Raw genomic sequence first — 144,179 nt, 5'->3', positions numbered from 1 at the left:
ATGCTCGGCATTCCATGGATGCGGTAGCTTCTCTCCATCTGTTGTCTCCAGGTGATATGTTCCTTTCCTTTTCCATGCCGTGACTCTATAAGGTCCTTCCCAGTTGGGGCCGAGTTTTCCCTGTGCAGGGTCTCTAGTTGTACCTATAACCCTCCTGAGTACAAGGTCTCCTACTTGGAAGTTTCTGTGTCGGACCTGGGAGTTGTAATGTCTGGCCATGCGATCCTGGTATCTAGCAATCCTTTGTTCCGCCGCCGACCTCACCTCATCTATCAGGTCCAGCTGTAGCCTCATAGACTCGTCGTTCCTGCTTTCGTCATGGTTGTGAACCCTGTAACTTGTGAGCCCGACTTCTGCTGGGATGACCGCCTCACTCCCGTATGTCAGTCGGAATGGCGTCTCTCCCGTTGGAGTCCTCGCCGTTGTCCTGTATGCCCACAGTACGCTCGGCAATTCTTCGGGCCATATGCTCTTTGCCCCCTCGAGCCGAGCCTTGATAATCTTTAGCAGGGATCAGTTCATGACTTCAACCTGGCCATTAGCCTGAGGATGGGCGGGTGATGAGTAGTGGTTTTTTATTCCTAGCTACGTGCAGAAATCCCGAAAGTGGCCGTTGTCAAACTGCCTCCCGTTATCTGAGACAAGGACTCTAGGAATGCCAAACCTGCATACGATGCACCGCCAGACAAAACTTCTAATGTTCTTTTCTGTAATGGTGGCCAAGGCTTCCGCTTCTACCCATTTTGTGAAGTAGTCAATGCCCACTACCAAGAACTTTAGCTGCCTTACCGCCGTTGGGAAAGGTCCCATGATATCTAGTCCCCACTGAGCGAACGGCCATGGAGCCGTTATAGGGGTCAGCTCCTCAGCTGGCTGTCCGATAAAATTGCTGAACCTCTGGCATTTGTCGCAGCTTTTAACGTAAGACTCGGCATCTTTCTGCATGGTTGGCCAGTAATACCTAGCTCGTACCAGTTTGTGCACCAACGACCGCGATCCAAAATGGTTCCCGCATATCCCTTCGTGAACCTCCCTCATTACGTAGTCTGCCTCTTCAACCCCGAGGCATCTTAGATAAGGGCGGGAGAAGCCTCTCTTGTAAAGAATGTCTTTTATCAAGACGAACCTCGCCGCTTGGACTTTTAGCTTTCTCGTTGCCTCCTTCTCTTGTGGCAGTAACCCGTCCTTCAAATATGAAGTTATCTGTGTAGTCCAGTTTATTTCGAAGCGTATCTCCTGCATGTTGTCGGGGTCTATTAGTGGAAAGAGTTGAACAAAGGAAAGTACATTACCCGGTGTTGTCATATGTTCTGCTGAAGCGGCTTTGGCTAGCCGATCGGCGAGCTCATTTTCTCCCCTGGGGATTTGGACGACCGTCGCTTTTAGCCCGTTGACTCTTGTCCTTACTTGATCAAGATATCTCTTCAACCTTTCCCCCTTGCATTCATAATCTCCGTTTACTTGATTGGTCACGACTTAAGAGTCGCAATAAACGACCACACTTTCAGCTCCGGCGGCTTTGGCTAGGTCGAGTCCTGCCGCCACCGCTTCGTATTCTGCTTCATTGTTGGTAATGGGGAAGTCGAGACGGACCATACATTCGATCTTGTCTCCTTCAGGTGACAGCAATACTATGCCGGCCCCTCCAATTCGCCGATTGGATGATCCGTCGGTGTAGATGCTCCACTGGGGGGGTTCTTCTGCCCCCTTGTCCTCATCACGCGTAAACTCTGCTATGAAGTCGGCTACAGCTTGTCCTTTAATGGCCACCCGTGGGTGGTACTTGATATCAAACTCACTCAATTCTATTGCCCACAGCGTCAGTCGACCTGCGGCTTCAGGATTACTCAGTGCCCTTCGCAAGGGCTTGTCGGTCATCACGTTCACGGTATGGGCTTGAAAGTAGGGTTTGAGCTTGCGAGCCGCCGTGACCAATGCAAAAGCGAGTTTTTCCATAGGTTGGTATCTTTCTTCGGCACCGCGGAGCGCCCGGCTGGCATAGTATACAGGCTTCTGTATATTATCCTCTTCTCTAATTAAGGCCGCGCTGACGGCGACAGAGGAGACAACCAAGTAGAGGAAAAGTTCTTCACCAGGTTGCGAGGGACTCAATAGGGGTGGTGAAGATAGGTATGCCTTTAATTCCTCGAATGCTCGCTGACACTCGTCCGTCCACGCGAAGGATTTCTTTAATGTGCGAAAGAAGGGCAAGCACTTGTCCGTGGACCTCGACACGAATCTATTTAATGCCGCTATCTTGCCGTTAAGGCTCTGTATCTCCTTCACATTTCGCGGGGGTGCCATCTCTACTATTGCTCGGATTTTGTCCGGGTTAGCCTCAATCCCCCTCTGGGATACCATGAACCCTAGGAATTTGCCTGCCGTTACGCCGAACGCGCACTTTCCCGGATTGAGTTTCATGTTGTAGGATCGAAGCGTACCGAATGTTTCCTTAAGATCTTCCAGGTGGTCTTCCTCCTTCCGGCTCTTCACCAACATGTCGTCGACATAGACTTGGACATTTCTCCCGATTTGCTGCGCGAACATCTTGTTCATTAGCCTTTGGTATGTTGCCCCCGCATTCTTCAGGCCGAATGGCATTACCTTGTAACAGAATAGTCCTTGGCTGGTTACGAACGAAGTTTTCTCCTGATCGGCCTCGTGCATGCGGATCTGGTTATAACCCGAGAAAGCGTCCATGAAGCTTAGTAATTGGTGTTGAGCCGTCGAGTCTACTAGGACGTCGATCCTTGGGAGGGGATAGCTATCTTTAGGGCACGCTTTGTTAAGATCGGTGAAATCCACGCACATCCGCCACTTGCCGCTCGCTTTCTTTACCATTACCACATTTGCCAGCCAATCGGGATAGTAGACTTCCCTGATGAAGCTTGCCTCTTGGAGTTTGCGGACCTCTTCCGCTATTGCTTGGTCTCGTTCTGGTGCGAAAACTCTCTTCTTTTGTCGGACGGGTGGAAATGAGGGCAATACATTCAATTTGTGTACCATGACCGAAGGATCGATTCCCGGCATATCGTCATGGCTCCAGGCGAACACATCCTTATTGCTCCTCAAGAAAGCTACGAGCTCTTGACGGATTGCGGGTTTGGCAAATGTTCCGATCTTGGTTGTTCTGTCTGGATTGGAACTGTCGAGAGTTATCTCCTCCAGCTTCTCTGTGGGTTCTGCCATCGTTTGGTGCTCTTCTATGCTCAAGGCCTGGATTTGGTCTTGCATCTCCATCATAGCTACGTAGCATTCTCGTGCGGCGATTTGACTTCCGCGTAGCTCTCCTACCCCATACTCCGTTGGGAACTTGATCATTAGGTGGTAAGTTGATGTTACCGCCTTCCACGAGTTGAGCGTAGGTCGTCCAAGAATAGCATTGTATGCGAACGAGCAATCGACCACCAAGAATGTTACGTTCCTGGCGATTTGTTGGGGGTAATCTCCTACCGTCACCGGTAACGTTACCGAGCCCAAAGGGAATACCCTACTCCCTCCGAAACCAACGAGCGGGGTGTTTGTCGGTATTAGCTGCTCCCTGTCAATTCTCATTTGCTGGAATGCCGGATAGTACAAGATATCGGTCGAGCTGCCGTTGTCGATCAACACTCGGTGCACGTTGTAGTCTCCTGTTCGCATGCTGACGATGAGGGCATCGTCATGTGGATGGTGTAGGCGCCGTGCATCCTCTTCTGAGAGCCCAACAACAAGGCTTTCTCTTTTTGCTATCTTTGGCACTGTGCCCACCAACTGGACATTCTGTACCATCCGAAGGTATGTTTTGCGAAACTTTTTTGACGATCCGGCCGCAGCAGTTCCTCCGATTATCATTCTTATGTCCCCTAATGGGGGTCTCGGTCGCCCGTCTTCTCGGCGGGGGTGTTGTTCTTGTGGGGGTTGATCCGTTCTCCCCTTGTTGATGAACTTCTGCAGCTTCCCTTGTCGGATAAGGGCTTCGATTTGTTGCTTCAAGTCGTAGCAATCGGCCGTGTTGTGGCCGTGGTCACGATGGAAGCGGTAATATTTGTCTCTGGACCTTTTGCTGGGATCACTCTTGAGCTTTCCTGGGAACGTCAGGGACCCTTCGTCCTTAATCTGCATTAGGACTTGGTCTATCGGCACGGTTAACGGGGTGAAACTTGTGAACCTTCCGCCCGTGGGTTTTGGACGCCTGTCCTCCCTTCGGTCTCCCATCCTTCCCTTCTTCCGCCCCTGGTCCTGTCGGGAATCCTCTTGTCTGTCTCTTTTCTTGGGTCTATCTTCTCGGGCCAATAGCGCGTCTTCAGCGTTCATATATTTGGTGGCCCTGTAAAGCACCTCCGACATGGTCTTGGGGTCGTTTTTGTACAGGGAGAACAAAAACTTACCCCCCTTCAGCCCATTCGTGAATGCTGCTACCAATATCTTGTCGTCGGCTTCGTCGATCGAGAGCGCTTCCTTATTGAAGTGTGATATGTAGGCCCGCAACGTCTCCTCCTCTCGCTGCTTGATATTCATTAAGCAAGCCGTGGATTTTCTGTGCCGATGCCCTCCGATGAAGTGCGTAGTAAATTGAGCACTTAGTTCCTTGAAGGTGCTAATGGAGTTGGGCGCTAGCCGGCTGAACCAAATCCTTGCTGAACCCTTCAGGGTTGTAGGAAAGGCCCTGCACATAATCGCGTCTGCCACTCCTTGAAGGTGCATCAGGGTCTTGAAGGTCTCTAGGTGATCTAGAGGGTCCTTGACTCCGTCATAACTATCCATATTTGGCATGCGGAACTTATTCGGCAGGGGGAAGGAGTTGACGGTTGTCGTGAATGGCGAGTCAGTCCGGTTGACAAGGTCGTCAAGATCACTTGACACTCGCCCCTTGAGAGCGTTCATCATTACATCCATCTGTTCCTTAATCGCCTGCATCTCCGCGATGACGGATTGCGGAGCCGTATCCGTCAGGGAAGGGATGCTAATGTCCCGTCGCACTAGTCTGCTCGGGGCGTTACTCTCCTGTGGTCCGTCCTGATTTCTCCTTTCAGTGCTGGTCCCTTCTTGATCCGCTCCTTGGTTATTGACCGCCGCATTCTTCTGGTTCAGCTGCTCTTCTAGGTCGTAGTTTTGTTTGGTGAGGCGCTCCACGGCTGCGGCAAGAGTCCTGACCTGTTTCTCAAGGGCAGTCGTAGGGGCTTCTTCTTCTTGAACGTCATTCGTGGTTGCCATTGAGCGAGTGAGTACCATGTAACTCTTTTTTCTAGGAAGCGATGAAGTGCTACACGTTTCCCACAGACGGCACCAACTGATGACATTGAAAATTATCACCAATAGGTCACACCGTACTCGCGACTCAAAGCGAACCTGCACAACAAGAACGGTTGAAAGAAAACCTTTAGAGAGCACCGGTGTGGTGCCGGCCTAACACTCTCCGAAGGTCAAGTCAGAATTCATCCCTTCACTTCAAGAGCGTTAGAGAGGGTCAATTAATCTTACCTCGATTTGCGAGAATGTTAGTCCTTTTATAGTGGTGGAAAGTTGGCTTTTCTTCCTGTCCCCCAGATCTTTCCAATGTGGGACTCTAATACAAATTCTCCAGAGTGTGGTGAGCAAGGATCTCCCTTTTTGGATCTTAGGGCTTTTCTAGGCTATGGAGACTTCGGATCATGGGCCCTTACCATGTCGGCCAGCGATGGGCCTTCAAAGCGCGTGGGACCATCTTTACACAGGCCCAACAGCTCCAATCCGTCAGGCCCATTAAGGTAGGCCCATCAGGCTCTATATTTTATCATCTTCACCTACCAATTGAGATTTCATTGAAGTTATATCCACAACTGTTTATTTTACAAATTAAAAGAGGCATATATTTGAAACTTGGATGTATCTATCTAATGATCCTGTCCATATCATCATCCCAATAAGAAGGAAGGAATGTCTATAGCATGTCCCTTATCTAAATTTAAAGGCTTAATTTTAGAAGAGATTTCTTCTATCCAGATAATAACTTAAGACTTCCAGTGGGTTCTCTGTTGGGTGCCATCTAAGAAGTGGTAGGGCATGATGTTTCTCTGAAATTAGAAAATTTTGCCGCATTCCTCATCATGAGATGGAAGACAAATCCGTGTGATTTCTAATGTTAATGTCTTTCATTGGTGCATGTATACGCCTCTTTAAGTTTTCACCACTCATATCCTGTGAAAGAGAAATTTCTGTGCCATTTCACCTATATATACACATATCATTGGGTTTACAAGCAACACAAGTCTTTGTATACACAAGCAAAACAAGTTCTACAAATCCTTTGAGATCTTTTTTTCTCTTCTTCCTCCTAAGGGATAGAATCATGGGTTTCCACTTGCATGGCATTATTCATGCAATGCAAACTCTTAAACGGTCTTCAACTACTGCAAGCCAAGCAGCTTCAAAGGCTACAGATGTTCCAAAGGGCTATTTGGCAGTCTATGTTGGGGAGAGCCAAAAGAAGAGGTTTGTAATTCCAATATCATACTTGAGCAAGCCTTTATTCCAACACTTGCTAAGTCAAGCTGAAGAAGAATATGGATATAATCATCCCATGGGTGGTCTCACAATCCCCTGCAGGGAAGATATCTTCCTTGATCTCACTCCTCAACTAAATGAATGAGAGTGGAGGCTAACATTCAGCAAACACAGTTTTGACTACAATGCCTAAATATGTACATGAGGCTGCTTAGCTTCTTAGCAAGTGATTTTTGGTTTGAAGCTCATATGTAGCATCCTTCATTCTAGAGCCTCAATAGTCATGGATTGATAATCTAATGAGGGTCTCAACTGCATTTGAGCTGGAGAAGTAAGTTGTGAAAATGTATTTTTTGAATGACGGATCTTCTTAACACCATTGATCCAAAACAGGTCACTCAGTTTTGACTTTAGAATAGTGCAATAGAGTTTGTAGTGACTTATTGTGAACTTCCTCTTTGTTTTGTAGAGAAATACTGGGAATAAATATATCATTATATTAATCAAATTTCTTACTTTCCTGCTTTTCAATTTTCATTGATTTCTGAATGATGCCAATGTTATGTTAATGCCAAGCAAGCAAAACCAAGAAAAGGAAATCCATACTAGCATCAATAAGTTGACTCTACTACAAATACCTAGAAATCAGCAAATGCAGGGCAATCCAAAATAACATCAATGAGTTCACTCCACTACAAATTCTAGAAACTAATAATGCCAAATCAAGTTTACATGGTATCAACATTGAGAATATGCAACAAATTGATCATCTGACTTTAAAAATTTTTCTTCTTCCTCACGGATTTTGTTCTCTAAGATTGCCATATATTCTTGAGTAATCATTGACGGGTTCCACACTTATTTGCATTTAAACAATGATCTTTAGAAAAGTTGATGTAGTAGTATCCATTACAAACAATAACAGTATCCATAACAAACAATAATAGTACACAGCACTCATTTCTATAAGATAATTGAAACGTAAGTTGTTATGTCACCCCATTCTACAAAATAAGTTTCAAAAAACCATCCATATATGGTTCTAATAACCTCGTACCTAATTTATATATTCTCACTTGGTTTATAAAAATGTACCATGAAACTAATAGAGTCCATTTGGTTAACATCACTTGACATTGTTTGCAGCATATTTACTATGTTGTAACGTGCCTTCCCCGGGATATGGTTAAACTTACTGATATTAAAGACTACAAGTGGTTGATTTCTTTGCTATAACAACATCATGTAAACCAGCATTTTGGCATTTCAAAGTTAGTTTGGCAGTAGGGTATATGTCATTTGAACTGAGTTTGTTATAGGGTTTTTAAATCTCAGATGTCTACCAACAAAGCTTTCATTCACTTTGGAAAGGAGGGTGGGGGGGAAGAATCTTTTTGTTTATTGCATAGAGTCTAGAGATATGATATGCTCATTTTAGGTTTATATGCTTAATAAATTCTAACTACAATGAGTACAAACCCTTCAAATATCTATTCTGAGCTTGGATACCTACCAAATGAGATTTTATTCAAGTTATCCACAACTTCTTATTTTACTAGTTAAAAGGGGTATATATTTGAAACTCAGATGTATCTTCTATTTAATGATTCTGTCCATATCATCATGCTGATCTAAATTTAAAGGCTTAATTTTAGAAGAGATTTCATCTATCCAAATAAATGAAGACTTCTAGTGGGTTTCTGTTGGCAACCAACTAAGAAGAGGTAGGACTTGATGTTTCTCTAAAAATAAACAGCTTTGGCCAATCACACATGCTTTATCAAGATGAGTTGGAAGTCAAATCCATGTGATTGCTCATGTTAATGTCTTTCATTAGTGCATGTATTTGCCTCTCCAATTTTCACCACTCAATTCCTGTGAGAGGAATTTCTGCATACCATTTCATCTATATATACACACATATCTTTGGTTGACAAGAAACACAAGTCTCTGTAATCACGATCAAAACAAGTCTTGCAACTCCTTTGAGATATTGTTCCCTTCTTCCTCTAGAAAGATAAAATCATGGGTTTCCGCTTGCCTGGCATTATTCATGCTATGCAAACTCTTCAACGGTCTTCAACTACTGCAAGCCAAGCAGCTTTGAAGGCTATAGATGTTCCAAAGGGCTATTTTGCAGTCTCTATTGGGGAGACCCAAAAGAAGAGATTTGTGGTTCCAATATCATACTTGAGCCAGCCTTTATTCCAAGATTTGCTAAGTCAAGCTGAAGAAGAATATGGATATAATCATCCCATGGGTGGTCTCACAATCCCCTGCAGGGAAGATATCTTCATTGATCTCACTTCTCGACTAAGTAAATGAGAGTGGAGACTAACGTTCAGTAAACACAGTTTTCACTACAATGCCTAAATATGTACAAGAGCCTGCTTGGTTTGTTTAGCAAGAAATTTTGGTTCCAATCTCATATGTGAAGCATCCTTCATTCCAGAGCCTCAATAGTCAGGCCCAATATGGAACTTGGAATGATCATCTAATGATGAATGGTCTCAGAACCTGAGTAGTTTCAATTGCACGTGAGCTGGAGGAGAAAGCTGTGAAAAGGACTTGGCTAGATGATAGAACTCCTTAACACCACTGACCCAGAAACAAATCACCCTAATTTTGAATTTAGAATAGAGAAAGGGTGTTCATTGTAACTTCTTGTGAACTTCCTCTTGTTTTGTAGAGAAATACTGGGAATTAATTTATCTTTATCCTAACCAAATTGCTCCCGCTTTTTATCAATTTCTGACTAATGCTAATGTAATTTTAATGCCAAGCGACGAAAACCAAAAACGGCAATCCATACTAGCATCAATAAGTTGACTACTAAAAATACCTAGAAATCAGCACATGCAAGGCAATCCATAGCATAAATTAGCTGACTCTACTACAAATTCTAGAAACCAACAATGCCAAACCAAGTTTACATGGTCTCAAGAATGAGAATATGCTGTGTCATTTCAATCAACAAAAAGCCAACTCTTGATCATGCTTTGCTTTGTCATTATATATATATATATATATATATAAAGTCATTATCATACAGAAGTTTTACTCCAACATGCACGGATTCAATACTTCAGTACCTCATTTTGTCACTCGCGTTCGAGGTACGTGCATTGTAGTTACTCCGGATCTTATATCCGAGATAGTACATGTTCCTAGGGTAGCGCATCCTGACTACCTTGGCTGTGATCGTCTGAGGACTGTGTCTAAAGACGAACTTTCATCTCTATTTTGTGAGACACCTTCATCTTGGGGTGACCGTCAAAACATCCCTTGCTCGGACTTTGCAAAAGGTTTGAGATTCCTTAACATGGTAATGACATTCATTCTTCATCCATTGTCTCACTATAACTCTATCACAAAGTCTCGTGCTCTATTTTTGTTATCCCTCTTAGAGGACATTTTTATTGACTTCCCTTCTCACTTCATTTTATCCCTTATAGATGTCTATAGGGATACGGCGACCCGTGATAAGCTCATTTTTCCTTCGGCTATCAAGCGGATCTTTCGCCATTTTTCTGTCTCTTTTCCCGCGTCTCCTCATTTCTCGGTCATGTGTGTTATAGATGCAGTGACTGTAAGACGAAGTGAGGCCCAGCTTTGATTGAAGCGGCCACGAATAGAGACAGCAACTCCTCCAGCTTCTTTCGCTCCTTCGTCTTCTGCAGGTGGAGTGACTCTCGAGGCCATTATGGCACAACTTATGCACATGGATGCTCGCCTTGACACACACAGTGATGAGTTATGTCAGGTGAACACCCGTGTTGGTCGTATTGCACGACGATAGGTTGCCATGGGTGGTTTCACCACTTATACTTCTCCATCTCCACCAGCTTCAGAGGATGAGAGTGATGATGCTGATGAGGACGATAGTGCTAGCTCGCCTAGTGATGAGATATCTACTTGATTTATTTACCCTTTGTCACTCGTGACAAAAAGGGGGAGTAGTTTTGATATGAGAGTAGTCATATACATAGGGGAAGAGTTAGCATAGGAGATTTTTGTTAGGGGGAGTGTCTGTATTTTTTTTTAGGTATGTAGTAAGGAATTATGTATTTTTTTTTTCTTTTCTTCTTTTAGAGATACATTGTTTTTACTTTGTGATAGCAAACCTTGTACTTATGATGTTATATATATGATGAGGTTGTTATTACAGTTCTTTCACCTACCTTTACATATGTTGTTTCTTTTCTCTCTTTATGCACATGCTTCTTATATTATGCAATCTTTTATTTCTGTTTCACACTAAGATGCCTTGATGAGTTTTGTTTAAAGTATTTCAGAAATACAGGTTGTCAAAGTCTTCTTGCCATAAACTCTCTTCTTGCAAAGTTTTTCAAGAGTTTATGTTAGGATAGATTTTATTGTATTCAACAAGTGAGTATGAGTTGAGTGATTTATGACTTCTCTCATATGTTCATTTATTTGTTGTGGTTTTGTCATGGATTGCCAAAGGGGGAGATTGTTAGGACATATGTGAATCATGTTAGGAACATATGTTAATATAGAATTGGCTAGTCCTTTGACAAAACGCACTTTACTTGTAATTGGGTAGATCTAGGATGTGTTTAATACTTCAAGGAACAAGGTTTCAAGTTCAAGTGTTAAAGCCATGCAAGTCTGTCCAAGAATCAAGTGAATAAGTGTTGGATTTTAAATCTCGACAGCTAGTATCTATTGAGGTTTAAAAAGTTGTTTCAGCCTGATGCTCAACAAATAGGGTATTTATCAAGGTTTATGAAAATCAGTTTTTCAGATCTGATTGCACTTCAATCCGTGAATAGATGTTTGAGCTTTTTTTTCTCACAACCCTAAACATATATAAGGATTGTTTTAAGGGCTGTCACAGTTGATGCAACTCAATGCAAAAGTTTTTCACAAGCACATTGTGAACCGGAGACATATGCCCTAGTTCATCTTTCTATTTAAGAAGCTGCTCTATTTGTAGACCGTAAGGTTTTTTAACCAAGGAGGTTCGTGATCTTCATCGTGTGATGAACTGAAGAACTTTGCAGCCAACATCTTTCTCAATTTGGTGAGTAAGCGGTGTACTAGATCCGTGCATCGAATTGGTTAGTCACGCACTGAGAGCCGTGCATTGAAAATGAGAGATTGTCACTACAGAACAAGTCCAATTGGGTATTGGAGTAAGGGTTCAACTACAGGTTGGTATAAGGTACTGGAATTCATTTACTTGTAACCGCTTGTTGTGATAATAGTGAATTCTCGGGAGTGGTGACCTTAAAATCACCCGGTGGGGTTTTCGCCGTGTAGGTTTTCCTCATTCGTAAACAAATCAGTGTGTCAATTTATTTTCCACTGCATTTTAATTTAGTTGGTGATTTGTTTGTGCTACCACGCTTATTACATGCTAATTGAATTAATTAATTAACTTGGCTAATTAATTGGCTAATTCATCACAAGGGGTTAATACTTTTTTGGCCTATCACTTTAGTTTCAGAGATGCAAAATTTCAGAGATGGAACTGGGAGCAAATTGAGTAATAATGGCTTGGTGCAAAATTTCAGAGATCATGGCATTTCAATTTTTGACACGACAATGTGGCATGCCTACTTACATGGTACACACAGGCATCCTTGCCTCACTAATGGGTAAATTATCAATTGTGCTAAAAATTTTAATTTGTTTTTTGATTGGTAGATTATTGTTGTTTTGGGTAATCTTTATTGTTATTATTTAGACTATTTTTGGTTTAAGTTAAGGGGTCCCAAGATTATGTTAGGGTGACTATGTTTAATTTTCTTGAGTCTAGATTCTAAATCAGCCTTACATATGATTTTAAGACTATCACTTTTCCAATGTAATGACTAACACACTTTGTAATGATATTACAAGTTACAACATTGTTTCCAAAAACAACATTTGCAAAAGCTCTAATGCCGACTTCAAAACAACATTTACAAGTTCTTATGGCAAAGCTTCTAGTATTATGTAACTGCTAAACAATCACAATATATTAATAATAAGTCTATTAGGGCATATGTAAATTATGTTAGGAACATATGTCAAATATAGAATTGGCTAATCATTTGACAAAACGCACTTTATTTGTAATTACATAGATCTAGGATGTGTTTAATACTTCAAAGAACAAGTGTTCAAGTCTAATATTGAAGCCATGTAAATCTGTCCAAAAAACAAATGAAGAAGGGTTGTTCATTAAAACTGGACAAATTCCTAACAGATAGCTATCTATCGAGGTCTCTATAGCTACTCAACAAGTACTATCTATTGAGGTCTCGACAGCTGCTTGACAGATACTATATCAAGAATTACAAAATCAAAATCTTTAGATCTGATTTTCGGCCCATGCTAACATGTATGTGTAGGGTTTCTTTTCTCACAACCCTAGACATATATAAGGCTTATTTTAAAGGTCGTCACATATGAGAATACAAGGAGAACACATGCAAAAAGTGACCAATATCTTATTCTTTCAAAAAGGAAGCTACTGCATCTTTGCGCCTTAGAGTTTTGTAACCAAGTGCTTCTTAATCTTCATTGTTGATGAAGTGAAGAACTTTGCAGCCAACATCTTCTTCAAGTTGGTGAGTTAGTCACATACTAGGAGCTGTGCATCATTTGTTAGTCACGTACTAAGATCCGTGCAAAAGGGTGGCATTCATATATTGAAGAGTTCAGAGATTTTGAAGCGGTAGAAGGTTTCTACTGTAAGTTCATCTACGAGGATTGTAGAGTCTAGGGACAAAGGTTTTGTACTAGATCTGAAACTTCTCTTTACTATAGTGAATTACTTTTCGGGAAAGTTTCCCCTCAGGTTTTTTATTGTGAAATTAGTTTGTTTTATTGGTTTTCCAGAGTCATCATATCTTGTCTTATTTAATTTTCCACTGTGCATGATATTGATGTTCTTTGTTTAACAAGGTTTATTCATAATAAATCTAATTAACAACTTGGGTTTAAAACTTGTTAATTCTATCAACCAAGGTCTAAATTTCCCAACAAAGTTGTTAATCAATGTGATGCACTGTAAACATAAAGTTCAAGAAAAAAATATTTATATGTGATACATATTTCAATTAACAAATAAAATTAAATTAGAGAATTTATGGGATAAATCCTATTTAATTTAATTAGATCAAACATAATTTTATATAGTGATATAAAAAAAGACGGTGAGTTCTAGTTTAAACTAACTTAGTTCAACAATATTTATAATGCTAAACCCCCCCCCCCCCCACACACACACACATATATATATATATTAGATTAACGATGATGAGTAAATGATATGATTTCAGAACCATGTGAGACAATATCAAGAGAAATCAACAAATGCATGAGAAATTCTGACAAAAAATATCTATCTTTGAATTTTATTAGAAATTTCTTCTTTCTGAAGTTGCATTTAGAATCAAATAGTTGTTGATTCTCTTGTATGTTCTTACCATATGCATGGAGTACCCTAAAAAAACGAATCTAAATATTCCAAGCAAAACCATATCATTTCAAAGGTTGCATAAAACAAATGCAGCACAAAACAGTAATCAACGGCAGAGTAACGTACCTGTAATCAACGGCAGCGGGTACGGTGAGGGTTCGACTGAAGCACTAGGGTTCCGACAACAGCGACTGATTGAAGAGGGTGAGGGAGACTGGAAAGGGAGAATGAGACTGATGGAAAGTGGGGGAGAGTGAGGAAGAGTGATCGTAGAGAGCGAGGGAGAGTGTAAAGGGAAAGTGATGGCAGAGAGTGAGGGAGAGTATACAAGGAGAGAGTGAACAGGCGCTGTGAGACATTAGGTATTCAAATTGTTAAGGCAAACTCGATTTTCTAGTTACCAAGTTATGCATGTATACATGAGCATTTTTTTTATTGGAAAAAGCCATGTTTGCTTTGCCAACGTGGCACAACACTCATACTAACTCGACTAAAGGATAATCGAGTTTTAAATGGAAAATCGACCCTCACATTATCTAGTTTCAAAACAGAGGTATATCCCTAAATAGTTTAAGAAAGAGGGCAAAATGCTAGAAAGTTTGGCTAAAAGGGGTTGTGGGGGCTAGGGCCCAAAATAATGTATTGGGCCTTGGGCCTTGTCCAAGGACACTAACAAGTCCGAGGAGAGAAACACGACTTAGATAATCTACGTTACAAGCCTCATCAGTGGGAGACAAAGGGAAGAAGGTCCGAGGAAGAACTCCTCCTCGGACACGTCAAACCCAGACCAAGTGTATACTTAAGCAGTTGAAGTACGCCCCCTGAACACGTGAGAGGGAAGAAAACTCAAAATATCTAAGGAAAAGCTACCACCACCACATTAAATGCACAGCAGCTACTTTTCTGGCCGCATTAATGTGGAGAAGACCCCTAAACAGTACTGCCTTGGCTGCCGCAACTCACAGAGAACTGAAAGGGGTGTCTAATGGGATGGGTACTCAAGTGGGGATCTAGGTGATCAACAAGTGTAAGGTCCAGATAATCAGGAAGAGCCTATATAATGTGGAAAAGCCCCCATGAAGAGAGGGCAGAAAAAAGAAGGATAGAATACTGTAGTATGTTAAAGAACCCTAATGTGATGATCTGTACTTGCAAGTTAAATTCTAGTCTTCTCGAACAAAAGGTCATTTGATCATAATAGCTTCTATTCGTGTTTGATTGCTTCTTAACCCCATGCAAGCTGTTGCTCAACTCATCTAAACCTAGTTCTTTGACTTATACTCTACAAAATTCATTGTATTGGGCTTTTTGGACCAGGATTCCATACAGTTCGGGCTTGAGCTCCAAACTTTGTCCCTACAGGGGTAAAACCCCATTTTGGCCCAATAGTTTAGAAAATATTTTTAGAAAATTTTTAAGGGAACAAAAAAAAAATAAATAAAATAAATTTTTTATGGCTTTTTCTATTAGGTCCATCCAATTAATATTTTCCTTTTATATTTTTCATGAAATTGGTATCAATACTTTCCTAAAATTGTTTATTAACAATATCCTTAAAAACACTCGTTAACATGACTCTTGGTGTATGAGAAAATGATGCACTTAATGATCAATGAGACTAATTCAAAGCTTTAAATGTTTGAGATGGTTGTTGAGTTTTATTTTTCCCAAATTTTTTACAAAAAAATTGAATGTGTGGGAGTAAAACACAAAATGAGATGAAAAATAGATTAAAAAATGGAAAAATAAATTTAAAATAAAAGAAGATATTGAATATTTTATTTTTCGACGTGTAACAATGTTTTAAGCATGAAATGTCATTTAACGAATATTAAATTAATGAATTTAAACGGGAGAGCTTTTTACCAAACACTATCTAATGTTATAAGAGTAGATCAAAATTTTAAAACTTTAAGGGAAAAAATTAAAATCATCCCAAACTTTAAGCGTGTAATTTGCAATTTAGGCAAACAAAAACAAATGTGAAAAAACAGTTCAAACAAGTTGAAAAAAAAAAAAAGTAAAAATTATATAATTCTATCACATTTTTTTTTCTTCTCTTTTTTGGAATAGAGAAAATTACTAGGGACTATTTTCCCTCAAAAATTATATACACACACACATACTAGCCTCATCACACGGGTTTCACGCGTGCAATGAGCCTCACTTTTTTTTTCTTTCTTTTTTTTAAATTTGGATTTAGTGTCATAATTCTTCATTAAAGAAAAAAAAGGAATTTAATGAATAAAAAAATACAATTTATAAACAGACATATTCTTAACACACTTGTGGGAGAATAGATTGATATGAAAAGCCATGAACGGATAAGTTTTAGGCCCCTCCACCAACAACAAAATGGTATTCACCAACTATAAAAATATCGATGTTCTTCTAGTGGAATTTGGGCATGAAATGATTTTTTTTTTTTTTTTTTTTTTTTTTTTGTTCAACGATGTGGAAAAAGTGAGGAAAAAAACCGAAGTATGGCAACTGGTAATTGATTATGGATTCATGAATTTTTTTTTTTTTTTTTGAATGTTTGAACAAATGCTACTAATTCGAATAGTCATCTCTTAGAAGTTGTGTTTGGGATACTTGGGAACTGACTTGCCGTTTAGAGAAAAAAAAAAAAAATAATGTAGCAATGCATAAATTTAAGGAATATAAATGAGAAGTTGTAGTAATTGTTTTATAGAAGGGTTTTTTTTTTCAAATTCAAAATAAAGAAAGGAGATTTAAGAAGGGGGAAAAAACAAGAAAAAAACATGAGAGTAGGGATTAAGGAAAAAAAAAAAAAAAAAACACTTGAGATTAGGGATTAAGGAAACTGAAAATTCAAAACAAAAAATAAATAAATAAAAGGAACCGGTAAGTCTTGTTGATAAAGTGGTCATATTTTGTAGGTGAAGTTTTAGATGGAGTTAAAGATTTATTTTTACTATGTTGTCCTCAAGTTTTGTCATGTTTAAACTTAGAGTGTAGAGGTATTTTCAAAACACATAAAAATCTAGTTCAAGATAGAGAATTTTTTGGGGAATTTTTTGACGCTATTGACCATATTCCTAAAACATTTGTAGGAGAAGCTCTTGGTTACTAGATAAGGTATTTTTGACCTTCAAAAAAGCCCAAATCAAAGAAAGGAATTCTGTTATAGATAGTATAGATAGATATTATATTTTTGGATAGGGAAAATAGATATCATATCAAAGAGGGGAATCCTAGAATTTTATAGGACTATGGATGTTACTTCAAACTTTGCAAGACTTTACACTCATTGTATGAATTCACTCAACCCTATGCTTTAGGTACTTCTGTTTCCATTGGATCAGTGACAACAATTACATAACATGATTATGGCAGAGCCAGAAAAATATCTTGGGGGTGGGGGGGGGGGGGGGGTGAGTAATTAAGATCAAATAAAAATGCGTGACCTGTTTATGTGGCATTTAATGGAAAATATGTAGAAAGAGGCTATTGATGCAAATAAAATATAACTTTAAGGAGTAAAATCTAACATTTGAAATTTTGAGGTATAAAATCCAAAGGCTTCCAAACTTTAAGGGCTTAGTTTGCATTTTAGTAATATATATATATATATATATATTGATCTCCACCCTTGAACTTGTTCAAGGTAATTGCATGGAACTTCGATATGGTGCAATTGGTTTGATAATCTCAAAATTGATGACTTTGATACCACTTGTTAGGAACTTGATGTATCCTAAACAAGGATGGAGCCAGGACTTGGAGTTAAGGGAGCGGTTTTATTGTTAGTTGCATGCGATGGCTTCGGTTTTTGGCTCCATTGCTTAGCCGACAAAGGTTTTCTTTTATTATTACTTTTTTATGTGTGTGTAGAGCATGTCTTTTGTTGGTAAGGACAAAATTATTTTGCCTAAAGTTTTTTAAAGGGCTAAGTTGTTTGTTTTTGGTAAAATTAGTTGATTAGTCTCAAAAAAAATTTTAGCTTTGCGATCGCCTATCAGTAATTTTTGTTGTTGGGCTAATATTTTGGGCTTGTTTATTTATTTATTTTTTTAAGATTTTAGATCTATAAATTTTATTATGGACTTTAAAAGGAAGAAAATACTAGATCTACAAATTTTTTTTACAAATTGTTGATGTGATTAGTGGTTATTAATAAGTGAAAAAGTGATGTAAATGGTGGACCTAGATGCAAATCAATAAAAATTTGCTACCTCAATAATTTGTAAAAATGTTGTAAAAAATTTAGTAGCTATAGCATTTCTCTTATAATGATCATTAAGGGGGACAAAATGTAATTTTATTGAACAAAATTGCTAAAATTAATACCTATATACATAGTTATATAATTATATATTTTTTTAAAAAAAAAAAATTAGGGTGGGCCATTGCCCCCCCAGTCCATGAATGGCTCCGTCCATGATCCTAAAGCAGATGGGTCGGAAGTATATGGAAATTGATGAGAATTGAATTCATTTGAGCTAATCACCTTTCATAGAGAAATATTAAGGGAAAGAGAGAAAATGCACTACGCAAGGAATTTGTTTATTATTCAAGGTATATCAAATGATGGTTACAAACATTATTTATACAACTCAATCTCTCTTCCTATTGGCCATATATAGCTCAATCTTGTTGGCTTAGTAATTAATTTACCACGTGCTCTCACTAATTAATCTATGTGATCAATGTGCCACTTGTGGCGATAGTGCTAACTAACTTCCTAAATGGGAGGTCGCTGCTCAACTTGGATACTCACCCCGAACAAGAATTTTGCTTCTTGTACAAGCAAGTCACCAATCCTTTCCACCACACCAGATACAACAACCTCGGTCATTTCTATTCATTGAAAAGAAGATGAATGGAATGGGAGCTTTGAATATTAATTTTCTCACATTCTGAAAGAATTTGCACTCTCTTAAATTCTTTTTTTTTTTTTATTCATCATCCGTTTAGTGTCCCATTTTTCCACACTAACACTGATTGTAATAAGTCTACGAGAATGAAAGTTGAGTCTGTTTAGACATGACAAAACAGGTCAGAATTTTTTGACCCGATTCGAAAAATACTTGACCCAAACCTGATTTTTTTGACCCGAAACAAAACAGGTTGACCCGTGACATGACCCATGTTTTTTCCAAGTCAACCCGACCCAACCCAACCCGAACCATTCTTGAAAACTTTTTTTTTTTGGTAAAAAAAAAAAGAGTAAAATTAAGACAATATTGGTTTAATTATTTGTTGTGACCTTTAAGAAAACAATTGAGACATTTACATAACTACATGCAAATTAATTGAAAGATGAATGGTTGAGTATTCTGTAATGAGTAAAGATTTTTAGATATCAAATAGTAAAGTACATGCCAAGATACTTTGGTTACAGTAGAATTAAAAACATAGATTTCAAATTGTAGACCTGTGTGAGAAATATTCACTAGTGTGAAAATAGTGAAGACAAAGTATCAAATTAACATAAATTATGAATGTTTAGACTTATTTTTTAACAATTTATGTCCAAAATCAACGGTTTTTCAAAATAAATTATAATATTTCCTAGAGTGTGTGTTGCTTAACAATGATATGATATTCATAAAAGAGACCATGTATAAATAAGTAAACAATCAAACTTTAATGTATATCTCAAATTGAAATAGAGTGTCAACCACAATTGACAATAGATTATATACTTAATTTTCAAAATTGTAAATTTCTTATATGTTTTTTATTCTTTGTCAATTGAATTATCTAATAAGTCATTTGTAATTTTGTTTTATATTTTAGGATGTTGATATTGTATAGAAATAAAACTTATGTATTTGTTTTACTTATCTTTGGGTTATTTTGTTTTAAATAGCAATGTTAGGATTTGTATAATTTTAAAATTATTAAATAAGTATTAATAAGTTTAACTGGGTTTATTCTTGATATAAGTGGTGAATTCAAAGTAATGCATTTTATATTGAGTAATCTATTGCATGATTTTCCAAATGGTAAATACATGTTGTTTTCTTTATAAAAAAAAAATTTAAAAAAAAATCATGTGAAAAATATGGGTCCACCTAACTCGATCCGACCTACAATCCGATTAACTCGAACTTATTTTTAACCTACTTAAAATGACCCATTTTTAACCCATAATCCATTTATCCCATAACTCAATTGACCTGACCCAACTCACCCGTTTTACCTTGTCAAGCCTGTCCCTTTAGGTCCCTCCTTTTCTTTACCTTAATGAAAAATTTTCCCCTTTACCTAACCAAAAAAAAAAGTATTGTTTTCTTCATCTTATAATCTGACAATTTTGTGTCAAATCAATTCGAGTGCCAAAGAAAAATTGCTTTGGACTTTTGTGACGTGTTAGCAAAAACTTCCAAAAAAAAGTGGAAAAGGTGAATGATGATTGATGCTAGCCTCAATTATTCATCTTTGAAGCCTTTCATAGTGAGATACAGCTAATTCATTATTGTGTCGAAAGATAAAGTATCCATCTAATCAAATCAAGTACAGGGTGTACCAATCAATTATTACATTTTATTTAGTTAGTGAGAGATATAATAATTTTTTATAGATTTTACTAATGTATGCTCTAAGAGCACACATTAATTTTTATTTTTAGAAAAAAAATTTTCAAAAATTGAAAAAGTAATAACAGCTTTTTCAATTCCCGATAAAATATTTCCAAAAATAGAAAGCTTAACGTGTGCCCTAAGGGCACACATTAACCGGACTCATTTTTTATTAATAGTGTACAAAAATCTTCAGTGAGTTGATCGTCCACACACGTGTCAATAGACATACTTAAAGAACAAAAGAGAAGAACCAATCAAAGGGCATTGATGGAGTACCGATCAAAGACCCTCCGATGGTTAAGTCAGTAATAGAAGACTCTCCAAGAACTTAAGAGTGCAAGAACTAAGGAGGATTCATGTACCTCAAGAAGGATAATGTTTATGGTTTATAGAGTGGTAGAGATTTTTTTTAATAATTTTATTTGGTAACAATAAAATATTTGTATGATTTTAATTGTAAGATTATTAGAATATTGTGGAGAAGAGATGATAGATTCATTATATTTTTAAAAATGGGAAATTGTCATAAAAAAATTGAAGTATTTGGTTGTAAAAGGCAAATGATTTGAAAGCTTCATGTTTGATTCGGACTAGGATGGTGTAAGTTTTGAAATAAATAAAAAGGTAATATATTTTCATGAACTGATTTATTAGATAATCAGATAATCGAAAACAGAGGATGTTGAAGAGTCTTTGCAATAAAAATTTGTAAATTATGTTTAAAGGTAAAATAAAATATTGTTTTTGGCTGTTAAGTTACAGCACTATTGAGCAACATAAAGAGGTTCTTTTATTTTTCTAACGACATTCAATTATAAAATTTGATATTAAATATTACAAATGAATCAATTATTGAAAGCAGTATATGTGTGGTAATAGGTAAGATTTTGGCACGGTAGTTGGTGGTAGTATATTTAGGTTCCTCAATCAAATGAAATCCACCTAAATGAATTAGATTTAATTTTTTTTTTCAAAAATACAACATTGTTTGTATTTTAACACGTTTTTTATAAATAAAAAAAATTAAAAGATGAGAGAAAAAAAGATATATATATATATATATATTTTTTTTTTAATAGATTTGGAGGATGTGGTTTAATTTAGATGTTAAATTAAAAGATGATGTTTTGATTGTCAAATAATGAAGTTTGTAATTAAACTTAAATGAGTATATTTCGTGAAATAGAAGTAGCTATAGTTGCTAGCTGGTATTGATTTTATTAGTGCTAATGCTTAATTGGATAACAATTTGATTTTCAAAAAAGCTTTTATTATTAATGAAGGAAAGTATTTGATTTGATTTTTTTGACACAATATGAAGAAATAATACAACTCTGAAATAAGGTCATTGATGGGATGGCATCATCATTGTCTTCTTGTTTTGATCCACTTGCATCATTATTTGCGTTTGTTAATTGTAACACCCCATAATTTTGATACTAATTTAATTATTATACGTAAATTATAAAGGAGGCCTATAATTAAATGGATTAAATTGATTTGGACCTAAGATATTAAAAATAATATAAATATTATGGAATATGAAGCCCAAGTGAAACGGTATAAATAAATATATAGACTTTGAAAACCCTAACCTTCTTCCTCTTTAATCACACATGTATTTTACTGTAGAGACTTCCTTTTTACTTTAGCCGACTACTAAACTTTGCCTTCCGTTACTGTGGCTATGAGAAGAGACTGCAGGTATGGTTTCTATGACTATATTCATGGAAATAGGACTCCTATGATTGTTATCATACTTAGACTAGGCAAGTACATATAAGCATGTGTCATGGAAAGGAAATAAGAGACGTTGGTCTCATGAATCTCCACCTATCCCTACATTAAAGGAAAAGATGTCCTATATTGTTATTATATTAAATTGGGATTGATGTAAATAGCTATATGTCAGGAAGGGTACTTTGTAGCTTTTAATTTAGATGGATAAAATATAGTACCTATAGAAATATGATTACTCTGCCAACGAAAAGATATAGTGACAAGCTTGTAATTCTAGTTCAGCATATGACCATGCTGGTTTTGTCTCTTTCGGATTGGCTGACCATGCTCAAGCCAATTCCATCTCATCTATTGTCGTGGGTCTGCCAATGTTCAAAACTTGTCCAGCTCTATCATTAAGTTTGGCGGTATTAAGGGAATAATGGGCTGGCCATGGGATTAATATATTGAGAATAATATTGGCTTCAACTATATATATATATATATATATATATATATATTAGATTAATCAAATATCTATCATTCAGCCATACTGAAGTTTCATGAATTCTTATGATTACGTTAATGGAAAAAGTTGATTAGGCAGCAATATTTTTAAGTCCAAAAATCTAATCAAAGCTGAAAGTGAATTGGATAGTTAAGTGAATAAATGAAGAATTTTGGATATATTAGTATTGTTTAGGATGAAACCGTTTAAGTGTGAAAATAGATTTTTAAGTGGGAAATTGTGTATTGATAAACCTATTTTTGGGTGTTGTTAGGTTCTAATTCTACTGAATTGTTGTGATTCAAGAGAGGTTGATTTCCTTTATTTTTGCAACTAAGAGGTAAGTGGTGTTTACTAATTTTGGGAGTTTTCCCAAAACAATGTTGATTATTAAACTATTTTATATTAAAGAAATATGTTGATATTCTATATATAAGTTGATATTTTATAAATGTTTGATGTGCACATTGACTATTAGTTCTATGAAAAACTTGTGGGACAACCTAAATTTACTTAAACTTATATGTGCGAATATATCCTTATATTTTTTAGAATTATGAATGGATTATTTTAGTGAGCATCTTGAATATATTTTGAAAACCTATGACAAGTCGTGATTAAAAGCTTAATATTGTATTTAGTCCTTAGTAAGGGACAATCATACTGCAGCTAGTCCTTAGCAAGGGACGGTCCTAGAAAAGGGGACAATGCACATTTGATAGCTCCTTAGCAAGGGAGTGCACCTTTAGGTTCCAAAGGAGCCATCCTTAAGAAAAGGGAAGAAAATAAGGTTCCAGTCCCAAAAAGGGGACACACAATCCTGTCAACGGGCCGTAAACGTTAACCACAAGAAAAGCCTAGGTAATTGTTTATATGATGGTATTGATATATATATATTATGATGGCTCACAATATGAAGATATTATTATTTTTTTTTTTATGTGAAATACTGATGAGTTACAAGTTATGAAATTGTTATAAGTATTATTTATTTGAAAGATTCGTTCCCACACCCCAATGTTAGTGAATTTCACTTATTGAGTTATCTCACCCCCTTTATTTCACATTACAGATACATTAGAGGGATTATTGGAGTAGAGATTTTTGGGAGACAGCAGTTATGAACTATTTTGTGGAACTGAGGATTTTATTATTATTTTATGGCATTAAACATTGTATTGGAGAATTATTTTGAGGATGTTTTGTATTTGGTGAATTAGAGCTCTGACATTTGTGATGAGATTTAAGGTTGCTGGTTTCTTTTATTTAATATTTTTATGGATTATTCAGATTAAATAGACTTTTTTTGCTTATGATTTTGGGGCGTTACATTAATGGTTTTGTATCAAGAACTTGAAATGTGTTTTTGTCTAAAGTTTGATCTACTTTTTTCTTGATTTCATAATTCTCCAATGTTTCCTACACCAAAGTATGTTTATTAAATTATATTGTAGATATTTTTTTTGAATGAATTTGCAAATAAATATAGCAGTAGAAAGCTTACTGTTGTGGTATCAGCATTATTTGTAGGTGGATCACTTGGATCATTATTTGTGTGTGGGGATGGTTTTGTATCAATAACTTCAAATGTTTTGTTGTCAGAAGTCTGTTCTGGACTTTTCTTGATTTCATCCTTTTGCGGTGGTTCCTAAAACACAGTTTGTGGATTAAAACACAATGTTTGATTTTGCAAATAATGGTAAGTTTGTAATTGTTGACAGCTTACTATTGTGCTATGATCAAGTTTCATTGTTGTTTGATCATTTGAAATGCTGTCAAACAACTTTTCAATTGTATATAATTCCCAAGAAAAGTATAAAAATAAAAAGACAGAAAAAGTACTATGGAAACCCAATGAGGGAAACAGAAACCATAAATACATGTGACCAAATCTAATAGTGGAGAAGTTCTTGAGTAAATGCAACTTATTTGACCAGAGTAACGTAAAGAGTAATCATTCAATTATTACTAGCTTGGGCATGTACATTTTTACAAATGCCTATGATTGAACAGTATGCAATAGTAGTCTAAAAATTGTCAAATTTAAAAGTTACATATCCCCTATTGAGATACTGCAATTTAGGTCTTCCTTTCAATTTCATTAAAAAATATCCATTGAAAATATATCATTCTCACATGAAATAGATCTATAAAATTAATTAAAAATATTTTTTCATAAATTAATTACATACTTTCAACTTTAGATATTAAATGGGAAAGACGTATTGAAAATATGTGGAAGACGTATTGCTCAAAAAAGAACTAAAGACGTAATTTATATAATGTTTGAACTAAAGAACTAATTTCCTCTGCTTTCTATTTTTTTTATTAACTAATTTGAACTAAAGAACTAATTTGAACTAAAGAACTAATTTTTTGAAGTATGTAATTAACTAAATAAGAGCAAAACATTTTACAATATGTCTTTCAAGTTAATTACATATTTAATGGTCAGTTGAAACTTACATGTAAGAACCACCCAAATTAATAGGATGCATAAAATGTTTACTAAAATGTTTTGCTCTTCTTGAAAGACATATTTTAATGGGATGCATCAACTTTCTAGACGTATTTCAAGTTAATTACATATTTAATGGGAAGTTGAAATTGATACATCTTAGGTGGGGAGAGCGATTTAGGCCTTATAAATCTTGAATAAAAAACACAATCTTAGCACAAAATAAAACACTTGCACAGTGACTTAAAATTGAAACCATGAATATCAAACCATGTCTAAACCAAAGACCATGATAAACACAATTATGCAAAAAAATTACCACAAAAATTGAAACACCAGGAAAACAATTTGCTTTGATTCTAAAACCCAACCCATGTTACACAATCATGATATTGAAGTACGCTCTGATATCAATTGTTGAAAAACAGCAAAAGCAAATAGAATTAAAAACCTAGCAATCAAAAAACTCAAAATGAACAGACCCAAAAGAGGTAGAGATCTAATTAAAAAACCTAACAATTAAAAATTCAACACCCTAAAAAAGATGCAGTAAACAATCAGCCACACCATATCAGGCTTATAAATCTTAATTAAAAAACACAATCTTAGCACAAAATAAAAAAACACTTGCGCAGTGACTTAAAATCAAAACCATGAATATCAAACTAAGTCTAAACCAAAGACCACGATAAACACAATTATGCAGAAAAATTATTGTAGAAAATTGAAACACCAGGAAAACAATTTGCTTTGATTCTAAAACCCAATCCATGTAATACAATCATGATATTGAAGTAGACAGTGGAAGCAAACACCACAGCACTATGCTAAGAAATCAGAGTCACACTAAGTAGTTGGAATCACATAGAATTATAAAAAATCTAATAAGGGAAACAGAAACCATGAAGCAAATTAATGGGGCAAAAAAGAACTGAGATGTAGAGATACCTCAACCGAAGTAGGCAAGTTCTGCCAGTATTTATATACCGTGTGGAAAGGAAGACAGGAAGGAAGGAAATCAGATAGGCAGTCATTACTGCGAAACCATAGAGTAGGAAGGTGGGTAGCTTTCAAACTCTCTGTTTTCTCACGTAATAACTAAAGGCTTCAACGTTTTTTTTTTCTTTTCCTTTAAGCTTCCCTCCACGTTACAATCTTCAAACTCTCTGTCTCCTCACGTTTCTATTTGGTCATGCAAAACCCTAAAGGCTTTAATGTTTTTTTCTTTTCTTTTTTCTTCCTTTAAGCTAAAAAGGCTCGCACAAAACCCTGAAGGCTTCAACATTTTTTTTTTTTTAATTTTTTTTTTCCTTTAAGCTGAACTGAAAAGGCATAGTGGAACTCAATAAATAAGAGATGGGTTGGATTAATGATATAGATTTATTATAGGGTCATAGTGGAAGTAAATAAATAAGTAGTGAACTGGATTTATTATAGGGTGATAGTGGAAGTAAATAAATAAGTAGTTGACTGCATTTATAGGGCTGAAAATTGTAAAAACCATTTTGAAATTGTAGGAAAAATTATATTTTTTTTAAAGAATGACGTGGCAGCTGATATGGCACAACGTGAAAGCAGTAGCATTAAATGCTACGCTTCAGCTTTTAGAGTAACTAGTCGCAAACCCGCGCAATACGCGGAAAAGTTTGACATCATATTCTTTTATGTTAAGTAAAAAATGAAAATAGTGGTTAAGACTTATAAATAATAGTCCCAAACCCATCTCACAATAATGTGATTACACTATAATATATAATATATATTCTATAACTAAAGAAGTCTATATCTTGATTTTTTGTATATATATATATATATATATATATTTTTTTTTTTTTTGCCAAGGAAACATGTTGTGTTTTATTTTTAATTATTATATATGACAAAATATTTTGTAATACGTTATAATATAGTGAGATATGCACCAAAATGCAACACAATAAAAAAAAATAATAAAAAAAGAGAATGTATAATTTTTATTAGAACATGAAAATGAATCTTGATGATTTCATATGAAAGCTAACATTATTTTGCATTTTTGGAGATGTTAATGAGCAATTTATCCAAACTTTGTTTTCATTTTTTCGCATAAGAACTATTAAACAAAGTTATAACAATTTATATTTCGATAATCACTAAACTCATATATGAGAATCAACTATTACAAAAAAATTTCTCCCCAAAACATATATTGATTTATATTTTTCCTTTACACACAATTTTAAAAATTTGAAAAACTAAGGGAGCTAAATGTGTAGTATTTTTTTTTCTTTTGAGAAGAAGCTAAATGTGTAGTTGATTTTAGTCGATCAATAAAAAACATAAAAGGCGTAGATAAAAGCAAACGTATTCATGATATAATTGTTTATACATGTCCATATTTGTTTTTTTATACCATGGAATCACCTCATTATGTTAAGCTACTGAGAAATTTATACATTTTATACTCATGTTCTCTAAAAGATTCATGTAGTTGTACAATAGTGTGAATTGGACAAACCAAAAAGATTCATGTTAATATTTTATTATAATGTAAAATAGTGTGAATTGGACAAACCAAAAATAATATAGCAAATCTATTGCAGATTTACGCATTCACACACACACACACACACACACACACACACACACACACACACACACACACACACACACACACACACACACACAAAAGGCCCGCAAACAGTGAAAATTGAACAAGTCAAAACTACTATAACGAAGCTATGATAGCTTTTCCCGTTTACTCTTTTTATATATAGATTACTAAATTTGACTAAACCAACAAAAAAAAAAAAAGTCTATGAATACAACAAAATATTACAACGTTTTCACAATACCTCTATTTTCAACCATGACGGATCCCAGTCCTATATTTTATTATCTTATTTTGACCTATAACTTACACCTCAATAGTTGTGAATATATTGTAATAACAACAAAATGTCACGACATTTTTAGTTGTGCTAGATCTCGGTATGATATTTTATTATTTTATTTTAACCCATAAGGAATTGACACATGCGTCACAACATTTTCACAATATCTCTATGTATACATTGTACTTACAATGTAAATTTATATTGTAGACACAAAAAAAATTGGCAAATTTTGTACACATTTACAAAATTTGTACAATATTTACCATTTTTTGTGCAAATGTGTATAATATTAACCACTTTTGTGTATTTACAATGTAAACTTGCATTGCAAGTACAAAGTAAACATATAAAGATCTTAAAAAAAAAAAAAAAAAAAAAACAACAACAACAACAACACAAACACACACACTTTAGGCACTATAGAAATTAATGTTAAAATGTTGTGGACTTAGCATTTTTTTTATTTGATCTATAAGAAACTGAGATCTCAACAATTGTGAAAATATTGTGATACTCAAAACATTTACTTTTAGTTGTGGTTGGTCACACTCTCATATTTTATTATTTTATTTCGACTTGTAAGAAATTGACACATCAATAATTGTGAAAATATTGTGAACTTTATTGTGTCAGTATAACAATATATGTACCAACTTACATAAATATTTAAAAGAAACTCCCCCCCTCCTTCAAAAAAAAAATATTTAAAAGGAAAAAAAAAACACAAACCAATTACTGGAGGAAAAAAAAAAATCTAGGCACTGTAGCTACAGTGCAAAGGTTGACGAAACCAAAGCACTGTAGCTACAGTGCTTTAGTGCATTCAAAAAAAAAAAAAAAAAAAAAACCGATTACTAAAAAAAAACTTTAGGCATTGTAGCTACAGTGCAGAGGTTGACGAAACCAAAGCACTGTTGCTACAGTGCTTTAGCGAATTTGAGAAAAAAAAAAAAAACACAAACCGATTACTAAAAAAAACTTTAGCACTGTAGCTACAGTGCAGAGGTTGACGAAACCAAAGCACTGTAGCAACTGTTCAAAGCTTGGGGGAAAAAAATGGCTCACTACATCAAAAGGGGCATTGTAGAGGCATTGCCTCTTTTCCTAAAGTTAGTAGAAAAAAAGTGCACAAATCAATGATTAAAAAAAAACAAAAAAAAAAAAAAACAGTATATATTGAACAAACCAAAAGTACTGTAATTTTTACACATTCACCTAATAAGTGTCATAACATTTTCACAAAACATTTATTTTCAGTTGTGGTTGGTCACAGTTTCATATTTTATTATTTTATTTTGACTTATAAGAAATTGACACCTCAATAATTGTGAAAATATTATGAAATTTATTGTGTCAGTATAACAATATATATAAAAGGAAAAAAAAGTACAAACGGAAGACTAAAAAAAAAGCTACTGTAACTACAATGCCACTTGGTACTGTAGCTATAGTTCAAAACTTATATATATATAAAAAGGCAAAACGGCTCACAAAACTAGCTACAGTGATTTTGCGCATTCGCGCTTTTATATATATACTAGCATTGGTTGCACGTGCTGCTTCCAGTAGTGAGAAAATTAATATAGATTTTGTGTGTAAAATCATGAATTTTGGCTCACCTAATTTGATTATATTAAAAAAGAAGTCTAAGAATACAACAAAATATCACAATATTTTAACAATATCTTTATTTTTAGGATCCGAATAGATTTTTTTTAATTTTATTTGAGAGAAATGCTACATTCATAATATATTTAGAACAAATTGTAAATGACAAGTTATTATTGGTTTTAAACTGATAACATTGTTATTGTTATTCTTAAAACATTTATTTTCAGTTGTAGTTGCTCACAGTCTCATATTTTATTATTTTATTTCGACTTGTAAGAAATTGACACTTCAATATTTATAATAATATTGTGAAATTTATTGTGTCGGTATAACAATATATATGCCAGCTTACATAAATATTAAAAAAAAAAAAAAAAAAAAAAAAAAAAAAACAAGTCGATTACTGGGGAAAAAAAAAAAAAAAAACTTTAGGCACGGTAGAAATTAATGTTAAAATGTTGTGGACTTAGCATTTTTTTATTTGATCTATAAGAAACTGAGATCTCAACAATTGTGAAAATATTGTGATAATAATAAGTGTTGTAACACTTTCTCAAAACATTTATTTTCAGTTGTGGTTAGTCACAGTCTTATATTTTATTATTTTATTTCGACATGTAAGAAATTGGCACGTCAATAATTGTGAAATTTGTTGTGTCAGTATAACAATATATATGCCAGCTTACATAGATATTTCAAAGGAAAAAAATAAACATAAACCAATTACTGAAGGAAAAAAAAAAAAAATTAGTGCTATCCATCAATAATAGCTTACCTATGATTTGTTGTGAAATTAATGTTAAAATATTGTGGATTGAGCATTTTTTTTATTTGTTATATAAGAAACTGAGATTTCAACAATTGTGAAAATATTGTAATAACAATAAGTGTTGTAACATTTTTTTTTAAAACATTTATTTTCAGTTGTGGTTGGCTACAGTCTCATATTTTATTATTTTATTTTGACTTGTAAGAAATTGACACGTCAATAATTGTGAAAATATTGTGAAATCTGTTTTGTCAGTATAACAATATAAATGACAGCTTATATCAATATTTAATAGAAAAAGAAAAAGAAAAAAAAAAACTTTAGGCACTGTAGCTACAATGCCGGTTGAATAAACAAAAGGGTTGGAAAAAAAAAAAAAAAAAAAAAAACTCACGAAACCAAAGCACTGTTGCAGCTACAGTGCTGCACAGTGCCAACACTCTGGATGCACAGTATTCGCATTGTAGTGGCACGGTCGCTTTTATTATAAAATATTTATTTTCAGTTGTGGTTGGCTATTGAAGCATTGTATAAAGACTCATATTTTATTATTTTATTTCGACTTGTAAGAAATTGACACGTCAATAATTGTGAAAATACTATGAAATTTGTTGTGTTAGTATAACAATATAAATGTCAGCTTACATCAATATTTAAAAGAAAAAAAAAAAACACAAACCAATTACTGAAGAAAAAAAAAATTTAGGCACTATAGTTGAATAAACAAAAGGGTTGAATAACGAGAAAAAAAAAAGATTTACGAAACCAAAACACTATTGCAACTACAGTGCGCTCACAGTGCAAAAATATTGGATGTACAATGATATATATAAAAGGGGAAAAAAAAAGTATCTACTGTAGCTACAGTGCTGCTTGGTATTGTAGCTATTGTTCAAAACTTAAAAAAAAAAAAAAAAAAAAAAAAAAAAAAAAAAAAAAAAAAAAAGACAAAGTGGCTAACCAAAATGGAACTGTAGATGAACAGTGAAAAACGCTGTATAAACAATGCAAAAATATGTAGAAAAAAGAGCACAAATCGATGACTGGGAAAAAAATAAAAAAAGTGATGAACAGTACATATTAAACAAACCAAAAGTACTGTAATTTTTACATATTCACCCAACAAGTGTCACAACATTTTCACAACACAATTATTTTCAGTTGTAATTAGTCACAATTTCATATTTTATTATTTTATTTTGACTTATAAGAAATTAACACCTCAATAATTGTGAAAATATTGTGAAATTTGTTGTGTCAGTATAACAATATATATGCGGATTCTTATAAATATTTTTTTTTTAAAGTACAAACGGAAAACTGAAGAAAAAAAAAAAAACTCTGTAGCTACTGTAGCTACAGTGCCACTTGAACAAACCAAAAGTATGGTAGTTTTTACACATTCACCTAACAAGTGTCACAATATTTTCATAAAACATTTATTTTCAGTTGTGGTCACAGTTTCATATTTTATTATTTTATTTTAACTTATAAGAAATTGGCACCTCAATAATTGTAAAAATATTGTGAAATTTGTTGTGTAGTAAAATAATATATATAAGGGGAAAAAAAATACAAACGGAAGACAAAAAAAAAAAATACTGTTCGAAACTGGAAAAAAAAAAAAAAAAAAAAAAAAAAAACCTCACCAAACCACTGTTACCGCTACAGTACTTACACAGTACACACACTAGTGTACAGTACCGAAGCACTGCAGCGGGCATTGGCGCTTTTTATATATAAGTAATATAGAAAGTGGCTATTTGATAACATAGATTAAGCGAATCCAATAAGCCTTATTGCCAAAAGCTCCAACCCCACAAAGTTTTGAAGAAAGGTTGCCATCCATTGCTTAAAATTTTTGTAGAAAAAAGAAATTTCCATCAATTTGTGATCCATGCACTTGTAGTGCAATTATGCTCATTATTGTTACACAAGCTGTAACTGGTTGTGTTCTAGTTTCAAAAAAAAAAACTGGTTGTGTTCTTATAGTACAATTATGGATTCCATCCATTTGTGATCCATGTACTTGTAGTACAATTATGCTAATTATTGTTATACAACTGTAGCTGGTTGTGTACCATACACAATAAAAACACAATTTTACAATTTTAATTGTGTACAATATATACTGTGGGTAAGTATCACCACTTTTATCTTTAATAATAATATTGGCACAAAAAAGTTAATCGCACAGGATAAAGGAAAATCGTACGGGGTTCACAGAAAAGACATTCCACTTCTTTTTCTTTTTCCTTTTTCCTGGGTCCATCAGTCCATAGTCCATACAAAGGACGACTTAAGCTAAAGTTTTGAAATTAACCACGTAATATTTATCTTTCGTATGGTATTAATTATATATAGACCCATCCATTCTCATTGTTTCCTAACCTTATAGCCCATCACTACTATAACCAAAAGATGAGTTTCTCCCATCTGATTTCACAGTGTTCACTACTCGGGCTGCTACTATTTCTACTTGCTATTGTCAATGCAGTGCCCAAATCCGAAGAATTCAAAACATATATCATACATATGGACCATACTCACAAGCCTACGTCTTTCTTAACCCATGAGTCATGGCATCGTTCCATCCTAAAATCATTGTTGTCATCTCCTGCTGATGATGATAACAAAGAACTCTTGTTGTACTCATACAGCCATGTCATGCACGGTTTCAGTGCAAGGCTCACACCCTCTCAACTAGCTGAGATTGAGGAATCTCCAGCTCACCTGGCCACATTCCCAGGGTCCACTGGCAAGCTAATGACAACTTACTCCCCTAAGTTTCTGGGGCTACAACAAAACTTTGGCATATGGCCTGCTGCCTCATATGGAGAAGATGTGATTGTAGGCATTATTGATTCAGGAATTTGGCCAGAGAGAGAGAGTTTTAATGATGAGGGTATGTCACCAGTGCCACAAAGATGGAAGGGAAAGTGCGAGAATGGCACAGCATTTTCCCCTTCATATTGCAACAGGAAGCTCATTGGGGCTCGATCCTTTAGCAAAGGAATACGGGCTAAAGGTCATGACATATCCAAGGAAGAGGAATTTGATTCTGCGAGAGACTTTGTGGGTCATGGTTCACACACTGCATCCACAGCAGTAGGTAATTATGTACCCGGTGTAAGTCATTTTGGATATGCAAGAGGCACAGCCGTAGGGGTGGCTCCCCGTGCACATCTTGCCATCTACAAAGTTGCTTGGCTAAAAGGACAGGTTGAAGCACCTGATGCTCTTGCTGGCATGGAACAAGCAATTCTTGATGGGGTTGATATCATGTCTCTGTCTCTTAGCTTCGGTAATCAGAGATCTTATTTCACTGATGTCATTGCCAAAGGTTCTCCTTCTGCAGTTGAGAAAGGGATTTTTGTTGTTTGTGCTGCCGGCAATGCTTATCTTTACAAAACAGTATCGAATGTAGCACCTTGGATCACAACTGTTGGGGCTGGCACACTTGATCGAAGTTTCCATGCAACAATGACTCTAGGAAATGGGGTTCCCATTGAAGGTACATCGTACTTTCCAGAGAGTGTTTTCATTACTGATATACCTTTGTACTATGCCAAAGGGAACCTGAGCAAAGCAATTTGCAATGACAAAGCATTGGATAAAAAGGACGTTTCCGGGAAGGTAGTCCTCTGTGATTATAGCACCAACATTACTACTTCTCAACAGATTAAGGAGGTCCAAAGGGCAGGTGCTTTTGCGGCTATCTTCTTGACAGATGCATCATTCTCTTTATTTGCAAATCAATACTCCATTCCCAGCCTTATTCTGCCAACTGCTTCAGGGACTTTGGTTAAAGAGTATGTAACAAAGGTGAGAAACCCAAAGGTGAAGGATATGAGATTTGTGTTAACAAGGTATGGTACAAAGCCTGCACCTCAAGTGGCCAATTACTCTTCTAAAGGACCCAGCCCAGTCAGTCCAGGAGTTTTAAAGCCAGATATTCTCGCTCCAGGAGATGATGTGGTAGCCGCCGTTGCCCCTACCAGACCATATATCCAAGTCGGCAAATATAATTTGTCTTCAGATTATCAACTTATGTCAGGCACATCAATGGCTACACCACATGTTGCTGGTGTTAGAGCTTTGCTGAAATCAATCCACCCCGAATGGAGCCCAGCAGCTATCCGATCAGCAATAATGACCACGGCCTATGCTGAAGACAATACAGGCACAGTTTTTAAAAGTCAACTGTTAGATCTTGAAGCTGCCTCACCTCTAGAGTTTGGGGCTGGCCACATTAACCCAAATAAAGCCATGGATCCTGGCCTCATCTATGACATGGGTTTGCAAGATTATATTGAGTTTGTGTGTGGCTTAGGGTACACTAGAAAGCAAATGAGTGTTATCCTTAGCCGAACTCAATGGAGTTGTAGCAACAAATCTATTCATGATCTAAACTATCCCTCTTTCATGGCTGTACTCCCAACCAAAACAAGATATCCAGTGACAATGAAATTTAGCAGGGTTGTGACAAATGTTGGAAACAATAAAGCTGTATACCGAGCATATTTGGAGAACATTCCCACTGGATTGAGAGTAAGTGTCAAACCAAGGACCCTTACATTCACCCGCAAATATCAGACTCGAAGTTTTGTTGTCAGCGTTGAGCTCGATAAGGAATTTCCCTTCGTAATTTATGGTTTTCTCAAATGGGTTGATCAAGATAGTCACATGGTGTCAAGCCCCATAGTGGCTATCAGTTTATAGTTGATAATATTAGCATATTCACTTGCTCAACACTACCAATTGTTGAGGGTGTCTTAGCTATCTGTCTTCCCAATTTGAGTATATGTTGGCTTTGTGATATAAGACTGAAGTTGGTATGTATGTTTTAATATTTATCAATAAAAGAAAGTCGTTGTAATTTATTAGAACCAGTGAATTTACAACGAAGGTTAAAAAAAGTGAAATAATTTAGCTTCTCTTTCTAAAAGGTATATTCAATTCTAATATAATTTTTTGTTAAATTCCAAAATATTTTTTTTCTTTTAAATAGTAATCACCTAACTTTGCTAATATTTTGTTTGTAAAAATTTGTTCGTCCAAAAGATTGGAACCCTTAGTCTTTAAAATATATTTCATTCAGCGTTGCAAACTCATGTGATAGAAGATATAAAATTAAAGGGGTGTTTGGTAGTGATGTTTAAATAATAGTTTTTAATATTTAAACGTCACAATACATATTTTTACAACACTTTTTAATCTACACGGATTTTCACAATACTTAAACAACAATACTAAAAATCTCTAACCAAACGGGCTTTAATTTTAAAAAACATGTTGGTATGTCCCAAATTGGTTGTTTTAAACAAGGACGAACAGTGGCAACTCTAGGAATTGTTACATGAGAGTTCATTATGAATATTTATTGCCAATATGAGTAGTTATAATGATTTTATTTTGTTAAGTTTGTCTAAATTTTTATTTTTATGCAGTTAATATTATATATTTGTCATTGTGTTTATAAAAATATTTTAAACTAAATGACTCAACTCAACTCATTGGCTCTAAATTAATTATTGACGCACACAACCACACTCTTTCATACATAAAATAATTCACTAGATGTTTACTTAACCAATTAAATGCTTAAATAATCACTAACTTTGCAATTTTTTTCTTGAATTTTTCTAACTTTATGACAAAAACTTATTATAACATGATAACTGTGGGGCCAGAGAGTTTGAGACCCCAGCCCATTTCATGTTAAGGCCCAAGGCCTGCGCCGAGGAGATACAGGGCAGAGGACGCACCATGAGAATCGAGGACGGTCTAAGGAAATGGCCGAGGACGAGCTCCTGCTCGGCATGCCATAAATGCCCCTAAAAGGAAGAGTGATCACAGTGCGGAACAGCACGATTAAAAGGCTGTCAGAACTACAATAAAGCATTCTGCACCTGACAGAGCCATGCTCTTCAACTTTTACAACCACCCCCAACCACTTTAGGTATGGGCTGATGGGACAAGTATCAGTCTTGGAAAAGTCGATCCTGCACATGGACGAAAGATAAGGAATACAGACTAATATAAAAAGAGGAACAAGCAATCCGGGAAAGAAGCTGGGAAAAATGGCCAAAAACCAGAGCCTCCCAGCCCGCCTCCAGGAGAAAGACTCCTCGAGCGAACACGATTTAATGCTATATGAACACCACGACAAACCACCGTCTGGTGACCAAAGCCTAACCTTTCAAACCCACGCTCTACAAATGATATTGTTTGGGCCTTTTTACGTGCGAACCCAATATCATTTTGAGTCGTTACAAATTGCGTCCTTACAATAACTATACACACTCATGTTACAAATCCTCTCTATTTCCTAATTATTAAATTATATAAAATTATATTATATTTATATTGTACACACAAACATTCACGTACACACCATTATCCACACAAACGACATTATAAAAAAAATAATGCACACAATCAATATTAGACACACTCATACATACATATAATAAAAATTTATAATAAAGAGTGACAGTAACAATTCACAAACATTCACTCTTACTTTAGAGTAAAAAATACTTATAATAAGGGTGTATAAGATTTAAGTCAGGATGTGCAAAAATATTTTAAAGAAAAAATTAATGTATTAAACTAACAAAAAAAATATTAAATATATATAATTCTTTTTTTTTTTTGAAGTCAGGGGGTTCATTTGAACCCCTGAACAAAGAGTAGGGCCGCCCCTAGGACGAAACCCTCTTATACTTTTACCTTAGTATTTAAGGGGGGGGAAAAAAGGTAAGAAAATGGTGGCCACAAGGCTTGCATGCCAAATGAGGCATATGATTGAGAAGCTACCTAATGCAACCTAGGTAATTTCTTAAACCTCTAATTTTAATTACGGCTTAATCAATGAAGGCTAATTTATCAATTAATGCCAAATATACGTAATTAACCAATATTAATATAAGCATGGTTACCAACAATTGCATCCTTCAGCACAACAAGCATGTCAAATGACCAATTCATAGGAAATAAGATAAGAAAACCAAAGATATATAACACCAGTTGTGTTATCAAAGGAAAAAAAAAAAAACCCGTGAATCGAATGAAAAAATCTCTTCATGACTAGTCACCAAAGCGATCCACTAAGTATAGATATAGTTGTAGTACAAATTGACAAACACAACCCTCCAAGTCTAGTGCTACAATCTTGAACTCGAGCCCTCTATGCTCCCACTTGCAACTGAATTCGCCGAGTCTTTTCTCTAACTTAGTCTTCAAATCCACAACCAATCATTGGTTGCTTCTTCAGGCCACCATGACTGAAATTGGGAAGCTCCAATGATTCTCAAGGCTCCAAACATCACTCACAAAATTCAGGAGATATTGGGTGTGAAGTTTTTAATCCCCTTTTGAAGATTTGGCTATGGTAAGAGGGAGAAGGTAGAGAGAGGCTAGGCGTTTGGTTCTCACAATTTGGTAGTTTCTCTCAACTTTCAAATGTTAATTAAGGTTTAATTTCATAGGAATCGAAATTAGACTCCTATAGGTTAACTAAATTCTCTGCTATTCAAACAATTTCAGTTCCACAAGAGTCAAGAGAAATTATGGCGAAACCATCTTAATTGATTTTCAAATGCAAGCCATGTGTCTAGGTCGTGAGACCGAAATATAATTTTGGTCAACCGAAATTCCTCTTCCAGCAAACCAATTTTTCAAAACTATAACAATGAACCCCAAATACAAGATAGCCCACTCAAAACAAATTACAATGTATAAGAAAAGAAAATAACAACCAAATTTTGATACAAAATTAGCCAACAAAAACTCAAGACTTAACAATGATCATACACAAGAAAAGAATAATAGTTAAGAATACATGTTCTATATATGTGTGTGCACGCGCGCGCACATGTTTTGCACCCTAAACTATAACTTTTGTTACACCTTACACCCTAACATTTAGTTTTTTGTTAACTTTGGATGGAAATCCAAAGTTTATGGTGCAAAGTTTAATCAATAGTATAGTTTATGATGATAAAGTGAAATTTCTTTTTTATTTTTAGAGAATTGAGATGTGGGACAATTGGGTATTTTCACGTGATGTTATATTTTTCCATTCAATTTAATGGCAAACTTAATGTTGGGATGCAAAATGTAACAATAATCATAATTTAGAGTATAAAATGTACATTCGAAAAGTTTATAAAACAAAATGTAATCTAAAATATAGTTTAAAGTGATAAAGTGTAATTCTTCCAAAATTCTATACGTCGGAGTTATACCAGAGCAAGATTTAACAAACAAATGCAGCTGAATCATTCTCGGAATTGTAGTCACGTACGACATTGGCAAGTGTGACTAAAGCATGAGGTTCAACCTAGCTCATCCTCATACCGAAGAGCCAGTTTCTTTAGCTCATCCTCATGCAAGGATACGTACAATTCATCATCCTCTTACGTTAAGTGGTCTTGATCTTTTGAACCACACAAAATGCGCATGCGTGATGATTGAAAAATGACAATGTTAAGAAGCCACCAACTTTTCTACCTAAATGTGAATACAATTCAACCGTTACTAAGATAATCTAGGACATGTTTGCGGCCATTGTTTTTTTGGCAGTTTCTTTTTGAAGAAAGTGGGCAAAAATGGCAGATTGAGATCCTGTGCAATACCACGGTGTGCAATTACTTTAATTCTAGCCATTCAATTGATCTAATGCTCAAAAGTTGGACAGCTCATTTGGACATGTCCGTGTGACTCTCATTTCTCTTTGCTCTTTCAGTTTCTCCTCTCTCTTGTTCACGCTTACCCTATTTAAAAAATTCAAAAACTCTCTCTTCCAGCCAAACATGCCTTAAAATAAGCCACCAGTGATGCTCTGGTTACTTCTCCACCGAAGTGCACCAACAGTATTTCATCTACCCACCCAAAAATAAATATGCTTGGATCTGGTAATGAAATTTACATATCAAATTTATGATTTTTTTTTTTCACATATCAAATTTATGAAATTTTCTTTTCTTTGTCAAAGATCATTTGTTTGTTTCATTTATAACACTAAAAATTATCTATTTCTTTCATTGCATTTTTTTATATAAATCTGATTAATTTATTGTTGAATGTTTTTTGAGATTTTTATAATGGGTATGAAGCCTAGTTGAGTGTGTGTGTGTCTGGCAGCGTTTCTTGCTTCTTTTTTCCACTGAGATTTTGTGAGGTTGTGTCCTCTGATGCTGATGTTTGGTTGTTGGATCTATCGGGGTCCCTGTGTTATGTTATTGTTTTCATTTCATGAGTTTTAATGGGGGGGGGAGGGGGGGAATGTTTACTGTGCAATCTTGTTCATAGCCAAGGATTTAGTTGTTACAAATCAATTCTCAAACATCAATTGAACTGCATAAATCTTTTGTCACTTAAACGTGCAATACAGATTAGCATACCAGACTTAATCCCACAATTATGGATATCCAGTTATTCTTCTGGCCTAGATTTACAAAAGAGCATGGGATGGGCCGCTTATGTGACTATTATAATCAAAACCTGAATATAACAATGTTTTAAATGAATTGATGGCTATAAATTTTTAAACACGAGCTTGGCTCTTAGGGGCATTTGTGCCAATTCTTAAGGATTGGAGTTCAACTGTTGAGTTTTGACATAAGTGTGGTACTGGAACAGTGGCAGCGAATATTTCCAAGGCATTCTCTCATGTGCAGCTAATGGTGTTTGACCTCCCACGTATTGATATTGTTGCTAGCCTACCCGAGAGTAAGAGAATGAACTATGTTGTAGGTGATATGCTTGTGTCTATCCCTTTTGTTGATGCCATTCTAATTAAGGTGTGCAATTTTATTCCTTTCTCATAATCATTCCTTTTATTTTAGATTGTAGTGGTTTCTCTTTGCACTACTTATATTGGCCATTGATGTAGTTGGGTTGTAAGTAGGGTTTCATGGAGCTCTATTGATAAATTGAATCACGCCGGTGATTTAGGTAACATTATGTAATTTCATTTGCTATTATTAGGGAAATTAATTGCGGTCTCATTTATATCTTCAATTCACACTCTTATGGAGTAGCTGATATTTCAATTGTGTACTTATAGTATCATGCTTTGGCCACCAAATCTATATTAAACTTCTCTTCTCTCTTCTTTTTATTGCATTTTAATTTGAGGCACAAATTAGATATGTCACACAATAAAATGGGAGGACAGTTAGTACCAACTCTGTATAACAAATCTTCACAAAATTTCCTTTCACAATAACATGGGAATAATTTTATTTATTGTAAGCTTCTTTTAAGTTTTTATTACCTTTTACAATTCCTTGGTGTCACTATGGGTTTTATTACTTGTTAGTTTACTTAAATTGTTGGCTTGAATATCTTAATTTTTTCCCACTAACTTTTTTTTTCCTGTATTCTGTTCATTGGATAGGTGTGCGTGCAAAAGAAGACTCCTCAAAACAATTTGGAAACCAACTTTGACATATCAACTCCTATTGAGAAAATGAAGATACAAGTCCAAAGTACAAAATGCAGAAGAAGGCTAAGTGAGACTGAAGAAGAAACGAGGTTGTTTTGTGTAAATAAGGAGCTGATGACACTTATTGACACAACACCATTTTGCAATCTCTTTAGCAATTGTTTTAGTAAAATGCTGCCGTATCACTTAGATAGCTTAGTTCCAATTTCTATTATGAATTAAGTCCCATGTGTTAGCTAATTAGCTTGTAATTAGTGATTAGATTAAAACAGTTTTCCTGCTTAATCAGGGAAGTTAGTTTTGCTTCATTCTTTTCCAAATTTTGTATATAAGGGATTAGATATTTTCTATCTATTCTCAATTGCTTGTAATCACCTTTAATCGTCAATAAGAAAATTGAGTTCTATTTAGTTTTCTTCTTCTTCAAAGCTTTGAGTTTTTGTAATTCCTGAATAAGAAGTGTCTGCAAATTTAATTTGTAAAAGAGGCTCTCTCTTGGGGCTGCAGTTAATAAAATTAGAGAGGGGTTGCGGTTTGATTCTTTGATATTTGTGAGTTGCTACATTATTTGTGAGATCTCTTTGGTTGTGCTGTAGCTTTTGTATTGGGTGAGAATTTGCTTTGTAGATCTCTTTGATATACGTGGGTGGAACCTAGCAATAGATACCATAGAAGATGCAGTGCTTAATAATGAGAGATGCCACTAACAATGTACAATAGCTTTATAGTGAAGAGTAAAATTAAGATCATGTGGACATTAATATAATTTGTGTTTTTATGTCATTCTCAATTTAGCATTTGCTACAAGCAAATTCATACCCAAAGAACAACTCTGTTTAGACAAAGAAAATTTTTGAAATACATCTAACACGTTAAAAGCTAATAACAGAACTCCTTCACTACATGCTATTCACAAAACAGAGTTGTATACATCACATCTATTCATCAAAATAAAGCCATCAACTGATTCTTACATTCCTCAGAACCAAAATTGCATTTTGAATTGGTCAATTAAAATTTTGAAATTGAAAAAAAGTTATTAACTAACTACAGTGGTAGTCCATTGTGATGGTTTGGGTTAAACCGTGCAAAAACCTCCCTGTCATTCCAAGGAGTCAAAAATCTAATCCCTCCTTAATGGAGTGGTAAACTTGAGAGATCTCTTGTCCTTTGTTCCTTGCCTCGATTCCCATCTCTTCTGTGAGCAGAAAGTTGATGGAATCAGCCCATTTGAAGAGTAGCCTAGAACATTTATCAACTTGATGAATCTCCCTGAAGACTGCAAATTTTGCAAATTAAATAGCCTAGCATTAAGCTTTAAAGTTTCTAACAGTCGTTTACTTAAATTTTCATAAACAATTTTTCTATCCATTTCCAAAACAAAAATAAAATTAAACAAAATAAGGAACTACTGCCAATCCCAAACCACAATACAAAGGGATTATAATAAACCCAAACCACGATAGGAATGGATAATGGGTGAAGCTTAGAGAACCAAACAAAATTGTTAAATTCATGCATTTCTAAGCTTCCCTACGTTGTTATCTATAATCTTAAACACAAACCAAATTGTTAAATTCCAATGAAGTTGATTTTTTTTTTCAATGAAGTTGATTTTTTGTAACGAAATCAAGCAAAAAGATTCCAAAGAAGCTTCCTTGAAAGGGATGACCTTTGGCAAAGAAATCAAGGAAATCAAGGATAGGGAGAAAAGATCATAATACCAGATCTATAATCACATTTTTTTGTTGGGTGGGTAGCTAAAATCTAGATGAATTTATACACTAGAAAGACAATCTCAAGAAACAAGATACTTATTTTTCCCTTAAAACTCATGAAATGAAAACAAAAACATAACACAGGGACCTCGATAGAGCCAGCAACCTAACATTAGCATCAGAGGACGCAACCTCACTGGAAAAAAGAAGCAAGAAACGCTGCCAAACACACACGCACACTCAACTGGGCTTCATACCCATTATAAAAATCTCAAAAACATTCAACACTAAATTAATCAGATTTATACAAAAAAAATCAATTAAAGAAATAGATAATCTCTAGTGCTATAAATGAAACAAAGGGATAATCTTTGACAAAGAAAAAAAATTTCATAATTTGATATGTGAATAAAAAAATCATAAATTTGATTTGTAAATTTCATTACCAGATCTAACTACATTTATTTTTGGGTGGGTAGATGAAATACTATTGGTGCACTTCGATGGAGAAGTAACCTGAGCATCACTAGTGGCTTATTTTGAGGCATGAGAGAGAGAGAGAGAGAGAGAGAGAGAGAGAGATGAGAGTCACACGGATTGCTGACGTGTCCAAATGAGCTGTCCAACTTTTGAGCATTAGATCAATTGAATGGCTAGGATTAAAGTAATTGCACACCATGCAATACCCTAAGTATTGCATGTGATCTCAATCCAAAAATGGCCATTATATTCTTCTAAGTAGTTGGCTGCGTGTAATGATGGGAGGCACAAAATCTTCTTTACACTTCTACTAATCAATTTATGGTGGCAGTTTTGGTGAAAGCAATCGATCAATTATGGTCAGACAGACTATGAGAAAAGTTCATATCCAGGTGCTTGTCCTGATTGCTCTCTTACTTTAAACCAGTTTAAAAGAATCGATCTCTTCTAACTTATTACATTGTAAGTTTGTAACTTATAACTACAACACATTCTTGATGTGATTGTTACTTTATAAATATAAGTACTTATAAGGGGTGGGGGGTAAAAGTCGGGATTCAAGTCTCTAGGAGGGAATTTCATAAACATACACACTTAGACTAGACTAGAATAAAATTTCTATCTTTGTATCAAAAAAAAAAAAAAAAAAATGTTTGTAACTCATAAAACTATCCATGTTTATAATTTAAACAAGTCACTTAACTAATTGAATCAATCATGTAAAAAAAGATACACATGAATAATTTTTTTCAATTGTCACATAGTGGATTGGAGGAATTGGATTGAAAGAATTTTCTACCAAACTAGTTTGGAAGTAAACTTTTTCCTTACAAAAATAATTTTTTTTCATGTGATTTCGAGAACAAGAATAACAAACTAAATAAAACATGTTTAATGCATAAATAATTACAAACAATTAAGTATACTCATGGATTAGATGAATGCATAATGATAAATGCAAATAGACACTAATCATGCCACCACACACACACAAACAAAATATTCTCAGGTTGTTGTATTTAATTACTCAAATTTAGAGTAGTAAATATGGGTGACAATTAGGTAAAATAGATTATTGGAAGTTGAATATTCTTAATTTCAGTCTTGGGTTTATAATTTTATAATGGGCTAGGAAGACTCTTATTATCTTTTTCCTCATAAGAACTAAGGTTTTTGGTTGTTGGATTTTAGGGGGAAAAAAAAAAGGCAATCTTGAGTTTTGTCCTTAGTTGGATAATAGGATTAGCTGCTTTAATGATAATTTTGGGCAATTCTTGATTAATCTCATGTTTCTAGGTCTTACCTTAAGGAAATACTCTCCAAGGAGCTTGCTAAATTTGTGAGATTTGGTCAGAATGCTCTAAAAGTAGCCAGCCTACTTATTTTAGCTTAAGGTGCTTATTTTGGGTTTTATGGAAATTTGAAATCTTGAAGCAAATACCACATGCCAATGTTTATCTTTGTGTTCATGGCTAGCACATAGACTTACTCGTGAACCTTTAGCTATTACAAGTGTTCTCAGCTACTTTATATATGCCAACTTTTAATTCATGAATAAACCCAAATAGACCCACTCTTAACTCTCTAAACCACACTCCTTCAATCTCCTAAATCTATACATCTCTATAATATCTAAAAATTGAGATGTAACATTTATTGTTACTATATTCTAATTGAGTCAAATCAACGTAGTAAAACTAAAATGCATTATGTTTCCTTAAAATAAAAATAAATAAATAAATTACAAAATTTATAAGGCTTTCAAATAACAAATATAGAATCTAATATATTGTATAAATTATATTTTGTTAGAAAATAATCAACATTATTTTAAGAAGAGTTTGAGACTAACACTTATAAATCTCATTTATTATTTTTATTTTTCATTTGAAAAAAAAAAATTCCTCAATTGAAACCAATAGAAGAAATAAGCGTGAATAAAAAATGACCTATCAAAAAAAAGGGGTGAAAAAAAATGCTCGCATTCAATTAACTCGACTACAAGCACTATTGAAGTGGTAGTGCAACTGTAAAATGAAGGCCCATTTCATAAAGCCCAAGCAGCCATGAGGTCCATGACAATTGACAATACCAAGACGCAAGACCATTACATGTAGCAATTCGTTCTAAGGCCTCTAAACTTAAAAGCCCATTATTATCGCAGAAGGCAAAATCCTAACAAACCTAACGTTGAAAGAAGCCCAGTCAGATGAAGAAACGTTTAAAGAAACCCATTAGGAACTTATTTGGACCTATGATTTGGCAAAATAAAGTCAAAACACTACATGCAAAATAACTGATAAATAGTTTAACTAGTAAAAAATCACTTTGGTGAATAAGAGATTTAGGTTTGATCCCTGTCTTAACATTGAAAATCTTTCTGAAAATAAATAATAATTCAACTGCCAATTAATATAGATTTTGAATTAGAATTATAAATCAATATTTCAAATCTCATAATTGATTCTATATCAATACTTTTCCACGCATTGCTGGTAAAATACATTGCTTGAGCCATGAATGAAAATAAAAGTGCCATCAACAATCTCACTTCTTGCTTCAATAGATCGTAGAAAGCTGCACCCATTCAAATCAGTAGAGACAATTTTGGAAATGCACATGCATTTGCCTATTTATTTTCCTTTCTCGCAGAAGATGTGGGGGCTGGATTAATTGTCTATTGTTGCAAAGCGTTACTGACAGAATGTTATACAGTTTTCTATCAAGTGTAAAGTGAAGAACACCATTTTATTTTCTTTATATTCTATGATAAATCTAGTCCTCATTGTTTTTCATTTAATAGGACATGATGTTTAATGTACTGGGCAGCACTTTCCTAATTTGGGGCCATCTTTAAGTAATTTACTTAAGGATATAGTGTGTACGTACCCACTGTTCCACACTGACTGAAATCGTGTTTGTTAAAAATGTGAGATTATACAATTTCACCATTTCACAATTTTAACTGAAATTATGTTTTCAAAATCATGAAAACACTATTTCAATGGTGATGAATACGGTAGTGTGTGATAAGCTGTGTACAACAAGATTTATCGTATACTTAACTACCTTTTTTTCGATGTTATTTTTTATTTTCTTCAGACAGTCAGAAGGTAGGGCTAAGTTGAGCTAACCAAAACCAGATAAAGGGCACCAAACTCGACTAAACTATTATCTACTAGATTTCTTTTTTCCTGGTTGTACATTGAAAGGTTTTTCAAGTTCACTTTATTGCATGGGATAATGCAGAAAATGAACATTAGACTCGAGAATTGTTATTGGGTTATTGATGAATTGTAAGTGAATAATATGGATTAGATATAGCACAACCTACAGGCATTGTGGTGCCTGCAGCCAACATTACTATGACATGGTTGCTAGGATCGTGGGAATAATGAGTCGCAAAGAGAGCTCTCGAGTTGGATTCTAAGAATGTTTGGATATATATGTGCTATGTTATCAAACGTATATGCCAGATGTTGTATGTGGAATGAGATTGAGCAGTTGAGGGAATAAGTTGACTGTAGGATGCAACATTTGATTCTGAGAGAGAAAAATATACAGGATAACCATGGCTTATCATTTAAGAGATGAGACTATATAAACAAACCTAAAACTATCATAAATTGTTTTATATCTTAAACCCTTTTGAGTGACAAGTAATTGATATTGCCCAAATTCAAGTTTGAGATGCATGCCAATAATTGTCTTGCCATTGTGCAATAATGTCATCAGTAACAGACAAATTTGATTATGTATTTTGAATGGTTTGGGTTTCAATGAGGACCACGCATAAGACACGCTCCTTATGCCCTTCACAAGGGTTTTTTGTAGTACCAAAGCTACAAGTGCATGCTCTTCACAAGGGTATGTCGTGCAACCAATGTACCAAAGCAATAAATGATGATGATTTTGGCTTTGGACATGTTATTTAATTCAATTATCTTCAGCCTCAATTTTTCTGTCTGCAAATAAATAGACTTATATGTCGTCCTATGCACCAATCACCCAAAGTTGTCCACAAGAGGTTTCTTTTGTTCATATCTCTTACATATCAAGTGGCTCTCTTGTGGTTTGTTCGCCAAGAAATATAGTCTCAATCAATAACAATTTCTCAATGATGATTTGTAGACAGGACCATGTGATCCTTCAAGTGCTTGTGTCTTGGGCTAATCCCCACCCGATTGACTCCACACCATTCATCCACATACCAGAGATTCTTTAGACAACCTTTCATCTATATATACTAAACCAAAGAAAACAAATTCCACAGCCAAATCATATCCTCACAATCTCTTCTAGCAAGTATTTTTCTTTCTTCTCCCAAGTCAATTGTGAACTAAATCCTATTCTAAAGTCATAACATAGACAGAAATGGCTCTTCTATTGCCTGGTATTCTGCATGCTAAGCAGATTATCCGCAGGTCTGTTTCTGGTCTTGCTAAAAATGTTCCAAAAGGCTACATTGCAGTCTATGTTGGAGAGGAAAAGAAGAAGCGGTTTGTGGTACCCATATCATACCTGAATCAGCCTTCATTTCAAGAATTGCTAAGTAAGGCAGAGGAAGAATTTGGGTTTCATCATCCCATGGGTGGCCTTACAATTCCCTGCAGAGAAGACATCTTCATCAATATCACTTCTTGCTTAAGTGAATTTTAGTACATGGCACTAAAATTGATCAGAGCAGACAGATTTGTGCATTTCTTCTCTTTGTCAGAATGGATAGAGCAAGAAATGTCTACCCAACTGATGAAAAATCACAGCAGTTTCTCAAGGAAATGAGTCTACTTAAGGTCACTTGGGTAGACATTTTCCCCGGATCATTCAGACTAAGCATGTTCTCCAATGGGTGCAGACGACTCAAGGTCACCATATGTATCAGAAGGCCTTATTTCAATGCCTTCCATGATCTCACTGGTTGCTTGAATCACTCACAAGAAAGATAAAAGACATGAAAACCACTAGTCCATTAAACATGAACTGTCAGAGAAATTAAAGAAAAAGTCATTCCTCTTGAGTTTTGAATTAAGAGAATTGATTTATTCATTCATTTCATTGTAAAATTTTGCATTGTCTATGATGAAAGTAAGGATTCTGAACTTTCCATGAAAATACATCAAATAGAAGGTCTTTCTTTCTTCTCATATAATTTTCTCTTTGGTGGAAATGTCATTACAAGCTTTCACCATTAATTTGCAGACTCAATTCATCTTCTTTTCCTCACTTTTGCCCTTTCATTTGTGACTAATTAAACAAGATGGACCAACAGGCCTATTATTTTTATTTTAGTCATTAGTACTTGAGTATCAATCCTTTTTGAAGATTTTTGGGTTTCCCCTTTTAATATTTTGTGTTAATTAGTAGGACTGGGAAACATGGGGACTATTTGGGTAACATCCAACATGTGCACATAGAAGATATTAGTTTATATTATTTGTAGGATTCATGAGGCTTATTTGGGTAACATCCAACATATGCAGATAGACCATAGTAGTATAATTTCGATGTTCCTTAAGTTTTTTTGCCACGCATTTGCCAAGATTATTCTCATTCAGCCTAACCATATTCCCCAATGTGTGCAGATGCATCAAGAGGTTACAATATATTAGAAGGCCAGCTCTCTGTTTATATTGGAGAAACCAAAAGGAGGAGTTTTGTTGTCCAAAGTCCATACTTGAAGATTCCTTCATTTCATTGTAAATTTTGCATGTTCTATATGAAATTCGGAAGTCAGAACTTCCCATGCAAATATATCAAATAGATTTTTTTTTCTTGCTTTCCATAATTATTTTTTTCTCTTTCAACGAGGCTCACTTCAATAATCATAAAAAGTTGATTACTGAGTTCTTCAATATCCATATGCAGTTTGTGTCCTAGCCATCCTAGGTTTGGTTTGTCGAATGAGAAACAGGACTTCAAGGTAGAATTGAAAAAACATATGGAAGTCATTCTGACTGATATGATCAACTGAAACTGATATAAATATATATATATATATATATATATATATATGTATATAATTTGGTAAAGCTGTTCAGCACTTCAGCATAATCATTGCTTTCTTGATCTTGCCCCTAAAAGCTTTAATTGTTTTCCTTTTTTTTTTCTTTTACCTTCATAATGTAACTATGCTTTTCAATTTCATCTTACCTGTTGCTAGTGGTAGAGTTAGGAATTTGTATTTGAGGGGCCAAATACAAAATGATATGATTAAATTTGTATGTGTATGTATTGTATACATAGTATGCATGATACTCTAAAATAATATAAAAATTATCATGTTCAATTGATTCCTCCAAATCCCTTCCATTTTTAGTTGGACGTGTGACATGTTCCATTTATTTGATTTTGAATGTCACACATTTTATATCTAAATAAAAATTAGAGGGAATGAAATGATTCAATAGGATAGCCCAAATAGGACAATTAAAGTACAAAGATTTTTAAAAATAAAAAACTAACAAATTGAAGATTGCTAAAAACTAGAAAAATAATCATGGAACGCAAATGAGAAATATATTTATATGATATCTAAAAGATAAATCGTAACATTTATTATTACTATACTCCTATTAAGTTAGTATTGCATTTCAAACCATTTTGATCCATTTGGTCCACTTCAGTCAATTCCGGTGTTCACTTTAGTCTACTTTGGTCTATTTGGTCCACTCAGTCCACTTTGTCTACTTCGGTCAATTCCAGTCTTTTGGGTCCATTCGGTCCATTTTGGACCCCTTCAGCCCATGTCGTACCTTTTCGTCCATAAGGTCTACTTCAATTCATTTTGGTCCACTTTGGTCCAGCTCTTGGCCATCTCAGCCCGTGACCACTGTTGAACAGCCAGTCAGATACTCCCTCTCAGCCTCACCATGGGTCTTGGCTCTACTAAAGCTAATCCCAATTTTCATAATTTCAAATTTTGAGACTTCTATATTGTTTACTGAAATGGGAGGATGAAGAAGGTAAAGATGTACAGCTAGTCTTAACAATTAATTTGATGTCATGTGTCATGAAGTATATAATTAGAACAAAACAAAAGCTATATAATCTCCATATGTTCTTATAGACAATCTAAAATATGATGAGCCAAATATTTTTAATGATGACCAGTTTGAAATGTCCATCAAATTATCACTGCTTGGGACTTGAGGAGGCTGATTTCACAGTTTAAATTGTTGTTAAGTACAGAAAGAAATGATGGTCATGTACATTGTCCAGCCATGAATACCAAGTATAATCAGGATGGTCACAACCATGGATATGATGCTCTGTACCGAATTTAGACTTCTCTATTCAAGAATATATATATCAAAACAATATTGCTGCTTCCTTTCTTTCTTTCTTTCCCCATTATATAATAAAACAAAATATGAGCCATGAAAGTATGGAACAGAATTGAATGACCCACAATGGATAATTGGCCTTTGCATGCTGGTGTAGAAATTTGTTAGTTATATGAGCCATGGTTTTGATTGGTGAGTTGTACCTTAGAAATTATGATGAATTAAGTCTATGATCACTTAGCATTTAAAAAAATCATTACAATTCTACATCCTAGGCAACCAACACTAAGCATAATAGAGATGGTTAATAATTGATCACTATGGCTTGCTGGTAATGGTCGAACTGATAGAAATTTGTTTTGCCCATAGAGAATGAAATTTATCAGAGACATGGCTTGCTGAATTTGGTGGTTCTGGTTCAGTTGGGTTGAGATGTTAGCAGCATAGAACATCATCACATGCTAGGTGGTTTGGTGCTCCCACTTCAATTTATCTCCCTTTCAGATTAAGGTCCTGGTCATATAATCACAATACTTCCCCTCTATGCATTAAGCAACATCATCACATGAAGTGACAATCTGTTTGTGATGAAAATATATGTGGACAATGTGGGCCTCTGTTGCTTGCTCAGTATTTGAGAGGTTAATATTGATGAATCAAAGCAAATAGGTCAGAGCATGAAATTAACAAGACCTTGAGGGAGGAAAAATCATATGACCCCTCTTGACAAATGTCCTTTAATGGTCCCCCCAGTGGTACATTTCCCCTTAACACTGTTTCCAGTTGACATTGATGGCCACATAATAGATACATTTCACATTAATGTACTTAAAGACCGACAAATTCTAGTGGTTTTAATTTTGGAAATCTTATAAATGCAGTTCTCTTCTTGCATATTGTGAATACTCTTGCAGGTAGCTGCTGCTTTTCAAGTTTTTACAGTTTGGTGTTTTATTTTCATTTTAATGTTTCACTGAATTTTTTCCCCAATGTTCCAATTGTGGTTATTCAAGCTAACTCAGAAGGTATTTGATCTTTGAGGAAACGATCACACAATAGTTTTTTAAATTATCCAGTGCATGGAATGATGAATTTACATCTCCTATTCTAAAGAAATGAAACCCTGAGTAAGTTAAGGTTTCATAATCTAACAAGTAACAAGAGGTTGGCCAATTAACTCAACAGAAGGTTTCTCTTATCCACATCTCTTATATTCAAGGGGGGGTGGGGGGGCTTGTAGGTTGTGCTCCCTGTTGAAATGGTTAGGCATAAGTCTTCTATAAAGTACAATTTGAATCAGGACAAGTTCTTGATTATCAATTGGAAGACAAAACCATGTGATCCTTCATATGACTGTCTCTCACTAATATACACCCAAATTCCTCACAACTGACACCACTCACATTTTAGAGATTTTCCCACACCCATTTTCATCTATAAATACACACAAAGGTTATTCCATAGCCAAATCAGGTCCTCTTATTCCCCACTAGCAAATATTTACCTGCATTTTTTCCTCCCAACTCATTTGTGAGCTTCGACCTTTTCCAAAGTGTTAATATATAAATGGCTATCCGAGTTCCTGCCATCATGCAAGTTAAGCAGATTCTCCGCAGGTCTGTTCTGAGTAGTAAAGAAGCAGCTTTTACGGCCAAGAAAGTTCCAAAAGGTTACTTTGCAGTCTATGTTGGAGAGGAACAGAAGAAGCGATTTATTCTACCTATATCATACCTGAATGAGCCTTCATTCCAGAAGTTGCTTAGTAAAGTTGAGGACGAATTTGGATTTGATCATCCAATGGGTGGTCTAACAATTCCCTATGGAGAAGATGTCTTCATGGATCTCACTTCTCGCTTAAATGGATCATGATTCATAACACTGAGATCAATCAGCAGGGACAGATTTATGGATTCACGCACATTCATGCCTCCTTTCAGCGAAGAATTAGATGGCATGCATGTTTACACCCACTTTAGAACAGCACTGCTGTATCTTAAGAACATATCAATTTGCCATGGACTATTCAGCCAAGCAGAAGCAGATGTGGATGGCCCAACTTGGAAACACACAAAGGAGGTGCTTCATGGTTCCAACTTCATCCAATGGGTGGTTCTCACAGAACCTCATGCAGAGAATCCTTCAGTGATCAACTTGTGTTTTGGATACCTCAGGAGAGAAATGAAAGACATGATACTGAGTATTGAAAACATGAACTTTTCAACATTCTTAACCCAAAAATCTATCTGTTCAATTTTGAAGAGTATTAGATTATTTCATAACTCATTGTAAAATTCCTTTTTTTTTAATGGTTATGAAAGTTGGGAATCATATCAAAAATTTCTGTGCAAGTATTTCATACAAAATTATTTTTTCTTTCTGCAAAATCTGCTTCCATTTGATGGCAATGCAGTACAAGTAATCACGAAAAAATATGCAGATTCAATTTCAGCTGCAAGCAAATGTGCATAATATTTATCATTTATTTATGGATGTGTATTAGCTCCTTTACTTCACATTCTGTGAAACAATCATTTACATTTAAAAGTTCAGGTCAAGTCTACCAAAGGCTAAAAATTCTAGCAAGGCTTAGTTTTCAATAGCCATATGGACCTATACATAGGTGGAGCTAGGATCATGGGAATAATGAGTCGCTAAGAGAGCTCTCGAGTTGGATTCTGAGAATGTTTGGATATATATGTGCTATGTTATCAAACGTATATGCCAGATGTGGTATGTGGAATGAGATTGAGCAGTTGAGGGAATAAGTTGACTGTAGGATGCAACTTTTGATTCTGAAAGAGAAAAATATACAGAAACAGACTATATAAACAAACCTAAAACTATCATAAATTGTTTTATATCTTAAACCCTTTTGAGTCACAAGTAATTGATATTGCCCAACTTCAGGTTTGAGATGCATGCCAATAATTGTCATCAGTTACAGACAAATTTGATTATGTATTTTGAATGGTTTGGGTTCCAGTGACAATGAGGACCATGCATAAGACACACTCCTCATGCCCTTCACAAGGGTTTTTTGTAGTACCAAAGCTACAAGTGCATGCTCTTCACAAGGGTATGTCGTGCAACCAATGTACCAAAGCAATAAATGATAGTGATTTTGGCTTTGGATATGTTATTTAATTCAATTATCTTCAGCCTCAATTTTTCTGTTTGGAAATAAATAGACTTATATGTCCTCCTATGTACCAATCACCCAAAGTTGTCCACAAGAGGTTTCTTTTTTTCATATCTCTTACATATCAAGTTGCTCTCTTGTGGTTTGTTCGCCAAGAAAAATAATCTCAATCAATAACAATTTCTCAATGATGATTTGTAGACAGGACCATGTGATCCTTCAAGTGCTTGTGTCTTGGGCTAATCCCCACCTGATTGACTCCACACCACTCGTCCACATACCAGAGATTCTTTAGACAACCTTTCATGTATATATACTAAACCAAAGTAAACAAATTCCACAGCCAAATCATATCCTCACAATCTCTTCTAGCAAGTATTTTTCTTTCTTCTCCCAAGTCAATTGTGAACTAAATCCTCTTCTAAAGTCATAACATAGACAGAAATGGCTCTTCTATTGCCTGGTATTCTGCATGCTAAGCAGATTATCAGCAGGTCTGTTTCTGTTCTTGCTAAAAATGTTCCAAAAGGCTACATTGCAGTCTATGTTTGTAACACCCCTTAATTTTGATACCAATTAAATTATTATACGTAAATTTTTAATGGAGGCCTATAATTAAAATGGATTGGATTAATTTGGGCCTAAGGTATTAAAAAGAAGATAAATACTATGGAATAGGAAGCCCAAGTAAAGTGGCATAAGTAAATACATGGGCCTTGAAAACCCTAGCCTTTTTCCTCTTAGGATACACGTGTATTTACTGATGGTGCCTCCTTTTGCTTCAGCCGCTTCACACTTCTGAACCTTGCTTTGCTTCACTGTGGCTGTGAGTGGAGACTAAAGGTATGACTCTCTTCTACTCTAAACTTGGGAAAATTGTGATACTCAATGGCTAGCTTTTCTTTCCAATCTTATAGGAAAAATCTGTTAGTGGGGTACCTAATAGAAAAAAAAAATATAATAATAATAATAATAATAAAAATAGGGGCTGCTGTTATGGGTCTAAGGATACGATTATGTTGATAAGAAAAGGGTTTCTATGAACATTATATGACCGCTTATGGCATCACTAAATGTCACCACCCATCCCCATGTATCTTCACGTTGTCCTTGTTCAATACGTGTCCAGCAACTTCCTTGTGTTTTGGTGGCATCAAGGGAATACTAGGCATTGGATGGATAGATTAAGGCATATATTACGTTGATCTCATGTCCATCTTTCTGCTGCAATAAAGTTTCATGCATAGATTACATTAATGGAAGAGGGCCACATTATGTTATTTGATACCTACCTCTACCTCTAGTGATACTAATTTATCATCTCTAAGCCGCTGAGTATGCAGCAACTTTTTAAGCCCAAAAAGAAATCTGATTATGCAGCAATGATTTTTAAGCCAAAATATGATTAGGTAGAGCCAAAAGATATGATCATGCAGCGGTAATTGTAAGTCCAAAAAGCTGATCAAAGCTGAAAGTGAATTGGATAGTTAAGTGAATAAATAGAGAATTTTGGATAAATTAATATTGTTTAGGATGAAATTGTTTAAGAGTGAAAATAGATTTTTAAGTGGGAAATTTGTGTATTGATGAACCTATCTTTGGTGTTGCTAGGTTCTAATTCTACTGAATTGTTGTGATTCAAGGGAGGTTGATTTCTTTTATTTTTGCAACTAAGAGGTAAGTGGTGTTTACTAATTTTGGGGGTTTTCCCAAAACAGTGTTAATTATTAAACTATTTTATATGAAAGAATATGTTGATATTTTATATATAAATGAATATTTTACAAATGTTTGATGTGCACATTGGCTATTTGTTTTATGAAAAACTTGTGGGACAACCTAATTTTATTTAAACTTGTATGTGTGAATATGTCTATATATCTTGAGAAGTATGAATGGATTATTTTGTGAGCATATTGAATATGTTTTGAAGACCTATGGCAAGTCGTGATTAGAAGCTCAGTATGATATTTAGTCCTTAGCAAGGGACAATCATGCTGCAGCTAGTCCTTAGCAAGGGACGGTCCCAAAAGGGGACAGTGCACATTTGATAGCTCCTTAGCAAGGGAGCATACTATTGAGGATCCAAAAGGAAGCTCCTTAGCAAGGGAGTGTACCTTTAGGTTCCAAAGGAGCCATCCTTGAGAAATTGGATGAAAGGAGGTTCCAGTCCCAAAAAGGGGATAGCACAACCCTGTCAACGGGGCGTAAACGTTGACCACGAGAAAAGCCTAGGGAATTGTTTATGTGATGGTATCAATATATATATATATATATATATATATTATGATGGCTCACAATATAAAGATACTATTTTCTTTTACATGAAATAGTTGATGACAAAATATTGGTGAATTATAAGTTGTGAATCTGTTGAAAGAATTATTTATTTGAAAGGTTTGTTCCCACACTCCAATGTTAGTGAATTCCACTTATTGAGTTATCTCACCCCCCCTTTATTTCCCATTACAGATACATTAGGTGGATTACTGGAGTAGAGATCCTTGGGAGACAGATGTTACAAACTATTTTTGTGGAATTGAGGATTTTATTATTATTTTATGGCATTAAACTTTGTATTGGAGAATTATTTTGAGGATGTTTTGTATTTGGTGAATTAGAGCTCTGACTTTTGTAATCAGTTTCAAGGTTGCTAGTTTCTTTTGTTTAATATTTTTATGGATTATTCAGATTAAATAGATTTTTATTGCCTATGATTTTGGGGCGTTACAATGTTGGAGAGGAACAGAAGAAGCGGTTTGTGGTACCCATATCATAACTGAATAAGCCTTCATTTCAAGAATTGCTAAGTAAGGCAGAGGAAGAATTTGGGTTTCATCATCCCATGGGTGGCCTTACAATTCCCTGCAGAGAAGACATCTTCATTAATATCACTTCTCGCTTAAGTGAATTTTAGTACATGTCACTAAAATTGATCAGAGCAGACAGATTTGTGCATTTCTTCTCTTTGTCAGAATGGATAGAGCAAGAAATGTCTACCAAGTGATGAAAAATCACTGCAGTTTCTCAAGGAAATGAGTCTACTTAAGGTCACTTCACTTGGCTAGGCATTTTCCCAGGATCATTCAGACTAAGCATGTTCTCTAATGGGTGCAGACGACTCAAGGTCACCATATGTATCAGAAGGCCTTATTTCAATGCCTTCCATGATCTCACTGGTTGCTTGAATCACTCACAAGAAAGATGAAAGACATGAAAACCACTAGTCCATTAAACATGAACTGTCAGAGAAATTAAAGAAAAAGTCATTCCTCTTGAGTTTTGAATTAAGAGAATTGATTTATTCATTCATTTCATTGTAAAATTTTGCATTGTCTATGATGAAAGTAAGGATTCTGAACTTTCCATGAAAATACATCAAATAGAAGATCTTTCTTTCTTCTCATATAATTTTCTCTTTGGTGGAAATGTCATTACAAGCTTTCACCATTAATTTGCAGACTCAATTCATCTTCTTTTCCTCGCTTTTGCCCTTTCATTTGTGACTAATTAAACAAGATGGACCAACAGGCCTATTATTTTTATTTTAGTCATTAGTACTTGAGTATCAATCCTTTTTGAAGATTTTTGGGTTTCCCCTTTTAATATTTTGTGTTAATTAGTAGGACTGGGAAACATGGGGACTATTTGGGTAACATCCAACATGTGCACATAGAAGATATTAGTTTATATTATTTGTAGGATTCATGAGGCTTATTTGGGTAACATCCAACATATGCAGATAGACCATAGTAGTATAATTTCGATGTTCCTTAAGTTTTTTTGCCACGCATTTGCCAAGATTATTCTCATTCAGCCTAACCATATTCCCCAATGTGTGCAGATGCATCAAGAGGTTACAATATATTAGAAGGCCAGCTCTCTGTTTATATTGGAGAAACCAAAAGGAGGAGTTTTGTTGTCCAAAGTCCATATTTGAAGATTCCTTCATTTCATTGTAAATTTTGCATGTTCTATATGAAATTCGGAAGTCAGAACTTCCCATGCAAATATATCAAATAGATTTTTTTTTCTTGCTTTCCATAATTATTTTTTTCTCTTTCAACGAGGCTCACTTCAATAATCATAAAAAGTTGATTACTGAGTTCTTCAATATCCATATGCAGTTTGTGTCCTAGCCATCCTAGGTTTGGTTTGTCGAATGAGAAACAGGACTTTAAGGTAGAATTGAAAAAACATATGGAAGTCATTCTGACTGATATGATCAACTGAAACTGATATAAATATATATATATATATATATATATATATAATTTGGTAAAGCTGTTCAGCACTTCAGCATAATCATTGCTTTCTTGATCTTGCCCCTAAAAACTTTAATTGTTTTCCTTTTTTATCTTTCTTCATAATGTAACTATGCTTTTTAATTTCATCTTACCTGTTGCTAGTGGCAGAGCCAGGAATTTGTATTTGAGGGGCCAAATACAAAATGATATGATTAAATTTTGTGTGTGTATGTATTGTATTCATACTATGCATGATACTCTAAAATAATATAAAAATTATCATGTTCAATTTATTCCTCCAATTCCCTTCCATTTTTTGTTGGACGTGTGACATGTTCCATTTATTTTATTTTTGAATGTCACACCTTCTTAAATCTAAATCAAAATTAGAGGGAATGAAATGATTCAATAGGAGAGCCCAAATAGGACAATTAAAGTACAAAGATTTAAAAATAAAAATAAAATAAAATAACAAATTGAAGATTGCTAAAAACTAGAAAAATAATCATGGAATGCAAATGAGAAATATATTTATATAATATCTAAAAGCTAAATAGTAGCATTTATTATTACTACACTTCTATTAAGTTAGTATTGCATTTCGAACCATTTTGATCCATTCGGTCCACTTCAGTCAATTCCGGTCCATTAGGTCCACTTTAGTCCATTCTGTCTACTTTGGTCTACTTCGGTCTATTTAGTCCACTCAGTCCACTTTGTCTACTTCAGTCAATTCCAGTCCATTCGGTCCATTTCGGACCACTTTCGGACCATTTCGGTCCTTTTCGTCCATAAAGTCTACTTCGCTCCATTTTGGTCCACTTTGGTCCAACTCTTGGCCATCTCAGCCCGTGACCACCGTTGAACTGCCAGTCAGATACTCCCTCTCAGCCTCACCATGGGTCTTGGCTCTACTAAAGCTAATCCCAATTTTCTTAATTTCAAATTTTGAGACTTTTATATTGTTAACTGAAATGGGAGGGTGAAGAAGGTACAGATGTATAGCTAGTCTTAACAATTAATTTGATGGTGTTTCATGAGTATATAATTAGAACAAAATAAAAGCTATATAATCTCCATATGTTCTTATAGACAATCTAAAATATGATGAGCCAAATATTTTTAATGATGTCCGGTTTGAAATGTCCATCAAATTATCACTGCTTGGGACTTGAGGAGGCTGATTTCACAGTTTAAATTGTTGTTAAGTACAGATAGAAATGATGGTCATGTACATTGTGCAGCCATGAATACCAAGTATAATCAGGATGGTCACAACCATGGATATGATGCTCTGTACCGAATTTAGACTTCTCTATTCAAGAATATATATATCAAAACAATATTGCTGCTTCCTTTCTTTCTTTCCCCATTATATAATAAAACAAAATATGAGCATTATTTTTCCATAAGTTTCTTGATACTTTTCTCTGCCACTTTGGAACATTCCCATTTTATTGGATCTAGTGGGTTTATTTGAACCTGTTTTGGAGGAACAGAATTGAATGACCCACAATGGATAATTGGCCTTTGCATGCTGGTTTAGAACTTTGTTAGTTATATGAGCCATGGTTTTTGATTGGTGAGTTGTACCTTAGAAATTATGATGAAATAAGTCTATTATCACTTAGCATTTAATCAGACCATTACAATTCTACATCCTAGGCAACTAACACTAAGCATAATAGAGATGGTCAATAATTGATCATTATGGCTAGCTGGTAATGGTCGAACCGATAGAAATTTGTTTTGCCCAAACAGAATGAAAATTTTTCTTTATCAGAGACATGGCTTGCTGAATTTGGTTGTTCTGGTCAAGTTGGGTTGAGATGTTAGCTGCATAGAACATCATCACATGCTAGGTGGGTTGGTGCTCCCACTTCAATTTATCTCCCTTTCAGATTAAGGTCCTGGTCATATAATCACAATACTTCCCCTCTATGCATTAAGCAACATCATCACATGAAGTGACAATCTGTTTGTGATGAAAATATAAGTGGACAATGTGGGCCTCTGTTGCTTGCTCAGTATTTGAGAGGTTAATATTGATGAAGCAAAGCAAATAGGTCAGAGCATGAAATTAACAAGACCTTGAGGGAGGCAAAATCATATGACCCCTCTTGACAAATGTCCTTTAATGGTCCCCCCAGTGGTACATTTCCCCTTAACACTGTTTCCAGTTGACATTGATGGCCACATAATAGATACATTTCACATTAATGTACTTAAAGACCGACAAATTCTAGTGGTTTTAATTTTGGAAATCTTACTAAATGCAGTTCTCTTCTTGCATATTGTGAAAACTCCTGCAGGTAGCTGCTGCTTTTCAAGTTTTTACAGTTTGGTGTTTTATTTTCATTTTAATGTTTCACTGAATTTTTTCCCCAAAGTTCCAATTGTGGTTATTCAAGCTAACTCAGAAGGTATTTGATCTTTGAGGAAACGATCACACAATAGTTTTTTAAATTATCCAGTGCATGGAATGATGAATTTACATCTCCTATTCTAAAGAAATGAAACCCTGAGTAAGTTAAGGTTTCATAATCTAACAAGTAACAAGAGGTTGGCCAATTAACTCAACAGAAGGTTTCTCTTATCCACATCTCTTATATTCAAGGGGGGGTGGGGGGGCTTGCAGGTTGTGCTCCCTGTTGAAATGGTTCGGCATAAGTCTTCTATAAAGTACAATTTGAATCAGGACAAGTTCTTGATTATCAATTGGAAGACAAAACCATGTGATCCTTCATATGACTGTCTCTCACTAATATACACCCAAATTCCTCACAACTGACACCACTCACATTTTAGAGATTTTCCCACACCCATTTTCATCTATAAATACACGCAAAGGTTATTCCATAGCCAAATCAGGTCCTCTTATTCCCCACTAGCAAATATTTACCTGCATTTTTTCCTCCCAACTCATTTGTGAGCTTCAACCTTTTCCAAAGTGTTAATATATAAATGGCTGTCCGAGTTCTTGCCATCATGCAAGTTAAGCAGATTCTCCGCAGGTCTGTTCTGAGTAGTAAAGAAGCAGCTTTTACGGCCAAGAAAGTTCCAAAAGGTTACTTTGCAGTCTATGTTGGAGAGGAACAGAAGAAGCGATTTATTCTACCTATATCATACCTGAATGAGCCTTCATTCCAGAAGTTGCTTAGTAAAGTTGAGGACGAATTTGGATTTGATCATCCAATGGGTGGTCTAACAATTCCCTATGGAGAAGATGTCTTCATGGATCTCACTTCTCGCTTAAATGGATCATGATTCATAACACTGAGATCAATCAGCAGGGACAGATTTATGGATTCAAGCACATATATGCCTCCTTTCAGAGAAAAATTGGATGGCATGCATGTTTACACCCACTTGAGAACAGCACTGCTTTATCTTAAGAACATATCAATAATTTGCCATGGACTATTCAACCAAGCAGAAGCAGATGTGGATGGCTCAACTTGGAAACACACAAAGGAGGTGCTTCATGGTTCCAACTTCATCCAATGGGTGGTTCTCACAGAACCTCATGCAGAGAATCCTTCAGTGATCAACTTGTGTTTTGGATACCTCAGGAGAGAAATGAAAGACATGATACTGAGTATTGAAAACATGAACTTTTCAAAATTCTTAACCCAAAAATATATCTGTTCAATTTTGAAGTAAGAGTATTAGATTTTTTCATAACTCATTGTAAAATTCCTTTTTTTTAATGGTTATGAAAGTTGGGAATCATATCAAAAATTTCTGTGCAAATATTTAATACAAAATTATTTTTTCTTTCTGGAAAATTTGCTTCCATTTGATGGCAATGCAGTACAAGTAATCACGAAAAAATATACAGATTCAATATCAGCTGTAAGCAAATGTGCATAATATTTATCATTTATTTATGGATGTGTATTAGCTCCTTTACTTCACATTCTGTGAAACAATCATTTACATTTAAAAGTTCAGGTCAAGTCTACCAAAGGCTAACAATTTTAGCAAGGCTTAGTTTTCAATAGCCATATGGACCTATACATAGGTGGAGCTAGGGGGGCCTGGCCCCCCTAGCTTTTGAAATTTTCCATTAATAATCTTTTACATTTGATAATAAATCTAAAAATTACACAAAAATGTATTTACCGGCCCCTCCTGAGAAAATTTCTTGGCTTCGTCACTGGACACCTATACATTTCTCTTTTATGCAATGGCCATATACATTTAAATATATTGTTCACATTGTCTTTTTCTCCTTTCTATATATGATCACCTATTTCGCCTGTTCACTAAGACTTGTTGACCAAGAGGAACGTGAATGTCTTTAAGTCCAACCTTTTATTATATCCTCTTCCTTTCTAATTAGTACATTGACTTCGGAAGTATGATGTATATCTGGGTAATATTTAACAGATGCAAACAAAACATTCAGTATAAATCTAGATGCAGTTTTGCTAAAAAAAGGGACCCTTAGAATATGGATAACCACATGAACTTAATTTTCATGAGGCTAAGCTTGTTGGTCTTTCTTTCTCAATAAATAGATCATACCAAAGGCCAAGGGAGAAAAATGGGGTAAAAAAAGATGAAATTTGTTTTGCCTGTAGTCAGCACCCAAAATGACATGTGTACTGATGATTCTTGTGTAGGCCACTTACAAGGCCAGATATCGACCTAGGTATAAAATGGTTGCAGTTGAACTACTTATAGGACATATTTCATGTGATCTTCATGGGGGTTTGTCTTGGAAGTCATTGTAATAAGGCACCAAAAAGTCAGTGAGTTAGATTGAGGACATTTTATTTAGTACTTTTTTCTTCCTCAACTTAAGCCATGATGATCAAAGTACAAATCTTCAGATATTCTCATGTTTCTTACTATTGGAAATACCACTTTCATTTTTAAACATAAATGAATGTCTAATACTCTATTGGCGAAAATCAGGGTCTTTACTGATAAAAATATCTTTTCTTTATGATATTTTGATTGCATTGAGGTTAATGGTTAACTCATCAAAATTTATTCTGCGAAGAATATTATATGTCAGGGAAGCTTTATCAAAATTTTTATTTGCCTCAAATACACGAGGCTAAACCTAGTGTGTTTCGCATCAATTTTTAGCTATTATGTACAGTTTTTTAAAATCTCACCTTTTGAAAGTATAAGTATACATTAGCACACATTTAACAAAAAGCTAAACAAAATGATGCCAAACACACATTTATGGAAAAGTTATGAGTAAGATTTGCATGATGTTACTGCAGTTCCCTACCAAAAAGGATTAATTTGAAAGAGATCATAATTATAGCTAATTGCTTGTCTAAAAGACCCATCATACAAGAGATTAATCTGGTTCCAATTAAATGTTGTTATCTAGACATAATTGACATATATGTCTAAACTTGTCCTTCTTTTGCAAAAGGACAGCCAGTGGTTCAGTATTTACTCCAATCCATGTGCCTTTCAAATCAATGGGGTCCCCTTGCAGCTGGTTGCTGGTTGTTGTCCTGGAAATGCTAGGGCATATTGTATTCCAACAAATATGGGGTCTCAATCACTACCAATTTCTTGACGATTTGTTGGAAGACAGGTCCATGTGATCCTTCAAATGCTTATCCTCTAGCCAAACCCTAGCCAAACCCTAGCCAATTCTCCTCTACACCACTCATTCCACAAAAGATAAATTTTCACACACACACCTTCATCTATATATACAGGCAAACATATCATCCAAATCCAGAACAAGTAATCACATCCTTTGATATCAAAATCATTACTTTCTTCTCCCTTTTCTTTTGTGTACTTGACCCTTTTTCTTGGCAATATTATATATCCAGATATCCATGGCCATTCGTTTGCTCGGTGTTATGCATGCTAAGCACATTCTACGACGATCAAACTCGTTTGGAAAGCAAGTAGCTTCAACATCTATAGATGTTCCAAAAGGCTACATTGCAATATATGTTGGAGAGAGTGAAATGAGGCGCTTTGTAATTCCTGTTTCATTTTTGAACCAGCCTTCATTTCAAGAATTGCTAAGAAGAGCTGAGGAAGAATTTGGATTTGATCATCCAATGGGTGGCCTTACAATTCCCTGCAGCGAAGACCTCTTCATCAATGTCACTTCTCAATTATATGACTTGTGATATGGTGCCACTAAGATAAAGCAATAGAAAAAATTTTGTAAATCTTTGTTATTTATTTATTTTAGGCAGAAGAAGAGATGGCTATTTTCTATCCACTAAGAATTTTACAAATATAATTATTACAGTTCCTCCCACATTTTTAAGAAAAATGTTAAACTGTGAACACATTTTGGTTGAAATTTATCTTCTTTCATTTTTATGATATTTCTAGTCCCTTTTGTATTTTTTTTTTTTTTGGCATTGTTTTCCATGAAAAGTGAATACTTCCAGTCAAGTCTACCAGAGGCTAACAATTGAAGGAAGGCTTAGTTTCCAATAACCACAAGCTGCAAACCCATGCAATGCATAAAAATAAAATAAAATAAATTGACGATTTATGTTTTTGTTAAATGATTAATGAAAATAGTAGATAAGGCTTATAAGTGTTACTCTCAGACCCTTCTTAAAATGATGTAATTAGTTTCTAACAAAGTATAGTTGATACAATATATAAGATTTTCTAAACTAAGCTATCTATAAAAATGTAGTTTTATAAAAAAAACCTACCAACATTATGTTGAGAATGTGACAGGTCAATGAAGCAGCTCTTCTTACTACACAAACCTTTCCTCCCAAAGTATCACCAAAATGGACCAAAGTGGACTTAATGGACCAAGTGGACAGAACTAGACTAAAATGCTATGCTTTAGATTTTAAATATTATATAGATGTGCTCATGTACAACATTCTAATATTAATCACATGACCATTTTCGCCTCTTTTATAGTTGATTTCCATTTTGTAAGTTCATCTAGACTAAGTAAGAGGAACCAAATGTATTTAACCATTTATCATTTCTGTTTCTGTTTCATTTCCAATGTTTATTTTGGTTAGAAGATTGACTTCGAGAAGTATGATATCAATCTAGGAAATATTAAATAATGCGTCAGATTATATTTAGATATGCAATTTTGATAAAGAAGGGATCCTAGTAATTTTAAGTCTTACAGTGTATGATCAGTTGATCACATGTACCCAAATCTCATAAGGCTAAGGTTGTTACACTCTTTTTTACTTTGAATCTTTGACAATGCGACCAGAACAAAGGTCAAGGAAACAAGAGAGAAAAAGGCCGAAATCTGTTTTGCCAGTTGATAGCACCTAAAATAACTTGTCTACTGATGATTTTTGTACCAGTTGCTTGCAATAATCTCATCTCTTATAATGCCATGTATAGTCCTTCATATGGGGTGGGTTGCAGTTGAACTATTTGTAGGACATACTTCATCTACTCTTCATGGGGGTTTGTCCTGGAAGTCAGTGTACTTAGGCACCAAAAAAGTTTGTGAGTAATGTTGAGGACATGTTAGTATGCTTCTTTTCCTCATCTTAAGCCATGATGATCCATGTACGTATCTGTGGATTCTCATGTTTCTTACTGTTGAAAATTTCACTCTCAATTCTATAACATAAATGAATGTCTTATATTCCGTTGGAGAAAACTAGTTTCTTAACTAATGCAGATAAATTTTATTGCTTTCCTTTTCTTTTCTATAATTTAGATTGCATTAAGGTTTAAAATTAAGTCATCAAAATTTCTTCTGAAGATATCTTAACAATAGCTAATTTTTTGTCCAGAGGCCCCATCATACAAGAGAATTATTTTTGTTCCAATTATTGTCAAGAAAAAATCAACATATATGTCTAAACCTGTCCCCCATCGAAAGAGGCCAGCTGGTAGTTCAGAGTTTTATCCAATCCACATATCTTTCATCTTGATGAGGTCCCCTTGCTGCTGCTTGTTGTCCTTGAAATGCTTGGGCATATAACTTATTCATAAAATAAAAGGTCTCAATCACAACCAACTTCTTGATAATGAGTTGGAAGACAGGTTCATGTGATCCTTCTAATGCTTATCTCTCTCACATAACCGCAGCCAATATTTCCTCTACACCACTTATTCTACAATCCACAAAACAGAAATTGTCACTCACCATTCATCTATATATACATGAAAGCATAACATCAAAAACCAAGACAAGTGCTCACATCCTCTGATATTAAATCCTTACATTCTTCTCCCTTTTCTATTGTGAACTCTATTATTTTTCTCAACAGTAGTCTATAGCCAGATATCAATGGCCATTCGATTGCTCGGTATTATGCATGCTAATCACATTCTCCGACGATCAAACTCATTTGGAAAGCAAGTAGCTTCAACATCTATAAATGTCCCAAAAGGCTATATTGCAATATATGTTGGAGAGAGTGAAAGGAGGCGCTTTGTAATTCCTATATCATTTTTGAACCAGCCTTCATTTCAAGAATTGCTAAGTAAAGCTGAGGAAGAATTTGGATTTGATCATCCAATGGGTAGTCTCACAATTCCCTGCAACGAAGATATCTTCATCAATCTCACTTCTAGCTTATATGAATTGTGAGATGGTCCTACTTAGCTAAAACAGCAGAAACAATTTTGTTAATCAATGTAAATTATTTATTTCTTTTAGGCAGAAGAAGAGATGGGGATTGTCCATCCGCCAAAAATATTATAATAGAATTATTGCAGCTCCTCCAACATTCTTCAGAATATTGTAAAACTGTGAACACATTTGGTTGAAATTGATCCTCTTTAGGTTTCATCATAATTCTAGTGCCTTTTGTTTAATTTTTTTATTTTATTTTAATCATTTTCTACCCCCAGTGTATACTGCCAGTCTAGTCTACCAAAGGCTAACAATTCGAGCAAGCTTAGTTTTCAATAACCATATGATCATTTACAACTTTTTAATATCAATCACATGGTCCTTTTTTCCCTTTTTATTGTAGATTTTCCATTTTGCCTATTCATCAAGACTAATTAGGAGGAACCAAAATTATTTTTACCCTTTATTGTATCTATTTCTATTTTGTTACCAATGTTTCAGCTTGGTTAGGAGATTGACTTTGGGAAGTATGGTATCTATCTGGGTAATATTTAACACATTTGGACAACAAAAAAAGGTATAAAATTATATGTGCAGTTTTGCTAAAGTAAATGACCACAGCACGAAGGTTATTACACTGTAACTTTGAATTTCCATAATAAATGTCAAGGAGATGCAGAAAATAAAAGAGAAGAAATTTGTTTGTAGGTAGTCCAAAATGACATATCTACTGATTTTTTTGTGCAAGTCTCTTGCAATAATTTCATTTCTTATTGTGCAATATATAGTCCTTGATATGGTATTGGTTGCAGTTGAACTACTTGTAGGACATACTTCTGGTGCTCTTCATGTGGTTTTGTCCCAGAAATCATTTTATTGAGGCACCAAAAAGTCAGTGAGTTATTTTGAGGACATGTTATTTTGTACGTTTCTCTTCCTCACCTTAAACCATGATGGTCCATGTAAAAATCTTTAGATATTCTCATGTTTCCTACTGTTGGAAATTCCACTTTCATTTTTAAACATAAATGAATGTCTTGTACTCTGTTGGAGAAAATCAGGGTCTTTACTGATACAGATATCTTTTCATTCTTAAATTTTGATTGCATTGAGGTTAATGGTTAACTCATCAAAATTTGTTCTCAGAAAAAATATGCCATTCCAGGGAGACTTTATCAATATTTGTATTTGGCTCAAATACAAGACGCTATACTTATTGTAAAATTCTGAGTAAGGTTTGCATGATGTTACAGATGTTTCCTACCAAAAAGGATTTGGAAAAGATCTTAAACATAGCTAATTTCTCGTCTAAAATCCCCATCATACAAGAGACTAATCCAGTTCCAACTATATGTTATTTTCTAGACGTAATCAGCATATATGTCTAAGCTTGTCCTTCTATTGCAAGAGGTCAGCTGGTAATTCAGAGTTCTCTCCAATTCATGTATCTTTCATATCAATGGGGTCCCATTGAAGCAGGTTGGTGTCTTGGAAATGCTAGGGCATATTATATTCCGAAAATATAGGGTCTCAATCACTACCAATTTCTTGATGATTTGTTGGAAGACAGGTCCATGTGATCCTTTAAATGCTTATGACTCTGACAGATCCCCAGACAATTTTCCCTCTACACCACTCATTCCACATAAGAGAAATATTCACACACACCATTCGTCTATATATACACGCAAACATATCATCCATATCCAAAACAAGCCCTCACATCATTTGAAATCAAATTCTTACTTTCTTCTCTCTTTCCTTTTGTGTACTTCATCAATATTCTCAGCAATATTATCTATCCAGATATCCATAATACCGTTTGCTCGGTATTATGCATGCTAAGCACATTCTCCGACGATCAAACTCATTTGGAAAGCAAGTGGCTTCAACATCTATAGATGTTCCAAAAGGCTATATTGCAATATATGTTGGAGAGAGTGAAAGGAGGCGCTTTGTAATCCCTATATCATTTTTGAACCAGCCTTCATTTCAAGAATTGCTAAGTAAAGCTGAGGAAGAATTTGGATTTGATCATCCAATGGGTGGTCTCACAATTCCCTGCAGTGAAGACATCTTCATCAATCTCACCTCTCGCTTATATGAATTGTGAGATGGTTCCTCGTAGCTAAAACAGTAGAAACGATTTTGTTAATCCATGTAATTTCTTTAATTCTTTTAGGCAGAAGAAGAGATGAGGATTGTCCATCCACCAAATATATTACTAATCAAATTATTGCAGTTCCTCCAACATTCTTCAGAAAATGTAAAACTGGGAACACATTTTAATTGAAACTAATCCTTTTTAGGTTTTATGATATTTCTAGTCCCTTTTGTTTAATTTATTTTTTCATCATTTTCTACCAAGGTGCAAACTGCCAGTCAAGTCTACCAAAGGCTAATATTTTGAGCAAGGCTTAGTTTTCAATAACCGTGTGGTCGTATTCAACTTTTTAATATTAATCAGATGGTCTTTTTGCCTTTTCTATAGTTGATTTTCCATTTTCCCCATTGACCAAGACTAATTAAGAGGAACCAAAATGTTTTTAACCCTTTATCATATCTGTTTCTGTTTTGTTACCAACGTTTCAGCTTGGTTAACAGATTGACTTTGGGAAGTATGGTATCTATCTGGGTAAAATACATTTGGAACAAACAATAAGTAAAAATGTGGAATTTTTTTTCCAAATAACCTTAAATATCAAACTATTTAGTTAGTTGTCACGTTTCAAAACAATATGGAAAACTAACATCTCGAGTGTTTAAAACTCGATTTCCAAGATAAAACTCGAGTTTATAAGTCTCGATTTGTAAGTGGTGAGTGGTGATGTGGGAGAAAAAATCCATGTGGAACTCGAGTTTTTAAGACTTGAGTTCCACCATTTTATTTCTCTTCTTCTTCCTTGCATCTGTTCGTGTTCTGTGTTCTTCTTCGTCGCTCCACCCAGCCTTCTTCTCCAGCCAGATCGCCCAGCATCACTAGTGTTCTTCTTCATCGCTCCACCCAGTGTTCTTCTCCAGCCAGATCGCCTACCCAGCGTCTCTTCGTTCTTTCTTCAGATCTTCTGTGGGTTCTTCTCTTCTTCTCAGATCTTCGTTTTTTTTTGGGTTCTTTCTTTTTTTTCTGGGTTCTTTCTTCTTTTTCTGGGTTTGTACGTTTTTTGTTCTCTATTTGAAATCGAGTGTAAAAAACTCGAGATTCATTTTTTTGAACTCAACCATTAAAAACTCGAGATCTATGTGGCATTATCATGTCCAAATCAGCAAGTGGGAAGTGAGCCTTTGAGGCTCGAGATTGATATGGAACTCGAGTTTCTAAAACTCGAGATGCTAGTCCGCAATTTTCTTTCAAACCCGTATTAACTTATTATATTCTATCCCTTCACAACGTTAGTTTGCAAATATCCCCAAAAAATGTGTATGTGCAGTTTTGCTAAAGTAGAAACCCTTATAACTCTTACAAAGTGGATAACCACATGCATCCAAATCTCATGAAACTAAAGTTTTTACACTCTGTCACTTTGAATCTCCATAACAAAGGTGAAGGAAATACAGGAGAAAAAGAGAACAAATTTTTTTTTTGTAGGTTGTGAGCACTCAAAAAGACATGACTACTGATGTTTTTTGTGCCAGCCTCTTGTAATAATTTCATTTCTATGGGATGGGTTGCAGTTGAACAACTTGTAGGACATACTTCATGTGCTCTTCATGAGGGTTTGTCTCAGAAGTCATTGTACTGAGGCCCCAAAAAAAGGGTGAGTTTGGTTGAGGACATGTCATTGATTATGTTGCTACTCAACTCAAGCCACAAATATGCATGTGCATATCTGCAGATTCTAATGCTTCGTACAGTAGAGTGTCATTCTGAAGTACATAACTTACATATACTCGGCTGAGAATATCAGAGTCTTTATTGCTGCAGAGAACTCCTTTTTTCTTTTTTATTTTCCATGATTTAAATTTCATTGAGGGTAACGGTTAAATGTTAACTGTTGACACATCAATATTTTTTGTTCTGTAGAGCACATGAAGTATGTCCTAACATCAAAATTTCAAGGCGTCTTTATTAACATTCTTACTCAGCAATTGAAAAGATATGGCTTAGTTTTCATTAATTCCTAAATATAAGTAATATTTTATCCAAAACTCCCATCATACCAGAGACTACTAATCCAGTAGTAATCCAGTTCCAACTATTTATTGTGACCTATAAATAATTGACATATATGTCTAAACATGTCCTCTATTATTAGAGGTCAGCCAATTGGTCTGAATTTTCTCCAATCCATATATCTTTCATTTGAAATGGTCCCTTCTTGTATCAACAAATGTAGAGTCTCAATCACGGTCAAGTTCTTGATGATTAAGTTGGAAAACAGATCATGTGACTCTTCAAGTGCTTATGTCTCTCACACAACCCCAGCCAGTTGTCTCTATGTCATCCAGTGCACATTTCAGAGATTTCTGCGTATACTGGTCACTTATATATATGCACACTCATATCATCCCACCAAAGCCAAAACAAGTCCACTCATCCTCTCATATCAATTCCTTACTTTCCTCTCGTTGCTTTTTGATCTTCATCACCTTTCCAGAAACCTTTCATACTAGTTAGATAGCCATGGTTATTCGATTGCCCAGTATTATGCATGCTAAGAACATTCTCAGACGATCAAACTCATTTGGAAAGCAAGTACCAAAAGGCTATATTGCAATATATGTTGGAGAGTGTGAAAGGAGGCGCTTTGTAATTCCCATATCATTTTTGAACCAGCCTTCATTTCAAGAATTGCTAAGTAGAGCTGAGGAAGAATTTGGATTTGATCATCCAATGGGTGGTCTCACAATTCCCTGCAGCGAAGACATCTTCAATGATATCGCTTCTCGCTTACATGAATTGTGATATGGCGCCACTAAGATAAAACAGCTGTGACAATTTTGTATATCTATGAAAAATTCTTTCTTTCTTTCTTTCTTTAGGCAAAAGAAGAGATGGGGAATGTCCATCCACAAAAGATGTTACAAGTAGAAATACCATAGTCCCTCTCACATTCTCTGGAGAAATGTAAAATTGAGTTAACTTTTTGTTGAAAGTAATCCTCTTTAGTTTTTATGATAACTAGCCGCGAACCCGTGTGTTGCGCGTGATAATTATTTTTATGGTAGTTTTATTAAAAAAATTTTACAATTTAAACTAATCTAATAATGAGTAATATATTTTGTAATTATATTTTTATTTATTATAGGAACAATCATAAATGTAATATAGAAACAATCCAAAACACTAAAAAAACGTAAACTAAAAAAAATTAATAAAACTTAACAATGATTAATTGAACCAATATTATTATAAAATTTTGTTTTTGAAAATCTATTAAGGTTATTTTCTTTGTAGAAATTATAATTTCGGCCGCCCAAAACATATTATCAAATAAACAATTATTAGCAAAATCTAATAATTAAATTTCTATACATGCATTGTTATAAAATAATAATAATAAAAATAAAATTGCAAAAGTTAAAATTTGTCACCTATCCGATTATTTCTGTTTGGCTAACATTTGCTTTTCTTTAAATAAATGGCATTATAGAGTACTTCTAATGCAACTATTAAGAGTACTTTGTCCACCACAAAGGATTAGAAAATAAACAAAAATTAGTAAAGTCTCATAGTTTAACATCTAAATTGAGCACTATAAAAAATCATGCTATGTAATAGAATAAATACCAAATTATCCAAATTATGCTATGTAATAAAATAATATTATATTTTTATATGCTATATTTAATTCTTTAGAACGCAATAGGATAACATTTAACAATCAAAGAGAATAAAATTAAAAAGAAAAAAAAAAAACTAAATCACAATTTAAAAAACAAAACTAAATCACATTAACCCAAAATAGAGTTTTAAAGAATATAAAAAATTATCAACCTAAAGTAGAGATGCAAGAAAAATAAAATAAAATAAAAATCCATCAAAAATTTAGAGAGAGAGAGAGAGAGAGAGAGAGAGAGAGAGAGGGAACCTTCTTTTTGTGAGGGAAAACTATGCATAGAATAAAAGAGATAGTGACAAATTTATAGTAAGGGGGGTGTGAATAAGAATAGCAAAAAATAAAGGAAGATGAAGGGAAAAATGAAGAATGATGTTAATATAGAAGGTAGTGGGGAGATGAAAAGGTAAGGGAGGGAGAAAGATTGAAGAAATAGTTGGGAGATGAAATGGTAAGGGGGAGAGAAAGGTTGGAGAAGTGTAAATATTAAAAAAATAAATGTTAAAAACAATTATAAGAAAATTGGAAAGAAAAAAAAAAACAAAACAAAACAAAAATATTGAAGCCTTTCAAGCTTTAGGGTTTTTTTTTTTTTTTTTTAAGCTGAAAAGGCTCTCACAAAACTCTAAAGCTGAACTGAAAAGATTTTGGGTTGGGCTTGATAGTGGAACTAAATAAATAAGAGGTGGGTTGGATTAATTATACAGATTTATTATAGGATGATAGTGGAAGTAAATAAATAAGTAGTGGGCTATATTTATAGGGCTGAAAATTGTAAAAACCATTTTAAAATTGTAGGACAAATTATATTTAAAAAAAGAATGAAAAAAAAAGAATGATGTGACAGTTGATGTGGCATAACGTGAAAGCAGTAGCATTAAACGCTACGCTTCAGCTTTTAGTAGGCTTCAGCGTTTTTTTTTTTTTTTTTTTTTTTTTTTTTTTTTTTAAGCTTAAAAGGCTCAAACAAAACTCTAAAACTGAAGTGAAAAGGCTTTGGGTTGGGTTTGATAGTGGAACTAAATAAATAAGAGGTGGGCTAAATTAATTATAAAAATTTATTATAAGGTGATAGTGGAAGTAAATAAATAAGTAGTGGACTGCATTTATAGGGTTGAAAATTGTAAAAACCATTTTAAAATTGTAGGACAAATTATATTTTAAAAAAGAAAAGAAAAAAAAGAATGATGTGGCAGCTAATATGGCGTAACATAAGAGCAACAGCATTAAACGCTGCGCTTCAGCTTTTAGTAATATATAGATATAGATTATTATCTTTTTTATTTGGTTTAACATGCCAAGGTTTTATATGGGTAATAGTGATCTGTGCAAATTTTCCTATCCTAGGGTCATCTTCAATGATTTAATGGAACAATTTTTTCTTTTAGGTACTCAAGAATGATCTTCCATTGCTCGAGGAGATCATTTGAACCATATGATGAAATTCTCTAGTTGAGCTGGTCTTGACCATGACCTCAAATCAAATGAGGCTCATTTTACTCTTTCTTGCTTTGATAATGAGATTGTTGGAGCATTTTAAAATCAAAATATTATTTTGACAAAATTAATTAATAATACCAATGGTTAATTAAAAAGATGGGCCAAAATAGAGATGATGTCTTTTTGCTACTACTCAGCACCCAAAATGACATGTCTACTGATGATTCTTCTGTTAGTCAAACACATAGAAGACATACATAATGCACACAAGATTTACATGTTTCCATACGACACTAAGCCTAAATTCACGAGTCAAGCTTCGAACAATCCACTATAATCGAAACACTAAGCCTAAATTCACGAGTCAAGCTTCAAACAATCCACTACAATCAACAAGTTACAATGGTCTTCTACTCAAAGTTTATCACACAACATGAGCTTACACAACAAAGTTTGAAGAAATACAACTTTACCTCAAATGAGTTTTACAAAACCCAACTTCACCAAAATGAAATCTTCCAAACAACTTGTTGAAAGAAACTTCAAACACCTTTGAGCCACTTGTTTCAATAGGTTTCCATAGACATGGTAGACAGAGGAAGAATAGCTCACAACCAAGCCCGTATCTCTCACCCTTGTGTAGATGCATAATTTTTTATTGGTGTTTATTTATTTATTTATTTTTTTAACTAAATGCAAGTTAAACAAGTCTAATGAGAATGCTAGCTCCCCACATTTGTAATTTAGTTACTCTTCTATTTTTAATATGATAAATTACCGATTGTCCTAAAAGGCTAAAGTTAAGTTTAATCATAAAATGAGAGGTAAGTTTTAGGCGGGAATCAAACCCTAAAATCTCTTATTTGAAGACAGTTAAACTAACTGAAACCCACAAGTAGGTCTAATTTTTTTTTTTTTTTTGGTAGAAAAATTTGGTTAACACTTAAGCCGATAGGAAATTATGAATTTAATCATTTAAATTAATATATATAATATAAAGTATCATTAAAAAAAGAGTTTAAAACAAACAAGTAAATAAACCCTAATGAGCTTGGGCTAAACAAGGAAAAATTATAGAGTCTTTTGGTGAACCACGTCACTTGTCCACCATTTCACTAAAAAACTTCCACTTGTTTAAAATTGCTGAGTCAGTAACTAATTTTTGTTTAAAAAAATTTTCTAACTAACAATTTTAAACAAATGAAAGTTTTTTAGTGGAATGGTGAACCACATGTGGATCTTATAATTTCTCCTAAAAAAGGCTCAATACTTGATGATCATTACCACCAAAAAAAAAAGGCTCAATACTTTTTTTTTGATGAGAAAGGCTCAATACTTGATACGGGGTGGGTTGGACTTGAACAGTTGAACTACTTGTAGGGCATACTTCATGAGAGTTTGTCCCAGTAGTCATTGTACTGAGGCACCAAAAAGTCGATGAGTTAGGTTGAGGACATGTTATTCAGTACGTTTCTCTTCCTCACCTCAAGCCACAATGATTGATCTACGTATCTGCACATTCTAATGTTTCTTACAGTTGGAAATTTCATTATCATCTACATATTTTATACTCTGTTCCAAAAATCAGAGTTTTATTGCTAAAGATAACTTTTCTTTCTTTTTCTTTCCATCATTTGGATTTATTAAGGAAATTTGTTTTGAAGGGTACCTGAAAATATGTCCATTAACACATCAAAATTGTAAAGTGCCTTTATTAACAATCTTCATGGCTACACTAGTTGTAAATTTGCAAGTTATGATGTTACAAATTGTTTATCCAAAGGGCCCATCATACAAGAGACTAATCCAGTTCCAATCATATGTTGTTTCATATAAATAATGGACATATATGTCTAAACCTGTCCTATATTATAAAAAGTCAGCCAATAGGTAAAAACTTTCCAATACATGTATCTTTCATTTGAATTGGGTCCCTTCATGTACCAACAAATATAGAGTCTCATTCACAGCCAAGTTCTAAATGATGAGTTGGAAGACATATCCATGTGACACTTTAAGTGCCTATGTCTATCACACAACACCAACCAATTGCTTCTACACCATTCATTCCACACTTCAGAGATTTTCACACTCAGTATTAATCTATATATATATGCACACGCATATTATCCATAACCAAACCAAATCCTCACATCCCCTTGATATCAAATTCTTAATTTCTTCACCCTTTGCTTTGTGATCTTCATTATCTTTCTCAGCAATATAAAATAGATAGATTGCCATGGCCATTCGTTTGCCCGGTATTATGCATGCTAAGCACATTCTTCGACGCTCAAACTCATTCAGAAAGCAATTAGCTTCAACATCTATAGATGTTCCAAAAGGCTACATTGCAGTTTATGTTGGAGAGAGCGAAATGAGGCGCTTTGTAATTCCTATATCATTCTTGAACCAGCCTTCATTTCTAGAAATGCTAAGTAAGGCTGAGGAAGAATTTGGGTATGATCATCCAATGGGTGGTCTCACAATTCCTTGCAGTGAAGACATCTTCATTGATCTCACTTCTCGCTTACATGAATTGTGATATGGTGCCTCTAAGATGAAACAGTAGTGACAATTTTGTATATCTATGTAAATTCTGTCTTTCTTTGGGCAGAAGAAGAGATGGGGATTGTCCATCCACTAAAGATGTTACAATTAGAAATACTATAGCCCTTCTCACATTCTCCAGAGAAATGTAAATTTGAGTCAACTTTTTGTTGAAAGGGATTCTCTTTGGTTTTATGATATTTCTTGTCCTTTTAATTTGATTTAACATGCCAAGGATTTCTATGGGTAATAGTGATCTGTGCAATTATTCTCCTTAGACTATGATATTTCTACTCCCTTTAATTTAATTTAACTTGGTATGATGTTTCTATGGATAATAGTGATCTATGCAACTTTTCCCATCTCAAAGTCATCCTCAATGATTTATTGGAACAATTTTTTTTTTTATGTATTCAAGAATGTTCTTCCAATGTTCAAAGATTTCAATTGAAACCAAATAATGAAATCATCTAGCTGAGCTGGTTTTTGGTTTGCACAGCATGTGAAACCAAAAATTGACATCTCTTAACCATTATCTCAAATGTCTTGAGGTTCTGCTTGTTCCTTTTCTTCTTTGATAATGAGATTGTTAGAATAATGCTTAAAGGATTAAATTTATCATTTCCTAATAGCTTGAGCTTCTAGGACAACTGGTAATTGATCGTGCAATCAAAGTAAATGGTCCTGAATTTGAACATTGTCTCAACACTACCTCCCATTTAAAAAAGTTAAAAATCCCATGTGTTGGGTTAAATGATTGAATTCACCTAACATATATAATTTAAAAGAGATCGTAGCAAAGTTCAAGGAAATATGAGGTAAAAAAGAGATGAAATTTGTTTTCTAGTCATTACCCAAAATGACATGTATACTGATGATTCTTGTGTTGCTTGCTCACATTAATTTTGTCTCTTACAATGCAATAGTCCTTGATACAGGGTAGGTTGCAGTTGATCTTCTTGTAGGACATGCTTCATGTGCTCTTCATGGGGGTTTGTCTCAAGTGTCATTGTACTGAGGCAGCAAAAAGTCGGCGAGTTAGGTTGAGGACATATTATTGAGTACGTTTTCCTTCCTCACCTTAAGCCATGATGATCAATGTACATATCTGCAGTCCGCAGATTCTCATGTTTCTTACTGTTAGAAATTTCACTTTCATTTGTATACATAAATGAATGCCATATACTCTGTTGGAGAAAATCTTGGTCTATAGTGATACAGACAATTTTTTTTCTTTTTTCTTTTATAGGATTTAAATGAAGTTGAGATAACGGGTAACTCTTAAAATCTGTTATGAGAAATATATGTCAAGGAGGATTTATCAATATTCCTATTTGGCGCAAATAGATGAGGCTATACTATTTGTAAAGTTATAAGATTTGCATGATGTTACAGATGTTCTCTACCAAAAAAACAAAAATGAACAAGAATATAAATATACTTTAATTATAACTAGATGTTTGTCCAGAAGCCCCATCATACAAGAGACTAATCCAGTCCCAATTTTGTTGTAGTAAAAAAATATTCGACACATATGTCTAATCTTGTCGTCCTACTGCAGTAGTTCAGAGTTTTCTCCAATCCATATATCTTTCATACCAATGGGGCCCCCTTGTAGCTGGTTGCATTGGAAATGCTAGGGCATAATGTGAAATATTAGGTCTCAATCACTACCAAGTTCTTGATGATGAGTTTGAAGACAGGTCCATGTGATCGTTCAAACGCTTATATTTCTGACAGAATCCCAGCAAGTTTGCCTCTACCCCACTCATTTTACACAACAGAAATGTTCACACACACCATTTAATGAAGAAGAAGAAAAATATATCTTAATTATTACTAGATGTCAAGAAGCCCGATGATACAAGTGACTAATCCAGTTCCAATTATGTTAGTCAAAAAATATTTGACATATGTGTCTAATCTTGTCCTCCTGCAATAGATCAGACGGTAGTTCAGAGTTTTCTCCAATCCATATATCTTTCATTTCAATGGGGCCCCCTTGCAGCTGGTTGTATTGGAAATGCTAGGGCATAATGTGTTTCTACAAATATAAAGTCTCAATCACTACCAAGTTCTTGATGATGAAATGGAAGACAGGTCCATGTGATCGTTCAAAAGCTTATATTTCTGACAGAATCGCAGCCAATCTTGCCTCTACACCACTCATTCCACAACAAAAATGTTCACACACACCATTTATCTATATATACATGCAAACATATCATCCAAAGCCAAAACAAGTCCTCACATCATCTGATATCAAATCCTTACTTTCTTCTCCCTTTTCTTTTGCGAACCTTGTCTTTTTTCTAAGAAATACTACCAGATATCCATGGCCATTCGTTTGCCAGGTATTATGCATGCTAAGCAAATTCTCCGACGATCAAACTCATTTAGAAAGAAAGATTCTTCACCATCTATAGATGTTCCAAAAGGCTACATTGCTATATATGTTGGAGAGAGTGAAAGGAGGCGCTTCGTAATTCCTATAACATTTTTGAACCAGCCTTCATTTCAAGAATTGCTAGGTAAAGCTGAGGAAGAATTTGGATTTGATCATCCAATGGGTGGTCTCACAATCTCCTGCAACGAAGAGATCTTCTTTGATCTCACTTCTCACTTATATGAATTGTGATATGGAGCCACTAAGATAAAACAGAAGAAACAATTTTGTAAATCCATGTAAATTCTTTATTTCTTTTAGGCAGAAGAAGAGTTGAGGAATGTCCTTTTACTAAAAAAATTACTAATAGAATTATTGCAACTCCTCTTACATTCTTTAGAAAATTGTGAAATTGTGAACACATTTTGATTGAAATTTGTCCAGTATAGGTTTAATGATACTTCTAGTCCTTTTTGTTTAATTTATTTTTGCATCATTTCCTACGAATTGCGTGTATACTGCAGTCAAGTCTACCAAAGACTAACAACGCAAGCAAGGCTTAGTTTTCAATAATCATATGGTCATAAATATTTTTATAATATTTGTCACATGGTCATTTTCTCCTTCATTTATTTATTTTTTATTTTCCATTTTGTTGGTCCACTGAGACTAATTAAGTGAGAGGAATGGGGTTATTTGTGGAGCCTACTTAGCTTATTTACTTATGTAAACCTATATAAAGCCTCACTTTTTATTGGTAAAACTGTACTTTTGCCCATTTTATGAAAATCAAAACCAACACAAGTAAGGAAAACCAAAATGTCTATAACCCTAGATTATATCTATTTCTGTTTCGTTTTCAATATTTTAGCTTGGTTAGAAGATCAAATTTGGGAAGTGCAATGTCTTTCTGACTACTATTTAACACATGCAGACAAATAAATTAGTATAAATTTCTAGATGTGCAGTTTTTCGAAAGAAGGGACCCTTGTCAGGCTTACAAAATGGATGACTAATGTACCCAAGTGTCATGAGGCTAAGGTAGTTACATTCACTTTGAATCTTTTGTAATGAGACCATAATAATGGTCAAGGAAAAAAGGTAGAAAATGTGAAGAATTTTGTTTTGCCAGTAGTCAGCACCCAAATTGACATATCTGCATATTCTTATGTTTCAAACAATTGGAAATTTCATTCTCAAGTACATAACTTATATTATGTAGACTGTTGAGAAAATCAGGGTCTTTACGTCTTTTGCTTTTCCATAATTTAGATTTCATTGATGTCAATGACTAACACATCAAAATTTGTTTTGAAGAGCACATTAAGTGTGTCCTATAACTCATCAAAATTCCAAGGAGCCATTATTAACATTCGTAATGGATAAAGCAATAGTTAGGTTTGCACAATGTAATCATAAATGTAGGTAATAGTTTATCCAAAAGGCTCATCATACAAGAGACTAATCCAGTTCCTTTTCTATGTTGTTTCCTATAAGTAATAGACATATCTGTCTAAACCTGTCCTCTATTATAAGAGATCAGCCAAAAGGTTGGAATTTCTCTAATCCACATGTCTTTCACTTGAACTGGGTCCTTTCTTGTACCGTCAAATATACTGTCTCAATCCCTGCCAAGTTCTTGATGATGAATTGGAAGACAGGTCCATGTGACCCTTCAAATGCTTATGTCTATCACACAACCCCAGCCAACTTCCTCTATGCCAGTTTTTCACACATTCTATTCATCTATATATATGCACACATATCATCAAAATCCAAAACCAAGTCTTCACATCCTCTGATATCAAATCCTTACTTTCTTCTCCCTTTTGTTTGTGATCTTAATCATCTTTCTCAACAATACTTCATAGATAGATTGCTATGGCCATTCGTTTGCCTCGTATCATAAATGCTAAGAACATTCTCCGGCGATCAAACTCATCTGGAAAGCAAGTTGCTTCAACATCTATATATGTTCCAAAAGGCAACATTGCAGTATATGTTGGAGAGAGCGAAAAGAGGCGCTTCATAATTCCTATATCATTCTTGAACCAGCCTTCTTTTTTAGAATTGCTAAGTAAGGCTGAGGAAGAATTTGGGTATGATCATCCAATGGGTGGTCTCACAATTCCTTGCAGTGAAGACATCTTCATTGATTTTACTTCTCGCTTACATGAATTGTGATATGGCACCACTAAGATAAAACAGTAGAAGCAATTTTGTAAATCCATATAAATTCTTTATTTCTTATAGGTTGAAGAGATGGGGATTGCCTATCCATTAAAGATGTTACAAATAGAATTACTGCAGTCCCTTTCACATTCTCCCAAGAAATGTAAAATTGAGACACCTATTAGTTGAAATTGATCCTCTTTTGATTCTGTGATATTTCTAGTCCCTTTTAGTTGATTTAACTAGGCATGATGTTTCTATGGATAATAGTGATCTGTGCAACTTTTCTCATCTCTGAGTCATCTTCAATGATTTATTGGAACACTTTTCTTTTAGGTACTCAAGAATGTTTTCCATTTTTCAAAGAGTTCAATTGAACCCAAATGATGAAATTATCAAACTAAGCCAGTTTTTGGTTTCCACTGTGCACTACAAGCCAAACCAGGAACATATTTGAAATGCATTGGAATTTTATGCTTTCTATTTCTACTTACTCAAGATGTAGCTCTTGGGATCCTCCAGTCCCCCTTTTGTAAGCCACACTTATAGAGGGAACTACTTTTGCCACAATATTGCTAAATGGTCCAGTTTGTGTAACAGTGAATGAAATCAACTCCATCCTGGATTTTTGCCTTAGGTTATAGAAGGGAGATGGTACTAGTTCCATGCATTTCTAATTTTTTTGATTTTCTTCTTTTAATATGTATATAGTATTATTCCAAATAAAAATAATAATAATAATATAATAAAGCTTTACAAAAGTTTTGAGAACTTGGGACAAAAACTAAGGTAATAAACCTTAATGAGCTTGGACCAAACAAGGCTCAACACTTGATACAAGGTGGGTTGCACTTGATCAGTTGAACTACTTGTAGGACATACTTCATGTGCTCTTCATGGGGGTTTGTCCAGGAAGACATTTTAGTTTTTACTAAGGCACCAAAAAGTCATGAGTTAGGTTGAGGACACGTTATTCAGTATGTTTCTCTTCCTCACCTCAAGCCACAATGATTCAAGTACATATCTGCACATTCTAATGTTTCTTACAGTTGTAAATTTCATTCTCATGACTCATGTGCATGTCTTATACTCAGTTCCCAAAATCAGGGTTTTACTGCTACAGACACTTTTTTTTTTTGCCTATCCATAATTTAGATTTATTGAGGTTAAAAGTTAACGCAACAAAATATGTTCTGAAAGGTACATGAAAATATGTCCTAAACACATCAAAATTCTAAAGAGCCTTTACCAACAATCTTCATGGCTACACTTGTTGTAGATTTCATGTTACGATGTTAAAAACTTAAAATTGTTTATCCAAAGGGCCCATCATGCAAGAGACTAATCCGGTTCCAATTATATGTTGTTTCATATAAATAATATACATATATGTCTAAACCTGTCCTCTATTATAAGATGCCCGCCAATAGATAAAAATTTTCCAATATATATATATATATCTTTGATTTGAATTGGGTCCCTTCATGTATCAACAAAAATAGAGTCTCAATCACAGCCAAGTTCTAAATGATAAGTTGGAAGACATGTCCATGTGACACTTCAAGTGCTTATGTCTATCACACAACACCAGCCAATTGCCTCTACACCATTCATTCCACACTTCAGAGATTTTCACACATACTAATCTATATATATATGTTCATGCATGTCATCCAAATACGAACCAAATCCTCACGTCCTCTGATATCAAATCCTTAATTTCTTCACCCTTTTTCTTTGTGATCTTCATCATCTTTCTCGGCAATATAATATAGATAGATTATCATGGCCATTCGTTTGCCCAGTATTATGCATGCTAAGCACATTCTCCGACGCTCAAATTCATTTGGAAAGCAAGTAGCTTCAACATCTATAGATGTTCCAAAAGGCTACATTGCAGTTTATGTTGGAGAGAGCGAAAAGAGGCGCTTTGTAATACCTATATCATTCTTGAACCAGCCTTCATTTCTAGAATTGCTAAGTAAGGCTGAGGAAGAATTTGGATATGATCATCCAATGGGTGGTCTTACAATTCCCTGCAATGAAGACATCTTCATTGATCTCACTTCTCGCTTACATGAATTGTAATATGGTGCCACTAAGATAAAACAGTAGCAACAATTTTGTATATCTATGTAAATTCTTTCTTTCTTTAGGCATAAGTAGAGATGGTGATTGTTCTTCCAGTAAAGATGTTATGAGTAGAAATACTGTAGTCCTTCTCACATTCTCCTGAGAAATATAAAATCGAGTCAACTTTTTGTTGAAAGGGATTCTCTTTAGTTTTTGTGATATTTCTTGTCCTTTTCGTTTGATTTAACATGCCAAGGTTTTTTATGGATAATAGTGATCTGTGCAACTTTTCTTATCCCAGGGTCATTTTCAATGATTTATTGGAAGAATTGTTCTTTTACATACTCAAGATTGTTCTTTCATTTTTTTTAAAGAGTTCAATTGAACCCAAATTATGAAATCATCTAGTTGAGCTGGCTTGGTTTTTCACTGCATGCTAAACTGCAAAATGACATGTCTTAACCAGGAACTCAAATCTCGTGTGGTTAAGCTTATTACTCTTTCTCACTTTGATAATGAGATTGTTAGAATAATGGTTAAAGGATTGAATTCACCCTTTTCTAATAGCTTAAACTTTTAAGAGAACTAGTAATTTATCATAGTTTCAAAGTAGGTGGTCCTAAGTTTGAAGTTTGAACATTGTCTTAACTCAACAATCCATTTAAAAGTTAAAAAACCTATGTTGGGTAAAATAATTAATTCACCTTACTGCAGTATTTTATAAGAGATCATACCAATGGTCAAGGAAAAAACAAGGTAAAAAGAGAGATTGAAATTTGTTTTGAAAGTCATCACCCAAAATGACATGTCTACTGATGATTCCTGTGTTGGTCGCTTGCAATAATTTCATCTCCTATAATGCAATAGTCCTTGATACAGGGTAGGTTCCAGTTGAACTACTTGTAGGACATACTTCATGTGCTCTTCATGGGGGTTTGTCTTACATGTCATTGTACTAAGGCAGCTAAAAGTTGGCAAGTTAGGTTGAGGACATATTATTGAGTATGTTTTCCTTCCTCACCTTAAGCCATGATGATCAATGTACATATCTGCAGTTTGCAAATTCTCATGTTTCTTACTGTTGGAAATTTTACTTTCATTTGTAAACATAAATGAATGCCTTATACTCAGTTGGAGCAAATCTTGGTCTTTACTGATTCAGACAACTTTTTTTTTTCTTTTCTAGGATTTAGATTAAATTGAGGTTGATGGTTAACTCTTAAAATCTGTTATGAGAAGAATATGCCAGGGAGGAATTTTTTTTTCATTTAACATTAGATTGCTAAGGATTTCGTTAGTTGCCTAGTTTAAAACAAAGTGGAAAAGTAGCATCTCGAGTATTTAAAACTCAAGTTCTGGGTAGAAATCGAGTTTCTAATACTTGAGATCTTGAGCTACAAACATCTGACGTGGACTTTTTTCCACATGGAGCCATGTTGAAATCGAGTTTCTAATACTTGATTTGTGATCATATTTCAAACACAAAACACAGACTTAACTTTTATTTCACTTCTCATTCTCACTTAAGCGTCCAGAACACTCTCACTCTCCTTCACACCCAAACATACAAACCCCAAACCCTCACTCTACCAGAGACAAGCGCATCCCATCGGTGGCAGAAAACTCTCGTCTCCTCTCATCGACAACCTCTCACTCAAAACCTCACTTAGCTCTCTCACTGTCTCGCACTGAGGTCAGTAGTAAGACACAGCCCCTCTCCTTCTATATTACTCACAAACATTTGGCAATTCTCCTATCTTTTATCACTACTCCCATTTATTCATTATCAAACCACATCAATCCACTAGGAATTTTGTTTTTCCCTCATTTCCACATAACCCCAAACCAGATACATAAAACACTTAGATTTTATTCCAGTAGAAATCGAGTCTTGCAGACTCGAGATGAGTAGCATTTCCAGAAGAAAATCGAGTCTTAAAGACTCGGTTTTGCTTTGTAGAACTCGAATCTTTAAGACTCGAGGTCTATGTGGCATAATAGTGTCCAACTCAGCAAGTAGGAAGCCAGTCATTAAGCCTCGAGTTTTATATGGAACTTGAGTTTCTAAAACTTGAGATGATAGTTTGCAATTATCTTTCAAACGCATGTTAACTTACTATATTCTATCCCCTTACTATGCTAGTCCCCAAATATCCCCTTCTAGGGAGGCTTTATTAATGGTCCTATTTGATGCAAATAGATGAGACTATACTTGTTGTTAAGTTATAAAATTTGCATTATGTTACAAATGTTGTCTACCAAAAAATAAAAAGATAAGGATATCTTAATTATAGCTAATTGTTTGTCCATAAACCCTATCATACAAGAGGCTGATCCAGTTTCAAATATGTTGTTGTCAAAGGCTATTCAACATATATGTCTAATCCTGTCCTACTGCAATAGATCAGCTAGTGGTTCAGACTTCAGAGTTTTCTCCAATCCAAGTATCTTTCATATCAATGGGGTCCCCTTGTAGCTGGTTGTTGTCTTGGACATGCTAGTGCATAATGTATTACAAATATAAGGTCTCAATCACTACCAAGTTCTTGATTGATGAGTTGGAAGACAGGTCCATGTGATCCTTCAAATGCTTATATCTCTAACGGAACCCCAGCCAATTTTGCCTCTACACCACACATTCCACACAACAGAAATTTTCACACACACCATTCGTCTATATATACACGCAAACATAACATCCAAGCCAAAACAAGTCCTCACACCATCTGATATCAAACCCTTACTTTCAGTTTTCTAAGAAATACTGTACAGCCAGATATCCATGGCTATTCGTTTGCCCAGTATTATGCATGCTAAGCACATTCTCCGACGATCAAACTCATTTAGAAAGAAAGTATCTTCGCCATCTATAGATGTTCCAAAAGGCTACATTACAATATATGTAGGAGAGAGTGAAAGGAGGCGCTTCGTAATTCCTTTAACATTTTTGAACCAGCCTTCATTTCAAGAATTGCTAAGTAAAGCTGAGGAAGAATTTGGATTCGATCATCCAATGGGTGGTCTCACAATCCCCTGCAGTGAAGAGATCTTCATTGATCTCACTTCTCACTTATATGAATTGTGATATGGCGCCACTAAGATAAAACCGCAGAAACAATTTTGTAAATCCATGTAAATTCTTTATTTCTTTTAGGCAGAAGAAGAGATGAGGAATGTCCATTTACTAAAAAAATTACTAATAGAATTATTGCAGTTCCTCTCACATTCTTCAGAAAAAATGTGAAACTGTGAACACATTTGATTGAAAATTTTCCTCTTTTGGTTTGATGATATTTCTAGTCCTTTTTGTTTTATTTATTTTTGCATCATTTTCTATGAAACACGCATACTGCAGTCAAGTCCAGCAAAGACTAATAATGCATGCAAGGCTTAGTTTTCAATAATCATATGATCATATACATTTTCTTTTAATATTTATCACATGGTCGTTTTCTCCTTCATTTCTTTATTGTTGATTTTCCATTTTATTTGTCCACTGAGACTAATTAGGTAAAAGGGAAAGGGTTATTTGTGGAGCCTACTTAGCTTATTTACTTATGTGCAATTTTTTAAATCCTCACTTTTTATAGGTAAAAATCTATAGTTTTGCCCTTTTTATGCAAATCAAAACCAACACAATAAAAGGAATCAAAATGTCTTTAACCCTTGACCATATCTGTTTCAGTTTTGTTTTCAATGTTTCAGCTTGGTTAGCAGATCAAATTTGAGTAGTAACTAGTAAGTATGATGTCTTTTTGGATAATATTTAATATATGCAGACAAATAAATTAGTATAAATTGTTAAATGTGCCGTTTTTCTAAAGATTGGACCCTTATAAGTTGTAAGGCTTACAAAGTGGATGTCCAATGTACCCAAATCTCATGAGGCTAAGGTTGTTACTCTTACTTTGGATGTTTTGTAATTTGACCATAACAACAGTCAAGGAAACAAGGGAGAAAAGGTGAAGAATTTTGTTTTGCCGGTAGTCAACTCCCAAATTGACTTGTATACTGATGATTTTTGTGCCAGTTGCTAGCAAAAAATTCATATCTTATAATGTCATATATTGTCCTTCACATGGTGTGGGTTGCAGTTGAACTACTTGTAGGACATAGTTCATGTGCTTGTCATAGGGGTTTGTCCTGGAAGTTACTATACCGAGACACCAAAAATTCGGTGACATGTTATTGAGTACGTTTCTCCTCCTCACCTCAAGCCACAATGATTTATGTACATATCTGCAGAATCTCATGTTTCATAAAGTTGGAAATTCACTCTCAAGAACATTACTTATATTTAGAATGTTGAGAAAATTAGGGTCTATGTATTATGTATATTGTATACTCTGTTGAGAAAATTAGGATCTTTACTGCTATAGATAATTTTTCATTCTTTTGCTTTTCCATAAAGTTTTTTTTTTTTTTGATAAGTAACTTAAAATTTTATTGAAAGAACACAGCCCCATACATAGGAAATGTACGAAAGAGGCAAAAACATCAAGAAATCAAAGTACAATGATCAAGCAACCCAAAAAGGGAAATACAAGAAAAAGAAGGTAAAACCAAACACCATTCGAGAAGAGTAGAAAAGAAAAAAGACTTAAACTCAAGAATGGACCGTTCACGATCCTCAAAGCTTCTCGAATTCCATTCCCGCCAGATACACCACATCAAACAGTGCGGCACAATCCTCCAAATAACTATATTATGATGTCGCTTGAAGTTGCAAGACCAGCAATCCAACAAATCTGCTACCCTTTGCGGCATCATCCAACGAATACCAAACAAGCATAAGATCATACTCCACATCTCAAATGCAATAGGACAATGAAGGAGGAGATGATCTACAGATTCCCCACACCTTTTGCACATAAAACACCACTCAATAACAACAAAGTGCCTCTTCCTAAGATTATCTATAGTTAAAATCTTGCCTAAAGCCGCAGTCCAAGAGAAAAAAGCAACCCGAGGAGGAACCTTCGATTGCCACACGATAAAGTTAATGATTAACACATCAAAATTTGTTCCAAAGAGAACATGATGTCCTATAACACATCAAATTTCCAAGGAGCCTTTATTAACATTAGTATTGGGTAAACTTGTAAGTTAGGTTTGCATGATGTTACAAATGTTCTCTACCCAAAAAAAATAAAAGAACACACACACATAAATGCAGGTCATAGTTTATCCAAAAGGTCCATCATTCACAAGACTAATCCAGTTCCAATTATATATTGTTTCCTATAAATAAGAGACATATATGTCTAAACCTGTCGTCTATTATAAGAGGTCAGCCAATAGGTCAGAATTTTTTCTAATCCACATATCTTTCATTTGAACTGGGTCCCTTCTTGTACCAACAAATATAGTGTATCAATCACTGCCAGATTCTTGATGATGAATTGGAAGACAAGTCCATGTGACCCTTCAAGTGCTTATACCTATCACACAACCCCGGCCAATTTCCTCAATGCCAGATGTTCACACATTCTATTCTTCTATATATATGCACACACATATCATCAAAATCCAAAACCAAGACTTCACATCCTCTGATATCAAATCCTTACTTTCTTCTCCCTTTGCTTTGTGATCTTCATCATCTTTCTCAGCAATACCATGGTCATTCGTTTGCCCGGTATTATGAATGCTAAGCATATTCTTCGACGATCAAACTCATTTGGAAAGCAAGTAGCTTCAACACCTATAGATGTTCCAAAAGGCTACATTGCAGTATATGTTGGAGAGAGCGAAAAGAGGCGCTTTGTAATTCCTATATCATTCTTGAACCAGCCTTCTTTTTTAACATTGCTAAGTAAGGCTGAGGAAGAATTTGGGTACGATCATCCAATGGGTGGTCTCACAATTCCCTGCAGCGAAAACATCTTCATTGATCTTACTTCACGCTTACATGAATTGTAAAACGGTGCCACTAAAAGAAAACTGCAGAAACATTTTTGTAAATTCTTTATTTCTTGAGGCAGGAGAGAGATGGGGATTGTCTATCTACTATAGATTTTGCAAATAGAATTACTGCAGTCCCTCTCAAATTCTCCAGTGAAATGTAAAATTGAGACGCCTTCTAGTTGAAATTGATTCTCTTTAGATTCTATGATATTTCTACTCCCTTTAAATTAAATTTAACTTGGCATGATGTTTCTATGGATAAGTGATCTATGCAACTTTTCTCATCTCAGAGTCATCCTAAATGATTTATTGGAACAATATTCTTTTAGGTACTCAAAAATGTTCTTCCATTGTTCAAAGAGTTCAATTGAACCCAAATGATAAAATCATCAAACTGAACCGGTTTTTGGATTGCACTTTGCACTACAAGTCAAACCACAAACATAATTGAAATGAATGGATTTTTTTTATTTCTATTTCTATCTACTCTTATCTTCTTGAAAAGAGTGAGCAACTTATGACAATGTATCTTGTAAAGCTGCATAAAACAAAAGCGTTTCAAATGAACAACCAAACACAAGGTTAATACCTTTCAAATTTTTTCCTCTAATTCCTCCATGGATCCTTTATATTTTGTTTTCAGAATTGTAGATTATAAAATTTCATCCAAAATAAAGGAATTTACTACCATCTAAACCCTTTAAGTTCAAGGTTGCTTCTCAATTTGTCCCTTAACTATGAAACTTGTAATTTTCATGTATTGCAATAATATCAATATGCCCCTTCCATCAACATTCATTTAGAATCTTGCTGTTAACCTATGCAAAACACACAGTCTTTTGGATAGAAAAATGACATTGATTGTAGTCAGGTTAATACAATAGCAAAAATGTGACAGATCATAACAGAATGATCACTTTGACATTGTTACCATAGTCAAGGGTATAAATTGCAAGTTTTGAAAGTAGAGGGACCGATTCAGAAGCAACTCTAAACTTAGAGGGTGCAAATTACTTTTCTTTTTTTCATCACTGACTCAGAATCTCAGATATCATGCAGGTTGAACTCAACTCTTCAAAACTGGTTCCATGAGCTAGTAAAATATTCCAAAGCAATATCTTAAAGTTTTAACTAGGCTAAAAGATGCATGATATTACAAATGTAGGTAATATTTATCCAAAAAGAAAATCATTGAAGAGGGTAATATGATCCCCAACTTTATATTATTGTCAAGAACTAAAAGACGTGTCAACCTGTCCTCTATAAAAACTTGACCAGTATTTCAGAGTTTTCTCCAATCCACATATCTTTGATTTCAAACTACTCCTTTTTAGGTTGTTCTCCCAGCAGGGTTGGGCAAAACGTGTCCCAACAAAGATATAGACTGTGTCATTACAAAAGTTCTTGATGATGGCTTAGAATACAGGTCCATGTGATCCTCCATATGCTAAAGTTTCTCACAGGACCCCAGCCAATTGCCTCTTCACTGTTCACTCAACATTTCAGAGATTTTCACCCACACCATTCAGGTCAGCCAGTTGTTCATAGTTTTCTCCACTCCACATTTCTCTGATTTCAACTGTGTCCCTTGTACCCAGAAGGGTTTGGGAAAAATGTCCCAACAAATATAGTCTCATTCACTACCAAAGTTCTTGATGCTGAGTTAGAAGACAAGTCCATGTGATCCTTCAAATGCTCATGTCTCTAACAGGACCCCAGCCAATTGCCTCTACACCATTCACTCCACATTTCAGAGATTTTCACACACAACATTCATCTATATATATAAACACATATATCATCGAAGCCAAAACAAGTCCTCACATCCACTGATATCAAATTCTTACTGTCTTCTCCCTTTGCTGTTGTGATATTCATCATCTTCATCCACAATACAGATAGATAGACATGGCTATTCGTTTGCTCAATATTATGCATGCTAAGCACATTCTCCGACGATCAAAATCATTTGGAAAGCATGTAGCTTCAACATCTATAGAGGTCCCAAAAGGCTACATTGCAGTATATGTTGGAGAGAGAGAAAGAAGGCGCTTTTTAATTCCTATATCATTCTTAAATCATCCTTCATTTCAAGAATTGCTAAACATGGCTGAGGAAGAATTTGAATTTGAACATCCAATGGGTGGTCTCACAATTCCCTGCAATGAGGACATTTTCATTGATCTCACTTCTTGCTTACATGAATTGTGATAAGGCACCACTAAGATAGCGGAGGCAATTTTGTAAATCCATTTATACTCTTTATTTCTTTAGACAGCACAGGAGAGATGGGGATTGTCTATTTATCCACTAGAAACATTACAAATAGAATCATTGTAGTTCCTCTCCAATTCTTCAGAAAAATGTAGAACGGATAACACCATTTATTTGAAATTGATCCTCTTTAATTCTATGATATTTCTAGTCCCTTTAATTTGGCATGGTTTTCTGTGGACTCTTTTTTTATCCCAAGTCATCTTCAGTGATTTATTAGAAAACTTTGAAGTTTGAAGTACTCAATATTCTTCTATTGTTCACAGAGTTCAATTAAAACCAAAATGATGATAATATCAAACTCAAATTTATCTAAATGAAACAGTGAATTATTTCTCCTTGGTTTGTTTTTTCCTGATAGTGTCATAGTAATTTAAAAGTTCATAGTCAGCTTCAATTTTGAACATAATGACCATTTTGCACTTTATTGAGAAAATGAGTTTCTTTACCGGTAACTTTATTTGTTTGATTTTATTTTTTCCCCTGGATTGAGATATCATGCAAGTTGAGAACTAGACTCTACAAAAATTGGTTCATAGAGAATATTCCATAGCGGTTATCTTCAAATTTCAACTGTGTAAAAAGATGCAGGATCTTACAAATGTAGGTAATTGTTTATCCAAAGGGCATATTATTGAAGGGACTTATCTGGTCCCAGTTAGACATTTGTTTCAACCTGTCCCATTTAATTATAAGTGATCAGCCAGTTGTTCAGAATTTCTCATTCCACATATCCTTGATTCACCTGGGTCCCTTTTAGGTTCTCTGCCAGAAAATCTTGGCCAAAACATGTTCTAACAAATATTGAGTAGACACTACTCACTACCAAGTTATTGGTTATTAGCTGAAAGACAGGTCCATGTGATCCTTCAAATGCTCATGTCTCTCACCAATTCCCACCCAAATGCCTCTACACCACTCACTTCAAATTTCAGAAATTTTCACATACACCATGCACCTATATATACACATACATATCATTCCACAGCCACAAGTCTTCACATCCTCTGGTATCAAATCCTTACTTCTTCCTCCTCCTCATTTGTGATCTTTGCCATTTTTCAGGCAATAATAGAGACAGATAACAATGCTATTCGTTTGCTTGGTATTATACATGCTATGCACATTCTCCGTCAAATAAACTCATTTTCAAAACATGCAGCTTCCAAATCTTTAGATGTTCCAAAAGGCTACCTTGCAGTATATGTTAGAGAAAGTGAAAAGAAGCGATTTGTGATTCCTATTTCGTTCTTGAACCAGCCGACATTTCAACAATTGCTAAACAAGGCTGAGGAAGAATTTGGATTTGATCATCCAATGGGTGGTCTCACAATTCCTTGCAGTGAAGATATCTTCATTGATCTCACTTCTTGCTTACATGAATTGTGATATGCCAGCAAAAAAATGAAAAGAATAGAAAATTTTGTAAATCCAAGTACATTCTTTAATTCTTTTAAGAAGAAGAGGAGATGGATATTGTTTATCAGCAAAAAATGTCAGAAATTGAATTATTGCAGTTCCTCCACATTCTTCAGGAAAAAATGTATAATTGAGAACACCTTTTAGTTGAAACCAATCCTCATTGAGTCTATGATATTTCAAGTCCCTTTTCTTAAATTTGATTTGTCATGGTTTTCTATGGATAATAGTTTATGCAGCTTTTATGCAATCCCAAAGTCATCTTCAGATATTTTTTTGAGTAACTTTCCTTTTTTAGTACTCAATTGTCTTCCATTGTTCATAGAGTTCAGTTAAACCAATTACGATGTCATCAAACTCAGCTTTATCTGAATGAAACAATGACTCATTTCTCCATGTCACTGTATACTTTTTTTTTATAGTAAACATGTCACTGTATACTTGGTTTTGTCTTTTTGGTTGGTAATTTAGAAGTTTAAAATAGTTGCAGATCCACACAATGCGTGAGAATAAATAATTATTTTGTAATTGTAATATAATGTATAATTTTTTTCTCTAAAATTTATTGAAGATAATTTGTTCTTTCCAAAAATTAAACAATTTCTATTCAATCCAATTAGGTCTACTTTGGCCCCATTCCATCCAATTTGGTCCACTTTGTCCACTCATTCAATTTTGATCCCCTTTGGTCCATTTTGGATTCATTAGGCCTTAAATTGATTCTCTTGACAAGTTGCCTTCTCAGATTTAGCTTTAAAAAAATTATATAATTTTTGGGTTGAAAAATATGAAATTTTATCATATTTAGGCTAAACTCTTTAGTTTTGAGTTAAAAAATACAAAATAAAAAATATATATATTAAAAATTAGAAATATGAGCCCTAAAAATGTGATAAAAATTATATATATTCAAAAGTCCTATTCGGTCCATTATGCCCTCTTCGGTCCACTTCAATTTTATTAGGTCCTTTTCAACCCACATTGGTCCAATTCGGTCCACATTGATCCTATTCGATTCATTCTGTCCATTTTGGTCCACTTCCATCCTATTTGGGCCATTCAGTCCTCTTAGTCTTATTCGGTCCATTCTGTCCACTTTAGTTCTATTCGGTTCACATTGGTCCTATTCAGTCCATTACGTCTACTTTGGACCTAATCTGTCCATTCATTCTTATTCAGTCCCCTTCAATCCTATTCAGTGTAAATTGGTCCACTATGTTCTATTCACTCTACTTAGGTCTTATTCAGTCCAATTCGGTCCACCTTATTCCCATTCAGTCCTATTTTGTCCATTCAGTCCAATTTGTTTATTTGGTCCATTTGTGGCCACATCGGTCCAATTCGGTCAATTTTGGTCAACTTTGGTCCATTTTTGTGGACTTACCTATAGGGAAAATGCATGTTTAGGTTGAGAGCACTTATTTTAAATCTAAATTTATTAAAAAGTATATGGATCTCAAACTCGTAATATCTAAAATCTTAAGTATAGTATTTATTATTACTACACTTTTGTTAAACCACATTAACGTAGCATTTCACACCACTTCTATCCGGCTAAATTTAAATGAAAGTCTTTATAAACATGAATGCTATGAATATACAAATCTAATCTTTAAGACAGTTACTCTTTTTTTTTTTAAAGTCATTACTTCTAAATGAATTGTATGAAGTTAATTATACTTTCAAGCAGAATAAATATATATATATATATATATATATATATATTAAATAAATTTGTACTGAATATGATAATCAAAACTTATAACGAACTTATACTGAATATGTTTAATTTATTCTCTAAATTTTATTGTACATAATTTATTCTCCCTAAAAATTAAACAATTTCAAAAAGTAATTTCCATCACTCTATTTTTACAAATATATAATTTAATCATTTTTTTACGTTTTTATTGATATTATTCTTTTTTGAAATGATCCACATTTTTTTTTAACAATTGTTATTATGCATTATATTTTTTTTCAAAATTATTATTCAAATTCTCATTCTTTTAAGGAGATTATTATAATAACTAAAACTTATCATATAATTACAATTGATAGTACTCTTAACCCAAACTTGTATTTTCTCATTCTTAAGTAGGTACACCAAATTGGACAAAAGTGATTAGAAATAAACCAAATGGACTGAATATACCGAAATGGACTAAATGGACCGAATCGACCGAATTGCACAGAATGGACCGAAGTGGACTGAAAAGGACCTAATAAGACTAAATAGACCGAATCTCATTGAATTGATCGAAGTAGACCGTATGGACCTAATTGAACTGAAGTGAATCAAAGTAGACCAAATTAGACCGAAATGACCAAGTGGACTGAAGTAGATCGAAGTGGACCAAAATGGACCGAATGCCAATCTGTAATTAGCATGGTCAAGATTGTGCTTTGATATAAACTCAAATTTTTACTTCCAAAATAATCAAGTATTAACTCAGAGAAAAATCAAATCGAAACTATAAGAGAGAGAGATACTACTTGTAATGGGGAACTAAAAAATACAACACCAAAACATATGGACCCAAAATAAAGTTTTGAAAATCACAATGAAAGAATAAAAAATAAAGAGAGAGAGAGAGAATAACCACTTTTTCAAGAGAGAATAATAAGAAAATTGTAGAAAATAATGTAAGAAAAAAAAAAGTAGAAATAAAAAATATAGTAATAAACACTAAATTACCTAGGTCATGTTATGTGATGTGATAAAATAATATTATATTCTTATATACTATATTTATAATGTAATAGGATAACATCTATGAAATCAAAGAGAAGAAAAATTATAACAACTTAAAAACACAACTTAATCACATTAATCCAAAGTAGAGTTCCAAATAATACAAAAATTTATCAACGTAGTAGATGTTGAGGCATGTGTAAATTAAGGAGGTGATAGAGAGTATGATTTTGGATAGGATAGAATTATGGAGATTAATATATGTGAATGACTCCTATTAGTGTTTGTGGTTTTGTGACTAAGGTTTTGTTGCCCATTCATATATGCAGGTTGAGAATCAAACTCTACAAAATTGGTTCCAAGAGAATATTCCAAAGCAGTTAAGTTTTCATTCGATAAAAAGAAGTAAAATCTTACTAGTGTAGGTAGTTATTTATCCAAAGCGAATGTCATTGGAGACGCTAATCTGTTGCCTATTCTTGTTAAGAAATATTAGGCATATATGTCTCAACCTGTCCTCTAATATAAGAGGGTCACCCATTATTTTGAGTATTCTCCAATCCACATATCTTTGGTGTCAACTGGGTCCCTTGTAGGTTGTTCTCCAGATAAATTTGGACAAAGTGTGTGCCAACAAATATGAAGTCTCAATCACTACCAAGCTGTTGATAATTAGTTGGAAGACAAGTCCATGTGATCTTTCAAATGCTTATGTCTCACCAAGTCTACCCAAATGATTCTACACCACTCAATCCAGATTTCAGAGATTTTCACATGCACCATGCTTATAATATATATACACACACACAAACATATCATTCCACATCCAAAACAAGTCCTCATATCCTCTAGTGTCATATCCTCACTTTTCCTCCTCCCATCTCATTGTGATCTTCACCATTTTTCAGGCAATAATAGAGACAGATAGCAATGGCTATTCGTTTTCCTGGTATCATACATGCTAAGCACATTCTCCGAAGAACAAACTCATTTTCAAAGCAAGCAGCTTCAACATCTTTAGATGTTCCAAAAGGCTACCTTGCAGTATATGTTGGAGAGAGTGAAAAGAAGCGATTTGTGATTCCTATTTCATACTTGAACCAGCCCACATTTCAACAACTGCTAAAAAAGGCCGAGGAAGAATTTGGATTTGATCATCCAATGGGTGGTCTCACAATTCCTTGCAGTGAAGACATGTTCATTGATCTCACTTCTCGCTTAGATGAATTGTAACATGCAGCATTAAAATAGATGAGCAGTGACAATTTTGTAAATTTTTATTTAAATTTTTTAGTTCCTTTTGGCAGAAGAAGAGTTGGGCATTGTATACCCATTAAAATATTACAATTAGAAATATTGCATTTTCTCTCACATTTTTCTGTCGAAGTGTTGAATGCAAAACATTATTGAGTTAAAATTGTCCCTCTTTAGATTCTACAACAATTATTTGTTGGCTATGTGGAGCCTAGTTTGTCTTTGATCCAAATTATGACCGGACCTGATATAAAATTACTACAGTTTTTAATGAGAGATTTTTATAAGGCTTACTTCATGAAGCGGAAGCTTGGGGGAATATTTTTGACCCATTTTTAGCCCATTGTGAATCCTCTATGTGGGATATAAATACTATCATTTCAGATTAGAGTTTGATTTGTGTTGTTTTGAGTGAGAAATATTATACTGTTGCATTTTGTTTGTATTTTTCTCTAGAAAAAAAAAAAAAAAGAAATCACTTCAACTATATGGACTAAAGCAAATTGACAAACCACATAATTTCTTTTGTCAAATCTGGGAATTCGGTATATTCCCAACAATCCCCCGCCCCCCAAATTTGTTTCATGTAACAAGGGCATATATAAAAATATATATACTTACTGTTCAGTCCATTTTGGTCATTTTGGTTGATGTCGGTCTATTTCGGTCCAGTATGGTCTTTTCGGTCTATTTGATTTTATAACGGTAATAACTGAAATAACCAAAGTTACCAAGCTGCCCCTGTGAGTCTGTAAATAACATATATTTTACATCGAACACCTAGACTTCAAAGTTTATAATTTCTATGTCCAACCAATGCCACTTCCAAAATACACAAATCGTAGATTCTATCACTGGATTCTTAAACCATTGTTCTCAAAGTAGGAATCTTAGGGACATTAAGAAGCTCCACGCTCATCTACTTAGAACAGGCTTGCTCTTTATTTCCCTTAATTTTCATACTGAACTCATCCATTCATACACCACATGCCTTCACAGAAACAACCCTCAAACCCTGACCAACTTCTTCAAATGCATGAATCCCAAGAACCCAATCCCCTTTAATGTTATATTATCCGGCTTTAGCCGAAATGGGTTGGCATTTAATGCACTAAAAACCTTTTCTTTCATGCACATCTATGGTGTGCCTATAGATACATATACTTTGTGTAGCTCTTTAACTGCTTCCTCTTCTATCAGAAATGTTAAATTTGGTCAGCAGGTACATGCCCTTGTGGCTAAATCCGGTTGGTCATCCAGTGTTTTTGTGGGAAGTGCTCTGGTTGATTTGTATTCAAAGTCGTTGGTTATTGATGATGCAGAAGGGGTGTTTGATGAAATTCCTGAGAAAAACAGTGTGTGCGCTAATGCACTGTTGTCAGGTTATGGGGAGGCCAAGATGTGGCTTGAGGGACTTAAACTGGTTCGTAAGATGCCCATGTTGAATTTGGAGTATGATCACTTCACATTGTCAGCAATATTGCGGGCATGCGCTGGACTATCTGCAATTGAATTCGGGATGCAGGTGCACGCCTATTTGATTCGTAGAATATATGATGTGGGAAAGGATGTGTTTCTTCAGAGTTCATTGATTGAAATGTACGGAAAGTGTGGCCTAGTAGGGAAGGCTTGGCAAGTCTTTAATTTGGCAGGAATTGGGAAAGGAAAAGAGCATCAAAGGGATGTTGTTTTATGGACTTCAATGCTTGGTGTATATGGTAGAACTGGACACAATGAAGAAGTTGTTAGATTATACCAAGAGATGTTAAAGGAAGGGATTAAACCAGATGAGGTGGCATTTGTGACAGTCCTATCTGCTTGTGATCACACTGGCCAAGTGAACCTTGGAGTTGAGTTATTCAAATCCATGACTCATGACTTCGGGTTGGACCCTGGCCCTGAGCATTACAGTTGTCTGATTGACTTGCTTTGTAGGGCTGGTCAGTTGGATAGGGCATTGAGGCTGGTGAATGAGATGGTCCATAAAGGACATGGAAGTTGCAGCGTTTCCATGTGGGGGGCTTTGCTTAGCGCCTGCAAGGATTGCGGAAATATAGAGTTGGGCAAGTTGGCTGCTCAAAGGGCAATTGACTTGGATCCTCAGAATGTGGGGGTTTATATTATGTTATCAAATTTATATGCCAAGTTGGGTATGTGGAATGAGATTGAGCAGTTGAGGGAACTGATGAAAGAGAGAGGGTTAAAGAAAGATGTTGGATGTAGTTGGATTTAGGTCACATGATTCTGAAAGAGAAACATATGGAGCATTTGAGGTTTCCTTGTTAAGAGATACCATGATACTGCCTTTAAACTCAAATTGTGATGTTGCAAGTAGTCAAATGGTAGCATCTAAAGTCGAAACAAGAAGTGAAAAAAGGGAATAGGTCTGGAATTGACAAGTTCTTGGAGAATTATTGCATTAATCAAAACAAAAGTGAAGCTAGGACCTTACTTTACACCTTTTTTGTTCTCATAGTTGATCATAATCTTTAAAAAAATCATCCTTTGAACTTCATTTAGTGCTTCCGGCCAAAATATCAAAATAGAACTTCAATCAGTTGGTGTCTTCTGTAGGCTGATTGTGCTGAATGCAACTGCATATGCTCTTAATTTGGTGCAGATTGGCATCTAAGATATAAGCAATACAGGCAGTAGGCATGTACTTTGGGATGCTCTCAACCAAACAATCCTGTGCACAAGACTCATACCAGTAACTTCGTGAGCAGGTTAGCACTTTTCAACCTAACAAACAAATGCATCATCAATCAAGTTTCATCAGGGATTTTATCTCTCTGTAAGAAATGGTTGGTTGATTCACGATATATAATGGGACTTTGCATTTGTGCTCACATAATTAGTTGTGTATATAGACATATACACACTTCTCCTTCATTGTTCTTGTACTTGGATGAAAGGGACCTCCACCTCAGTTTTGTGAATTGAAGTAATAAAATGACTCATTTGATCTTCTCTAGCATTTAATTGGGAATTCTGAACCACCATTCAATTTGTGGCTGTGAAAATAATGGGTGGGTGCTGCTTTAATTTCTCTCAGCTTTCAATGATCAACTTTCTTGTAAAGGATCTGCCCTTGAGCAAAAGAAAAAAAGTCTTGTAAAGAATCCCTAAAGTTGCCGATCATGGGCTGATTCATCAAAATATATGGACCCATGAATGAATGATTCAAACTTTTGAGTCAGCCTCTTGCATAAGAACCCAACCACACAAGCATCTTGAGTTCTCTTCTTTGTCGTCATCATCATGTTTTGAGCAGAGTAACTTTCACATCTAACATATTCAGGAGCTTGCAATGATGGTTCACATAATTGCACCCAACTGAACAAACTAACATTGCTGCTAAGTATTTAATCTCAAATATACTCATCAAAAGAAAGAAATCGCAATAATTAACTTTAATTTTTTTTTTTTTTTTTGGTTAAAGGTCTCATATCGACAAGACAACAACACTTGTCATGCCATTCATTTTTCCCCCCCTAAATAGTTATAAGGGATTAGTAGATACAGCTCATAAGTGTAAGCCTTAAACTCCCTTCAAAATGAATACTCTAGTCTCACTTATCCGTTGCTAAACCCAAAGTTGGGACTGTAAATCATTCCAGCCAAGCTGAGTATTAAAAGTTCAAGCTTATTCATTTAATTTTGTTTCAAACATGAATCGAGCTAGAGCTTATTTCAAAATAAGATTACATATTCAAATTTGGTTCATTTTCTTGATATACAAACTCAAGCCTATTCAAAAACTACTTAATTAACTTACTCTTTTTCCATATATAGTCAAACCATGACTAAAATGTTTTATCGATTCACAAATCTATGAACATCACCACGAATGGATTGTTTATGTTATCAATAAACTACAAATAATAATTGGATATGATATCATATGAACATATTTACAAACTTATATAATGCAATCTCAAGTCTATATACATATATATTTTGACAAGTATACATTATAATTAGATTAAGCCTCATCTTCACAAATTTTTTCATGAACACATTATTACGTTTGAGTTTGGCTCGTTTAGTAGTTAAATCCAAATAAAACAAACAAATATGAACAAGCTTTTCCCCGAACCAAACTCAAGTGCTTCATAAACAATTTGGTTAATTAATAGCCCTAAGCATGAAGTGTCATGAAAAACAATAATTATCTTATGCACAACATATGCTACATCTTTCTCAGAGCATCTAGACGACGACAACAACAACAATAAGCCTTATTCCTAAAATTTTATGGTCAAATATATATTCTCAACAAATAAGTTAAGAGTGGACTACATGTATTTTTTTTATTTTTTTTCCTTTGTTTTATTATATTTTAATTCATATTTTCTATAACTTTCTTCATTGCACGTCTTTTTTTTAAATTACTTTTACTAATGTTATTTTACGTCTTTCTATAGCATTTTTTTTTTTTTTGAACATCTCACACTTTCTAACCAATGCATTAATTACTCTCATAGCACATAGGCAAGAAAAAAACTAATAGAGAATTTACAAGTCTAGCCTTGGCTTTTGGTTTAGGTTGGTGTTTGGTTTGACAAAAATTGATTTTTGGAAAAGATTTTCCACATCTACGGGTGTTTAGGGCTACTAAAAATGTTGATCAACCAAAAATTATTTTCCAATTCACCGTAAAATAATAGCACTTATAGCGGAAATTGGTTTACACCTTCATATTTTGTAAACTATTTCCCACCTCTCTCAAAACTCATTAACTGAACCTTAACCCCCACTATTAGCCACCTAACCACCACCCCCCACAAATGTCCCCAGTCTTCAGTCGCCAACTACCACCACCACCACTAGTCGCCTCTAGTCACCACCTCCTCCAGTTGCTGGAGGCCGCTAGTTGCCTCTTGTCTCTACCATCATTGGTCACTGGTAGTCGCGAGTCTCTACCACCATCAATCACTAATTGTCACCGATCTTTGTCACTGCTAATTTTTTATATCATTTTTTGAAATGCAATCAAACACCGGAAATATTTTCTTTTCTGAAATGTATTTTCACCTGAATTATTTCACAATTGAAAAATATTTTCCATTGAACCACAGCTTAGACATGGCTTTTGGTTTAGAAAAGTTGTGTGAAAAACCAAAATCTTCCCAAGGATAATGGCATCATTGCAAAACCACCCACAAATCTAGATTTTAAAGTCATACTCATACCCGTCATTTTAACGGTAAAAGAAAAGGCTAGTGTTTGAGTATGGTGGGCTCACCTATATAAACCATTCATGAGCCCTCCACCACAATAAAAAAGGGTGTTTTAGTCATTTGGTCAAGTAAAATTTTTCTGACTTAGTGATGTGTCATAGTTTTATTGGTTTCACATAATACATCTGTGAAGCCTTATCATAGGCTACCCTTCCAGAGACCCCTAGTGGTTTGGAGACCGTACTCTGTAACCTCGCATAGAAAAACCCTAATTTCTTGGATTCAAACTCCGATTCCTAAGAAGAAGGAGGAAATTTGTTGTAGGAAATGAATAACAGTTCCTCTTCCAAAAAACACAGTCCAGATCAGCCAGAGACAAGTGGACCCACATTCAAATCACAGCGAACCAAAATGGACACTGAAAAGAAGGTAATGGTTTCTCTGTGTTTCGATTCAAATTTTGATGACTACCCATTTCCTAAATCACCAAAATATTGATACCCAGATGCTCAAAATTTGTTTTTGATAACAAAAATCTTTTATTTATTTATTTATTTTTATAGTTTGCTCTAGTTATTGAAAGTTTTTAGTGTTTTCTATTGTATTTGTTTTTCATGAGCTTAGTGTTAAAATCAAATTTGAACATGCACCCATTGTCTTAATTAGCATGAAAATGTTTACCACAAGTTCATAAACAAATTTTGAATTTTACACAGTGATACTCTGTTTTGAACTTTCATTATCTATGTATAGAATGGTTGTTTATTTATTTATTTTTTATTTTTATTTTTTGGGTGTAGATTTTGAATAAGAAACTCAAGGATGTTGAAATAAGCTGTCCCATTGTGTATGGTAGCATGGCATTCTGGCTAGGGAAGAAGGCAAGCGAGTAAGTATAGTTTAGGTGTTTCACTGTTTTGTTTATGGCTTTATAGCTTCTGGAATAGCCTGTTTTACATATTGAATACAATGCTTGTTCTTTACATTCTCTAACTTGTGAATGTAATAAGGTACCAGTCACATAAGTGGACTGTGTATGTTCGCGGGGCGATGAATGAGGATCTGGGAGTGGTGGTAAAGCGCGTTGTTTTTCAGCTGCATTCCAGTTTCAATAGCCCTACAAGGGTACTGGAGTCGCCTCCGTTTGAGGTATCGGAAGCTGGATGGGGTGAATTTGAAATCGCCATCACGCTTTATTTCCATAGTGATGTTTGTGATAAGCCTGTAAACTTGTAAGTTGCTTTGCTTTGTATCTGGTTCTGATTTCTATGGTATTTGCTCAACCAAACTGTAATTTAATACTATATGTATTTAGGAGTATACAGTAAAGATCCAAATCGTGATCAATAAGAACAATACTACTAAATCAAACAACAATTCTAAATTAAGATTGAAACAGCTACTACTTGGTTTTGATTTCCACAATACTATCATGGTCATCAACCTGCCTAAGCTGTTACCAGCGTCCTCTGGGAACAAATCCTGCAGCATTAGCGCCTTATTGGCATAGATAGTGGAGTTAAAATCATGTTCTGAGTGGGTCAGTGTTGGATTGGTTTTAACAAGGAAAAAATTTCAATTACATTAGTTTTAACAGTGTGATTTAAATATATTTTGTTCACAAAACATTTTATATGGTCATCTCCAAAGATTTTTATTGGAACCAAATGACTGAAAAGACTGAAGTAGGTGGGCTGACTTTTAACATGTATCATGTGCTAAAGTATGAAATCTTTTCCTGATCTTTTTGTGTTTAAATGAGAAGATCCTATCAAATAATTGTCCTGACCCTTTTGTGTTTAGATAAAATATAGGATGCAGTCAATAATGATAGCCCAATATGTAAAAAGATAATATAAACTCTTAGCTTACAGTATGTTGTTGAAGTTTAATATATTCACAGATATCATCATTTGAAGTTGTACCCCGAGGATGAATCTGGTCCCATGTCTACCAAGAAGCCTGTTGTTTTGGAAACTTATGATGAGATTGTGTTCCCTGAGCCTTCAGAAGGTTTTTTAGCTCGTGTGCAGAATCATCCAGCTGTAACCCTGCCCAGATTACCAATTGGATTTACTTTGCCTCCTCCTGGTTTGTGCTTTCCTAACCAGCTCTTTAGTCTTTTGCTATTGGCCATGCTTTCAATGGATAAACGTGCCTTTTAATTTCATGTAGTACCAGTTGAGGATGCAAGTAGAAGGAAGAGAGGTGACACTAAAGATCACCCCCTAAGTCAGTGGTTCATGAATTTCTCAGAAGCAGATGAACTTTTACAACTTGCAGCAGCTCGTCAACAGGTCAGCATGAGTGCTTCCTTGAAATCATGAATGTTGTCTGTCATGTCATGTAAGCATTCTTGTTGAACACGATTATCATCCAAGCCATAAACAATGTAAATGTGTCTTTAGCTCTCTTGGTACAGAATCTGAGCCCCTATGCATTTCATGTTGCAGTGTTTATAGTCATACCATCCTTTCTGCACATTTATTTTTCTGTTGAGAGACTTCATCTTGAAAGAGCTCTTTGCACTTATTCTTTCTGCCATTTAGAAAGAACTTGGGTTACATATTCGGAGGACTATGTTTTAAAATCTAAAGTGGATCTTTTTCTCTTATTGTGTATATGAGTTGTTGCATGCCTTCTTTGAAATAATGCTTGTTTTCTAGTTGCATTTTTCAAGTGAGTTCTTAGGTAATTGTGAGACATTTTTGTTGTTTGTGGTGGAAAAATGAGTCTCTATTTAGATCTGGATTAATCAAATTTTACAGTTTCTTATCTATGGCTCTATTTTTTCTTTAAAATGTAAAAAATGATTTGGCTATATTTTCTTGTCACAACATCTTGTATATGGGATTTGGTATGCTTGATAAATCATAATATTACTCAATAGTTAGCATCATGTCATTCAATCAAATGAAACTCATACGGCATAAGCTTTGACTTTGCAATGATAATTAAGAAAAATGCATCATGGTGCATGCTTGTAGTGAAGAAGACTGCTAAGGAAACAGGATGGGGTTTTGGGGGGGGCGGGGGGGGGGAGAATAAAAACATAGCTTGGTGGAAACTGATAGGGGGGAAAAAAACTAAACAAAAGACGTAGCTTGCTTTGGGTAATATGGTTGTTGAAACATAGGAGTATGATAACCATGCATTATTAGGTGGACTCCTACAATTCTGAGTTGCAGGACTGCTAAGTTTGGTGCAGTCTTAATGGTTAGCATTGGATTGATGATGACATTGATGCATGGATTGTTAAAAATGAAAATAAAACGGCTTCCGTTCAAAGGGGAGGCTAGTTGGATTGTATCTAGATATGACGTGGTAGAAGCTTTACTCATGAAGGAAGGAGAGATTTGTTGGAATATTCACATGTGATTGTTTAAGTTATCAAGTCCCACATCAGTTTATAGTGACAAGATCGAGTAGTTTTTTTTGATAAGTAATAAGATATATTGATAAAAAAGGAACACCCTAGTGCACTGGAAGTGAACAAGGGAAAGGAAATCAAATACAAAAATTGCAAGAGTCTAGGAAAACAATAAAAGAAGGGAAAGATTTATTTTGCAAAGCAAACAACCAATCCCTTAAAGTTCTAAAAAAGAGAAGCTTGAGGTCTGGAATAGATCTCTCAGAATCTTCAAAACATCTGCTATTCCTCTCCCTCCAAAGGCACCACAATAAGCAATGAGGAATGATAGACCAAATAAAACCATTTCGATGACAACCAAAGCTGCCTTGCCAACACCGAAGCAGCCCCAAAACAGTGTGCGGCATAACCCAAGAAACTCCAAAAAGACCCAAAACCATAGACCATAGATCCGTAGCAAAAGGGCAATGAAGGAATAGATGGTCAACCGATTCACCATTTCTCTTACACATGTAGCACCAATCCAAAATCCACACCTTCCTTTTACGTAAATTATCAATCGTCAACCATTTCCCTAAGGCAGCAGTCCAAACAAAGAAAGCTACTCTAGAGGGAATCTTCTGCTTCCAAATACTTTTCCAAGGAAACCCAAAGAAAGCAGAGCCAGCTAAAATTCTATAATAATCACTAACCAAGAAACCCTTAACTTTGCTAGGAATCCAACACATTTTATCCTCACCTAGCCCCCTTATAGGAGAACCATAAATGGTTTCCATGAAGTCAAACATAGCCTCTAGATCCTGAGCATGCACACCCCTAACGAATCTCACATCCCAAAAGAGGACACCATTGGTGGACATCATAAGCTCAGCCACACTGGCATCCTTATTCCTGCAAAATCTGAACAAGTCTGGATATCTAACAGCAAGAGATGTCTCTCCACACCACCGGTCCTGCCAAAACTTCACTCTAGACCCATCACCAATATCATACAGAATATGGCGAGACAATATTGAGTAGTTAATATAATATTATTAGGCACAGTCCTATTGGCTTCAGCTTTTAGGATAATGTGGTATCCCAACAAGTGTTATCAAGCCTTCATAAAGAGACTTTCCAAACTCTCAGAGATCTATGATCCCATCACTGATGATGCATCTGCCATATGCATCGAACTGACCTCCTTGACATTGCTCTATATCAGAAAGTATAGAACTGGTCTAGCCAGAGATTATTTCTCTCTTCAGTTCAGTTTCTTTCATGGGCAGTTGCTCACACAGAGTTATTGACATATCATTTTGGACATCATTATTTACGATTCACATCATCTGTGTTTATTAGCATGTAATGAATTCCTGTATCTCAAATGGCCTTTAATTTTAAATAGGCAACATAGACCTGATTGACTGTTCTGGGGCATGACTAGGGTCAGGACTTGGCTGAATCCTCTCTTAAGATGTGATCATAGCAACAAATTGTTTAATCACTCTTAAGATTCCTGGTATATTCTTGAGTTTTCTATGAGGCCAACAAAATAATCATATATGATTCTACAATCCTCACATGCTCACATATCTTAAAAGTTTCACAACTCATTTGTTTATTTATTTTTTAATAATTCTAGGATAAAATGTTTTTCTTCTTTCTTCATGTGCATTTGTTTTTTCATCCTGAAATTCCTTATCTAATTATATGAAGTCAATTGCAATACTTAGTTGATTCACTGAGGAACTCCAAAATAAGCCAATTAAATTGGTTTTAAACTTTGTGTATTCCCGTTGCAAGAATTTGAACTTTGTGTATTCCCGTTGCATGAAAAGCGTGTTATATAATTCAGTCAAGCTTGTTGCCTACGTATATTAATTTAGATAAACTGTTCAAATATTATTCTGGAACATGTACAACCCAAATATTTGACTGATTGATTCTGATTTACTATACAGGTGCAAGCTCATATTGCTAAACTCAAGCGACAAATAAATGTGATAGATGGGCCACATCAACAGTTGAAATCTATCTCTGACCAGTGAATGACAACATTATTCCTGCAGATTTTTTCAGATTCTACTTCAAATTGGTTTTGCAGCATATACACTTGTTGGCATTTGCAACAATGATATGTACCTTCTTAGTTCTCGGCCGTGGAGAATTCTTTGTCAGCTTTGTTTTCCCTCTCTTTTTTTTTATGGCCTTTTTATCTCATTGACTTTGTATCAATAAGGAAAGGAGGCAAAAAAAAAAATTTATCATTAGATTAATACAAATTATAAAATTAAATTTATTGCATCTTTGCTGTCATGTATCATTGGCCTTTTTAAAAATATCTATTTTCTTTTTTGAACTTGTTCTGAAATTTTGCTTAAAGTCAATTAAGAAAATGAAAACTTGCAAAAGCTAGCGTGGATCATTTAAGAATTATGCAGAATTCTTTTTTGATGAATACTATTCTTTAGATCTTTTGTCTCACTCCAATAGTATCATATATCATAAAAATAGATAAAACACAGTGACACTTGAAAAAAAAAATTAAGAAGGAAGAAGAAGATAAAGCATTATCTGAATTATGTTGCATCTCTTGTTCTACAAGAGATTACAGAACTAGTTAATGCATAAAATATGCACAAAATAGTCAAGTCTGATTATAGAAAAGATTCTCTTCAAGTGAACCAACCTACCCTCTATCTTGGGCTATAATAGCTTCACTGAAACAAGGATACATTTTGTTGTTCCAGAAGTTGTTGGGCTAAAGGTGGCTTGCAAGCAATTTAGCTGTTATTGTAGAGTCAAAAAGACTGATGTAATTAGTTAATCTTTTTGAATGTATGCTGTGCTTGTATGAATATATGAGTCATGATGTTATGATAGAGCAGGAGGTTAAAATGATGCAACTAGAACAATAGTGGGTTTATTTTTCATATGCATAAATGATATAATTTCCCTTTAAGCATGATTTGCATTATCTTGCGCTTTAAGAATTGTCTGTAAGATGGGGTTGCCAAGAGGAGAGGTTCAGAATGATGTAGCTAGTTAACCTTTTTGAATGAAACCTGTGCTTGTATTAACCTATGATTCATGATGTTGTGATACAGCAGGAGGTTAGGATGATGCCATTAGAACAATATTGGGTTTATTTGTCATGTGCATAAATGATATAATTTCCTTCTAAGCATGATTTGCAAAGAATTGTCCGTAAGATGGGGCTGCCAAGTGGAGAGGCTCAGAAATTGCTGCATAAGATTCTTCATGATGTTGCTACCATCTCTTTTTTATAATTTGTGATGGATTAAATTGTGACCTTGATATAATTTCTACTAGTACTGCACTATTTTTCTGTATTGTATCCTCATAGTTTTCTCTTTATTTGCACCTTAACCTGCTTGGTTGAATTTTCTTTCCAAAGCTTCCTGGATTTTCACAGAACATGTGATCCTGCATCAAAGTTCCCTTTATGCAGTACATATCAATTAAGCTGAGGGCCCTCCTCAAGTACGTGTATTAGTCCTTCTGATGTTTATAAGCAGTTAACTGCAACGGGACCATCCAGACTAGCTTTTGGATGGGTCCTGCACATGCTGTCCTCGCCAGTACAATTACAATTCATTTTCACCTTATCTTGGTTTGGCACATACCAGGTTCGAGTCTTATCCTTAAATCTCAGAAATCCTCTTAAATTGAAGCAGGTCAAGTGAATAATTTTCTCCTCTCTATTATTGCATAAGGCTTTTAATACTTGTTCTAGTACAATGATTAATCGTTGTCAAATTGCCTTTAGCTATTTGTGATATACGTTAGACATCACCTCACATGCTATTTTCCATTCTAGTAGTCGATTCCCTTAAAGCCACAGGCATTACTAATTTTGCTTGTTTACATTTTAATGGCATCACTATGTTTGTATGATCATGTGGCTCTCTCCATGCTTAAGAATATTTGGATATAAGTAGAACCATCTTTTGCAGATATACTCAACTAATTTTATTTCTATAGATTTTTGAGTATCTAAAGCTCTCTATTGAACATGATGTACTCTGAAATCATCATTAAGTTCCATTATTCATATTATCACTCTTCATCCAAGCATTTCTTTACAAGCCACATGAATATGTACTATGTACTACACCCAGTTGATATCATCTGAACTAATCATATTTTTCTGTGATACCATAGATATCCATATGAAAATGTAGAGATAGATAATGTTTCTAGTAAGAACATTGCCAATGAGTTCTAAATTCCAACTCAAATGCTATATCCTTTTGTTGTAAGAATTAAGAATAAGGGAGAGGATGAGATCGTGGGTTCAAGATCTACCATGCATATGCAATTACCATTAAAAAAAAAAGACGTTGAGATAGATAAAGGCGTCATGCCTTTTCATTTTTTTAATATCATGATCTCATAACTCACCACATTTTCAGTAGGAATCAGTGAAACTGAGGAAAAAAGATTTCACAAAACCTGGGGATTGATAAAAGATTCCAACTTCCAACCAGGCAGTTACAATTTAAGTTATAGCTGGGTAAGTAAAGCTAACCGTTTCAAGTACTTGGAATGATCTCATCAGGACCTTTACTATGTTGTCTGTACTAGAGGTTTTGGGCCAAGAGTAACATGGCCTTCCATGTGCCAAGCCAATAAAAGCAGAGTCACCATCAACCCTAAAGAAAATCCCCTTTAGTCTATAAGCTCTGCAGTGTACCGCATATCAGTGAGAATGGTGGGCCTTTCTAGTCTCTCTCCTGTTTTTTATCTTCCATTCTCAGTCAGAACATGGGAGAGCTCAGCTGATTCCAAAGCCGGAGACGTACCAATAATTATTTACCATACTTTACACGTCCTTCAATTCCAGTTTCACCATTGACAAGATTTACTAATTGTCACCTTCTAATTTCTACCACCCAGTTGAATAGAACTACAGTAAATAATACTATAAGTATCTTTGTTTTTCAGTTGATGAACTTTTGAAGACTTAGAAGGGACCTAGTTGTGGATTTGGATAAATGACTTAAAGGTTAAGATACTGTGTTTTAGAAGTTAGTCTTTGCCACCAATTAAGAACAAAATTATGATAGATTTGTGGGATTTCACTCTTGTGGGAATATGTGTGGTGTTCTGAACTCATAGGGTTGAGAAAAACAAAAAGGGAAGACACAAATTCTGAACAATGCTGTATCAGGCACTAAATATAAATTTTCATCACTTTCTAAGCCTTAGAAGATGGGAGGAGAGCTTTGCTGTATGGGGCCAGGCTAGGAAGATATCAGTGGTGCATATTTGGAGTGGATTTATTTCTGTTTCCAAGTCTCTTAATTAGTGGTTGTGGTTTCAACAGGATCACATGGGAAACCCTTTTTATTGGGAGACCCTCTATGATCAGTTTGGATGTGTTTTCATTTTCATTTATTTATTTGAAAACTGTTTTTTGGGATGAAGAACAAAGAACAATTTTGTGAAATTTTGTTTTCTAACCAAAATCGCATTTGGAATGTTGAGAACGAAAAAACCAAAAAATTGTTTGGTTGACGAAATTTTTTTTAAAAAAATCACAAATTTTATTTTCCTTCTTTAATCTCAAGAACCAAACAAAGATTTAATTGATATTGACTCATCATTGAAACCAGCCAAACTACCCACCAAAGATTTTCCTACAAAAACTACAACTTTGATAACCAATCCTCCCCAAAAACCCCCAAAATAACACCAACCCAACGTATAAATCTTGGAAAATATACTATTTCCCAAGAAATATACCACCCATTAAACCCAAATTTATCACCTATCGTCCAGTAAATTCCACAAATTAGAGCAAATCACACCACAGGTGCATTCGGATGAGTTCTTAGTTGAGTTAACGATTTGCTTATGTGCTGTATTTAGGAAAAAGTGATGATTTAAAAAGTTGTATATCAAATAAACTGAGGTTAAAAGAAAAAGTTGCTAGAAAATAGACATCAAAACCACCCAAATTTTCTCTAGGAATCCCCAATTTCACTTCTAGCAAGCTTCAATTCTTTTTCCCTTAACAATGGTCAGTTCACAAAGATGAGGTATCTTATGGAGTCGCTTCATGAGACTATTCTCTCACAACATATGAGACTCACCACATGTGAAGGGTAACTTCACGTAGCTGCTCTATAAGATCATTTTCTCATGAGCAAGGCCACCCGAAAGCATTGGAACGACCAATCAAATCAAAAATGAATTGTGAGAAAAGAGTTTAAAGAGAAAAACTTGCAATGAGACAAAAATATAATCAAAGAATAGTGATCACGTGAAGCTAAACATCATCGGGTCCCTTGGGTTGAAAAAAAAAAGTAGCTTAAGAAATAGATTTATTAATGCATTACGGTGCACTTAATAGGCATTGGTCCTTTTACAAAAATCTGTGTTTTCCTTGTTTTTGAAAACAAGAAATCCAAAACAGAAAAAGAGTTGTTTTTCAATTCCTTCATGTTTTGAGAACTTGTGTTTTGAATTCTCCTTCCCACTTGTTGTACATCAATGTGTGTGTATATAAATATATATTTTGGTGTACAGTTGTTTTTCTTGTCAACTTTGTTGTTAGGAATCCACCTCTCATTTCCTTAAGTTGAGAAACAAGAACTGATTTGAATTATTTCCCATTAGAATAGGCTCACTGACTACAAATGGAAAATACTAAGGTATAGTAGCACAATTCTATTTGAATATCAGGTGAAAGACCTTCTTCTTCTTCCTTTTTTTAGACTGTTAGAAATACTTATACACTAAATATGTTGCCCCTCAAGCTTGAACTCACGCTCTCCCTTTACTCCCCCAAGCACTAAGTAATTAGAGAGAGGTACCATTTAGTCTAAATGACGCGGTAGGTTAAAGACCCCTTTTTTTTTTTTTAATAATTTTTACGAGATAAAAATTCTACTCTAACCTAATCTAAGTGTATATATGTGTAAAGTTTTTTCTTGGAAACTTGAATCTCAGTCCTTGACCCCCACACCCCACAAGTACTTGTACTTGTGTTGTGCAAGTTAAATGGGTTATCTTCACTTATCCAAGAAGGGATTGTTTTTACTCTTCTAACCTTATTTATTGCCATTTTACACATAGGCACATGAGCGCATATAGGAGCTGAAATTACTGAGCCCAGCAGAAAGTGGGAAAAAAAAGTAAATAAAGCAAAAGAAAGAAGTTTAGGAAGTTAGAGAATCCTTAAATTAGTCCTTGGAGTTGAGAATATTAAAATATAGGAGTCATGAAGAAAGGCTTTCAGGCTTTTGCTTTATTTGTTATATCTCTATCAGGGTGTGTGACCATTTAAAGATAAAAAGAGTAAAAGGCATTGAGGTCAAAACTCAAAACCTGCAAAGAGAGCAGTAACTTATTACACATGGGTTTCTGCAAAATATTTGTGGACTAGTAGAACCTATTATTTTTTGTCACTTTTAGTCCACAGAATCACAACCCCAACAATCAGCAAAAGCCAAACCATCAAAGGGACTGTACTGAAGAGTACACACATTATTGTCCGTGAATTCAGGTAGGTAGAGAGAGAGAGACATTTTCTCGAGAATTGAAAAAGTTGTCAATATTTTTTCAATTCTCAAGGAATTTTTTTCAAAAAATGAAAATTATTGTGTGTCTGTAGGGCACACGTTAGCAAAATCCTAATTAAAATATAGGAAAAATTCTACTTTCAGTTTAAGAGTAAAATAGCTTAGTTTTACAAAATTTAGGTTTTGCTTAAGTTTAGACTTTTTTTTTTTTTTTTTTTTTTTTTTTTTAAGTTAGTTTAGCATTTGTGCAGGACTAGAACTTCACTAATTAGTTTATACATAAATTTTCTAAAGATTCAAATTTTTCTGAAAATATGATTTTATTTTTTTAAGTCAAATGAGTCAAGAAATTTATATCCAAGATGTCATTCTTGAAAAGAAAAAAAAAAAAGTTGGATTAAAAAAGTTATATTTTTTTGGATTTAAATAAAAATAAATAAATAAAAAACCTTCGAGGTTATGGATATATTATTTGAGAGAGAGAGAGAGAGAGAGAGAGAGAGAGAGAGATTTAAAAAATGGGCAAGACTTAAGTGCAGTACTTAGGTGATGTTTTTTAGATTCCCCTTTTAAAAATCTGTCATTTGGATTTTTTGTCATGAGATGGAAGTGTATTTTTTAGTTAAATAATTACTTGGCTGAATCTTAAGATGGGAATCTAAAGAATAGTATCTGAGATATTGTACTTAAGTTTTGTCATTAAAAAATTAGACGTAAGATTGGTAATTAAAGCTGGAATAGTGTTGTGCAATAAATATTGATGCTATATAGCAGAGGTAGATGCAGAATGAAATGGTAAGAAAAAAAATTTTGGAATGATTTTTTTTTTGTGAGTAATGCTACCCACATAATAATTGTTTTTCATAATTTGCTAAGGTAGTAAGTTATTATTGAATTATATATTGACTCACCATTTATATCACTTTAGTGGCTACTATTAAATATTGATAATTTATCACCTCAACTATTATGAGAAAATTATTCGATGTCCACATGATAAGTGGTGCGTTTTGAAATATTTGTAAGAAATTATCTTATGATAAATGTATAATACTTATTATATATTATATATTTGGGAAATTAACTTCAATTATATTACATGCAATTAGAAGAGAGAAAATGCAAGTGTTAGAATTAATATAATTAAGAATATGAACCTATCAATTATGTGAACTGATAATTATTTTTATATATTTTTTACTGAACTTTGTTACATTTGTTGCCAAAGCAACTTAATTTGACCAAGAATATCGTAGTATAAATCAATTGTTTCTTACATACATATTATAAAATTAATCATAGCATTTTACATAAATGATTAGTACATGAAATTAAATGCAATTTATCCTATTAGTACTTTTTTTATTATATAGGAATATTAGTACTCTATTTGTTACACAACATACATTTTGGCTACTACACCATTATCAGTTTCTTTAAGACCTTTTCCACTCTCCCCATGTGTGTGCGTTAAAATACTTAGTATTAAAATATATATATATATATATATATATATATGGCTACTACAGTGTTGGTTATGTGTGTGTGTTCGTAAAGGATTTTTTTTTTTTGAGAATTTCATTAAAGGAGTTAGGAAATGTAAACTGTTAAAATAAATATAATTAAAAATTTGAACATATCACCCTAGTGAACTTACAAATATTTAACTATTTAGACTAATTTAAGACACAACTATTTTTCATATTTTTATTGCATGTGTTATTAAATTTTCTTTTATCTTTTGATGATTTTTGTTTCAATTGTTATAAATCAATTAAACGATTGGAAGAATGTCATATTCCAAATCTTTTTTTTTTTTTTCTGAATTCTTGAAAGTAACTGTGCCAAATAAATTGTTTTGTTTGTATATAAATAACCATGTAAATTTCTTTTTATAAAAATAGTTTATGCACTGTCTATGGATAATTAATACATATAAATGGATGCATTTATCCAATTAACTCAAGGCAAGTAATTAATACATTGACATAAATGCAAAGTTTTGATGAGGTGGAAAGCTAAATGAAGAGAGTTGTACTTAACTACTTATCAAGGAATGCACCATTTGGCGAAACCTTAGACCACTATGATTGGGTGTGTGTGTGTATGTTTCAAATAAATTTGAAAAGTTAACGGATATCTTTAAAGCATTCACATTAGTCTATGTAAAAATTCTTATCTATTTTAGCATATGAACTTATTTTTTCTATTTTACATACTCATTTCTCAAAACACCTCACACTAGATTATCTATTTTACACTATATTTTATTAAAATATCAATTTTTCTTGGTTTTTAAAATTGTCTCTTTTTTCGCATCCTACAACCACCATTCACTCCATTTTTTCATTCTTGAGATATGTAAAAAAACAATAAACAACTAAATACAAAATGAATAGTATTAACATAAATTTACACAGTTATTATAGCAAACTTGTAAATTTATACAATTATACACAGACTAATATAGGTCATTTTTATTTAAAATTCTATAAATTTTACACATTTTTCTATTATGCACGTACTGATATAAAAGCTCTAAGAGTGTTGGTTTAAGAAATATAAGGGGAAAAAAACTGATTTTTTTTAATAGTTTTTTATATTTCTTATGAAAATGGTATTAAAATTTCTATAAGGAAACTTGTTACATGACTCCAAATGAATTACTCCCTCCGTCCCACTTTGTTTGTCCTGTTTGAAAAATCAAATTTTTCAAGGGAACATCATTTATTGTCTTGTCTACATTTTAAAAATGTATAAGTTTCCAAAACTACCCTTAAATAAATTTATCAAAAATTTGAATTATTAATAAAATAGGGGTATAATAGGAATATTAATAAATTAATAACTTTTATTTTTAGAAACAGGACAATATTTTGGGACATCCCAAAATAGAATAGAGGACAAACAAAGTGGGACGGAGGGAGTATCTATTTTATATATAATAATAATAATAATAATAATAAAATTCCTTTATAGAAATAGTTAGTGCACCATCTTTAGATAATTAATAAATGCATTTATCCCATTAACTCATGGTTAATACATTGACATAAATGTTGGGTTTTGACGAGGTAGGAGGTTATATTAAAAGAATCATATTTCCTTAATAAATGGGCCACTTTGTAGAAATTCTTAGACCATTATGACTGAGGTTCTTGTTTTTACATAGGAAAAGTTAACGATGCCATCAAGGCATTAGTTTAAGAAATATATTTAGATATCTTTTATGGGAAAATAAAAATTAATTGATTTTTTGACAGTCTTTTATATTAGTTATAAAAGTTGTATAATTTTTTTTTTTCTAAAATGGTCAATTAACAAGTGCCCTAAAAGCACCCATTAACCAAACTCTTTTACATATACTAGTGGTAACTCATGCAATGCACAAGAAATTCTAAGATGATATGATTTTTTCTTTGTATTATTTTTATTTTTATTTTTGTCTAAATATGAAATTTGATAATTATGGTAGTTATTAATAGTCATTTATTATTATATTGGTCTATGAAATTAAATATTCTATTACTGTGCATTTATTATGATTGTGTTTGTATAAATATGATATGTCAAGATTTTATTGAAAATTTTAAATATAGAATGAAATTTAAATTCAATTCAAAATATATATTAGAAAAATAAAGTGTAACATAGTGAGGTTTAAAAAGCTTAATTAAGTGGCACAGTTTACATGTTCAACCAAAAATCAAACATGTTCAATTTTATAAAAATATTCCAAACAAAGTGATTTTTTTATATAAAGTTTATTAAAATAAACAGATAAATTCCCTTTATAAAAATAATTAATGTACTGTCTATAAATATTTAATACATAGTAATAAATGCATTTACCCAATTTACTCATGGCAAGTATCAACTCATTGACATAAATGTAGAGTTTTGATAAGGTCCAGGTTAGATGAAAGAGAATATAAAAACTTAAATACATTATCTTAGGTGCAATTAAAATGAACATTTCTTATTACATTTAATAACTTCTAAAATTATCCAAAAACACAAGTTTTCCTTAAGCATCATGTTTAACAACATTCCAAATGTAATCAAACTTCTATATATATATATATATATATATATAATTATTTCATATAAATAATTATTTCATTACAAATTACAATATCTTTTTATAGAAACAAGTACACAAGTACCAAAAGTACAAAAAGCAGAGGAGATAGGATTACAATATTTTTTATTCTTAATAATAAAAATTACAATTTCTAATATAATCTTTATTTAGTGTACCAAACATATTAATAATTTTTCGCTACAAAAATTTTCTTAAACACCTAAAGAAGAACAACTTTAGACAACATGCTATGATACCTCCACATAAAGGTGAGTGTGAGAGTGATGTTGGAATTCAAGTCTAAACCAGGTTAGTTAGGCATTAAGAGAGGTGGCCTTTAAAATTCAGACTTGTACCAAAATCACCCAAACAGTACTCCATCAAAGTAGAGCTGCAAACATAATAATGAAGATATTGGTCAATTCAAAACATTAATGTGTATCGAAAGTAGAAAAGAACCTTGAGAATTATGGCTATTCAAGAGAGAGAAGAGGGGGTCCATATTGTCAATAGGAGAACCAACATAGAAGAGTAAAACCCAATGGTCTTGGCTCCCACAATGTCCTTACACAAAAACACAAACCCCAAAACACCCGTGGTCTGTCCTTTGCTCCTACACTCCACATGAGTCATGACCTCTCTCTCTCTCTCTCTCTCAAGCTTCATCATAAATACCCCATCAAGCCTCACCCTTTCCATCACCACCACCTCCTACACTTCACTACCCTCTTATCCCTCTCTCTCTCTCTGTCTCTCTCTCTCTCTCTCAATACTTTGCATAGTTGCATCACTTCCTTGCACCAAGCCCCTCACTTTCTCTCTCAACTCAAAATGGCCATAAGAAAATCAAACAAACTTTCTCAAACAGCAGTCCTCAAACAAATCCTCAAAAGATGTTCAAGCTTAGGCAAGAAAAATGACTATGATGAGGATGGTCTTCCTCTAGATGTTCCAAAGGGCCACTTTGCTGTCTATGTTGGTGAAAAGAGAAGTAGGTACATTGTTCCCATTTCATTCTTGACTCACCCTGAGTTCCAGTGCCTCCTACGCCAAGCTGAAGAAGAATTTGGCTTTGATCATGATATGGGTATTACTATTCCTTGTGAAGAAGTGGTTTTTCGCTCTCTAACTTCCATGCTTAGATGAAACAAAGCTAAGAGCTTGATGGGTTTTCTTGAAGAAGATGGCTAAGATGAAGCATAAGTTTGTGCTTCTCTTTTTTTAACGTCTTTCTTCATTGTCACTCCTGAACTCTTTTGTCCTTTTTTTGTCCTTTTCTTTTTTGTTAGGGATTTTTTTTTTTTTAATGTTTATGACTAACTTGAAGCCCATGGAAATTTTGTGGGTTAGAATTGTATAAAGTTTGGAATTTTCCTCATGGAGGTGGGTGTTACACCCTGTGAGAGAAGTTGATCTTTAATGGAAGCAAAGGCTATTTGCCAGTTTTTTTATTACTTCAAATCTCTATATCTCTCTCTTGCACAAAGATGGACATTGTGGATTATGGTATACAAATTTTAAGATAATTGAGCGTCGCTTGCAACTTATTCAAAAATAAGATCATGTGGTCAAATCAGATCAAGAGCACCTAAAACCATAATAAAAGTTGAATCCAAAAGTTTCTCCAAAAAAAAAAAAAAAAAGTTGAATCCAAAAGGAACACACCCCAACACAGCATACCTTGTCAGAGAATGTGGGGTACTTAAGATTGTACGGATCATCTGGTTATCATTATAGGATTTTTGATTTCTTTTTTTTTTTTTTTTTTTGGGGGCCAGATTATCTTTTGATTTCAAAGTACCCCAATATGAAATGTTGGTTGGTTTTCCTTTGTTTGTTAAATAAAAATAAAATTTAACATTTTTAAAGTATCATTACAAGATGTGCTAAGCTTAAACAAGGTGTACCCAATTTAAAAGAAGTTAGTGTGGGTTGAGATGTGCTGAATTTTTCAGTTTATTTATAGTTTTAGTTTATTTTTGCTATTATTCATAGGTTTCACTGTACTTTTTGATACTATTCATAGGTCTCATTGTATTATTCAACTAACTTTTATTTTTATCTACGGTACTTTCAGCAAAAAGTTTTCAGTTTCAACTAAATAAGTTGTTCTTAAACAGACATTTAGAGTGCTTAAAAAAAATGTGTACCCAAAAAAATTAGGGGGCTATTTGGCAACATTATTTGAACAACAGTTTTCGTTATTTAAATAACACAACACGCATTTTCACAACACTTTTTTACTCAGACATATTTCCACAACATTTAAATAACGTTATTAGAACCATATTACCAAACGGACCCTAGAATTTAGAAATTTAAACATTGCTTAAACAAGTTTACTCAAATAGGTTTCAAGCATGAAGCATCTTGGAAATGATCTACACCTTGAAGGATTAAACATTTAGGTTGCGTTTGGGATTAGAGTTTAAAATCAGCTTATTTACTATTTAGTTTATTTTTGCTGTTATTCAGTTTATTTTTGCTACTATTCATGAATCTTAGTGCATTTTTTAGTACTATTCATAAATTTTACTATACTATTTTAGTTAGTTTTTACTTTTATCTATAGTACTTTCAATAAAATAAAAAAATTAGTTTCAACTAAATAAGTTATTCCCAAGCCAAACCTAGTTGTATTTTATTTTTTTATTTTTTAACCACCGTTACTTATTCAGCCAAAAGAGAAATTTAATTGTATGACAGAGATGTGTTAAGCTCAAGGAACAATTTAGATTCATGTCAAGCTCAACATGGACCGACTAGTTGCTTTGCATTTAATTCTATGAGAGAGATATGATAAATTATCTTTTCGATTCGAGTCAAGAACACAAGCTCACCTTGTACACTAGTTAATAGTTATACTGAAACCCACGGCATTGCATTTAATCGAATGAACAAGATAGGTTACACAATCACTCAAACACTTCTCATCTTTCGATGGTATATGTGGTCCATCACCTCTTCACGTTCTAAATTCCAAGGCCTTCTTATTGGGAAAAGGAAACTATCCATTTTCTTTAAAACAGAGAGTCTGTTTCATGATTAGGATTTGGCAATTAATAAATTTAAAGATAAATATAATGCTACGTCATTTAAACTTGAACCGATAAATATATCTTCTTTATTTCAATGCAATTTGAGAAGATCCTAATATGTTGGATATATACATATGATATGAGTGAAATTTTCACATTTAAAAAAAAAAAAAATACAAAAGTAAAAAAGTTGACGAATTAAGAACACAATTGGACCGAAACTCATCCTCCAATGAGTGATATAAGAGTCAATAATAGTATGCGACAAGGTTATCAATGTTCTTTTTGTAGTTGAAACAAAGACAAGATACTTATGCTTAAGTGTCTACACAAATGTACATTGCACAAAATATTTACCTATGGGGCGACAACATAGTCTTTAATACCTCTCCAACATAATCATTTTAAAGTGCGTTTGGATAACAAGATTCGAGCATGTAGATATGGATTTAAGTGCTTAAAATTCAAATATTTTATTTGGATAGGTTTAAAAGATTAAGAATTTAGATTTAATCAAATCCACCCAAAGTTTTAAATCTTTATAATCTTTATATTTAATATAATATCTAAAATTAACAATTGAAAATTAAGGCATTTCAAATCTATTGATTTAAAATCCAAAATCCGAATTCATGTCTCCTATTTATGTGGAAGGACTAGTATCCTTTGATTGCAAGTTATGTAATCTCTCTTGTAGGAAAAGAACTTTCTTTTAACATTGACTTCACCTCAAGTCAAAATTTTCTATAATCCATACTCCATAGGCTACCTTGACTGTTCCACTCTTGACAAGATTGATTTATAAATTGGAGGTTATTTTTAGATTGAGGTATGTTCTGCAATATAATTTATGCATAGATTATTGGTCATATGCTTTATGTACTCCTAAATATCATAGTTTCAGGCTGTCAGATCAGCTCAACTATTAGGCATTAGCCTCACATATTTTCTGCTTGTAAATGTAAAAGCAACAGTTAAAGTGGAAGTACTTCTTGATTTGTGATTTGGTACAAAAGAAGAAAAACAAAACCCAATAGCATGACTTGAATGAAACTTCCCCTCCCACCTCTTCCTCTCTTCACTCTAGCTTATCCTTCTTGTTAAAATGACAAATGGAAAAACTAACCCATGCATGGATTACAATTTGCATGCTAGTAACTGACATTTGGTCACATAGACTTTTGATTCCAAGGCATCATCAACATCTAGTCATGGATTCCTTTTTTTTTGTTATGACTTTTTAATAGTAACTGCTTTTTTTACAGAGTAGGACCAGCAAAGAAGCAAAGGCTGCCTCTTGTTAGCTGGTCCTTTTATTATTATTATTATTAATGCATCTTTGTTTCTTTCCCTTCCAACCACAAATTTTTCTGACACACTGTCACCAACACCTCTTCCCATATAACTGCTTCTCCAACTCCCTTTAGACACACAAGAATGTCTTTTGCTGCCTAAAAATCCAATTGAAAATGAGTTACTTTATAAATAACCACCCTCTTTTTTACCACTATTTTATGTGATATATTGTGATTAATTGTGTATTATTTTTACACGAACTCATAACTTGTTCTTCATCACTTATTATCTATCATATCAAAAATATGGTAAAATTGCGGCGCAAAAGGTTATAGTGCTACTGCTAGATTCTCTCTTATGAGAATTTTCTGTTCACAAAAAAACCTATCCCCAACAATGGAAAATTTCCTCAGCAGAAAAAATCTCTCCCCATATCATTGAACCTGGTGTTGTTCTTCATGCCCATTTTCCTCTCTCTGCTCTCTCATGGGCTTAATTTGTCAGGACCATTGAATAAATAAAAGAGTAGTGCATGTTTTGAGAAATAATATTTCATTATTACTAGTTTTTTTTGGTTTTTTCTTCTTTCAAACTATCCCCTCTTGTGGGACGGTTTGGCTTGGAAAAAGAGACTACTTGAAAATTAAAAAGCATATATACAGTTTCAGATTATTAATACTGTTAGAGGCATTATAAATTAAGAGATCCAAACTCATTATATATTTATATAATCGTATAGCAAATTAGCTTAGTTGCGGTGCTAAGTACCAAAAATTTAAGATTTATATAGGGTGAGCATAGGGTTAATTATTATAGTATACCCTAATGTCTCTATTACACTCAATTTCCCTACAACAATTCTAAGATATATGAACAATTGCCATTCAGAATTTCGGAATCATAGTAATAGGTAGGGCTATTGCACCTGATAGAGAAAGTTTAAAAAGATTAAAACAAATTAATCCAAGAATTAAGATTAAAGGTGAAGTTTTTATTTATTTATTTTTTTTTAATGTTAGAATATTCAATTCAAACAATTGAGAGTGAATGTTTTTTTTTTAAAAATTACAACACATGCAGTGTCAGAGCTGAAAAAGCTGGGTAGGGATAGGATACTTTAAAGTCCAGAACATTAGCAAGAAATTTCACAATAAAAGCAAGCATCTTTTTCATGTAGCAATATGGGTCTAAGAGTTTGCAAGTCTATGATCCTTTTATTTGGAACTGTAGAGTTTTTGCCCAATATGACCCCAACACATGCACATGAACATTTTCCCTAAATTTTAAAACATTGTTACCTACTCTTATTCAAAAAAATATATTATATACTGTTGCTTTTACAAGCTTGTGCATGCTCTCTCTCTCTCTCTCTCTCTCTCTGTGCAAGTGTGCCTTTGTGTTCATTTTTTTATCATGGTAGTTAATTATTATTTCTTGACTATTACTCATGCTTAATTAAAGGGCTAATTAAGCATGACAAGAAAAAAATATTATATATTGATATTGTTACTTTTGCAAGCTTGAGCATTCTCTCTCTCACACACACTGTGTGCAAGTGTGCCTTTGTGTGTGTTCATTTTGTTATCATTGGTAGTTAATTATTAGTTCTTGACTATTGCTCATGCTTAATTAAAGGACTAATTGAGCATGCGAAGCAACAATACTTTGTTGGAAAAAAATTTCTCTAGTGTTGTATCCATGTTCATTTAAACCCCTAATCAATAACAATGGACCCATATGATGAATATGTTGACAAAATTAACATATACAAATGGAAATGATTGGTAAAGTAGTCATTTTCTTTCACATCAATTTTTTGAGAAGAAGTGTTGGAGATTACATCTTGCTAGAGGTCCTAATTTACAGTTGGCGACATGTTCCTTCTGCAATTTTGTCCCAAATGCCAAATGCCCCACCCATGTTCTCCGTAAGTTCTTGGAGGTTGCCTTGTCTACTCAAATTTCACAATCCATTAGCTCTCTCTAAACTCAAATAAAATGTTATAAGATTTGTAGATTTCAGTTAGTTCAATCAATAAATCTTTTGTTGCTAATAAATGATCCAAATTTGAATCTAAATCTTACTTACAACGTAATAAAGATATACAAATTTACATTGGCTGTTTGATATAATAGTAAACAACAATTATCGTTAAGCGAACGTCATATATTTCAGATCCTAAAAAAATGTTATATTTTTGGATTCATCTTAATAATAATGTATGTAATAACCTCTATAGATAATTGATATTGATGATTCTGCTAAATAATTCTTAATTAAATTGCTAATCATATACAGTTCAAAAACTAAGTAAAGTAAACACCTCATGCATGCACAGTTAAGTACATAACATTTCAAAAACATTGGAAAGCTAAGTAAGAGTTTTGAGATGTCTTTGTCAAATGGCACCAACCACGTGATTAGAATAACAAGTAATTTTCAGTGAAAATAGCTAGGTTCTAGGATTGCCTCGACGTATCAATCTCATATAGGCATAAGGCATCCACAATTAAAGGGGAAAGACAAAAACCATGTTGTTTTGTCTTTGCAGAGTTTGGGCTATCACGTCCATTTATTATTTAAATCTCAGTCCGGCTAATATTCAGGAACCCACACACACTAATTTTGAGGCATCAAGTTGACCAAAGCCGACAGAGAATTAGTTCAAATTTTCAATGTCTAATACTCACTCTTCAAGGAAGATAAGATAAGTTAGCAGCCTCTCTATTCTTTAAATATGATATGTTACAAAAATCAAACCTATTTCTTTTGATTAATTCATATTATTTCCCATGGACTTTGCAAGCTAAGATCAAGATAAATAGAAAATAATATAAGCCATACACAATATTATCCCACCAAAAAACAAATTGCAGAAGACAATGCTTTTCAAATATCACATTTAATAAATGAATATAACCATAATCCATGCCATCTACTTCTCTCGGTCAAACTATACTAAAATTAACCTAGCTTGAGAAGGCTCGGAATGATCGAACAAGACTTTAACTTGACTCACCCATAAATTGATCAACTTAAATCCAATAGTAATAAAATTGTTGTGGATAGAGTATTTCTCTAATAATAAACATATTTCCTAGAATCTCTCATTAACTGTTATTCCATAATTATCTCATAACAAAAAAAATTTAGGATATCAATCCACAATATGCCACTCAAGTTACATTATAAATAGAGAATTTCATGCAATCATCAAGGTGTATTGATTATCATAAATAAAAGTCCTACTTTCTTTCTAAAAAGAGGGAATATTCAATCAACTGATTCATCTGAGTATCTTAATTAACATAGATTTTTAGAATAAAACCTGCATGCATGTCAACTCTCACAGAATTACCATATATTAGAGTTTTTTTTTTTTTTTTTTTTACATTAGTAGTTACTAGATATTATTTTGCTCATCTTGTCTCATCTGCAATTTCTCCTCTCAGATCTTAGCATCTTACCCATGGCCAACAATCTAGTTTCGGATAAGAAAACTCTAAATATGGACAAAAATTGAACTTGTTAGGGATAACATATTATCATATTATATATAAAATATAACATTAATCATAGATTCACAGCTTTCTTTTACGTTCTTTCGCTGTGTGTGTGTGTCCACATGTGACAATGTTTACGTGCATGATTTCGTTGTTGTTAATGTTGTCATCTCTAATTATTTTCACTCTTTTTTCTTTCTTTCTTTTTTTTTGCTTTTTTCAAGAACAAAGAAAGCCACAACTGAGAGCAAGGTAGAGTATATGCTGTGGGGAATAAGGCAAGGCACGTTGGGCTCCATATATATATATTGTGAAGGGATACTATGAGCTTGTATTGTCGGGACCAATCTATATAGTTTCTTTTTCTTCATCTCATTTTCAACTTTTGCATTTATTTCTCCTCTCCACAAATTAAAATCGTCTTACTCAAAATTTAAACATGCAATTGTACTCTTGAAGATTTTATGTCTTCCGTAAAATATACGGTGCCTTTTCAACCATGTCATCCTATATAGTAGGGTCTCTAAAGAATATAGGTTGTTGAAAAGCTTCATGCATGTCATTTCGACCATCAAAATCACGTTAAAAATTGAACTTAATGTTTACTTGCTAGTCAGTATACATTATAATCATCCCTCTTTGACATACTAATTGTAAATAGAATAAAAAATCTCCAATTTTTGACATCTTACACAAGATTTTTCTGTTTTGTTTTGATGGGGAGATGAGGAGCTACAACATACAAAGATAGTGGGTGTTAAGACATGCATGGTAACAGTTTATTTATTCAATTTTACTGAGACATAGCCATGATTACCAACCAGAATTTTACCCACAGAGATGCCTAGCTCAATCCCATATATAAGCCTCTACTATGAATGATAAATTTTCTTTGATCAAAACTAAGTTACAAACTTTCAAACACACTACTTTATCAGCAAACACAAAGAAGAAAAAAGACGGAATAAAACACACAAAGAAGAATTGTCCATATGCAGATCTAGAGCAACTAATGTGGATGATATCATTGACATTCTTACTACAAGCTAGAGCAAACAACCTTCTGAAATCATAGATAACTCTTTGAACCCCTTTCAATGCATAAACAACCTCCATGAATCTTAACATTTATGTCATAACCTAGAGCAAACTAATTACAAATCACTTGTAGAAAACTAAAATCAATATGATTTATCCTAATCCTCTAATTCCTAATAAAAATTAAGAACATAAAATTCTTTACTCTTTTGGTAGAAATAACAAATCTTTTTTTTTTCTTTTGCTTCTTTTCTTTCCCCTAAATTATCATTGTTTTTTAAAGGGAAGAATGCAAAAATCTCCCCTAAAGTTTAGGTTAATACTAGACACTATACCTACACTTTTCACAAATATCCAATTTGTCACCTAAGCATAAACTGCACTTCACACTGTTTGTACTATTTTTCCCAAAAACTAACGGGTGTGTTCAGATTAATTGCCACAATTTAGCCCTTTAGTGACTATATTATTGAAACTCTATGCATATGTGAGTATTTGTATAATAAAAAGTAGATAGATAACAACTAAAGTTGGAGAAGAAAGCAGAAAAATTAAGACACGAAGGAACATGACAACTTTCAAGTAGCATTAAGTATAGTTTGTGCTTAGGGAAAAAAAATGGATATGTAAGAGTTTTACTAATGTACCCTTAGAGTATATATAAATAAACTATTTTAAAAAACTTTTCATGATAAAAAGAAAATGTGACTAACTTTTTTTTATAACTTTTTTAATTTTCTATAAAAAGTTTTCAAAAAATGATTATTAACATTAACCAGAACCATGTTTAAAAAGTCTTGATGGTACATAACATTAGTTTAAATCTCGTGATAGTTTTTGTATTTTACCCCTTTTTTAAAAAATTTTATAAACCTACTATAGAATTTTTTTTTTTTTTTTTTTTTAATGGTAGGTTAATGAGAACGACTCCGTTCTGTTTTGTTCACTTTCGTACTTGGTCCCCTAACAAATTGCTCCTGGAACTTCATTTTCATATAGGTATATTCTTTCCTCTTCTGTAAATTGTCCCAAACATTTTTTGAGGCCAGGATTATTTATTTTTTTAGTAATTTTAGATTCACAACTTTTATGTACAGCTATGCACCTCTTGAGGTGAAAGTCACTTTATAAATATAAATTCTTGTTGGGTAAGGATTTGTTTGGGAACAACATATTTAGTTGAAATTGAAAACTTTTTACTGAAAATATAGAAAAAAAAAAAAAGTTAAAAACTAGCAGAATTGTACATTGGGACCCATTAATAATATTAAAAAAATGCAATAGGACCCATGAATAGTAAAAAAAAGTTAAAAATTCAAATAAGCTGAATTTTTTATCACATCCCCAAACAAACTCTAAAAGGTAAAAGTCGATAATTAAGTTTTTATGAGGAAACTTCACACACATGTACTTAGATTATATTAAATTAAAATACTAATATTTCAATCTTGTTTTTAGTGTGTGTTTGGAACACGTGCGTTTCTGCATTTTGCTGAAAAATAGTGGATCTCATGCACTATTTACAGGACCCATAAATACAGAATTCAACAAAAAAAACATTTAAAACTAGGTTCCATACAGTATCATTTATATTTAAAAATTATTTTGTTATAATATTTTTAATAATAAATTTTTAATTTTCAACAAAATCCAGACTTTTAAAGTTAAAAAATTTCAAATCTTAAACATAGGAAAAATCACAACTTTTACCTCAATTTTTTACAATTATTTTATGTGATAGACCCCTTAGCAGGAACTAGCCGACTAGGGATAAAATTGTCATACGGTAAAAGTACGAATCTGTACTGTACCAAATGGTGTGCCTGTCCTTACAGAAACTCCTTTATTTCTTGTCAGGGAATGATAATATCACCTACATTTTCCATCCATATATAAAAAGCAGAGAACGGCAACAAATGAAAGTGACGGACGAGAACGTTGTTGTATTCTTATTAGTGAACGGTCAGATATCTATTGTGGTTGTGGGTCCACACCGCGTTGTCATTGCTGTGGATGAGTAGCACGTGATTGCTACCCCACCACGAGGTCCACTATACATTCAAAGAAGTGGAACGTATGATATGATGTGTAATCACGTGCCTTGGCCGGGACGCTGATGACGTGGCTCTGACCATGCTTGCATGCCTTAATTTTTTATTTTATTTTTCCTCAAAAATTTTATTCTATATTTTAATTTATCTAAAATTCTTGCAGGCCTTATATAAATGTATGCTTTCTTCCATGCCATGCAACGCATGATGATAGTATGATGTTTTCCATATGTAAGACCAATGCCAATCAAACGCCATATTTCACAATCCTTCATAGTTTGTTGGGACAATAAATTGTGATTGATAGCAACATGAAGAACTCATCATTATCTATCACTTTTTCATTCATTAATCACAACTTTTAATTTAACAAGCAATGAAAAATAGTTTAAAAATAAATTTGTTTAAAAATATTAAAAATAATTACCAATTTTTCTATTAAAAAAACTTTTAAATTGATGAAATAATGAACATGATTAATATCGCATATCAATAAAATAAATAAGTTTATTGTTTAATTTTTTGTTTCATATTTTAAAAATTAACACATTTGAAAGTTCAAATAGCGTATAAAACACCAATGAATGTTTAAACCCCTAAATACAAAATTACCAACACAAGCTTATAATTAAACAGTATATGTGCGAAATATGAAATATAAGCTATATCCAAATTAGTAACACACTCTAAACCATAATTAAATACAATCACAGCAGTAATTAAAAATGTAAAGAGTAAAGGAAGAGAGATGCAAATACAAAGATAACACGACGATGTGTTATCGAAGAGGAAACCGAAGTACTCGGTGAAAAACCTCTCTGTCGCATTCTAAGCGGTCAATAATCCACTAGAGAATAAAGTTTGGATACATGAATAGTAGAAAACCCTCCAAGTCTAATCTACCCAATACACCTAAGCCCTCCAAACTTTTTACTCCAACAGAGTTACGCCAAATCTTGTCTTCTCTAACTTACCGGATCCCGCAATCGCCCATTGCATCAATCAAATAAATTGGTCTATTCTAAACTGCTTCCCAAGCACTAAAACACCTCCTCACTGATATAAGTATGGTGAGATAAGGATTTGAAAAATGTACCTCTCAAGGATATGTCAATGGAGATGGTGAGAGTAGAGGAATTTGGAGAATCAAATGATGAAGATTATGAATGAGTCAATCTTGTTTTTCTCTACGGTTTCTCTCTCAAAATTCTCTCTAGAAACTCTCTACATTTTGTGGGTATAAGGGTATTTATAGTAGTGTGTATGAGGAATGCGAAAAGTCTGTTTCAACCAAACAGGGCATTCTGGCGACTTAACCTCATGACTGGAACGAGTCGCAAGTTTGAGTCGCAAGCTAACTACCTAGCCAAATTGAAAGTTTTGTCCTGTAGTGCTTTAGCTATCGTGACCCTTCAACTCCCCTGCATGCTTCACACGTGTGCCACTTTTGGCAACTTACCAATCGCAAGCTAGTCGTGAGATTTAGTCGCGAGGCTCTCTTGACTACACACATCTTGAGTTTTCTTCACACTCTCTCACACACTACCCTTACATAAATCTCACCTAAATACAGGGTATTTAATTACTAAATTACAAGTAAATTTGACATGTAATAAAGTCAACACATGATTGAATAAATTCAACCTTACAACATCAATTTATAAGTTTTACATAATAAAATTTATAATAGTAGTTAGAGTATAATCTAAGTTGAATATGAAGGTTTACTCTTACAGTAGATTTTGACTTTTTACTTTTTGTCACATATTTAAATATATAAGTAACCATAGATAATATCTTTTGATAAATTCTATGTAAATAATCTATCGCAAAATAAATTGTTCTCAAATCCACTGGGAAGATTTTTTAATATACTTACAAATAGTGATTGGGACAATGCGTGAATGAAGTTATAATCATTTTGCCTCAGAACGATCAATCCTACTTTTCCATCCTATCAAATCGTAATAATTCAGTCTTAGGAGGTAATCACGCTTGTCTACATAACATAATTTCGAATCTACATTTAGAGAAGAGTGGTGTTATCACAAGATCGACCATCATAGTTATTTTTCATGAACACTATCTGATCAGCACGATAGTTTTGAGATCTTCAAATCATATTATATCATGCATTAAAGAGAATGCCGAGTAAAATTTTGTTGTACCCATAAATAACGCCGTTCGGCATGGAGGATTTATTTAATTATGGGTGGGTGAGGGGGGGAACAAAGAGTTAACAGGCCACCTATGTGAGATGACTTTGAAGGGCCGTACGTACAGCATGGTATTTGTGAGAGGAAAGCTGCCTCTAGCATGTGGGGATGAGAGACTGGAGGGCCCAATATGTTCAACTTTTCCTTTTCTGGTCGGATTGTTTCATATCCGAAGTCAATAAACAGAGACACGCAGTCTAGTCTCCAGCCCAATTCTTGTTTATCTATAGGCTGAAATCCAGCCTGGTGACTACCAATGATCAGAACAAGACCATAGAAAAAGAGTAATGGTATTACCATGGTTTTAAAAACCATGCACGGTTAAAAAAACCGATAAATGAATGATTTTTTTGGTTTTTATCGATTGATCCTGCGGTTTTTACGTTTTAATTAGACCGATTGAGGATCTAATTCCAGGTTGAATTAGCTGATTCGATCTAGTTTTTAAAACTATGGATATTGTACCATTTTTGTTTTGTAATGTGATTAAAGTTACATACCAATTTTATATGAGTCCATCACTTTCATCATCTACCAATCATAACAAGTTGCTGTTCAAAAAAAAAAAAAAAAATGATAACAAGTCAGGATAATAATTATGAAAAATGGTATCTTAGACTTAGTATCTTTTTTTATTTCCCGTAATTTTCGGTTGTTTATTCACTAAATAATAAGAAAAGAAAAAAATAAATATGTAAAAGTTTTTAATAGCTTTTATGCTAAATGTGTGATAAAAATATAAAAGTTAGCTTATATTAAAAAAAATATTCTTATACAAAATATTACTTGTTTGCTTAAAGACGGTAAAAATACAATTGTATCTTAAAATAATAATAATAATTTGAATATTTGTACTTCAACAAATAAATAAATAAGTTAATAGGAAAAACGAAAAAGAAAAAGTTAATCCAAATCTATACTTAACCAGAGATCTTTGAGTAATCTATTTCATTCCATTCACTTTTTTCATAATTAATTAAGCTCTCGAATATAATGTAAAATGATGATATTATTAGGGTATGAGTTTCCTTCACTACTTGCTTACTATTCACTAAACACGATACTTTGTAGCCACATATGAAAGTCGTGGATTCTCAAAAAGCTTTTTATCTCTAAACTGTCCATGACAAAGATGCTCTCACCTCATAATCACTCATTATCAAGACATCCAACCTTATCTCCCAACTAATAATGTCATTATCTCTAACAGCCCGTATTAGTATTTTTTATCTTTTGGAACATATATATCTTAATTTAGGGCCCCTTTTTGGCTAAAAGTGGCTACAACTAGTCTTTGGTTCCATCATCACGTTCCTATGTCTTGACTCTCGAGAGACTAGAAAATGATATTGGTATAGCAATGGAATAATCATATTGAACTAGAATTAGACCAATAACAAGACTCATTAACAAATAACAACCAACCATATTAGATTTTGATTGTACTCAAAACTCAAAAGTCATAACGAATGTTATGGTATAGTATATGCCAACAATTTAGTTGCTGGTTAAATGTGCGTTTGGATTAACTTTCTACTAAAAATTGACAGATATATGATTATATATAAAATAAAATTTTACAAAGTTGTACATAAACTAATAAATTAATGGAAAAAAAAAAATCAAAGGATTTTATATCATGCTGGAGAAACTTTGTTCTTTCCAGTTTTATAGTTGATCAGTATTGGATATTTTTTTTAAAAATAAAATAAAAAATTAGCTACCCTCTATGGATTGGGTCTAACTTGCTACAAGTGTTCAAGTGGTATTACACATGTGGCCTTCGCACAATTGCAAGCCCACTAAGCCCTATGAAAGGAACTGCTCTAAAATCTAAACCAACTATTTGGATTGGCTTATCTCTTCCATCACCAATTGGATCAAGGAAAATTAATTCCCATGTCGCTATTATTTGCCCATTAAAATTACCATTCAAGACTCATGGTCAAGAGACCAAGATTTTGTAATTCCTAGTATGGTTTGTTTTCTTTCATTAGAAAATTAAGGTTAAAATTCCCTTCCTTTATTATTGTAAATGAGGTGTGAGTTTAGTTCTTGATCATAAGCCAGTTTATTTTTATTTTTTCCCTACCATTTTTGAGTTCCTTACTTATTTTACTTAGCTATTACCTTTTATTTATAGTACTTTATTGCAAACAGTTAGATAAGTTGTTCACAAATGGATACTTTACTATCACCAAAAAATACCCCAAATCATGAGACACACGAGTTGAGACTTACTAGAGTTTGTAGAATAATTTGACTTGGAGTAATGTTAAAGATACTACAAAATTTATTAAATAGGATTTATAGGTCACCAATCACATTCATTGGTCACATCTATTTATAAGTTTTTTGTAATAAAATATGTAATAGTTTAAAATCTTCTATTCTACTAGAGATATTTTAAAATCTTAATCGATCATGGTAAAACAAGTGTATTAGATTTCGATACATCATATCAATAACTTAAATAGATAATAAAATAGTTTTTACAACTGATCACTTAAATATTAAGGATGTGACAAACTATATATAAGTCACTCTTATTTAAAAGTAATTTTTTAGATTTTAGTAACTTTATGAGAGTTACCAAACTCTCGAAGATAATATAAGACATTGATTGAATAACCTTGGAGTATTCCACCTCTTTTGGATATTCAACAACCAAAACGAATTTTACTGGATTTCCTTTTTTGGTACAAACATGAATTGCCCAAAAGCCCTAGAAGCCCGTCCTATGTAGAAAACTATAGTAAGCCTAATAACAAAAGCAACTTATTTGTTATTTCTTTTTCTTTTATGAAGAGTATTTAAACTTGTTTTAAAAGCAAGGAGTTCGTCTTGCTAAAAAAGGAGGAATGATTGTACAAACTACAAACAAAGACCCACCATGCATACACATTACTCTATCCTCTATTTGTTCATTGGCAGAAAGAGAACAAATCACTAGATAAAAGGACAGTACTAGATGACCTTTTCCCCACAAAGGAGAGGGGTTTTTCATGTTCACGTTCTACTTCTATCATATCACTTAGCTATGTCCTCTCTTCTTTACTCACTTCTCAACCTATCTCTATTTGAGTATGAATTTGCGCTTAAATGAATACAAGTGTGTGGTTTTCCTCTGTATTTTCCTTTGGTATGTCTTTTGTTTTGTTATAGGGCTTTAAATGCACATATAGTTGTAAACAATTATTGGGTATACATTGGTAAAGCAGAAATTGCATGTGCAAAAAAATAAATAAATAAAGAATTTGTGTAATAAATATGATATAATTAGATTCAAACTTGTAAAATATAATTTTTTGGGTCAAGTAACATCTAATATATCACATTGAGAGGTGTTATCAATCCTAACAACCAATTAATTGCTAAGAACAAGAGTTCTAAATTTAGCTCCCTCTTAATTAAAAAATGTATTTGCCAAAAATAATTGACTAATTGCTAACAAACACATGACACATAAGGGGTGTCACGCGTATATGACAATAAGTAATAAGAATTTGTGTAAATAACTAAATATGACATAATTAGATTCAAACTTGTAAACTCTAATTTTTTGGTTAAGTGTATCTAGTGTAACATATTAAAAGATCTTATCAGCTCCAACAACCAATTTATTTTCTAATAACAAGAGTTCTAAATTCAACGCCCTCTTAAAAAATGTATTTGCCAAAAATAATTGACTAATTGCTAACAAATGCATGACACATAAGGGGCGTTAGTCTCGTCACGCACATATGAAAATAAATAATAAAGAAACTATTTAATAAATATGACATAATTAGATTTAAACTCATAAACTCTAAATTTTGGGTTAAGTAGTGTCTAGTACATCATATTAAGAGGTGTTATCTACCCCAACAACTAATTTATTTGCTAATGACAAGAAGTCTAAATCCAACCCTCTCTTTAAAAACCTATTCATTAAAAATAATTAACTAATTGCTAACAAACGCATGGCACATAAAGGGCATCACTCATGTCTAGTCACCTAATGTCTAACCTAATGCACATTAAACATGTGCATAGTTTGTCACAACCAGACTATAGCCAATCAAACAGTTTCAAGAAATTAGGAATTCAAGTTAAGGGACTTTAAAGCTAGTCCAATTAGGTAATTACCTAAATATCAAGAAAGATGTAACAAGTATCTCACAAGATTGAGAGAAACATGACGTGTGACTTACCCTAATTGTTAATAACCATTGAGCCTTAAGTATTAATAAGAATGACATTTCAGAATAAGACACCAATTTAGTTTCAATGGTAGTTGTATGATTACCTCAAAATAATCTAGACTAGAGCAACTTAATTTTGAATCTCTTTAATTTTACACTTGGATTTAGTGATGGTTATCATAATTGGGTAACTTATCCTCGAATATCTTAATTGCATGTTCTGTACTTAGTCACAATCATTACATCCCTAATTAAAGTCCTTTTCATTGAGGAATTATCAATCTCACAATGATCAAATGCAAAATCAAATAACATCCTCAAGCGAGAATAAGGGGTGTTAGTCTCGTCAAGTGCATAAGAAAATAAATAATGAAGAAACTATTTAATAAATATGACATTATTAGATTTAAACTCATAAACTCTAAATTTTGGGTTAAGTAGTGTCTAGTACATCATTACATCCTTAATTAAAGTCCAATTGAGGCATTATCAATCCCATAATTATCAAACGCAAAATCAAATAACATCCTTAAGTGAGAATAATTGACTAATTGCATGCTAATAAACGCATGACACATAAGGGGCGTCAGTCTCGTCACATGCATACGAAAATAAATAATGAAGAAACTATTTAGTAAATATGACATAATTAGATTTAAACTCACAAACTCTAAATTTTGGGTTAAGTAGTGTCTAGTACATCATATTGAGAGGTGTTATTAGCTCCAACAACTAAATTATTTAATAATAACAAGAAGTTTTAATCCAGCCCCCTCTTTAAGAACCTGTTTGTTAAAAATAATTAACTAATTGCTAACAAATGCATGGCACATAAAGGGCGTCACTAATGTCTAGTCATCTAATGTCTAACCTAATGCACATTAAACATGTGCATAGTTTGTCACAACTAGACTATAGCTAATCAAACAATTTCAAGAAATTAGGAATTCAAATTAATGGACTTTAAAGCTAGTCCAGTTAGGTAATTACCCTAAAAATCAAGAAAGATGTAACAAGTATCTCACAAGATTGAGAGAAGCATGACATGTGACTTACCCTAATTGTTAATAACCATTGAGCCTTAAGTATTAATAAGAATGATATTTCAAAAAAAGACATCAATTTAGCTTCAATGGTACTTGTCTGATTACCTTGAAATAGTGTGGACTAGAGCAATTTAATTTTGAATCTCTTTAATTTTACGCTTGGATTTAGCAATGGTTACCATAATTGGGTAATTTATCCTCGAATATCTTAATTTCACGTTTTGTACTTAGTCACAATCATTGCAGCCTTAATCAAAGTCCTTTTTCATTGAGGCATTATCAATCTCACAATTATGAAACACAAAATCAAATAACACCCTCAAGCGAGAATTTCACTTCAAACAAACAAACCAAAATCCATAAGCACCATATATAATTTGGTCATTGTTGCATGTTAAACGAATTGTTTGTTGGGATCCAAATAATATTATCACAAATATTAGCAATCCAAAATAGCAATCACACACAAGAACACAAATATTTACTTGGAAAACCCTTTCTCTTTGAAGGGAAAAACCACGAGATAAACTTCGAATAATTTCACTATTATCAAATCAATTACAATAATTCTTGTGTATGCCTCCTGGTTAAAGGAAAAAAATCTCTCTTATTTTTCTTTGCTCTCTCACACACAAATTATCTTTCTCAAATATAGCAATTCTTTTTCTTTATCCTTCAATTTGCGGGCACCCTTTTTCTTTTTATTTTCACTGTACAACACCTACTTTTCTTTTTCTTATGCGGCACACACACCCAAAAAAATCACATATAACCCTTATTTAAATAACCCTAGCTGCCACACCATCTTTGTATCACATAAATATAAAAATCCAATTGAACTAGAATACTAGTTGGCCACAGAATAAAAACAAGCCCATATGTGGGCTTTTACTTTGTGGGCTGGACCATGTGCTTTATGCACCCAACAATCTTCCCCTCTAGCCCATTGATGGGAAGAGATCTTCAATCTTGCTCTTCAGTTCAGATCCATGTCAGTCAAGCCAACTCTGAGCTTGACCTTCTTCATTATCTTTGTAAGGTTGAATTTATTCAATCATGTGTTTGTTTTATTCCGTGCGAAATTTGCTTGTATTTTAGAAATTAGAGACCCTGTATTTAGGTTGGAATTATGTAAGGGTTGTGTGTAAGAGAGTGTGAAAAAAAACTCAAAATGTATGCATACAAAGGAGCCTTGTGACTGGATCTTGCGACTAACTCGCGATTGGCAAGTTGCCACACATGTGAAGCATGCAAGAAACTGAAGGGTCACAACAGCTAGAGCACTATAGGACAAATTATATAGTCTGACCAGACAATTAGCTTGCGATTCAATCTCACGACTTGTTCCACTCACGAGACTGAGTCGCTAGAATGCCCTGTTTGGATGAAAACTAACTTTTCACATTCCTCACATATACTACTATAAATACATTTATACCCGCGAAATGTAGAGAGCTTCCAGAAAGAATTTTGAGAGAGAAACCCTAGAGAAAAAAAGATTGGCTCATCCATAATTTTTGTCATTTGATTCTTCAAATTCCTCCTTTTTCACCCTCTCCATTGACATATCCTTAAGAGGTACATTTACCAAATCCTTATCTCACCATACCCATATCAGTGAGAATGTATTTTAGTGCTTGGGAAGCAGTTCGAAGATGACCAATTTACTTGATTGATGTAATGGGCTTATTGCGGGATCCAGGAAGTTAAAGAAGACACGCTTAGGCTTAAACATGTTGGAGCAAGAAGTTTGGAGGGATTAGGTGCATTGGGTAGATTAGGCTTGGAAGGTCTTCTACTATTCATGTATCCCAACTTTATTCTTTAGTAGATCATTTGATCGCTTGGAAGGTGGGGGAGAGATTTTTCGCCAAGTTCTTTGATTTCTTCTTCGATAACATGTGCCAGTGTTATCTTTGTATTTGCATCTCTCTTCTCTTACTCTTTACCTTTTAAAATTGCTGCTGTGTTTATGATTAATTATGGTTTAAAGTGTTTTACCAATTTGGATATAGTTTATATTCATCATTCCGCACATATATTGTTTGTGTATAAGCTTGTGTTGGTATTGTTGAAATTGGGGGTCTAAACATTCATTAGTATTTTACACATTAATTGAACTTTCAATCTTCATCAACACTGAGAACACCTCATCAATGTCAATACCTTTCATTCTCAAATAATTCATCTTATCTTGGATTTCTTTAATCCAATCCCTTGGCCCCCCCTCATCAGAAGCTCAATTATTCTTGAAGCTAATAGTATGATGTTTTCCAGTAATCCTCTTCTCATGAGGTTCAACAATTTCTAGTAGAGGATATTGCTCCCCTTACTCAAGACCTCTAGGATCTTTCACTTCATTGTCATCCCATGTAGCCTTAGCATCTTCATATTCTTCATCACCTACCACTTCCTCTTCTGAAGCACTATTAGGCAATGAGAATTTCACCCTCTTGGTTTTAACACCATTAATCCCAACACTTATCTTTGGAGTTTTCTCAAAAATTTTAATCTCATTGAACTTCTTCTTATAGGTCTTCACATGAGTCCTGTACAAACTGCAACATGCATGTCCTTTTGAAACAACCAATGGCCCCTTAGTAAGTTTCCATCTTCCATTACCAAGATAGTTACAATAACCCGCTCGATCCATAGCCAATGTAGAAAACACGTTCATCCTTAAATCTGGAATATGTCGCACATCCTTCAACATCATAGTGCTACCAACATTGGTTTCAATGCACACATCACCAATTCCCACAATTTTTAAGTAACTAGAATTACCCATCTTCACCTACTTTGTACGTGGTAAACAACCCCTTTATAAGGATAATATGGTGGGGGGCTATAAAATCAACAACCCACTCAATATCATTATTAGCAACATACTCACACTTTTGCTCTTCAATAAAGAGCACCACAACATCCTCATCAATCACAGCAACTGTAGTATTTTTCTCATTACCATTCTTTTCTTATTTTTCTTTATTTTGTTCTTTATTCCAATGCCAACAATCTCTTCTTAAGTGACCCCTTTTCCCACAATGGAAGTATTCTCTAATTTCCTTAAACTGAGATCTATCTCTTGATTGTGACCTACCATTGAATTTCCGATCATTAGGTCTTCTACTTCTACCTCTACTCTTGTTCTCCATGACAAAAACTTGATCTTGTGCATTGTCTATATTTGCATCTCTCCTACGAACCTCTTCACCTAAAATTAAATCTTGAATATCATCATATTTGAGTTTATTTTTCCCTGCAGAATTGCTCACCGCCATTCTCATGGCTTCCCAACTATTTGGTAAAGAAGCCAAAATTATCAATGCACGAACCTCATCATCAAATTCAATTCCCACCATGGATAATTGATTTGTGATTGTATTGAACTCATTTAGATGCTGCGCTACAGGAGTGCCTTTTGCCTTATTCAAATTAAATAAATTCTTCATCAAATACACCTTGTTGTTAGCTGATGGCTTTTCATACATGCTAGACAAAAGCATTCATCAAATCCACTATGGTCTTTTCTTTCACAACATTGTGCACAGTTGATCTTGACAAAGTTAATCAAATAATTCCCAATACCTGTCTATCAAGAAGGTTCCAGTCTTCATCCTTTATAGTTTCAGGTTTCGTCCCCAAAAGAGGCAGATGCAATTTCTTCCCATAGAGATAATCTTCAATTTGCATCCTCCAATATGCGAAGTTTGGTCCATCAAATTTCTCAATTCCTAAACCCTTGTCATCTTCTCCAGCCATTGCTTCCACTCTAACCTTAGTTCTAATACCACTTGTTGGGACCCAAATAATATTATCACAAATATTAGCAATCACACACAAGAACACAAATATTTACATGAAAACCCCTTTCTCTTTGAAGGGAAAAACCATGAAACAAACTCTAAATAATTTCACTATTATCAAATCAATTACAATTATTCTTGTGTATGCCTCATGGTTAAAGAAAAAAAAATCTCTCTTATTTATTTTTTTTGCTCTCACACACAAATTATCTTTATAAAAGACAGTAATTTTTTTTTCTTTATCCTTCAACTTGCAGGCACCCTTCTTCTTTTTCTTTTCACTGTACAGCACCGACCTTTCTTTCTCTTATGTGGCACACACACCCAAAAAAATCACATATAAACCTTATTTAAATAACCCTAGCCGCCACACCATCCTTGTATCACACAAATATAAAAATCCAGTTGAACTAGAATACTAGTTGGCCACGGAATAAAAACAAGCCTATATGTGGGCTTTTACTTTGTGGGCTAGACTATGTTCTTTATGCACCCAACATTGTTAACGTGTGCAGATCCATTCAACTTTAGACCCACTTTTCTTATCTTGCATTACATATATACTTGTACAATATATATGTATTATACTCATATGTCTCTTATATAAAAGCATTGAACTTCAATATTTCTAAAGTTTAAACACAAAAACACACACGCACTTAAAGGAAAGAGTGAAGAGCAGCATTGGCGAGCATGTTAAACGAGTTTTTGAAGTCCCAACATCTTGATAGGGCCTCATCCCCAAACTTTTGATGAATGCCTATTTTATAGCTGTGTGTGGCAGTGTAGGAACACTTTCGACCTATGAATTAAATTGCATATCATCAAACTTTTCCTTTCATTCGAAGTATCAACTTGAATAGATCACCTTCAACATCTACATGGGACTAGTTTAGTTCAACTAGTATATATGAGTCTGTCACTCGGCTTTGGGTGGACCTAATAACCTTCAAACCTTACCAAAATTAGTGATCTATTGTTTATGGGCCATGAATCTACTTTTCGTAAGAGTAATTAGCAATTTACTACTATCAAACGCAAGGTCTTGAGCTAAATTATGCCCGCCATAACTTGGACTCCTCTTAGATGACTTAGTGATGCTAATCTTTTAGATAGATATGAAAGTAAATGAAATTCTTTTTCTTTTTCATTTGAAAAAATACAAACTAGTTTAGTTTTTTTTTTTTTTAGGTGTAAATCGGAATAAACACAGGTCCCTTATTGGATGATAAAATACTTTTCTCATTAAATTAACTAAAACCTATTCCATAAAATTTATATTTAAAAAAAAAAAAAAAAAAAAAAAAACCTTTTGAACATAAATAAAGAATTAGTCCAACCTTAATTAAGAGAATCCACTATATATATAATCTCCCTAGGAAAATTTTCCATTTTCCCTTTATTTCACTCTTGCTTTTGTTGCCATTTTCCAAAAAAAAAAAATATCAATTATGACCATGAGAGATCAATTGTGGCTCCTTTTAATTAGTTGGAACTTGGAAAAAGATAAAGGGAAGATTAAAAAGGGAAAGGGACGAGGACAATGGTACAAATCATGCACAAAATTCCTTCTTCTTTTTCTTTCCCACTATGACTAGCTTGCTTTTATAGTTTCTTGATAATCATAACAATTGAATCATGTAGAATGCTTTGCTTATAGCCAAAAAAAAAAAAAAAAAAAAAACTATCAACCTTGAAATGAAATGACTTATGAAAGAGAGTTATTCTAATCCTATCTAATTTTGCTGATTGGTGGATTGTTTGACCAAAAGAAAGAACCATGTTACATCCAACCATTATAATTGAATGTGAAACCAAAAAATATCGAAATTACATCCATCATTTGAATGGACCATCATTTATCTGTCACGCAATAGATTTTTTATTTTTTGAAAACGAAACCTCTCAAATGCTTCTATATTTTTCCAAAATGAATCCTCAGTTGTCCCTCTCTATCTCTGGTCATCTTCACGTCTTCCATTGATAGAGACTAAAAGGTCTGGAAGCAAATTCCCATTTGTCTACTACCTCTTTGAGCATATAATTGTGATACATGGGCCATGCTAAGTCCCACGCATCAAATGTTACTAAATCGATCTGGACAATATAAGGGACCAATGCTCCGTTTATTTTGAAGTATAATGTTTTTTCATTTTCAAGTATTTGTTTGCATGTAAAATGTAGTCAAACTTGTAAGATATTTTCCATTAAGCATAGAATCCTTTATTAAAAGTAGTAAAACGTTAAAACATTTTACAAAAACATATAATGGCTTTCCCTTATCCCATCTAGTGACTAGGTCACAGGTGCTGGCAGTGTAGTGGTCAGAGCCACTATTTCAACGACCGGTGTTGGTGGTCTAGTCACAAGAAACACCATTCTAGGGAATTAAGTTGTTGTTCAGGCCATGGGTGTTGTTGGTTCGATCAGCAGAGACATTACTGATAGGCAAAAAACGAATTGACCCTTTGTGATAAATTAACCAATTAATTTAGCCAAGTGAATTAATTAAGTTAATTAACATACAAACGCGTAGTAACACAAACAAATCACCAATAAACTAAGTATGCAGCGGAAAATAAATTGACACGGTGATTTGTATACAAATAGGGAAAACCAACACGGCAAAAACCCCACCGGGTGATTTTAAGATCACCACTCCCGAAACTCCACTATTATCACAACAAGCGGTTACAAGTAAAAGAATCTCAGTATCTTATATCAACATACAGTTAAACTCTTACCCCAATAGCCAATTAGACTTGTTTTGTAGTGACAATTTCTCATTTTGATGCACGGCTCCCAGTATGTAACTAACCAATTGCGCGGATCCCAATACGCGACTTCAATCACCAACTATAAAAGGTTGTTGGCTGCAAAATTCTTTAGTTCATCCAGACGATGAAGATCAAGAAGATGTTTGGTCACAAAACCCTACAGTGTACAAATACAACAACTTTTTTCACAAGAAAGATGAACTAGGGCAAATTTCGTCTCCGGTCACAATATGCTTGAACAAACTTTGCTCAACACTTGTGCAACTTGTGAACACTTTGACGATCCTTAAAATAATTATTTTATATGTTTAGGGTTGTAAGAAAAGAAAGTCCAATCACATAATCACGGATTGGAGTCAAAACAAAACTGAAACTCTGTTTTTCATAAACCTCGACAGATGCCTATCTGTCGAGCTGCTGTCGAGCAACTGTCAAGCCACAGGACTGGAACAGCTTCTTAAGCTCAATAGATGACTAGCTGTCGAGTTTTAATGATAGACACTTTTTCAGCTTGTTTCTTGGACAGACTCGCATGACTTTAACACTTAATCTTAAAACAAAGTTTCTTGAAGTATTAAACACATCCTAGATCTACCCAAATACAAGTAAAGTGAGTTTTGTCAAATGATTAGTCAATTATGTAAAATAGTGACATTTGTTCCTAACAAGTGAATCACATATGTCCTAACAATTACTCTAGTGGCTATTTGCTAGCTATCCGGTTGCCAAAACCACCATTCTAGCTACCAATTCCAACAATCCGTTCATTGGACCTCCGACACCAATGACTCCGGTGGCTAAACAACTAGTTTTGGTAGTTTGTTTGAAAAACTTTACTTGTCATGATAAACACCTGAAAATATTTTACTGAAAATATTCTAAATGTAAAATATTTTACTAAACTGAGCGTAACGGCAATTATAACTTGACTCATTTTGAATAACAAATGTGGTTAAACCTTCCACACTTCGTGACAACAACCTAGTTGAGTAGTCATTAATCGTTATTGTGATATTTTGTACGTTAAACTTATTTTTAAGAAAACTACAAATGAGTTAGCCAAGTGGGCTGCTGGGTCATTCTTTGAAGGTGATCTCCAAGAACAAGTTAAGTACTGAATTTTCTCGAGTTAGTGGAGTTTTGTATTTTGTTTTATTGTTCATGTTGGTGATGTAGCACGATGCTATAAGTTATTGTCTTTGGTATTTGTCTTAGTTATTGTCGTAGCATGGTGTTTGCCTTTGGGGTAGCTGTCTGTACTACTTTATTTTCCTTTCATAAATCTTTGTGGTTGAGCTAAAAAACAATTAATCCACTAATTCAGCACTTGTGACAGGTTTTGGTACCACTTAACGTATGCATTAATTAAAAAAATTAAAAAGAATATATATGCATATAGGTACAAATCAGATTCCAATAGTACCTGAAATTGATAGTGTGATATATCTAATCATCATTTGACAAAAGGGGTTACTCCAAAATAATATGGTAGTACCACATATGACTTTTAGTTATTAGTTATTACTTACACTCAATAGAAGGTGCAGTTCAAATCAAACACTACAATTAATAAATTGTTGGATCTGCAACTTCAACAATTAAAAAGACCAAAATGTTAAAAAAAAAAAAAAAAAATCCAAAATGGAAAAACAAAGAGAGGTTCAGAAAACCTGTAACTATAGCCTATAGGTAGGTTGTACTCAATTATGAGAAAACTTTTTTTTTTTTAAGTTTTTCTTTTATATTTTTTTTCTTACATAGGATTAGGTGGGTTGGTCTTAAATATTCTTGACTCTATGTGCCTATAGACCAAACACACATTGTAAAAGTTTTTATTTTACTTCTTCTCATCATTTAGCATCGTCAAAAGTTCTTTTATTTAATGATATTGTATACTTTTAATAATTAAAAAAAAAAATCTTAAGTTTGAATATCCCAAGTAATATGTTTGGATTGGACAGGGTTGGAAAACACTTTTTAGCTGTGTTTCACGTTTTTTATTAGGTTTTGTGCACTGTTTACGAGACCTGTAAGTATTTCTTTCAGTAAAAACAATTTCAAAACTAGGTCTCACGGTATTATTCATACATTTAAAAATTATTTTGCTATAATATTTTCAATTTTCAGCAATAAACAGTATCCAAACACACCCTAAGTTACAAAGTTATTAACATAACTAAAAATATACTATATAATTTTAAGTGAATTTAAAATATGTTCCATAACATTTAGCATGCAGAGAGCATCTTTAATTTAAAATTGTAAAGATTCGCATGTTTAAATCACAAATTTTCAAAAATAAGTCCAAGAGATAAAATGGCAATCTCATTATTACAATTTGTATACATTCAATTCTCCTTTCGCTGTAATCAGAGAGAATTTATTCAATTCATGAACCAAAAGAAATATGAAACATAATATGAATAAAATATTTCGGTAAAGTAAAATTGCCACAGTATAAATAATTAAATACTACTCTTTTGCCAAAGGCTTAAAGTTTACTAGTTTTCTAATAGAATAATTCCTCTAAAAATCTTTTACTCGCTTTCATCTTTATAATGAATAGTTTTTCTCTCAAACTATAATCATGGTGCACTGTTAAATGATGAAATGAACCACACATGATATCACTGTCATGACTCATGATGATAAAGTATCAGCATTTCCTCACTTTTCCACACTTATCGACAGGAAGGACCATTTATTGACTAGACAAAACCAACTTGCTTAAAGGTAAATTAAAAAATAAAACCCTGCTTTGGCTGATGAGATCTATGAGTTTTTTGGTTGGTTTAAAACTTCTAGCTAGGATCATGGATTATCATTTGGTAGTTTGAGAGTATATTTTTTCCCTCTCATA

General features: G+C 33.8%; 19 protein-coding genes, 1 long non-coding RNA gene and 3 pseudogenes across 25 annotated transcripts; 22 read left to right on the top strand and 1 right to left on the bottom strand.

Annotated features, from left to right (window-relative positions):
• Window positions 1-6,310: 6,310 nt before the first annotated feature.
• On the top strand, window positions 6,311-8,902 carry LOC115967344 (annotated as a pseudogene).
• A 23,898-nt stretch (window positions 8,903-32,800) lies between these two features.
• LOC115969149 (subtilisin-like protease SBT1.7) lies at window positions 32,801-35,149 on the top strand. The gene has a single exon (XM_031088717.1). The coding sequence runs from the start codon at window positions 32,817-32,819 to the stop codon at window positions 35,115-35,117; it is 2,301 nt and encodes a 766-aa protein (XP_030944577.1). The 5' UTR covers window positions 32,801-32,816; the 3' UTR covers window positions 35,118-35,149.
• Window positions 35,150-39,034: 3,885 nt separating this feature from the next.
• LOC115967509 (probable O-methyltransferase 3) lies at window positions 39,035-41,261 on the top strand. 4 transcript variants are annotated; one of them, XR_004086469.1, is made up of 4 exons: window positions 39,035-39,316; window positions 40,044-40,204; window positions 40,297-40,358; window positions 40,804-41,261. XR_004086469.1 is itself a non-coding variant. In XM_031086620.1 (3 exons), the coding sequence occupies exons 1-3, from the start codon at window positions 39,304-39,306 to the stop codon at window positions 41,071-41,073; spliced, it is 444 nt and encodes a 147-aa protein (XP_030942480.1). In that variant the 5' UTR covers window positions 39,058-39,303; the 3' UTR covers window positions 41,074-41,261. The 4 variants fall into 4 exon arrangements, 1 of the variants encoding a protein (XP_030942480.1); XR_004086468.1 differs by having other exon boundaries at window positions 39,039-39,316; window positions 40,312-40,358; XR_004086467.1 differs by having other exon boundaries at window positions 39,037-39,316; window positions 40,044-40,358.
• Window positions 41,262-41,731: 470 nt separating this feature from the next.
• Window positions 41,732-43,276, bottom strand: LOC115968992. Its single transcript, XR_004086836.1, has 2 exons — window positions 43,016-43,276; window positions 41,732-42,130 (listed from the first exon to the last, which is right to left on the bottom strand). It is a non-coding gene; the product is annotated as an uncharacterized LOC115968992 (long non-coding RNA).
• Window positions 43,277-47,319: 4,043 nt separating this feature from the next.
• On the top strand, window positions 47,320-48,851 carry LOC115968259 (auxin-responsive protein SAUR21-like). Its single transcript, XM_031087600.1, has one exon. The coding sequence runs from the start codon at window positions 47,424-47,426 to the stop codon at window positions 47,706-47,708; it is 285 nt and encodes a 94-aa protein (XP_030943460.1). The 5' UTR covers window positions 47,320-47,423; the 3' UTR covers window positions 47,709-48,851.
• Window positions 48,852-51,547: 2,696 nt separating this feature from the next.
• On the top strand, window positions 51,548-52,637 carry LOC115968257 (auxin-responsive protein SAUR21-like). The gene has a single exon (XM_031087598.1). It carries the CDS (start codon window positions 51,899-51,901, stop codon window positions 52,199-52,201), a length of 303 nt encoding a protein of 100 aa, XP_030943458.1. The 5' UTR covers window positions 51,548-51,898; the 3' UTR covers window positions 52,202-52,637.
• Window positions 52,638-54,129: 1,492 nt separating this feature from the next.
• On the top strand, window positions 54,130-56,854 carry LOC115968260 (annotated as a pseudogene).
• Window positions 56,855-60,421: 3,567 nt separating this feature from the next.
• On the top strand, window positions 60,422-61,457 carry LOC115968258 (auxin-responsive protein SAUR21-like). The gene has a single exon (XM_031087599.1). It carries the CDS (start codon window positions 60,683-60,685, stop codon window positions 60,983-60,985), a length of 303 nt encoding a protein of 100 aa, XP_030943459.1. The 5' UTR covers window positions 60,422-60,682; the 3' UTR covers window positions 60,986-61,457.
• A 1,897-nt stretch (window positions 61,458-63,354) lies between these two features.
• Window positions 63,355-64,001, top strand: LOC115969383 (auxin-induced protein 15A-like). Its single transcript, XM_031089015.1, has one exon. The coding sequence runs from the start codon at window positions 63,541-63,543 to the stop codon at window positions 63,841-63,843; it is 303 nt and encodes a 100-aa protein (XP_030944875.1). The 5' UTR covers window positions 63,355-63,540; the 3' UTR covers window positions 63,844-64,001.
• Window positions 64,002-65,847: 1,846 nt separating this feature from the next.
• On the top strand, window positions 65,848-66,435 carry LOC115969384 (auxin-responsive protein SAUR21-like). Its single transcript, XM_031089016.1, has one exon. The coding sequence runs from the start codon at window positions 65,961-65,963 to the stop codon at window positions 66,261-66,263; it is 303 nt and encodes a 100-aa protein (XP_030944876.1). The 5' UTR covers window positions 65,848-65,960; the 3' UTR covers window positions 66,264-66,435.
• A 4,290-nt stretch (window positions 66,436-70,725) lies between these two features.
• LOC115967477 (auxin-responsive protein SAUR24-like) lies at window positions 70,726-71,304 on the top strand. The gene has a single exon (XM_031086575.1). The coding sequence runs from the start codon at window positions 70,870-70,872 to the stop codon at window positions 71,149-71,151; it is 282 nt and encodes a 93-aa protein (XP_030942435.1). The 5' UTR covers window positions 70,726-70,869; the 3' UTR covers window positions 71,152-71,304.
• Window positions 71,305-75,564: 4,260 nt separating this feature from the next.
• Window positions 75,565-76,241, top strand: LOC115967468 (auxin-induced protein 15A-like). Its single transcript, XM_031086567.1, has one exon. It carries the CDS (start codon window positions 75,708-75,710, stop codon window positions 76,008-76,010), a length of 303 nt encoding a protein of 100 aa, XP_030942427.1. The 5' UTR covers window positions 75,565-75,707; the 3' UTR covers window positions 76,011-76,241.
• Window positions 76,242-78,274: 2,033 nt separating this feature from the next.
• Window positions 78,275-78,771, top strand: LOC115967475 (auxin-induced protein X10A-like). The gene has a single exon (XM_031086573.1). The coding sequence runs from the start codon at window positions 78,351-78,353 to the stop codon at window positions 78,651-78,653; it is 303 nt and encodes a 100-aa protein (XP_030942433.1). The 5' UTR covers window positions 78,275-78,350; the 3' UTR covers window positions 78,654-78,771.
• Window positions 78,772-80,198: 1,427 nt separating this feature from the next.
• Window positions 80,199-80,789, top strand: LOC115967473 (auxin-responsive protein SAUR21-like). Its single transcript, XM_031086570.1, has one exon. It carries the CDS (start codon window positions 80,283-80,285, stop codon window positions 80,583-80,585), a length of 303 nt encoding a protein of 100 aa, XP_030942430.1. The 5' UTR covers window positions 80,199-80,282; the 3' UTR covers window positions 80,586-80,789.
• A 1,481-nt stretch (window positions 80,790-82,270) lies between these two features.
• Window positions 82,271-82,819, top strand: LOC115967472 (auxin-responsive protein SAUR23-like). The gene has a single exon (XM_031086569.1). It carries the CDS (start codon window positions 82,359-82,361, stop codon window positions 82,659-82,661), a length of 303 nt encoding a protein of 100 aa, XP_030942429.1. The 5' UTR covers window positions 82,271-82,358; the 3' UTR covers window positions 82,662-82,819.
• A 2,553-nt stretch (window positions 82,820-85,372) lies between these two features.
• On the top strand, window positions 85,373-85,813 carry LOC115967474 (auxin-responsive protein SAUR23-like). The gene has a single exon (XM_031086572.1). The coding sequence runs from the start codon at window positions 85,429-85,431 to the stop codon at window positions 85,729-85,731; it is 303 nt and encodes a 100-aa protein (XP_030942432.1). The 5' UTR covers window positions 85,373-85,428; the 3' UTR covers window positions 85,732-85,813.
• Window positions 85,814-88,193: 2,380 nt separating this feature from the next.
• On the top strand, window positions 88,194-88,722 carry LOC115967471 (auxin-responsive protein SAUR23-like). The gene has a single exon (XM_031086568.1). The coding sequence runs from the start codon at window positions 88,266-88,268 to the stop codon at window positions 88,566-88,568; it is 303 nt and encodes a 100-aa protein (XP_030942428.1). The 5' UTR covers window positions 88,194-88,265; the 3' UTR covers window positions 88,569-88,722.
• Window positions 88,723-90,384: 1,662 nt separating this feature from the next.
• Window positions 90,385-90,889, top strand: LOC115967476 (auxin-induced protein 15A-like). The gene has a single exon (XM_031086574.1). It carries the CDS (start codon window positions 90,462-90,464, stop codon window positions 90,762-90,764), a length of 303 nt encoding a protein of 100 aa, XP_030942434.1. The 5' UTR covers window positions 90,385-90,461; the 3' UTR covers window positions 90,765-90,889.
• Window positions 90,890-91,706: 817 nt separating this feature from the next.
• LOC115966992 (auxin-responsive protein SAUR23-like) lies at window positions 91,707-92,491 on the top strand. The gene has a single exon (XM_031086113.1). The coding sequence runs from the start codon at window positions 91,707-91,709 to the stop codon at window positions 92,214-92,216; it is 510 nt and encodes a 169-aa protein (XP_030941973.1). The 3' UTR covers window positions 92,217-92,491.
• A 3,284-nt stretch (window positions 92,492-95,775) lies between these two features.
• Window positions 95,776-96,358, top strand: LOC115967467 (auxin-responsive protein SAUR21-like). Its single transcript, XM_031086566.1, has one exon. It carries the CDS (start codon window positions 95,872-95,874, stop codon window positions 96,172-96,174), a length of 303 nt encoding a protein of 100 aa, XP_030942426.1. The 5' UTR covers window positions 95,776-95,871; the 3' UTR covers window positions 96,175-96,358.
• A 625-nt stretch (window positions 96,359-96,983) lies between these two features.
• Window positions 96,984-98,534, top strand: LOC115967464 (annotated as a pseudogene). The gene has a single exon (XR_004086462.1). The product of XR_004086462.1 is annotated as a putative pentatricopeptide repeat-containing protein At3g23330 (transcript).
• A 3,022-nt stretch (window positions 98,535-101,556) lies between these two features.
• On the top strand, window positions 101,557-107,045 carry LOC115967465 (transcription initiation factor TFIID subunit 14b). 2 transcript variants are annotated; one of them, XM_031086564.1, is made up of 6 exons: window positions 101,557-101,807; window positions 102,179-102,267; window positions 102,389-102,610; window positions 103,282-103,469; window positions 103,554-103,724; window positions 106,692-106,780. In XM_031086564.1, the coding sequence occupies exons 1-5, from the start codon at window positions 101,706-101,708 to the stop codon at window positions 103,703-103,705; spliced, it is 753 nt and encodes a 250-aa protein (XP_030942424.1). In that variant the 5' UTR covers window positions 101,557-101,705; the 3' UTR covers window positions 103,706-103,724; window positions 106,692-106,780. The 2 variants fall into 2 exon arrangements, with proteins under 2 accessions (XP_030942424.1, XP_030942423.1); XM_031086563.1 differs by having other exon boundaries at window positions 101,560-101,807; window positions 103,554-103,675; window positions 106,692-107,045.
• Window positions 107,046-116,962: 9,917 nt separating this feature from the next.
• LOC115967466 (auxin-responsive protein SAUR50-like) lies at window positions 116,963-117,818 on the top strand. Its single transcript, XM_031086565.1, has one exon. It carries the CDS (start codon window positions 116,989-116,991, stop codon window positions 117,508-117,510), a length of 522 nt encoding a protein of 173 aa, XP_030942425.1. The 5' UTR covers window positions 116,963-116,988; the 3' UTR covers window positions 117,511-117,818.
• The last annotated feature ends 26,361 nt before the right edge of the window (window positions 117,819-144,179 follow it).

Source organism: Quercus lobata, chromosome 11 (assembly GCF_001633185.2).
Source record: "Quercus lobata isolate SW786 chromosome 11, ValleyOak3.0 Primary Assembly, whole genome shotgun sequence".
NCBI lineage: Eukaryota > Viridiplantae > Streptophyta > Magnoliopsida > Fagales > Fagaceae > Quercus > Quercus lobata.
Note: the sequence above shows the minus strand (reverse complement) of the source record. Positions and strands in the feature narration are given on the sequence as shown.

Coding starts and splice junctions, on each gene's coding strand:
- LOC115969149 (XM_031088717.1), top strand. CDS start 32,817: ATGAGTTTCTCCCATCTGATTTCACAGTGTTCACTACTCGGGCTGCTA.
- LOC115967509 (XM_031086620.1), top strand. Junction 40,205..40,803: donor TTGATGCCATTCTAATTAAG/GTGTGCAATTTT, acceptor TTCATTGGATAG/GTGTGCGTGCAAAAGAAGAC.
- LOC115968259 (XM_031087600.1), top strand. CDS start 47,424: ATGGCTCTTCTATTGCCTGGTATTCTGCATGCTAAGCAGATTATCCGC.
- LOC115968257 (XM_031087598.1), top strand. CDS start 51,899: ATGGCTATCCGAGTTCCTGCCATCATGCAAGTTAAGCAGATTCTCCGC.
- LOC115968258 (XM_031087599.1), top strand. CDS start 60,683: ATGGCTGTCCGAGTTCTTGCCATCATGCAAGTTAAGCAGATTCTCCGC.
- LOC115969383 (XM_031089015.1), top strand. CDS start 63,541: ATGGCCATTCGTTTGCTCGGTGTTATGCATGCTAAGCACATTCTACGA.
- LOC115969384 (XM_031089016.1), top strand. CDS start 65,961: ATGGCCATTCGATTGCTCGGTATTATGCATGCTAATCACATTCTCCGA.
- LOC115967477 (XM_031086575.1), top strand. CDS start 70,870: ATGGTTATTCGATTGCCCAGTATTATGCATGCTAAGAACATTCTCAGA.
- LOC115967468 (XM_031086567.1), top strand. CDS start 75,708: ATGGCCATTCGTTTGCCCGGTATTATGCATGCTAAGCACATTCTTCGA.
- LOC115967475 (XM_031086573.1), top strand. CDS start 78,351: ATGGCCATTCGTTTGCCAGGTATTATGCATGCTAAGCAAATTCTCCGA.
- LOC115967473 (XM_031086570.1), top strand. CDS start 80,283: ATGGCCATTCGTTTGCCTCGTATCATAAATGCTAAGAACATTCTCCGG.
- LOC115967472 (XM_031086569.1), top strand. CDS start 82,359: ATGGCCATTCGTTTGCCCAGTATTATGCATGCTAAGCACATTCTCCGA.
- LOC115967474 (XM_031086572.1), top strand. CDS start 85,429: ATGGCTATTCGTTTGCCCAGTATTATGCATGCTAAGCACATTCTCCGA.
- LOC115967471 (XM_031086568.1), top strand. CDS start 88,266: ATGGTCATTCGTTTGCCCGGTATTATGAATGCTAAGCATATTCTTCGA.
- LOC115967476 (XM_031086574.1), top strand. CDS start 90,462: ATGGCTATTCGTTTGCTCAATATTATGCATGCTAAGCACATTCTCCGA.
- LOC115966992 (XM_031086113.1), top strand. CDS start 91,707: ATGTCTCTCACCAATTCCCACCCAAATGCCTCTACACCACTCACTTCA.
- LOC115967467 (XM_031086566.1), top strand. CDS start 95,872: ATGGCTATTCGTTTTCCTGGTATCATACATGCTAAGCACATTCTCCGA.
- LOC115967465 (XM_031086563.1), top strand. CDS start 101,706: ATGAATAACAGTTCCTCTTCCAAAAAACACAGTCCAGATCAGCCAGAG. Junction 102,611..103,281: donor TGTGATAAGCCTGTAAACTT/GTAAGTTGCTTT, acceptor ATATATTCACAG/ATATCATCATTTGAAGTTGT. Junction 103,470..103,553: donor ATTTACTTTGCCTCCTCCTG/GTTTGTGCTTTC, acceptor AATTTCATGTAG/TACCAGTTGAGGATGCAAGT.
- LOC115967466 (XM_031086565.1), top strand. CDS start 116,989: ATGAGTCATGACCTCTCTCTCTCTCTCTCTCTCAAGCTTCATCATAAA.